General features: G+C 41.2%; 1 protein-coding gene across 8 annotated transcripts; it reads right to left on the reverse strand.

Annotated features, from left to right (window-relative positions):
• Positions 1-1,081: 1,081 nt before the first annotated feature.
• On the reverse strand, positions 1,082-66,669 carry ELAVL2 (ELAV like RNA binding protein 2). 8 transcript variants are annotated; one of them, XM_077816471.1, is made up of 7 exons: positions 66,598-66,669; positions 63,890-64,130; positions 36,102-36,205; positions 10,474-10,627; positions 7,619-7,844; positions 1,907-1,945; positions 1,082-1,409 (listed from the first exon to the last, which is right to left on the reverse strand). In XM_077816471.1, the coding sequence occupies exons 1-7, from the start codon at positions 66,667-66,669 to the stop codon at positions 1,082-1,084; spliced, it is 1,164 nt and encodes a 387-aa protein (XP_077672597.1). The 8 variants fall into 8 exon arrangements, with proteins under 8 accessions (XP_077672597.1, XP_077672596.1, XP_077672595.1 ...); XM_077816470.1 differs by having other exon boundaries at positions 1,082-1,412; XM_077816469.1 differs by having other exon boundaries at positions 63,890-64,133.
• Between the last annotated feature and the right edge of the window lie 77,510 nt (positions 66,670-144,179).

Consider the following 144,179-nt stretch of genomic DNA (forward strand, 5'->3'; position numbering starts at 1 on the left):
TGCAAGTACATCACTAAACACCATGAGCTCTATCTGAAGGGAATTCTTTAGGAAGAACAGATTTTTTTTCCCCCATCTCTCGGTAATTTAAATTTCTTGCCTGCTCATATATTTTTTTTTTAATTTTCATTTGTTTCAAAATCACAAATTAATGTGAGCCACCTATCACATAATAACCAGGATGATCAGAGATTTCACTGATGATTACAACAATGAAACCACCAGTGTTTCCCATTGATTCTACTTCTTAATACAAAGATCTCAAAAGTATTTCTACATCATAAATCTTTCTAAATTTTCCCCCAACCATTGCAAATTTCCTGGTAAGTTTTAAAAGCTCACTAGGTGTCATATGAAGAGATTTCTCAAAGTATTCAAGTCAAAATATTTGTTCCAGGACCAGTAAAAAGTTTCTCCAAATTTTTCTTTTTTATAAAAATAGATGCTTTTTTTAAACCCACATCAAAGAGGCTCTTATCTCTTTGGCAAGGTACTGCTTTACGAAAAGTTCTCCAGTATTCTTACAATAAGCTTTTATTATAATGTACCCCCCCCATCCCCAACCCAAATCATAATTACAAAATAAATACTGTTTATAACTTTATAAATAAAATGTAAACTTCAAAATACTTTTCTTGAACAGACAAAACAACAATGCATTAAATGTAAATTAAACACAAAGCTAATCAGGAAAATACAACATAAAACAACCAAGTTAGGGATTACAACACAAAGCCTCAATATTTACTCACATGTTCAAGGCAGTTATGTAAAAGAAAAGAAACTTCTTCCCTTAGCTGAAACATTTTAAAAGGTCCACCTTCTCCAAAGAAGGCAATAGAATGCATTGTGACAGGTAAAAACCCTGTACCTCTTGTCCATATTCAAACATAAAAGATATTTAAGAAGTTTTAATTCAAATACTAGCAATAAAAAAATGTCACATATTCTTAGGATGCTAAGTAGTCATTTTATCCCCATTTCAACACTGACTTACAAAGACATTTACTAATGTATAAAGTTTCTCTTAACTTGCCTTTGTTGTATAGTTTTCATATATAAATGGATTGAGGATAACTCATTAGGCTTTGTGCGTTTTGTTTGTTTTAAAGGAGACCTGCAAGACTCTGTCCCCAAGACGGTATCCATTCAGGCTGGCTATTGCCATGGCTGCCTCATCATAGTTGGTCATAGTCACAAATCCAAAACCCTTGCACTTGTTTGTGTTGAAGTCACGGATGACCTTCACATTGGTTACTGCTCCGAAGGGTCCAAACATTTGCCACAGAATGCTCTCATCTGCATCAGGTGCCAAATTGTACACAAAAATGCACCACCCTGTTCCTGCATGTCCAGGGATATTAATTCCGGCCAAACTGGTCATTCCATCAATGGTCATTGGTGAAAACCTACTAAACAATGTGGGAAACAAAGAATCAAGAATAAGAATAAAAGAGGGGCTGTTTACAGTCAGTTCCCCCCAAAGCTATTTTTTTTAAAACAAATGTAGACTATTTACAGTTTGCATGAACATTCCAACCAAATTAAATTTCACATTGTAAGTTACATTCAAAGTGTACAGAGATTATGCACAATGCTGAATGGCACTACACAAGTGACTGGCTAGAAGAAATAAACATTTTAAAAAAAGAAAAACCATGCCAAAAACTTGAGGATTAATGATAAAAATCAAGAGGAACTCCATGGAATAGATACAAGAGGTTTTCCCTTTAGTGAACGATGGACTGAAAATGAAAACTGTTTCAGTTGAATGTCTCGACATGCAAAAAGAACCCAACACAAACCTTAAGGGGAAAAAAAAGTATTTACAGTACTCCAAAATACTTTCTCTAAAGAACTAGTTTGTTGGAAAAGTTATTATCAACCTAATATGATTCTTTATTACCTCTTTACTCCATAAGCCATATTGAGCAGATTGTCCAACCTGCAAAACATTTAGCAAAGTATTCAGTCTCTGGATTTTCTCCTATTCTAAGGAAACTCAGTATATTATTGCCAGTTTCCTTGAACTGTATTCCACAGAATGTGTATGCGAAGTCTGAAAGCTGCTAAGAACTGTGACATACCTTACAATACATGAGGTCACTGCAAGAACAGGCACATGTCCTCAAACAACATGCACGCTCACATTTCCATCAGGTAGTCGTGTGTAGAAACAAGTTTCTAGTCTCCAGATTAGCGTAGAAAGTTATGCTGTCACCAGTGACCACAAGCTCACTGGAGCTCTCCAGAAAAATCAGCTTTCATGTAAGATTCAGCTCTTATTGAGAGACATTGATACTATGTTGATGGGGAGCATAGATGTACCCAGATCAGTGTACATTTCTCTATTATTGACAGTTGTTAGGAGAACACTTATCTCAAATTATAGAAATAAAAACATAAAATTGTTCAATATTCTCAATTCCACTTAGGGTGACCAGATGTCCCGATAAAATCAGGACTGTCCCGTGTCCTGACCGACGTACGGTCAGGACGCCATTTGTCCCGATATTTTGCTTCGGCAGCACTCCGGCTTTTGGAGTTTTTTTGCGCTTGGGGAAGCAGAAAACCTGGAGCCAGCCCTGGTTGGGGGGTGAGCCTGTGGCTGCCCCCCCCCCCCGCATGTGTCCCGACATTTTGTTCGTGTCATCTAGTCACCCTAATTCCACTGTTCTTGTTTTACCGGAAATTTATTTCCAACGTAGGAAGGCAGACCTGCTATTAGCATTACACTTTTCCCCCAGAACTTGTTAAGTAGCAGTGTCAATGCCTCCTTGCCCAGCTGCAAATCCTTTGATAAGTGGAATGCAACCAACGCGAGGATGCCAGAGCATCCCTGAAGATTTAAAACCTATGAATTAACATCTAACCATGTGATTCTCAAACAGTGAGGCTCCATGGAAAGACTCCAACTTCCTTCTGGGAAAACTCATGCATGCCAAGGGGAAAAAAAACAGAATATTCCCTCTTACTTTACAGTTTAGGACTCTACAAAATATGAATTGCCTGTACATTCAGTAAAAAGGGAATGGTTTATTTTATGCTGAGTGAGATGTTAAAATCAGCTAAACGAGGGAAAAAAATTAAGTAGCTGTCCTAGTTCACATTAGGACATACATCTACAGTGCACTCTTCTTTTAATAAGAAGACCAAAAGATGTGTTTATATTGGGAAGTGCCTAAATAATGCCTATACTGCCGGCAGAAAGGCAATATAATGCTTTGTATCAACATCTCATTGAACACCTATTTAAAGGGAGGATGAAGATAGGGGAACTACTCTCAAAGGGCAAAATGGGATTCCCCCCCCAATGTACATTCAGTAATTTTTCTCTGAGACTGTCAATGAGCACCACTTATGAAGGTGTTTTGTGATGGGATCATATCCAATAGAACATGGACTGAGATCACCAAATCACATCATGTCATGCCACTGAACAATCAAACTGCAACTTTTCAGTATCTACTCACTTGAGTTGATTGAACCTGTAATCTAAAGGTGAAATCTCAATTATTCTAGTCATCTATTGCCAACACAGGGTATTGTATTTGAGCTGTCTTAAGAAAAAAAATAAGAGTCCCAAAGAAACCTACCCCACGACTGCTATTTGTGAATAGTAAGAAATCTGAAATACTGTCATGTGCGTTATATAGTTCTCTTGAAAACTTCAGAAAAATCAGTTTGCTCCAAGCTTCTTCTCTGCAATACATGGAGCTATGATCTTCCTAGAATGTATTAGTCAAACTACTTTTAAGAATGATGACAAAGTTTTGCATCTGTTCTTCTAATTTTTTTTTTTTTTTTTTTTTTATAATAAAACCAACTGCTGTATTAAGTTGAAGAGCAACAGCAGGTACCTCCTAGTAGGTATTATAATGGGAAAGAAAAGGAGGCTTGCTGCTTGTGGTAACTCAAAGCTACGCTCATAACTGAACAAATAAAACTAAATATTTTCTAACTATGAAGACTAGATCCAAGTTCCCGTCAAAATAATAAATTTCACTATTACATCACTGCAGTTTGATTTCCTATTTCCAACTTTCAGTAACCCAGAAATTCTGATCTGCGAACACTGCTATCATTTTTATCGTTTTCTGAAGCACAAAATGAAATGAGTAGCATAATTAAAAATTCTATTTTAATTTCAAACAAAGCTACAGCAACTTCTGGGAAGGAGAGGCTTTTTCAAGTGCGACATGATAGAGTTTGTAGTTTTTTGCCCACTCAGTACTTACCCAAGAACCACTGGTCATGAACTAGCATTTTGTGATCATACTTGCTTTAATTTACGACTGGTACACCATTAAAACCGAAGGACATCACAATTAAGTTCTTTATATTGATCAGTGTCCCTTCCCCACTCATACTTCCTGTACAATACACTTGTATCATACTATGAAGTGTTTTAAAATGAACTTACAAAACAACTAAGCCAAGTTTTCCAAACGGGGGCACCTAAACAAACAGTTTAAATTTCAGAAGCATTCACCACTCACCTCCTGTGTATTTATACTGAGAACTGAAAGTGCTCAGCATATCTGATACCCAGGGCACTTATTTGGGTGCCTTAACTTAGATACAAATGTTTAAAACTGCTCTAAACCTTTAAAAATTAAGTCAATCTATTTAGGCAGAATTTTAAACTGACATTTAATCTTGATGGAATTTTTCTATAATTAAGTTAGAAACGAATTTAAGGACAACCCTCAGTAGGCATCACCTCACGGAAGGAAATAAATTTACCACATAAGGTCTAGTCTACATTCAGATGTTGTACTGGTATAACTATGTAGGCTAAAAACATCACACCGTTTAGCCAGTATAGATACATTGGCATAACTGTGTTCATATAAAGGGGCTGCATTATTATATGCGTGAATAACGAATATAAAGGTAGCTTATTCTCCTTCCTGTGCAGGAATAAAGCCACACTGCTATAAGCACATTTATACCAGTGTAACTGTATCCACCTGAGGGGGTTTGTGCTAGTATAGCTATGCAGCTGTTCTTACAGCAGAGCTACTTGTTTGTGCCACAGTAAGGCTTCATGCACTGGTGAGCTTGGCTTAACCTGAGTTAGAGGCTCTGGATTCTACAGTGCTCCAGTGCACCAGACTGGAAATTCAGTGAGCATTTCAGATTACATTTAAAAACAAAGGGACAACATTTTCAAGAGTGATTTTGGATGCCTTGATTTCTGGGCACTCAACACGACACAGTTCAGAAGGGCCTGATAATATAATCAGTACAACAGAATATCCCTTGTCTTCTTCAATTTGAAATTTAATTAAATTTCACGTTGGCCATACATTTTCAGGATACTACCAAATTGTTTATCAAAATCCATGTAACTGCACAGCAGAAGCTATTAGAGGGAAGTTTACTGAGAGATATTGGGGATCATGGAACCAACATATTGGGTAGATGTTTCTCGTGAAGTAATCAACAAATGAAATAAGAGCTTATATACTACAATTATGTTTGCTATACAAGCCCTAAGATATATATAATGGATGTAAAATTATGACACATTTTAAAAGTTAACACCCTATTGACAAGACAGCATGTTCTGGAGGAATAAGTCAAAAAGGCCCCAAATTCAAATCCTGCCTCTGCCATTGATTCACTGTGTGGCCTTTAGCCAGTAATTTCGCTTTTCTGCCTCACCTTCCCCACCTGTAAAAATAGGGAAGACCACACTTCTCCATCTAACTCACAGCTTGTGAGATTCAATTAGTGTCTACAGAGTGTTTTGAACACAAAAATATTACAACAAATACTATGCCTTATTGTTGAGTTTGATAGGACAATTCACATTTCCCTCACAGCAATTGTTTCAAGCTGCTTTCAGACACAAGCAGACATCACTGCATCTGTTTGCACTCTTTCTGCAACCATATCAACTAGAAAGATTATTTTATATTAAACCTGCAAAATTATTTTCCAGGATCTAAGAACAGGATAAATTCCATAGCTCAGGAACACATGGGATCCTTTAGGGAATAGTAATAGCTGGCATATCCCTATTACTCACATAACTAGATTAAAAGACTGGGACAGACACCATGATCACTATTCAAGAGATAACACGTACAGATACTACACCACTGGTATTAAAGATACCTCAGTTATAATGGCTATAAGAAGAAAACAGACTTTTTAATGGAAAAAACTGTACCTAAAATAGGAATGACTCTGGGATTTTGATGGCCAATCTTACCAGAAGGTGCTGAATGCCACAAGACAGAGGCCTTGGCAGCAAGAATTATTTACCTCTGTTTTCAGGTCCGCAAAACAACTCCCCCATGAGCTTACTTCAGCACAGTGCATTCTGGGATGTGTCGTCTTAGCAGTGCAATTTCCACTCCTGCAGTCAGCACTGGAGCAGGCAGTCTGCATATGGAAAAAGGGCAAGTCTATTTTTATTCAATATTCAGCGGTTTTCTGCAGCTTAATAATCTTTTTATACCCTAGTTAAGGAAATCCACTGAATACTGAATTAAACCAGTTACCCTTTCCCCTAAGACAGACTGCCTGGTCAGCACCGGAGCATTACTGGACGGGGGGTGGGGGGCACTTCATGTCACCAGCACTGAATGCCAAGAGGTTGTGGAGCTGTACGACTGTAGTCGCTGGTGATCTGCTTAGCGGAGATGTAAACAAACATTTAGAACGTCTGCCAAAAATGTGGTCTATGATGTTTGTTTGGGCATTCAGCCTTCTAGTGAGGGTGGCCAGCTTGCAGCTTTTGTAAGTGTGTGTACACTTTTCAAGGAGATATCAGCTGATCCAGTTTTTACTTAGAGAGAACGAAGACTGTTTTTACTGTATATTTAAGTTTTTCAATGTTTAATGCATTCTAGTCACACACCAGGAAAAAAAAAGCAAAAAATCACTGATAGAAAAACAAAAAGCCATCGGGTTTATGAATGTAGATACAGTATTTGTTTCTCACCATCTGTCCTTTTTGATACACTAAATATCACTGAGAAATGTTTATGGCTGTAAACTCAAAAGCATGGGAAAAAAGATCCACCAAAAAAGTACACACCACACAAGATATGTGGCTACATTTTAAAAATGGAAGTGTAGGGTCAAACAAGGAGATATATGGCAAGCTGAATTTAGATCTCTAACTAGACACAAAAAAAGTAAGTGAAAGGTAGGATGGGGGATCATGTTTTGGCTGTGGCACACCATATGGCCAAGGAGGAAATTAAATGGTCTAAACCAAAGTTAACTGAATTGACTTGCTTATGAAGTCAATAGTACTCTACGAAATTAAAAGTAACTTTAAAAATCATGACTCTCTACCGATGCTGGCTTGGGAAAAAATATCCTGGCTTAACATTAAATTTTGCTAATTAAATAGCTTAACCAGACCAGAGCTTCTAAATATCTAGTAGACAGCAGTGCTTTTTTTTTTTTTTTTTTTTTAAATTGTTCTGCACCTTGCATTTGGAAAACTTTCAAAAATATGAAATCTCATATAAAGGGGGGGGGGGGGGCGGATCACTTCAGGAGGAGAATGGGGCAGGACGAAACTGAAATGGACAGGCTCGTGGCAATTCCAGAATTCAATGGTTCAGCCATAAACGTAACATATTTGACTTACCTAAAGCGTTGAGCCTGCTGAGCTAGAGGTCCTGGATACCTTCTGTTTGGAGACTGATACAGCTGGGAAAGGATGGCCTGATTGGTTTTTTGGCTTGGATTGTTAGCAAACTTTACGGTGATTGGCTCTGTGGCACCTGGAGGTTTCTGCCCATTCAAACCTTTGATAGCTTCTTCTGCTTCAATCCGCTTGTCAAATCGGATGAATCCTACACCTCTTGATACCCCTGCATAGAGTGAAAGAAGCACATGTTGATTGATTAATTCAGGGGACTTGTAGAATGCAGAAGATTAAATGTAGGTTTACAGGTTACCATAAACAAGAAACTTCCACAGCAGAGATTCAGTTCTGGCAACAAGTACAAAATGTGACTTTTCTAATACTACCCAAACCTATTAATTACAAATACAACAGGCCACACAGTACATCTGAGCCACTTTGTATGCAAAAGGAGATCGGGGAGGGGAAAGGGAATTCTAGCTGTGACAGGATTCAAGCAGTTAGAGGGGAAAAAAATTCTGAATTCAGTTGATTCTACACTTGTCTTTATCTGGCACTTTGAAAAAGACTTCAGAACCAGCCATACAGTAGACTAGATAAGGAGGAAAAGACTAAACTATTTTTGAATTAAAATACTTGTAGCAACATCCCCCCAACTTCCAGCCCATTTAGGGTGCACTGGAGAAAGGATGCCTACAATAATTGTGCCATGTTCAAGACTGAAGTACAGATTCTGGGTTGCAACAATGGGAATTTCTGCTATTTTAATCGTCAGTGTTCATGTTCCTATAAACTTGATGCAGGATTTCAATATTTCACTGCACAGCATTTTAGCTCCCTCAACAAAAGAGCCTATTTCCAGCTTTCCTTGTCCATAGATTTAAGATATATTGTGGAAGGGAGGGGGTGACTTGGAAACATTTGGTGCAGGCAGAAAGCAAGGAGGGTACAAACAGTAAAAAAAAGAGGGAAGGACTAAGGAGCACATTAAACCTCAAACCTCAAACAAGTGGCTTAAAATGAATTCACTTTACTTGGACAAATTAATGGGAATAGGAGGAAATTGGAATTATTCAGAGGCCTACTGCATTTTGTTTCATCAGCGAAAGGACAAGGAAAAGTTAGAAGTTTGTCCACAAACTCTTAAAATTATTTAAAGGAAAAAGAAATTCTATCATCAATCAATGACCATTTAGAACATCAAAATGACAAGGAACAAGAGTAAGGAAGTTTAAAGAGCTGAATGGCACAGACTCAACTTTGCATTTCTTATCTGTCAGTTTGTGTCACAACATTATTCTTCAAATCATTTTGAATCTAACGCTTCCCTTTGCCTTTAGAATAGTGTAAAAACATACTTAGAAGGCTGCAGAATACTTTTCTAGGATAAAAACAGTTCTTACATTAATTCGTATGAGAATGTGTATTTAGGGTCTTCTACCCACTGTATTTATTAGGGTGTACTACACACTGTATATTTATACATTTTAGAAGTCTATTCACCTGTTTATTTTGGTACCAGATCATACATGCTATTTCCACATGAATACTCATGAGAAACGTAATGAGTATTTAGTGGACTGTTTGTAGGTCTTGGGACTGGAAAACTGCATATTCTAATTCTGGCTCTACCACAAAATTGGTGTTTCATTTGGGCAGATTGCAATATGCATCTCTCAGTTTTTCCAGCTATACAATACCTACATGCAATTGCACACTAATTATCGATAAGTTTTCACACACTATTATACATAAAACATACTAAATTTGGTGTTATGCTTTCAACGAAGTTCTGAGTTTACTTTTCTTTAATAGCCAACTTTATATCCTGTTTAGAGAACAAATTAGAAAGGTCAAAAAATGTTTCTTTCCCATGATTTTGTCAAACACTGATATTACAGTTGGACATTCCATCCACCAAACGGTCACTATGGGGGTCAATGCGATCAGAAAGGAAAAAAAAACAGACATGAAGTGGTCAGGGGAACGGAAGGGACTGAAAGGTTTTTGAGAGGAGAATCATTTTCTATGCCCCAGCACTAGTTGTACATTGTTTAAATACAGTCCATGAAAACGGTCTCCTTTTTTATTTGATGTTCTATGCCAGCCTTTATAGGAGAACTTTGGTGTAGACAGAAGATATACTACTTCTGAAATTCAAGTCAGCCAGTTGAACTGTCATGAGTATACAGAAAAATGAGACATCCTGTCCGAATCGGACTAGTAAAAAGATGCCGTTGGACGTTTTGTGGCATACAGTCTGTATCGGAGGCACATGGTAATAAAAGTATCTAACCTACCAGAGTTCCCAGTTTGCTTTTAGCCTGTGCTAGCCCTGCTAAGTACAGAATTTATCTGCTCCTAAGGATCTCAAAGTTCCTATTCTTCTGTGTGCACATAGTAGATGATGCAACCTCGAAAACAGTCTTAACAGCAATTACCAGTTCGGGTCTTGTGTAATCCTAGCCTGAGAGAACTAGCTGTGCATTACTGCATAACATTTTGCTTTTTATAAAAAGATTGTTTATTAGCATTTTATAAGGAGCATGGGGACTATTTTCACGCAGCAGCTTGGAAATGAAGATTATAGCAGCTGTAAATTTATTACAAGCCATGAAACAGGCTTCAAACCTGCACCTTCAGGGTAGAAATGACTCAGGCTGGCTCACTCCACTCCCGATCTATTTTTGTCCATGCATATTTATGAAGAATTCCAGCAGAAAATTGCATTTTCTGGCCCACATATACCTTTGATATGTTCTGGATGCAAGTCTGCTGCCTTGGAAGGTGGAATATTTCACAACCTGCCAGTCTGAGAAAGTGAAAGAGACAGTGCCGAGCAGCTGCCTACTTACCAGTGACTTGGTCAACTAGAATACGAGAAGTAATAATGCGTCCATATTGAGAAAAGAGCTGCTCCAGTTCCTTCTGGGTCATTGTTTTTGGAAGTCCACTGACGTACAAATTTGCATCTCTGATAGAAGCTGAACTTGGTCGCGCATAGGAAACCTTGGGAAAGGGAGGGTAATTTATTTTTCTTTTTTAAAAACTACTCAGACTATGATTGAAATGGGACAAAAAAAATTGTGTCGCCCACTTATTCAAATGACTACAAGGTAATTACAAAAATACTGCTCAGTGAGCTAAAACTTAATTTTCAAATGTTGCCTTAAGCGTCAAATAATCCAGGGCTTTGGAGCGGAGCCCGGAGCACCTCCGGAGCAGTGGAGCTGCAGGTTTTTACCTGGAGCTGGAGCGGAGCCAGGGCACAGTTCCAAAGCCCTGAAATAACCAAAACACCACCACAAGGCAAAGGAATAGGATTTATTTAGTACCCCAAGCCAGTTAAGTCGTAGTTTAAAGCCGTATTCCAAAGGAGAAGAATGGTGTGTGAATGGACACTTAAGCCAGCTGTTGGAGTAAAAAAAGTGCTCTCGACACTAGTTTAAGCCCTTTTGTGATAAGATTAAAACAGAAAAAAATATCCTATCCATTTCTTTATCAGAAAAATCTGTTGCATTTTTATCCATTCATTTCATTCTCCCTACACACTAAAAATGCAAGAATTAAAGTTAGCTTTGAGATCAGGGCCACAGATGCCTTAAGAAAGGCAATCCAACACACTGGCAGCTTTGCTACTTCAGTATTGCAATTGTTGCCCTGCTCCTATTGCACAGTTGTCTGACTCTCCCCCAAATAAAATACAAACCTTCCTAAATGTCAGGATTAGACAAACAGGGCTAAAAATGCTAGATAATTTTGTAACTCTATTTTTAAGAATAAGTAGCCATGCTGTTTTTTTTGCACATTTTGAAACAATGCTAGGGTCCCCCAACCAAATCTGACTGATAGTCTAAGTTCTCTGGATTCTCTTGGACATCAGATATTGGGAATTCTAACCAGTTACTTTACTGACTACTCAAGACACCTCGCTACAATGGGGATAAACATTTCTGCGAAGGTTTTCAAGACTATGTGCCTAAAAGCAGGCTCCTAAATCCTTAAGCCCTTAAAGCTGCAGCCTGATTTCCTAATATGCTGAGCATCCAGCACTCCCATTGAAGTCAACATAGCTAAACTGTCACCTTTATTGCTAAAGTCGCATCAAAATCAAAGTCTGTACAAACAGGGCAGGAGGGGCAGAATGCATCATCTGGCATCTTTCCATTTCGGGTAGCTAGAGAGGTTACATTTTATCCATCTTGATAATCATTCCCCCTCCCCCACACACTTATTTGACATTTATCCAATCCAAAACAACTATGAGAAATAAAGTAGAAAATTTTCAAAAACATCTTGGTTAAAAATCAGGCAGCTTTGGCTCTTCACTGAGGGTTTTTTGTTTTAAATCCCATAAAAAATGTTCTGTACCCATGCTATTCAGGTAACCTTAATGCTGTTTTCCCATTTAAAGGACAAACAGATAATGTCCAGTGTTCTTGTCGACAAGGAGAAAATCTAGTTAGGATTTCAATCCTTCACTTATTAGTGGCAGCTTATCATTATTAGAGTTTTAGAACAAGGATTAACATATATTCTAAAACGTGCTGAACTATATTGTGGACCCAGACTGGCCTATGCCTAGCTAGATGCTTCATAAGTACAATAAATACAAATGCGAGGATTTGTGAGCTCCTCATTTGCTAACGAGGGCCATACAAGAACCCAGAATACCCACAATTTCAGGTAGCTGAAAGCACTTGTCCTCTAGTCTCCCAGAACAGTAAAATAGTACATATAATGTGGTATAACCATATCATTTCTTCCATATCTACTTTGCCTCTTGTGGTATACAGTACTTTAGATTTTTTTTTTTTTGAAGAGTGCAAATTTAGTGCTTGTGAAAGATGCTGTATTAATAGAATTAGAGCCTCATGTCCTTTGTCCACAGAATAGGAACAGCACAAACTTACCATACATGGCTCAACTGGTTTTAACTCTGACCGGACAAGACCATCCCCTGGAGCTGCAGAACAGCTAAGGAATTCAGTCCCTTTGTGCTGAGGAGCACACATGGCCCTGCGAGTAATGGGCTGACAAAAGGTACCATTAGCTGTGTTGCCTTATTGTAACACTTCAGCCCCAATTTGACATTTCTCCTTTGTCACTAGATAAGGGAACCCCATGCTAAACCAAACAGCGACAATACTAGATATATACAGGGATGCTCTATCCAAAGTAGTGGCTCCATACCAAGTTTAAAATTACAAGTACAAAAAACAAAGATTTCCCTCTCGCCTGCTTTGGATCCATTGCTCTAGACATCAGCACTCACAGAAAGTAGCAAGCACATCCATGCACTATGTACGGAAAGAGTAATGACTTATCTTGTGTTAGACTATTTTATTACAAATAAAGGAATAGGTGACTGCAGGTCAGATACCATCTCCCACTGAGATGTTTCTACAAACCATAATTAGCCCAACATTTATCAATAGGCTGTTAAGTCTATTCAATTAGACTTGAATTCCAGATATTTCTACTTCTCTATAAATAGACACATTTTCTAATTATCTACTGCCTGATCCACAGAGAATGACAACTCAATTTTGTACTGCTAAAAACAAAATAATGCATTGAAGACCAGACAGCACTGCTGCATGTACACTTAGTCTCTAAGGTGCCACAAGTCCTCCTTTTCTTTTTGCGGATACAGACTAACACGGCTGCTACTCTGAAACTTAAGAGGGCTGGTATTTCTCCATCCAACACATTGCTCATCTCCCACAGTTGTGTGCGCAGTGCCCCAGTGAGGGAGTTTGTACTCAGATTCATTTGGAGGCTCTGGCAAAGAGCAGAATGACATTACTGGTTCAAAAAACAGCACTAATAGCAGCCCTAAGGCAATGGCCTCCCTGCTTACGACCTCCATAGTAATCCTGGGAGGGGATGCAAGTCAGCGTCAGATGCTAGACCTGCCTTTGGTTGACACCCCTCTTCTCTCAATTCACACTGCTGTACATCAGGAGGCAACTAAACTGCTGGCTACAGGAGTAGGTCAACTACTGAATACTATGGGGGAGGAAAGGGAGGAATAAACACTGGGTGAACAGTAAGGGGGATTTCTAATACTTAAGGCATCTCTTTCAAGCCTACACTTCATGTTTCCCAAGTGTGAGCGAAAAAAATGGAGGTAAACTAGTTTCCTAGGAGAAAGGAATCCCGTGCACAAGGCTCAGAGAGACGGAAGAGATCTGCTCTATGCCATGAAAGCAGACACATCAGGGAAGGTGTGGATATTTAGGCGACATGGCAGCAAGATTTTTCAGTTAAAAAAATAAAACCATGCCTGTCTCCATTCGGCTGGATTGGGTAGAAATAGACATTATTTCCATACAGAGCAGTGGCACCAATTCAGAATAAGGTTCCTCCCCCGTTCTTGAAGAAATGCAGGACCCTAGTTCTCTTTTCTCCTCCCTGCCAGCAAGGCAAAAACCACCATAAAGGAGTCGTACACCAAGACCCATAGGACAATATGCCCTGTTTGTTACATATCTCAGATGCATTTTTTGTAATATCAATAAGAAAACCAAAAGTTACATTTTTAAAAAGTACTTCCTCTTTCATTTATTCTTCCTGGCAATCCCTTTCATATAAACTGTTTGGGAAAGAGTTGCATTGCATAGCGGTCTTGTTCTACCTGTAATTCTTACAAGTTTGCTTCATTGTAAAAATGAAGGGTATTTGGGCCACAAACAGCTTCAAAAGCTGGAAAAGAAAAAAACCTGAATGACATGCCCCCTTCCTCTAACCAATTAACAGAAAGCTACACAGGAGAGAGCAGCAGTGAAATGCGATCCTGTATCAGACTACTGACAGAAATAAGTGTTTAATGCTTAAAGAGTGCAACATTAGCGATTTATTCACAGAAGTCAAAGGAGTCATTTTAAGGGGAAAGAGCAAGAAGGTTTAAAGAAAAAAGGAAGGAAGGGACAGGAAGCTCAAATATAACAGAAGATTCCTCGTAAAATTATGCCGAACTGATAATATACGCTTAACAAAACTAGTGCTCCTAAAGAAAAATGCAAGACAGTCACAGAAAGAAGAAAGGACTGGTATCAACAGATGGCCCGACTCTATTGCAAGAGGAGCATTTGCTTACTTGGGATTGCTAATTAGTTTCTAAACCCTACTGACATAAAATCCACAGAAACTGGTTGCTTTACCTACAGTACAGTAACTGTAAAGTACAGTATCTCCTATTCTTTATTCCCACCCTGCATCTCTTCTCCAGGCTTTCGTTAGTACAATAATTAGTTAACTATGATTCCATATGCAGTCCATTCATGCAATCTATATGCATTGAACTAACAGCTAAAAAAATGAACTTCCACAGCTATTTCAACAGGTGAATATTTAATAGCTAAAGATCAAGGTTATGCAATGTCAAAACCACTCAGCACACAATCTAAGTTGAGAGGCAGCCAGAAAGCCTACAATTTTAATATTTAAAGATGATACATATAATACAACGCTCAACAGGCTGCTACTCTGGAGACACCAATTTAAGAACAATTTTAGTGGAATTTTCCATTATCCTACAAACTGCAGCGTAAACAGCAAAGACAGTGGCTCTTAGAAAAGCATCTCTGAAATAGTGGCTAAGAAAAGACAGCGAAGCTATGTATTTTTAGCTACTTTTTAAAAAATACTAACTCTCTCCAAATCTCAGTGACCAACGAAGAGATTTATGCTTTTCTTAAAAATAATCCGTTACTAGATTTCAGCTTTTTGTTCTCTTACTAACACAAATTACTCCTGAAAAAAGTGCGAAGAGAGAACATTAGAACATTGTCTCCACAAATAAAGAACTTTCACCAATTCCTTGGCACCAATGATTACCACAGCATACATCTCAGTGCTGTGGTAATCTATGACAAGTCCATATTTTCAGGGAGCGAGGGGGCGTAGGAAGAGTAGTTTATCACTTGAAGACACTTTTAGAAGCGTTTCTTTGCATCAACAGGGATTCCTTCTACTTTTAAAACTTTCTTGCAGTTTCACTTCTTTAAAATTGACACCCTTGGATATACATTTGTTATTTTAAATAAATTGCACTGCCACAGGATTCATCAGCCTGATAATACAAATTGACTCCAGGCTGAAATTTGTCATAGATGGTATCTGTTTAGGAATAATTGCCAATTGGCTTTGAAAATAGGGACAGGAACATGCTTCAAGAAGCAAATTGTTCAAAACAGAGGGGTTGAGCACACAGATGTTTTATGAACTCCCCTTTCTATGCCTGCACAGCAAAAGGCAAAGAAATATTCTTTAATATGGTTACACTGAGGTTTTCAAGTGCTATTCTTATAACAGATTCTTTTGGTTCTGATTAGGAGTACTTAACTGCTTCGATGCCAGGAATCAAGAACTCTTCCTCTGGGACCTTACTACCAGTAATGAGATGCTGTAACACTAAAGAGAGAGATTCAAATCCCAATTGCCAGTCAGTTAGTTTAATACAATCCTTAGAACTGTAAATAATGAAGTTTTCTGCAATTTCATTCTGAATGAGCAATTGTTCCCTGCCCCCCACCTGAACGTTAAAAGTTGCATTTTCCAGCATTCTGTTTGCTTTAAGCCAGTGGTTTTCAACTCCCTCCCCCCCTCCATTTGCAGATCCCTAAAAAAAAAAAAATCAAATGGAGGTGCAGACCCCTTTGGAATGCCTAGTGTGTGCACCCCCAGAGGTCTGCAGACCACAGGCTGAAAACCACTGCTTTAAGCATAAAATCTTCCATATATATCAAGTTACCTTGTTAAACACAAATTAACTTTGATGAATCTCCTCAAGTCAGAAGAGCCAGTTCACTCTAGCATTTGTTTTAGCCAACAGTACATAAACTGAAGACACAACAATTAGATTTCCTTCTATAAAGGAGAGTTTAAACTCAACCTCTGCAAAACTAGAGTGTCATTTATTAAATGTTACCTAACACAGTTCCATCCCGGAGTGTAAATTAAATGAATACTAGAGCCAAATCTACTATGTTCCAACACAGACCTTGTATTTACAGCCAGCATTGCAGTGGATCATTTCCATTAAAATATGAACCAGAAGGATCTAGGGACTTGCCTAGTGCCATCTTTTAGGAGACAGTCTTGTTATTTTAGTTTGGTGCTCATTAAAGGTACCAGATTGACAAACACTGACAAATGGAGTGAAGGCTTCCCACACTGTCCCTCCAATGTGTGGGTCAACTCTGACTTGACACGGATCACCTCAGATTGAAGAGAACAGTTTTTTCATGTCCATTCAGTCTCAGCACAAAGACTAGGGACCATCACTGACGGTCCCTGTTAGTATCAATTTTGCCCATTAGGGCCTGGGCTGTAACTGCCAGGCAGCCATCAGACAGCAATGATTTGAACCAGATCTGGCAACACAGAGGTGAGCTGTCAACTATCCTTCCATCTGAGAGGAGACTATAGTACACATTGCTACATGGCTCTTTAGGGGTATTAGCCAAAAGCTCTAGGGTCAGGCTGAGGTGGGGACTGCAACATGGAGTTGTATGTGGGCTATGTTGCAGCTGATATTTCTTTCAGTGCATCATTCCACAAAAACAGGGTTTTGTTTTTTAATTGCTGAACATGTCCTTGATATGGATTTGTTCCTAGATTAACAGGAGAGTTGTGATAACTTTGCCTAAACTGCTGTCTCTTTACACCTGGATCAGCAGCCATGTTACAAGGGTCACGTGGCTCTTTGGTTCTCTTACCAAGCGTGCACGAGCAAGTCTAAGTGGAAAATTCAAAGTTGGTTGTGTTGCCAAATATAGCAGTTAGGAGAACCATGAGTTCTTAGACCAAGGCGGATACATTTGTACCACACTGGGCAAGTCCCTCTTGATCTTATGTATTACAAAGACCAGAAAGAAATTTGGATAAAGATGTGCCAAGTGATCCCATCAGAACATCCACTAGTCTTTAAAGTGTTCCCAGCTGAAAAGAGACCAATCAATGTACAGTTTACAGAACACCGAGGTTATCCAGTGAAAGATCGAACAACTAAAGGATCATTCCTCAGGGTGCACAGTCTGTTTAGCCCAACTGTCCAGAACACATTCAGCCTATTGCAACTCTAGGTGAATGCCTACCCACTGAAAAAGGTTTCCTAGTTTCTCCCTCTATTTAGTAACAGCACTGTAGCATCACTGCAGGATATGTTCACATTGAAGAGGAAGAGAAGTTAGAAGCTGACAATGATTTACAATCACTCTGTAGGCAGGATCTCAAGTGATACTCCTCTCTAAAGTCTCTGGTTGCCCACTGGTAGAGGAAGTCCAGAACTATTCCTGGTATTAAGACTTTGTATTTAATCATGAAGTTTTCCACTGGCCACTTGGTATGATTTATTTATTTATTTATTTATTAACTCCAGCATTATTCCAGAGACCCCAACTGAGAGCAGACCTCATTCTCCTAGGCAGGGTTCAGACAATCCCCACCTGAAGACCTCACAATCAAAAGGGACAAAGTGAGGGGAAAGCAAGTATTATCCCCATTTTACTAGTGGACAATTGAGGCTCAAAGATTAAATGAAATGACCAAGGTCCAGCTGGAAATCTGTGGCAAAGCTGGGAACATACCCAGATTTCATGAGTCCCAGTTCAGGTAGCTTAATTACAAGACTATTCTATATCGGTCCCGTTTGGCATAATGGCAAGTGAAAGAAATGCTGTAGTTTTCACATACTAGTTTATCAAGGGAGGATTTAGATGCAGATCATCATCATCTCTAGAAATCTTAATGGAGTCTCAATTTTGGGATTGGTCTGTGAGCAAATCCCATGCATTGTGAAAGGAAATCTGAACTTCCCTAGAGAAAGAAAAGGGTACCACATTGCATTATCAATGTCTGGAAGAGAAAGATATAGATAAAAGCAGCTGCTTCAAGGTAACCCTAGACAAGAGAGATAAACCTGATGAGATGCACTTAAGACAACAAGCATCACCTGCCAAGGACTTTAACCTCTCATCAAGCAGATATGTATCTCTCAGGCAATTTTAAACTAGACACAAATAGCAGTAGCAAGAAATGCTTTCCATCATCTTCATCTGGTAAGAAAACTACATCCCTTCCTACTGGATGTGAATATGGACTACTGCAACTCATTCTACCTCTGGTTCAGATGGATACATGGAGGGCTACAACCCACACAGAATGCGGTGATATCTCCTGGGCAGGACAGACAGATGAAACATCACACCATTGCTTCATACACACAGCAGGCAGCTTAATTGTTTCCAGGTGTAAGTTAGCATCCTTCAATTGATTTCCAAGGATCTAACTTGACCATGGAGTGTGCTATTTCAGTCTGCCTCCCCATCAGTGACCCAACAAGAGAGCTGAGCTTGTCAGACAACTGTCAAGCCCTACGACGTAGTGGTCAAGAAGCAGAGGTAGGTTCTATACAGCGGGACCTCAACCAACATATGTAACGTCCTATTAGAGACGGTCAAAATCCTCCCAAACCTACCTAAAACAAGACAACTTTTGATACTGCATTTTCTATCACCACCACCACCAGGAAGTCAGTGCTTCCAGTGTCTCACAAGTAGTCTTCAAAGTCTATACCCGTATGTAACTGGTGTCTGCTAAGTACCATGCCACTTTCTTGCTTTTTGGAAATTTGTGCCCTTCAGTTACTTGTTATGGTATCAATACAGTGGTGATGTGCACTTCTAAATACCTTAAGAGGAATTATGCATGCTTTCACAGTTCAGATAGTTCTCCACCTGAGAGTAATTGTGAAGGTCTCTGTTTCTTATAAACAGCTAATGAATCCACATGACCTTCAGAGTTCTGAGGATGGTAATGTCCTATGGCAATAGGCGTCCATGATGAGCTCAAAAAATTATAGGTAGGCTCCCAAAAATATGTACATGTAATTGACCAGCCAACCAGTGGTAAACTGTTGGCATGTTCTTAAGAACCCAAATGGAAGGGCTTTTTTGGAAATGGCAGAAGATGCACTCTAGAAGCTGTCTGATGGAGATAGGCAGGCATGCTTAAGAGTTTGACACAAGTAAGTGGCTTGGATGAACACTGTCTAGAGTGGAGGTCAGCATAGTCATCCAAAAAATTTCTTGTAGTTTGAGCTGTCAAGAACCCTCTAATCTAGTGCAACTTCGATCTTCCCAGTGGCTGGTCTGTGGACAACCTGGGACAGAAGCCCAATATGACAGCCCTATTTGTGTAAAAGTGGCTTCTTTGAAAAGGGAAGCCAATTTTCTTCTTGCTCCTGGAGGTAAAAAAAGTGTCTGGCTGGTCGGTCTTCTGGTTGCACTTCCTTTATTTCTTCAGGTGGAGCATTAGAAAAGGTTCAGAGAAGGGCACCTAAAACGATAAGGGGTTTGGAACGGGTCCCATATGAGGAGAGATTAAAGAAACTAGGGTTTTTCAGCTTGGAAAAGAGGAGACTAAGGGGGGATATGACAGGTATATAAAATCCTGAGTGGGGGACAGAAAGTGAATAAGGAAAAGTTATTTACTTGTTCCCATAATATAAGAACTAGGAGCCACCAAATGAAATTAATGGGCATCAGGTTTAAAACAAATAAAGAAGTTCTTCTTCACATAGCGCACAGTCAACCTGTGGAACTCCTTGCCTGGGGATGTTGTGAAGGCTAGGACTATAACAGGGTTTAAAAGAGAACTAGATAAATTCATGGAGGTTAAGACCATTAATGGCTATTAGCCAGGATGGGTAAGGAATGGTGTCACTAGCCTCTGTTTGTCAGAGGGTGGAGATGGATGGCAGGAGAGAGATCACTAGATCATTACCTGTTAGGTACATTCTCTCTGGGTCACCTGGTATTGGACACTGTTGGTAGACAGGATACTGGGCTGGATGGATCTTTGGTCTGACCCAGTATGATCATTCTTCTGTTATGTTCAATCCCAGGACCAGAATTAAAATCATGCTGCCACTGAAAAAATAACTCACAGCACACTGGAAAGAAAAAACTGTTTCTGAGGTCATTGTTCCCCCTTCAAGGTGCAGGACAAGTGGGAGAAAAACAGTGTGCACTTGCCTAGGGTTTTGATTTTCTTTTACTTCTTGAACTTGCTGGAGGATCTAATGTCATTACCAGGCAGTTATTATAGGACAATTAGCTCTTTTAGGCACCTTTCGGGTGCCTTTTGCCAAGATTAACATTCCTTAATTTCTGCCGTCACTAAAGGAATGGGAGTGGGCAATCTTTGACAAATATTGGCTGCTGCTTAAGTGAGCGTGGTTGTGAAGGACAGAAGAGATGACTTTCTGCTTGTCCACTGTCAGTAACATTCAGGGTAGAACCTCAGCATGAACTTGTGGGAAAGGGGAATTTCTGGGCTTGAGTTCAGATGGTGGCAAGTGAAGGACTTATCCCCTGTAAATTTGATTTAGACTGAGCTTTCCTTTTCTGACTTACTTGCTTTAATCAGCAGTCAAAAGGCAGAGATTAAGGTTTCGGTTTTCATTGCACTACCTCTCCTGGGCAGTTCAGACCTACCATGCTCACGAAAGGCTGGAAAATAAGGGTTCTTTAAAAAGAGGACCCTACACAAAGTACAAAATCAAATTAAATAGACACTTTCCTCTCTGAATGTGAGCTAGTCTTTTCCTCAATACGTTATTAAAATACTAGTTCAAAGCCCTAGACATTTGGAGAACTCAAAGTAGTCAAGTTAATCTGAGTCTTAAAGTTTCTCTGTATATGTTCTCTGTGCAAACAAATACAAAATGACTTTAGTTCCCCAGTGCTTTTAAATTTCATTTTTGACTGAACGGAGGAGCCACCTCTGACGCCCCTTCCAGAAAGGCAGGTGGGGGTATGGTGACTTTTTAGAAGGCAGCAGAGATTAACCACCACCTCATATACCCTGCCCCATTGATTCTGGAATCAGTCTTTTCAGACTGATGCTGCTCTCACCTCATCCCAGAAATGGGAAAGCCATTCTCTTCCTGGAATTAAAGGTTACAAGGAAAAATCCAAAACACCACAAAGAAAATGTACGCACACAGTGTTAAGGCTATGAGAGAGAAAACAGTGCGTGTGCTGATATGGGGGACGGGGAGGACAGAAGGGATACCATATGTACTCCCAACATCTGGCCAAAAGACTACTTGCAGAAACATGCCATACTTAAGCACATGATCTATGCGTATATTGTCACTGAAGCCAGGCTACCATCATGTTTGAGCTGTTCCCTGGTAGGCTGTAAAATGTACTAAAGATAGTTCACTCCCCCCCTCGCCTCCCTTTGAAATAAATTTTGTTTACTGAGGGGGGTGGGGGGGATTAACTGTTTTTAGATTAAAAGATCGCAGAGATAAAGATGTGACAAGGTTCTGCAGATGTTTGAAAAGTTACCAAGAAAGGACTTCTCCTTATACATGAAATGTCTATAGCCTCCTAAGAGCAAGAAAAGTCATGGGCCTCTGCTCTACAGTAGACCAGGTCTGCATAGAAACCTCACCCCGAAAGCGTTTACCATATTAAAGCATCCATGACAGTCAAAATAACAAAAGTTTCATTTACCTACGACACGCCACAGAGTCAGTTTAGCTGTACTGAAGGTTTAGGGAGATGGCATTGAAGGTTCTACAGCTGGAGTAATAGGATAGTGTTGAATGGCCCCTGCAGCCGCACACCAACTGCTAAAATATTATTAAAATGGACTCAGCCAATTTTTGAAAAAGGGGTGTGTCGGAAGAAGCATGACTATTTCCTTTCCTTTTCTTTTATGGCAGGACTATCATTTTTGTAGCAAGGAGTGACCAGCTCAGTTGATTTCCTCCTGTATAATTTGGCTGGGCAGAACTTGATTTTCTTAAAATAATTTCAACAAATAGCAATGTTTATTTTTAAGCATTTTTTCCTCTTTAAATTTTCACACTTGCAGGAAATTATGGAGAGGCCAGACAAGTATTCAATGGCTGTAGACGGTGACCATTTTAATTACCTCGTATAAAGCTTAATTTTTGAATTTCAAAATCCTTAAATCAAACTGTAGTAAGTCCCCAAACAGCATTTCTCTTTCCTTATCTATAAATGTTGATCATCATCAGTGGAAATATTGTTTGTCTGTGTGCAGTGAAATCAGTGTCTACTGATATTTGCCAATAAGCAGCAACTCCTCCCAAGCCAATATATAAACAAAAACAAACAAACAAACAAAAAAAATACACACCACCCCCCCAGGGGTTAAATAGAGGCAGTATTCTGCACACAGTTTGACATGGACTGAAATGGCCATGATTGTATGGAAAAATAAAGCAATACTCATTAGACCTAGAGAAGGATAAAAACTTGGGGTCAGGGAGAACAATTCCAGCTAAGGAGCAACCTTCCATTTAAAAAAAAATACAAATTTAATTGGCATTGAGAGAAACCAGAATGACCTGGTGTCTATCAGCTGAGGACAAGACATCAATCTGGTTGTGTTTTGTGAAAATGTCCTGAGGATCAGATTCCATCCTGCAAATTGTTACACAGTGTCCTGTCTTTTGACTCAGGAATTCAAGGTACCTCCCCCCCCCAAGAAATAAATCAGTCAACTTGAGGGCTGGGGAGAAGGGGTGCCAACAGTTGAAGTAGACTCTTCAGTTGGTGGTTTTAGGACATCTCTAGCACAACAGTGAAATTCCACTCTTCCACCAGTTACTGTACTGTGGATCTTTGAAACAGTTTAAAGGGAAAGCAGCGTACTTGGTAAGGATGCAGTCAAGCGAGAATAAGGGTATGTCTACACTACGAAATTAGGTCGAATTTATAAGTCTTTTTAGAAATCGGTTTTATATATTCGAGTGTGTGTGTCCCCACAGAAAATGCTCTAAGTGCATTAACTCGGCGGAGCGCTTCCATAGTACCGAGGCTAGAGTCGACTTCTGGAGTGTTGCACTGTGGGTAGCTATCCCACAGTTCCCACAGTCTCCGCTGCCCATTGGAATTCTGGGTTGAGATCACAATGCCTGATGGGGCTAAAACATTGTCGCGGGTGGTTCTGGGTACATATCGTCAGGCCCCCGTTCCCTCCCTCCCTCTGTGAAAGCAAGGGCAGACAATCGTTTCGTGCCTTTTTTCCTGAGTTACCTGTGCAGACGCCATACCACGGCAAGCATGGAGCCTGCTCAGCTCACTGTCACCATATGTCTCCTGGGTGCTGGCAGACGCGGTACTGCATTGCTACACAGCAGCAGCAACCCATTGCCTTGTGGCAGCAGACGGTGCAATAGGACTGGTAGCCGTCATCGTCATGTCCAAGGTGCTCCTGGTCACCTGTGTTAGGTCGATCAGGAGCACCTGGGCAGACATGGGCACAGGGACTAAATTTGGAGTGACTTAATCAGGTCATTCTCTTCAGTCCTGCAGTCAGTCCTATTGAACCATCTTATGGCGAGCAGGCAGGTGATACGGATTGCTAGCAGTCCTATTGCATCATCTTCTGCCGGGCAGCCATGAGATGTGGATGGCATGCAGTCCTTCTGCACCGTCTGCTGCCAGCCAAAGATGTAAAAGATAGATGGAGTGGATCAAAACAAGAAATAGACCAGATTGGTTTTATACTCATTTGCAACCCCCCCGCCTAGGGGACTCATTTCTCTAGGTCACACTGCAGTCACTCACAGAGAAGGTGCAACGAGGTAAATCTAGCCATGTATCAATCAGAGGCCAGACTAACCTCCTTGTTCCAATAAGAACAGTAACTTAGGTGCACCATTTCTTATTGGAACCCTCCATGAAGTCCTGCCTGAAATACTCCTTGATGTAAAGCCACCCCCTTTGTTGATTTTAACTCCCTGTAAGCCAACCCTGTAAGCCATGTCGTCAGTCGCCCATCCCTACGTCAGAGCAATGGCAAACAATCGTGCATCTGAGTTGAGAGTGCTGTCCAGAGCAGTCACAATAGAGCACTCTGGGATAGCTCCCGGAGGCCAATACCGTCGAATTGTGTCCACAGTACCCCAAATTCGACCCAGCAAGGCCGATTTAAGCGCTAATCCACTTGTCAGGGGTGGAGTAAGGAAATCGATTTTAAGAGCCCTTTAAGTCGAAATAAAGGGCTTCATCGTGGGGATGGGTGCAGGTTTACATCGATTTAACGCTGCTAAATTCGACCTAAAGTCCTAGTGTAGACCAGGGCTCAGAGAAATGAGGTCTGAATCTTAAACCCTTTTTGGAAGCCTTCAAACAAAAAAAAGACAGACATATTTCAGACACCAAATGGAAAGAATTAATGACATTGCAGGCACACTAGTTAATCAGATTCTCCATTCTTTTGGATGTCCCAGTTTTTAAAACCAGAAAGCCATCAGGTCTTCAGAATAAGAATGTTGCTGTCAGCTCTTCCTCAGGTTTCAGGCAGTTAGGTTCCTTATTGTCCAAGTGAAAAGATATCCTCTCCGTGCCTTTCCACTAAAGGAACTGGCATAAGTACTTAATTGAACAGTTAGAAGGTCTAGCAAACACTCAGGCCCGATGAGAATTTCCTGTTTGGATGACCAGGTAAGCTGCTCAGAGGCCCAGGATTATGTGCAGCAAGGAGGACATGTCACAGACATAAGAAATTCTACATTTGAAGAAAAAAAGTCTGCAAAGGGAAAAGATGCAAGGATAGCCCAGGAACAGCTGCCATACAAGTGACCATCATTCCTAGCAACAGAAGGCACAGAAAAGCAGATGCTGTAAGATATTGAGAGACCTCAATAGATATTGAGAGATCACCTCAGAGATTGGAGAGAGATATTGAAAGAACAGTTAGTCTAGGAAATATTTCCCATGACAACATTATTCCCTAGGTTATCCTGAAGTGGGTTTTTAGGAGGTACCTGTACTTTTTGTTATTCTAGAATAGAGCTTTTACCACAGGATGGTCATTTGATGACCTGTGCCACCCTGAGTGTGCATAAGATATTGAGTTTTCTGGACTGTGATACCTTTTTCTTTAGTGGGCATTTTCTCTGGATACAGTCCAAGGATGTTTGGCCTTACATTTTCTTTTTGGAGAAGGAATCTCCAACAACGGAAAAAATAGGTTTCCTTATTTATGCTCAGTCACCTAGCCTAAGAGCTAGAGTTAGAGAGTTGCTGTCCCTGCTGTGAGGCAAGGTAGATTAATAGATTTTAAAACCAGAAGGGACCATTATGATCAGTTAGTCTAACCTCCCTCACAACACTGGGCATACGAATTACTGGGTGAAATTCTACATCAGTGCCAGCATTCTAACTCTGGGTGAACTAGAGAATATGCATTCAAAAAGGATCTCAATTTAAAGACTTCAGTGATTAAGAATCTACCAAATCCCTTGGTAATTTGTTCAGATGGTTAATTACCCTCACTTGAAATCTTGCATCTTATTTCCAGTCTGAATTGGTCTAGCAGCAGCTTCCAGCCACTGCATCTGGTTGTGCATTTTGCTGCTAGATAAAGGGCCCTCTAATTCGTCTCCCCACGCAGGTACTCCTATGCCATGATCAAGTCACCTCTTACCCATACTCTTTGAGAGGGAGTTTAATCTTGGAAGCAGTCCCTTTACCACTTCTAGGGACTGAGGAACCAGAGGCATCCATTCCTCCTTACAGTTTAATAGACAATAGTGGTGAAGTAGACTTCTGGGAAGAGCAGCAAATCCTGGCAATAAACTCAGGCTCACACTCCAGCACTCTCTCTTAGATGGTCTGATACAAGGGGTTTGAGGAGGGAGGGGCATTGGTACTACGACCCTCTTCTTTCCAGCCTGGGCTATGCCATAATTTGGGCAATTTACTCAAGAATTCTGATGGCAGCAGTCTTGATTGCCATGTAAACAAACTGTGTAGGAAAACTGGAGATACTGCTGGGGGGAGCCAGATCCATGGGGCCCTTAAGGAAGCACTCAGTATAGAACATTCTCCAGCCAAATAAAGAAGGTCACCAAGTTTCTTAAGTAAAGAGAGAAATTAAGTTTGAAAATTAGGAGACAGACCAAAGCACTAAGCTGGGATCATGCACCACAGAAGTAAAGCAGGAACATTTAGAACAGGCAAGTACTGTAGAATGGTCAGCATTTTGCACAGAATCCTATGCAAGGAGTTTGAAAAATTACAAAAAAGAACAGGAGTACTTGTTTCAGAGTAGCAGCCGTGTTAGTCTGTATCCGTAAAAAGAAAAGGAGTACTTGTGGCACCTTAGAGACTAAAATTTGAGCATAAGCTTCCATGGGCTACAGCCCACTTCATCAGAGGCATGCAGTGGGAAATACAGTAGGACTATTTTATATACACAGAGAACATGAAACAATGGGTGTTACCAAACACACTATAATGAGAGTGATCAGGTAAGGTGAGTTATTACCAGCAGGAGAGAAAAAAAACATTTTGTAGTGATAATCAAGATGGGCCATTTCCAGCAGTTGACAAGAAGCGTGAGGAACGGGGGGGGGGGGGGGGGGGGAATAGTTTTAGTTTTACTCTGTGTAATGACACATCCACTCCAAGTCTTTATTCAAGCCTAAGTTAATGGACCATGTCCCTGCTACTGTTGCCTTCAGAGCAGCACCAAGACATTAAAAAAGTGTTTAGCAAGTTTCCTTGGTGCTCTGAAAGCTGCAGAGAAAAAGAAAATGTCAAGATGCTTGCCCACTTCACACTGCTGTTGTTGCCGCCACTCACTTACTGGATATGGAAATTTTTTTTTTTCTTTTTTACACAGTAGAACCTCAGAGTTACGAATACCATGAAAATGGAGGTTGTTAGTAACGCAAACATTTGTAACTCTGAACAAAACATTATGGCTGTTCTTTCAAAAGTTTACAACTGAACGTTGACTTAATACAGCTCTGAAACTTTATTTCTTCTGCACAGTAATGCTGCTTTTAATCATCTTAATTTAAATAAAAGGACAGTTTCCTTACCTTGTCAAAACTTTTTTAAAAAACTTCCCCTTTATTTTCTTTTTGGTAGTTTAAGTTTAGCACAATACTGTAACTTTGCTTTTTTTTTTGGTCTCTGCTGTTGCCTGATTGCAGTTCCAAATTAGGTGTGTGGTTGACTGGTCAGTTCATAGCTCTGAGGTCTTGCCTATCTATCTCATTCAATACACTATTTCAGAGTCATGCACAAGGCAAAACAGCATGTTCAACGCCAAATACATTTAACTTTCCTCAGGAACATTTTTACAACCTATGAAAAGCATGCAATAAAAACCCTTATTGGGTTGATAAGCGATACCCAAACTCAATATTTAACTAACACCCAAAAACTTGGACAGCCAGGAGTCCATTAAAGGTCAATCAACTTCGCTCTTTCAAGGGCTTCACATTTCAAGAAACGCATCCATATTTTACTATGATAAAAAAGTTGAAGCACCATCTCTTACACAGAAAACACAAATAATGGAGTTTAAGCTCATCTAGCCAAGTCCTCTTATCCTTGCTTTTCGGCTTTGCAGAAACCCATATCCAACTTAAAGATTTGTTTTTAGGGGATAGGAGAAAGGAAGAGGGTTGGTGTTATCGACACTATAGTAGTGAGGTTTTTGCTTTAAGTTGGTATAAGATTGCTGTGCCACATCCAGCATGTACAAAGGTTTTTTTAAATTAATAGTACTAGTCCACTTCATCATGACGGACTGGTTACTCATTCTATCATCTTGGTCTCCTGGTCAGAAAGGACTAACAGTTCTGCTGAGGTGGAGAGAGCTTCTTAGACAAGGAGAAACGTACCCCTCAGTAATCCCCATAGGCTGTTAAGCAGCTGCACTGACTGCCTCCAAAGGGAATTCTACCTGGGAGGATACAGACTGAGAAACAAAGGCTGTTAAATTGTGTATATTGCATATACCAGGACCTTTATAGTACGAGCTGTGGAACTTCCTAAGAAGAGTTGTTGCAAATTTTTAAAATTCAGTCTGACAAGCTGTTTTATTTTGCTCCAAGTGATTAGACATTGTGGAATAATCACATTGCTTTAGAAAAAAGCAACAGTTTACATAAAGCGACAAGATATGCATTCAAAGCCAAGCCTTCCCTTCAAAATACTATAATACAATATGAAAAATGCCCAATTTAAGATGGTTAAATAAAAATGTCACTCCTGAAGACCTTGTGTGTTAAGTGTCAGCTTAGAGCAAATTTTACCTGGGGATGGAAAAAAGAGGAGGGGTTTAAAATGGAAATGCTGTCAAAGCTTTAACTATAGCATAGCAAAAAGACTCTATAATTACCATTTATATAACTCCTGCAGAAATTTAAAGGAAAAACACCTTTACCTTTGTTCCAAGATAAATTGTTCTACTGCTTCAGATCTGCAGAAGCACTTCACTTTATCTTGAGACTACAGTCCTGAGGTATTTAATTACCCTGTCAAGACCACTAAATGGTCTGACACCAGGCCCTTTCCCTCAATCTCTGCTGATTGATAGCATCAATAAAATGTACCTGCTTTAATTAAAGCTCCAAATAGGATCCCCTTTTGCCACTTGCTAGACCAATGTTCTTTAATACTGGAAGAACAAAATACAGAAGTGAGGAGTGTGTCTCTTCCTCACCTTCACAGTTCATTTGCCTCCAGTGTCCTAAAGGAGTTTTTACACAATAAATACATATCTCCCAGTTCTCTTGAGATGGTGGTTAATGGAAAAGATCACTATTAAAAGCTTATCTACCAAAGATTCCTTCCTGTTAATATACTTCCACAAAGATGAACAGGTCAGACCCGCGAAGAGCAATGCAATGGAAAATACCCCTCATTGCTACATACGTTCAGCACTAGAAGAAATCTGCCAAAGAGAAGTTAGTGGGTCTGTATACTAGTCACATTCTTCATTGTATTATATAAAATGCATATCAACCGTGTTTAAAACATTATCATAAGCAGGGGACGTTCTTGGGCAAGCAATAAATTATGGTACAACAGTTACTTTAAGATGATTACTGTTGCAAAACAGGATAATGGTTCACAACTAACCAGTATTGCTACTGAATGAAATGTGGTGCACACCATTCTGTTACATAGCAAACTATTTCAAAAGGTGTGCATACCTGTACTATGTTCCTCATCTCAAGTCTCCCTTTACTATAGCATATGTTGTTATTCCTTGGCACTCTGATGAGAAAGTATTCTACAATGGTTGGCCCATTTTACAGTTTCAATGTTGCATTACATTATCTTTCATTGGACAGTTAGTAAGGGATAATACCAAAGGAAATCTTCACAACACAAGCGTGGCCAAAAAATTTGGAAAGTTAACTTTCTTCCAACTTCTGCATGAATGACACTCCATTTTAAGCCTGAGGGTTTTTTTTTTTTTTTAAATATATGCAAGAGCTATGGAAGAGTGGGAAGAAAACCTACAGATTTAATGCTTTTGATTAAATATTTCTTAAATCTATATTCCCCTGACAGGTGATAATTACTCTTGTAAACACTTTAATAGTCAATCAAAAAACGTTTCTTTTAAGAATCATGTGAGAAGAAATGTTTAACCAGCCTTTGCCCAGGTAGAAATCAATTGTTAAACTTGCAAAGGTCTGGAAGGGCAGAGGTCTGGAAGTTGTATTTGCTAACAAACGCTGTACATAAAGAAGCGCTTCAAATGGTTCTACTTGCTACTCATCTAGGATTAAGAAAATACATGTCTCAATGACAATGGTGATCTCAGAAAATCCCATGACTAGTCTTGCATTTAAGTGAACTCTGACATTCAATCCATCTCACCCCAAATGGTTAACCTTTTGATGGTATCTTGCATTTTAGCCCCAATTCAACCTGAATTGGCCTGATGGAAAAAAACAAACTACCGGTCCCAGTGGTATTTCTATGGGACAGAGTCCCCCCCACACCCACCCCCCCGCAAGGGCATCATCCGGGGTCAACTTTGCCCATCCCCACATCCAAGGGGTTCACCACCTCCAAGCCATGACCAGGTTAAATCAGATTAGCAGTTACATGGGCAGAAGTGCTCTTTCCCCTTTCCAATCCATGACACCTTAAAGTACAGCCAGTTTCATTTTTGGCATCAGGGTGGAAAGCTGCCTGCTCTAGGCCGGAAACACAGCTCTGACACAATTCACTAGGGTGAAAGAATTACGTTGTCTGCCCCTGCTTCATAGACAGGGCCTCTCCTCAGACTTTTTCAACCTAGGTATAGTTTACCTCAGGAGTCTTGCAACTTGGTATGCTCTTCTCGGTAAACATGAAGATGAACTGTTCTTCAGCTTCTACCTTGGATCTAACAAACCCTCAGTAGAAGAAGCCACTGGAGATGCCTGTTCTTATTCCAACGTTACTTGATTTTTTTCTGAAATGGAAATTCTGTTCCTGCAGACCAAACCAATCCAAGACATAACTGGCTTTCCAGATCTTTATTTCGCACCTGGACAAGTCCATCAGTTTTTGTTCCATTAATATATTCTACTGGCATCTTTTCAAAACTCATCAGCTTACATCCCTGGAAGGAGTAATCTTTCCCAACCAAAGAGTGAATACATATAAGCAAGTGGGACCAGGTGAAGGGGTGAGAAAGAGAGGAGGGACTATACTGATCAGCTCAATCATAAAAGTTAAAGATTTTTAGATAGCTCATTTTCTATTCCAATTCAATAACTCACTTGCACTGAAAGGGTTCCAACAGCAGTGTCTTCCAAAAAAGAAAAATGACTCACAAGATCACAAAAGATCACTAGCAGAGTGGGTCTCTGATCCTGGATTGGGGCCTCTAAATGTTACTACAGTACAAACGTAGATTTTTCCTATTGCCAAAGGTCAAATGAATAATTAAAACAATCAGGGCAGCATTACACAAGTTTATAAGCTGCTGTGATTACCGGACTGGGTCTGAAAACATTAGATGAATGTAGGAATGATTTTATTAAAATACTTGCAAAATATTTTGCATCTGTTTTTTTCAATTTTTTTAAATGTTGGCAACTTAATTGCATTTGTAAAAGTGGCAGCCTGATTTTGCACATGTTGCAGTATGAGCAAATTTTCAAGCACATCTTCTGTTTCACGAAAACAGTGGTGGTAGACTCTCCTAAAGATTACAGTATTAACGGTGGCTAGTGCTAGAGGCGGGAATGGAAACCACAAGTTACAGATACCCAATCCCGTACTTAATCCATAGTGCCATGTGGTAGGTACACTCCTCTCTGAAATGGACTACTTTCACTTTGTGGTGAAAGTTGACAAGTTTTTATCATTTCACCAAACCTGCTTTTCAGTTTTACCTACTGCAAGGTAGACAATTTCAGGCCAAAAAAAAGCAAACAAAAAAATGAAAAAAAGCTTTTGCAAGCATTAAATATTCAGCAAAAAAGCCGCCATTTCCCATCTGTTTTGCAAATTCAAACAGGCCCGTCGTGTCACAATACTGTGCCCAGCTCTAATCGCAGCCTTATTTATGGGAGTCAAACAATGAGGGATGGCCCCATTCTTTCCCTTTGAAGGTGGTGTGTAAAAACTAAGAGCTATTTTCTAGCTGATGTGGGAAACCAGCAATAGCTCTAAGGACCAATTTGTCTGGGCTTGCTAATTTTAGCCAGCTCAAAAGTGTTCGTATTAAGAGTACCACATACTTACAGGAATGGAATGAAGTCCTGATCTGTCACAAATAACTCTGGTATAACTTTAAAGGACTGCTATGGTCCTAGCTGGCCACTGCTTAGAGAGATGACACGATGACAAACCTCACCCACACGTGAATTCTGTATCAACACAAGCCTTTAAGATTAAGCCCATATCCGTATTTACAGTAGATATGGAGCCTGGGCTTGCCTGAGTCACTAGTTCAGGACTGATCTAGTGACTCAGAAATCAAGACATAAGCAGCTTATCTTAGGTTGTCTGTTCTCAGCTGTGAACCTCATACAACGTCAGGTCCCTGACAAAAATATTATGGGATACCTACCACCATGAAGAAGCTCTGCCATTTTCAAAGAGAGAGTTAAGCAAGTGTCCAATGCAGGCAACTCCTGATCAATCCCTAAACATTAAATATCCTTAGTTTTAGAAGCGATATGGAAAAAAATCAGTTTCCATGACAACTCATACAGGAAACCCTGTAGCAAGTCACTAAAACCTCTCTCTGAACTCCAAAGAGCAGGTCAGGGAAGAAAAGATGCTTCCCCTCTAAGCCCAAACATAGGTCTATCACAGAACTTTGCTGTCTCCGAGGACAGCTAAAACCTTGCAAATCATAATCTCAGCCAACCTGGGATGCAGGACTTTCAACAGATCCTTATGAAGGGAAACGTACAAAACTCCTTTCTTGGGGCCAAATGCTGCCCCTCCTCCCCATTATGTGAACCTCCCACTGAAGTCAAGAACAACAGAATTCAGCCTTTAATGTGGAAGATATGAGCAGCACTCAGTTTGCACAACTAAGGAGAAAAGGAAAAATTCATACAAGTGCAACAGAAGGTCTCTACATTTTGGCCTATTGAGTTGGAATATGTTTATAGAAACGCCTAGACATGCTCCTTACAAATTTCAAAGAAGATCAAGCTTAATGATAAAGCCTAAATGTTTTTGTTTCTCAACTTCAGTATCCAGTTGTTGGCTACTTTTACAGTTTTTAACTCAATGCTACCATTTGTTTAACTAACAGATAGGCTGTATTGTGTGCATGACGGTGGGGAATGAGACACCAGTGTTCCATTTACTGTGTTTTTGCTCTTTCCCTCCTGGTAACATCTCCTTTTCCATTGCTCTTCACTTGTTTGCCCAGTGACTATCTGCAAGGTGAACGAGGATTCCATATATATTAGGGCTGTCAAGCGATTACAAAAATTAATGGCAATTTTAATCACACTGTTAAATAATAGAATACCATTTATTTAAAGATTTTTTGGATATTTCCTATATTTTCAAATATAGGCTGGGGGCCCGGAGCTCAGGGGTGGGGCTTCATGACATTAATGTGTTAAAATTAAAGCGTTAATTTTGTTTTCAGTAGCAGGTGTTAACTGTGATTGACAGCCCTAATATACATACTTACTGAAGTAACTTACTGTCAACAACCTTGGGGGATCATTTTGATTTTGGATGTCTGGCTTGAGTCACCCCATGTGTCACCTTTCTGACTCGCAACCCAGCGAGGCAGTAATAAGACAACAGCATTTTATGCAGAACGGTTTTACTGGGACAAGAGGTGTGCCACAAACACAAAAAAAACACATTTAAAAAGAGTCCACAAAATTGTCAGACCACAAAGAAGTTCCTTTACTTCAGGGACACAATCCAGATTGTCAAATAAAAAGGAAAAAAATCTTTAAACAATTAGCAAATTCCTTGGGAAATTCGTCCCTTCCCTTCCCATCCCTACCTGTCTCTTTTTAATCAGTTCAAGAAAAATCCTTTCAAAAGTCAAAACCTCTGCCAAAGGTACAAAGCTGTGTCTTTCATGCTAAGCATTCCTCAGATCCAAATACATGTGTTTAACAGGATACAGAACAGCAACATTCAATAACATTTGTGGATCACTATTCATTTTAATAAATATTACAGGTTAGAGAAAACATGCCCTGCCTTTTTCACAGGAACAATATCTTTGTCTCAAACACCTTTTTAAATGTCCGAGATTCACTTTTACGTTTAAGCCCTTTCACAAGCAAACTGCATGTCCAAAGGAGCAAGTCTGACCTCAGTCAAAAGGGCAGAACAGACTACATTTGGTAGCTGAGCTCTGAAGTCATTAACTAAAGCACCATTGTCTCTAACCTGAATGATAGTGAGCAGGATGACAGTTGCCTTTAGACACTATACGAAGAATAGAAGATAGTCAGCCAGTACAATATTTTACTGCCATAAAGTATCCTTGAGAGATGAAACACTTCCTGACAACTTATCCTGTTTAACCTGTGTTCCTTGGCTTCTAAAGCCCAAACTACTCAGAAGACTCTAGGATGTTAGCATCCTTCTGACTTAAATAATTTTATAGAGACTGAGCAAGTTAGGAAGGAAGCTTAAAGGCCTAGAAAATATGATCTATGAGGAAAGACTCAAAAAAACCTAGGTTTGTTTAGCATGGAGAAGAGAAGAGAAAGGAGGACCCGGTAACAGTCTTCAAGTACATAAAAGGCTATTATAAAGAGAAGGATGATAAATTGTTCTCCTTATCCACTGAGGAGAGGACAAGAAAAAATGGGGTCATATTGCATCACAAGAGACTTAGGTTAGACATTAGGAAAAACTTCCCAATTCTAAGGGTAGTTAAGCACTGGAACAAGTCACATAAGGAGTCTGTGTAATCTCAGTGGATTGGAGGTTTTTAAGAACCAGTTAGAAAAACACCTGTCTAGGATAAATGTAGGTAATACTTAGTCCTGCCTCAGTGCAGGGAACTGGACTAAACCTACTGAGGTCCTTCCAGGCCTACATTTGTAGGAGTCTATGAAAATAAAAAGAAAAGGAGTACTAGTGGCACCTTAAAGACTAATCAATTTATTTGAGCATAAGCTTTCGTGAGCTACAGCTCACTTCACTAAAGCTTATGTTCAAATAAATTGATTAGTCTCTAAGGTGCCACTAGTACTCCTTTTCTTTTTGCGAATACAGACTAACACGGCTGCTACTCTGAAACCTATGAAAATAAAGTGTTCAAGAGGATCCCTTGAACTTTAAGAATAAAAGGACAGCTAGCTTCATTCTCCTTCATTTTTGCCCCTAAGCTCTGAAGGCACACACGTGTCACCATTAACTGGTTTAGGGATAACACTCAGGGGAGGGGAAGATTGCTCCTCAAGATTACTTCTGTTCTTTACAAAACTGTAAAATTGTATTATGGCTTGGGGCAAAAACTGAATCCAATTTGGGGCAAAAACTGAATCCAAAATAAAACTGGAGGCTGGCTATGAGTTGTTGGACTCTTAGGGTATGTCTACATTGTAGTTAAAACCCGTGGCTGGCCCATGACAGCTGATTTGGACTAATGGGGCCCAGGCTAAGGGGATGTTTAGCTGCAGTGTAAACATTGAGGCTCAGGCCAGAGTCAGGTGGCACAGGCCAGCTGCAGGTGTCTAACTGCAGTGCTAGGGTTTTTCATACTACTCTGGCCTTATTCATTTCAGCACATTTTATTTTAAACAGGTTTTCCCCAGGGACACACCACTGAAAAAAGTCTTCATAAGCAATATACATAATGCACAGAGGAAAAAACATGGCAGTGCTATAATTTCTCCAAACAACAAAACCTTTCAGAAATATAGTATGACATATATTCTAATGAGGGAAACCTCAAAAACATGCAATTATGAGGATCCATTTCTTGGGTAAAATGTAAACAGACATACATCTGATATGGAAACAATCTGGCACACAGTCTAAGTAACTTCTGTTCATGTTAATGCCTGGTTACTAAAGGCAGTAGTTTATGAGCATAAACCCCACTAGCTGTGTTGCCCATATCAGAAACCTTTCCACCTGTAGCTTAGGCTAAAGAACAATGTGGTGATTAGTGTTGCAAGACTTCAATCTACAATTTTCCTCACGCTATAATTAGCGCTACATACTTTTATTGTTTTGGTTTGAAGTCTCAATCCGTTCAGCGTGTTGATTGCCTTTTCAGCATCCTTGGGGTCAATGTAGTTCACAAAGCCATAACCCAAGCTCTGTCCTGATTTAAGAGAGAAAAAGAGAAGAGACGAGAAAAAGAAAAGAAAAGAAACAGTTAGTTCTGCAGTACTACAATAAATAAACTAAGGTATTTAAGACCTACACCAATATACTGCACAAAAATACTACATACTAGAAAGGGCTGCCTGACATACTGATTATTCAATAGCTTACTGCTCCTATCAGTTCTCTCAGAGAGCATTAATGTTTGTAACTGGCTCTCCTACCTTCCTAACGACTGTCTTAAGTTTAGTGCTGAAATCACAATACCCAGTTTAATTAAGAATTTGAAACATTCTTAGGAGTAATATGATCAGACTGAGAGGCAGGAGGAAATGTAGGAGCTGCTAGAAGGTTAAAAGACAAATTAATACTGTGAATTCTGACATATCACCAACTTTCTCCTACGCTCAATTATGGAACAGTGATGAAATTCTTTTATAGCATTTAAAAGCTTAAATGTTTCAAATGGATTAATTAGAAAATCCCAAATTCTGAACAAAAACCAGTAACTTACAAAGTTATGAAAGCAACCTTTTCATAAGCTAACCTTCTTCAGATACTTAGTGTATGAGCTGTAGGTCTTTAAAGTGGTATTGCACTGCTTCAAGACTCATTTTAACCTATGTTCAAGCTACTCTACTGCATATAATTGAGCATCAACTAAGGGTATCTTCATAAATGTGACAACTGGGGTTTTTTGGCATCTACAATGACTATTACATATGGGAAAGATGGGCTTTTCCTGAATTTTCAAAAAGGTTTGAAACACTGAACAGTCCAGTTCTAACAACTGAATTGTATCTCATTACGTAGCTGTATAGGAGGAATTACAGACCAACTTTTTGAAGCTTCAAATCCTACAGTATACCACCATGAAAGTTAGTTGCCAGGACTATAGCTTTTTTAATGAGAATTTTATCTATATGCATGCAGATAAGTAACTATGAACAAGAAAACCTTAGCTAGCTTATGTTTAATAAAAATGTAACAAATAAGCATATTATTTTTAATCTTCAAAGTGCTTTACCAACACTAATTTTCAACAAAGCTGTAAGGTAGCTGTTTCGTTTTAGAGCTAGGGAAATGAGGGTTAGACATCCAGGTAAAAATTTTGACCTTTGGATCCTTAAAATTAGGCACCTGGATTTACATGTAGACACACAGGTGATGGTGCTGTCAAAAGGTGCTAGGTACCCAAGTCTCACTGACAGAATATTAGCCAAAAATACGAAGATAGCATTCCTCTTTAAAATATTCTGAGATTTCACTTTATAGCAATATGAACACCTTAGAGATCTATATCATATTAGCGTACATGTGTCTGTATACAGCATTGACCAAAGAGCAACAAAAATCCTAATCATTTCAATGGGACAACCAAAGAATACCCACACAATTTTTAGTGACTTTTCTAAGAAAATTCTCATCCTTCATAGTACAGTTTAACAATGGTCCATCCAGTTAGCATCCTACCAACCTTTAGAAAGCCACTGTTTGACAGCCAGAGTCTCTCTGAATACAGCACACTTAGCATTTCAATAGGCTCCTAAACACATAGGCTTAACAGCTGAAGAGCACTGTCTGTATCAATACAAAAGGTATTCCTGAACACTAATTTCAAACCAAAGTGTTAATCAGCCTCAACAACAACAACAACAAATTAAAAAAAAAAAATCCAGCTATTGATAGCATGCAGTGATTTGTTTATACATGCGCACACCCATCTTCAAAAGCATTATTTTGTTATGGCCTCTGAGCAAATGCCAAAGCTAAATGTGAGACTTCTTGTATATTACATGTGGATTTTAATCAGGGGGTGGAAGGAGGGTTGAAAAGTTGAATTTCTTCTGTACTGAAATGAGTGGAAAAAACTATTAGAGGATCCTTCCTCCCTCCCACCACAAGCACTGTTTGTGAAAGTGTGTATATGAAACTGATATTCCTATTTGGAGGGCCTTATCAAATTCACAGTCCATTCTGCTAAGTTTCACAATCACAGGATTTTAAAAATCTGAAATTTCACGCCATAACTGCAGGGGTCCCAACCCAATAGGGGGTCGTGGGCTGGGGGGGGAGAGGGGAGGAGGGAGGGGTGTTTGGTTGCCTATTGTTGCTATTACTTCTGCACTGCAGCTGGCCGTGGCACTGCCTTTAGAGCTGGGTGGCGGGAGAGCGGCAGCTGCTAGCCAGGCACCCACCCCTGAAGGCAGCACCGCCGCCAGCCGCAGTGCAGAAGTCAGGATGGTAGTACCGTATCATGCTACCCTGGCTTCTGCACGACTGCTGGCTGTGGTGCTCCCTTCAGACCCGGGCTCCCAGCCAGGAATTGCAGAGCTTCCTGCAACTGGGAGAGGTTCCCAGAGGTGGATCTGACTGGGCCCAGGGCACAGCCTGTGTTGGGGGAAAGGATAGTCCCATCCCTCCCCAGCCCAGCCAAGACTAGCAGCTGGATCCCGATGCACAGTAGGAGCCCCCGGCTGGGGTGCCCCCAGCCCTGTCCCTCCCCGCCTCTGAGTCCAGTGCTTAGGGTTTAACAGGCTTTGGGGTGGCGCTGTGCGTGGGCGGGGGGGATTGACCATGGTGCTCTGGGCCATCACCCATGGCACCCACCCATAAGACCAGCTCTGTCCCCCCGAAAGTAATGACCCCCCATTCCATGCCACCCTCACTTCTGCCATGACACTGCCTTTAGAGCTGGGCCCCCTCTCTCCAGCCATCCAGCTCTGAAAGCAGCAAGGTAGTAAGGGTGACAATACCATGACCCCTCACCTCCAACAATAGCCAGATTTCACGAGGAAGACTAGATTTCACGGTCCGTGATGTATTTTTCATGACCGTGAATTTGGTAGGGCCCTACCTATTTGTATTACTGTAGCACCTAGAGACGAAAGGAATGTTGCTGAGCTAGACACTGTTGAAACAAGTAGCAAGAAAGGCCATCCCTGAACCCCAGAGGATTTTATAGAAACAAGTAGGTGAAACAGACAAATGTCAGAGGAGGTACCAGTAATGCGGACACATTATACATAAACTAAGTCTCATTTCTCCATCTGCCTAACCACGGAGTGGCTTAGACTATTGGGAGAGGCATGTGAACAGGTAATAGAGTAGGTTATGATACAGAGGACTGGTCACTAAATGAACTTCAAAAGCTATGGTGGGGAAAGATTAGAAAGGATGGTGAGAAGCTGTGGATTTCTACTAATGCAATTCTACTCAGAAAAGTGACTGAAAATAGTATTGGGAGGTTCTTACCTTCCATATAAAAAATTTCAGCTTACAGATTAATTGCCACCCCCACAAACTTGAGATCTTATAGACAAGCCATGCAGAAAACAGATCTGTTGATTATTACTATGTAAAAATGAATCACTCTTTCCAGTTTGTGCATGTATAAGTCAGTAGCTTGCCAGTGTGAACGTGTGCAATAATCACATTACGAAATAAAAGGTAATACATTCAAGTTCAATATGCATCACACCAAAGTCCTTCACATTAACTATGCTTGTCCAACTCATACAGACATAGTGTTACCCTCAAGGTAGCTTTGCTATGAAGAACTGCAGCTGATCCTAACAACAAGTAGGTGAAACAGACAAAAACTGACCTAATATCAAGACGACTGCTGTCCATAACAACCAATTCAGTCCAAAACCCAACTGATAACTAAAAAGACTCACCACACAAAGTTCATACAGTAGCCATTTCCAAGGAAGAATATTTAGCATTTAGACTCCCTCTCCCTTGAGAGACTCCATCCAATTGTGGACAACAGTCCACAATTCTGTGATAAACCTATACAGGTTACCAAAATCAGGAAGTCCTATCTCGCCCAAAGCGCACCATTCACATGCGGAGAAAGAGCAGCACAGCCCTGTGTGCGACCTATCGTGTATATTGCTGACTAAAGCATAGCAGGATCACAGACAGCGGGCTGGGTTTACTCAGACTGGTGCCACTTTTGCACAGTAGGATGCGTCTTTCCCTCTGCAGCTGCTGATACCCAACTGACATTCCCTTTTAGGGATGGAGAAAAGCAGATAGCCAGAACTAGGTGCTTCTTAAGCCAACCAACTACCGATTTGCTCCCTTTGCATTTTGAGTGTTTAATCTTCAAAATTAAAAAAAATAGTGTCACAAATCTGCATCCCTATTGAAGTGAGGCAAAGACAAAGATACTCTCCTGCTGAAGTGGTCCCTCTGCATGAGGGTTCAGGCAGCTGGGAAAAGCAGTCTGCAGGAGACCTGTTCATTGTGCCAATGTCATACTTATTCAGTTTACTGCCTGTCGGTATGGGACTTTTCATGCACTCTAGGTGACTTGCATATTTAAAAAGACTTAGGAAAAGCCTATTCATTTGGGATTTTTTTTATTTTCAATTGTAGGTGCACATTTAAGTTTATAATAGCTGTCCACATAAATAAAACGGAACATCAGATATAAGTGGCAAACATCCAGGAGATTCATTTTGCCATTTAAAAACCTCATCATATAGGGACCAACAGCACCCCCTGTGTTTTGGTAAGCACTTACTCATGCCAAGTGACAAGGAGTCTCACTGCTTTCAGTAGAACCACTCACCTAAGGAAGTGCTTCATCATCTTAAATACGGACTGCACAGGAAGCCACTAGAGACTTAGTGCCCATGGAATTTCAAATTGCACTGCGACATTTCCATTATGTAACTTCCATCTGTGATCAATAGACGCATGACTTATATGCACTAATGTGCATTTGCAAGAGATCCACTATTCCACCTTGAGTGTGTAATGTGAAGGGTTTTTCTCCTTTTAAAATCATGCAAGTACCAATTCTGTAGTTATAAAGAGAAAACCCCAAATGAACCAGCTTTATCATGGCAAAGTTGTCTCATAAATGCTGATTATAAAGGACACCTATTTAAGTACTGCAGACATGGCTACAGGAGACTCACAAGCCCTCTACTAACCAATGTGGGAAAACGGGAAGGTTTCCCAGTGGGATGCCATCCACAGAGAAGTTTCGTAGTCAATGGCACAGGTGACACAAGGATGCAGGTTTTCCATTCTTAAAATTCTCCCATTTAAACTAAAAGCAATATAGGTGAAGGTAGAATAAATCATTGTGAACAGACAACAGAAAGCTTTTTCCTTTTTTTCTAGGGACAGAACTTAGAAGTTTTTCAGTAGAAGTAATGGGATTCTAGGGAAGACCTCTACAAACTTAAATGTTAAATGATTCTTTGGCTGCTTTTGGCAAGAACTGCTTTCCCTGCTGGGGGGTGACGGCTATATTGCTCTTGTAAATGCTATGCATCTTTTAGTTATTTTATTGAAACTAATAAATGGTCAAATTCAAAATGCTAGGCCCAGCCAGGGTTGTTTTTTGGGGTTTTTTTTTTTTGGGGGGGGGGAGGAGGGGGGTTCAGGTACATGGAATATTTTTTTTTAATGAAAGTGAGGAAGTGGTGTAAAAAGTCGTAAGATATTTACTCATTGTTTAGCAACATCCAGATTTTATGTCTAGTTCTGCCCCAGCTAAATAAATCAGCAGGATGGTAACAGAAAATAAGATGTACCATTACACTCTACCGCATATTTATAGGACGCTCACCCACAATTTGTTTGGCTTAATTTGTCCCCAGGCTTGACAGGACTAAGTAAATCTGCTGTGAAAAGTGATACTTGTACGCTTGCTAATATCACTTTTCACAACAGACTTACCAGCTAACAATAAATAAAATTACAATGATTTGGATGTGTATATGTGCCTATTTATTTGTTTTTCCTAAAGCTAACTAAGTATTTTAGGAAGAAGTGCGAGAGCGGCCACCAGCAAGAGTTGGTGGCCACACGCGGAAGCCACCAAAAAATTTGTCCCGAGAACCCCTGCTGAATTACTAAGCACTGGAAAGCAATTACTAACCAACTCACTTCACTTGACCATGGTTTATTTCTTCAGGAAAACCTCCCTGTGAAATGGAGGTAGGGGGAAAGACCATTTCAATTTATTACCATATCACTACCCAAAGTGTTTATAGCTTACAGAAAAAAGTAAAGATAGTATTCTTTTCAGGGTATTCATCTAAATCCATTAGCCTCTAAAAGAGGCTTCATGGCATGTTTCTAAAACCTCGAAAATCTTCTCTTGAACCCTGGTATGTACTTACACTGGCCTGCACAGAACAAGCATATCAGACAGACAGCACCTACCTTCACGATGTGAATATTCGGTTTTCTAGAGTCTCCATCTGCCACTGTAAGATTGCCCCTAGTATATACACTTGCTAGAGTTTTGGCTTGTCAAGTTTTAAGTGTGCAAATGAACAGGGCACTGATTCCCTTATCCAATATATCTTACCTGAAGTTTTTTCCTCTGATATTCAGCCTCAAGTTTTCCCTCAATTCATACTAAATCCCAATTAACCCCTTTTAACTAAGCTCAATGCCACCTTTTCCTTGGTTATTTATGTGCAAGTTTAAATCACTGGATGGGCTCCTATAATTATATTTTAGAAACTCAAAAATCAATAGTGTTTGCACCCTTCAAAATATCTGCAAGGTAATGCCCTCCCTTAGACCTTTACCTGCACTGATTCACCCACTGATCAGCCCTTGGCATTTTTAGAGCCACTGTATTCATGCAGACCTGTTCTAAGTAAAGAGTTTCTAACCACCACATATTTAAACCAGTACCTGTTGCTGCCACAAGCAGTAATACATTACAGGAGATTAAGAAAATTGTACTGAAGCTAAGGCCAAAATCACTTGGACATGCTCTACATATTTTGCTATTGAACTCTTCTTGAAAGTTAATCTCAGTAGCCCTCTATCATTTTTATTGCTCATCTCTAAACTCCCTCCAATTTGTCAGGTTTTCCAGAAATGCAGTGCCCAGAACTTAATTCATTATGTCAGCAAAGCCACAACGCAACTGACTAGACAGATCCTACTTGTAAACCACGAATACTGAACAGGCCTTCCCCGCCACCCCCAGCCATATTGCACAGCAAACTGATGTCAACCATCTCCTGAGACACAGATGTGCAGGTTTCTTCCCATAGAATCTGTTTCATAATGTCTCCTGCCATGTTTTACACTCCCCAGATGTAAATTTCTATTTTTTGCCTCTGATCTCATACCTATATTGGGACACATCTGACCCAATTTCTTCAGAGCAAGAGCATTTCAATGGGACAGTTAAGAATTCCCTATAAACTGCTACAGCAGATAAAGATGAGTGGTTATGTGGTTATATATGTGTACACACACACAAGTACGTTACTTCACCTCTCTAATGAGCTTCTTGATATAGAAGTTAGTCTTGTTTATCAATTTTTCTTCTAAGACACGTCCACAGACCTTATGCATGGGTTGGATCCCTTCCTTGTAGTCTTTTGAGACAACTAGAATCATCAACCAGTGGCTGATCATGGACGTAGGAGATGTTCTAAAGCGAAGATTATTAACATAGCTACCATGTAATGTACACACTAAATAGCCTCACACATACACACAGAGCTAAGAAAAGGACAGTTTAGGGATATGGACTATTGGTTTTCAAAGACCCAGAGTGATACAAAGAGCTTCAGGTCAGTAGCCATTTCTTTCTTGAAAAAAAAAAAAAAAAGAAAATTAACAAGTGCTTTACCAGGACATCTGCTGGACTCTTAACCGCATGGGAAACAAACAGTCAGCCGCAATAGAGTCTAAAACGACCCTTATTTTTACATATTATTTACAAACAATGAGTGGAAAGAGACTGGGCTATGACTGAGGAAAGATTAAGTAAAGAGGTATGCAATTACCACAGGATGGAGTACCCTTCTGCCAAAAAGACAAGCTCAGGAAAGTTCAGTTTATAAATGCAGGGTGAAGGTGTAGGTTGGATCAGGGAGCTACTGTACACAGTTCTGTTAGTATGTTTCAACCCAAGAACTAGCAGTTGCTTGGAAGAAATTTACCTACAGATCTTCCAAGGCATTTCACTCCCTACAGTCAGAAAGTGTCATTTCCGACCCAGGCAAAGATCATGTCTCCATGAACTCTCTAGCCCCTATATTTGGATCAAATGCATAGGCCCAAGCATTTGTGTGAACTGCAGTGTATGTTGGTATAATTATTTCTCTTTATTGCACCTTGAGGGAGAGGTTTGAAAGAAGGATTCTTAAAGCTCCAAGTGGGGGCATCTGAAAAAGGCTGGGATAAACTAATGTTTTCCACTGCTTTGACAAAGCATGATGCATGAAGGGGATGCTCGTTAGGGGATTAAGTGCAGAGAAAAGATAAGTGCAGGGACTTGCACTTTCAGTACACTGACTGCAAACGTCTTGTCAGATCCATTCTGGAGAAGGATGTCTGTCGAGTTCTACAAAGGAATTTCCTACACAAGGACTGAACACAACATTTTGGAATTCATTAATAAGAATCACCATTTAGCTACACTGAGTAATTAGCTCATGTTATGTCTCATCTGGAATTTCTAAACATTTCTATAAGATACATAAACCAAACAATTGAAAATTTAAGGTCATCACTTATTTCCTGAAAAACAGAACAAAAAAAATTCCAATTGTTTTAGTTAACCAAGCTTTTAAACCCCTTTCAAAAAGTATTTAGGTATTTTAAAATTGCAACTTTTTACTACACAAAAGTAAACTAATGGCTTATGATTTTAAACTAGTTGCATGGTAGATGTGATTTACTACTTTCCTTTCAGGATTTGATTTATCCAAAAGGAGTTCATGATCTCATTAACAGCTAAAGCCTGTCCGAGAAGCAGGTTCCTCTTTTGGCTTTGTGTCATCAACTCTTAGAAGAGAAAGGATCCACAATGTCATTCCATTACAATGGTTTAAGACATGGACAGTCTTAAGAATGAAGTGATTTTTTAGAAGTTTTATTAATTTTATTAACTGTGTTCAAATACTGTACAGGTCCAGCTTCTAGAAGTGGATAGCTAACAGTAAAGCAAGCTAACAAAAGCCTGTCTGTGTTCTGGCATGAGGAGAGAATAAAAATGTGTGACCTAAAACAGCAGAGCAGTAGTGCCCACAGGAAAACAAAAATAATCCCATCTAACTCTGAAAATATATAACACTCACACACCCACCCACCCTTTTACAGTGAAGCAACTCCAAAAAGCCAATGCATCTAGAACTACCTTGCTTAATAACCAGATAAAACTCATTACCTATTTAAAAACCTAACTTGAAGTAAAAGATTAGACCGTTTCAGTTGTAAAAACAGACATTCTGAAGACTGAAAAATGTGACAGGTTTCAGAGTAACAGCCGTGTTAGTCTGTATTCGCAAAAAGAAAAGGAGTACTTGTGGCACCTTAGAGACTAACCAATTTATTTGAGCATGAGCTTTCGTGAGCTACAGCTCACTTCATCAGATGCATACCGTGGAAACTGCAGCAGACGTTATATACACACAGAGATCATGAAACAATACCTCCTCCCACCCCACTGTCCTGCTGGTAATAGCTTATCTAAAGTGATCATCAAGTTGGGCCATTTCCAGCACAAATCCAGGTTTTCTCACCCTCCACCCCCCAAACAAACTCACTCTCCTGCTGGTAATAGCCCATCCAAAGCAACAACTGTCTTCACAATGTGCATGATAATCAAGGTGGTCCACTTCCTGCACAAATCCAGGTTCTCTCACCCCCCTCCAAAAACCACACACACAAACTCACTCTCCTGCTGGTAATAGCTGATCAAAAGTGACCACTCTCCCTACAGTGTGCATGATAATCAAGGTGGGCCATGTCCAGCACAAATCCAGGCTCTCTCACCCCCCCACACTTTTTCCCAGGGACACACACACACACACTCACTCTCCTGCTGGCAATAGCTCATCCAAACTGACCACTCTGTGTGTATATAACGTCTGCTGCAGTTTCCACAGTATGCATCCGATGAAGTGAGCTCTAGCTCACGAAAGCTCATGCTCAAATAAATTGGTTAGTCTCTAAGGTGCCACAAGTACTCCTTTTCTTTTTTTGAAAAATGTGAGACTATTCAAACTAATGAAACAAAACTAAAAAATAATCACTATAGAACAAGATCAGTACGAACTGAACTTAAAAAGCCTTTTAAAAAAACATGCATAAAAACGCAACAATTTGGGGAGTTTATATTTTAAACATGTAGCTCTTTAGTTATGTTTCTAAAACTAAGATTTTTTTTTTAAAAAATACAGAGTATGAAAAAGCAGGAAGTCTAGGTCTGAAAACCTGGAGTTTAAGTTATAAAGAGAAGCAGCAAGTCTCAAATCAGTTAGAATTCTGCTGCTTTTCCTCTAGCTTTGTAAGTTGTCTTTTCTAATAGAATTACTCCTTGAAGACATGCCAGCCAGTCCAGAATATCTGCCTTCAATCAAGATCTCCAGTGAATATTAATACATCTTTTTGCCATCCATCACGCAATGTTTATTTTACATTGAAAGTTTTGCTTTTACTAAACGTCAAGAAAAGCTAAGAGATTTGGAGCCGATGCTATTTTCCAGATAAAATACTGTGAGAAGGACAAGCCAAGAGCATATGAAGGCAAGCTACTACATATAGTTTTGCATTTCTCTCAATACAGAGTTGAAACCTTTAAAATAAAGGTCAAAATCTGAAATTCTTCAACACTGATCTTGACACTGTCCCCTCAGCTTTGCTGATGGTACACATATTGGTGGAAGACCCCACTAATTGTAAAAAGAACGACATTTACACAAAAGCAGACTTGTATAGTAATAATAAGGTTGTTTGTTTTTTTGGTCTAAGATTCTCTTGCTTACACTCATCCTTTGATCTAGGTCATCCATCAGGAGATCTCAGGCATGTCTTGTGCTAGATATTAGCAGATTGTGGCCAGTATCTTCAAGGTGCACTTGGAAAAAAACTTGACAGCTGGCTTGTGTGTGAAATGGTGTGCTCTCTGACCAGTATTCAGAGGGTAAATGGGCAGCCTTAGGTGGGACAGATGGATGGTATCTGCCTGCAAGTCAAGGACGCTCCAGTTCTGTGCACCAGTCAGAGGGATTTTCATTGGAAGGGAGAGTCTGACTCACAGCTCAAGTGATCTAGTATTTGTGGAGCAAAGGGGCAAAGTTAAAGGTTGGGTGTGAAATTCCAGTGTTTACAGTCTGATTTCACGAGATGTTTACCGCCTTTTTTTTTTTAAAGTTGTTTCCGGACTCAAATTTTATTTTATAAAACTTAATGTCCTCACGCAGATATCACTGGTGCCTATGGAGAGCTGAGTGGTCATATGCTGCTGCTAGCTCCTGTTTTCACCTAGGACAGGTGAAAAGTTTTCTGTGGAATCTGTTCTGATGGACAGTGTGTGGCATTTGAATTGTTTCAAGCACTTTGCTTCTCCCTGTCAAGGAGTTGGTCTTCTTTATATGCACTATTCATGCAGCACCACAGAAACTTATTATCTTAATCTTAGCTATGTTGAAGTTAACACTGTCCTGGCTCCCATGCAGTCTAGAGTTTAGGTTTCTGGAGTGGATTAATCCCTTACTGGGACTGAAGTAAACAAAGATGGAGAATATTCTGTCCTAGTCTAGTTCCTAATTGACCTTGAACACAATGAAACACATCAAAAGCAGTTCATTCCACTTTGGAAGTCTGGCGAAAGCACATCTGACTGCACATATCCAAATCAAAAACTGGCAGTGTGGCATGCTCACTTAAGCCACTACTCTCCAACCTTAAATACTACCCCCTTGCTTTCCCACACAGACACTAAGTCCTTCTATGCTTTCCCAGTCATCTCACTCAGCCCTCATCAACAAGCCCACAGAGTTTCACGGAAAAATAAAATGGGAGTCATTTGCCACCCTGACAAACTTTTCTTTTAATTTTTAATAATGTCCCTTTTAACAAGCTCAGCTACCTGCTGCTAATAATTCATACTGTTGTTGGAGCTAGCAAACATATCCTGAAGTCCACTATAATCACTCAAGTAGTGGGTTCGGACACTCAAACTTCGTTTTTAGCCCCATATGTTGCTTTTCACCTCATATTTTGTTCCAGCCCTCACCGCTTTTGTTATGGTGCTGTAATTAACGTTAGCAAGTTATGTCCACTAGATGCATAACTATTTGGGGTATGAGCAAAGTTAAGCTGTATAACCCCACAGCCAAATTAAAATTAGGTTCTTGCTGACACCTAAGACAGTTGTTAATGTACAAGGAGGAATAAAATCTAGCTCACTCAGCCGCGTTAGCTATGCAGTGCAAATAGTGAAAAACATTTAAGCCAGATACGTACACAGAATACATAAAAGTAGTAGATGCACTGAATAAAGCTATGCCATTTTTATATACACATTTCAAATTAGAGCCACACGGTTTCTAGCCAAATCCAGAGCAAAATGTGCATCTCCTGTGAGAAAATAAAATGACGACAACTTTAGAGAGGCAACTTTTGTGACAAGTGTAATTATAGGAGAGGATTTCAAGATCATTACAACACAAGATGAATTTTCATATTACATTCCAAAAGCTCTGTAGTTTAAGAATATCCAAAAGTGGTGAACATTAGAAATGTAGAGTAGTCCACATTAAATCATCAAGTCCTGTAGTGGTTGACAGCATACAAGGACTGAGGTTAACAGAGACCAACATTAAGTCTGAAAGTTTAAATGTCTCTATAATTGGAGATATTTTAAGTCATCTGACAGGCCGATTTTAATTTAATTTGGAACTTAATGAGCCCAGGACCCATATTGTATATTTGAATCAGGTTCTCTCCCCCCTCATAAATAATATGGGAAGAGTTATGTGCACACCAGCAATGCTTTCATCCTTGAGACATTCCCACATGATACGAAGAACCATCTGTTAAAGACTTGTTCTGTATTTTACAAATTTAACAAAAAAGGAAAACCAGATAGTAATTGGATAACTAGCAACATTTTTACAAATACAAATTTAAGGCATTGCAAAAGAACCTCAAGATGTTTTGGCTGAACATAGCTGGACATGGACACAAAACCAGAAACCCTTTGCACTAAATTTTTGCCTACAGAACAAGGTTTGTCAGCTGTTTAATATAGCTACACCAATAGCAAACTTGTTAGCTTTTAGCTGTGTAAGATCCTATTTCATTAGACTTCTAGCAAGTATCTCTGCTTGGAAATGTACTCACCTTTACGGACATGGGCTATTACTAATAAAATCCACATTATTAGGTCTCAGGGATAAACATCTGAAAGATATACAGGTCAATAAGATTGCAACCAATCTTACTGCTAACCAACCCTAGGTAGACTTTATTGAAACAGAAACCTCATCTATTAAAACTGCATTACCTTGGAGCTTAATCTGACAGCATGACTATCTTGACAGACCAGCAATAGCCTATGCAAATCTGATCTTCGATTACTTTTCTCCTTTAAAAAAAAATAAGCTACAGAGTTAATACTTACACAGAAGGACAAGCCATAATCACTAGCTACACACTGCAATAGAATCTCTTTGCCCAAGACACTAGCAATGAGAACTCCTCAGACTAATGTGTCAGATAAGAGATTAATTTGTCCAAATGACAGGGACTTTTAACATGTATGGCAGGGGGTGGGAGAAGAGGGGTTTACAGCGGAGAGAACAATGCTGGAATCCCTTGAAACTGCCAGTATTGCCAGAAGCAGGTTGACAATCTTTAGACTGGAGCCTCTTCCATGCAGTCCCCGTAAGTTACTGAGGCCATTTGACAATACGCTTAAAATGTATTTCTTTTGCTTAAACCCTGAACTCTGGAAGAGTTAGTATTTCCCCAAAGAGTCAATGTATTTTGCATTGGTACTATGAAGGAATGCTAGAAGAAATGCAAACTGGCTTTTCTCCAGGACATTATACTCTGAAACTTCCCTTATTTTATCTGGTATCTTTAAAAAAAACAAACAAAAACCAAACAAACTAAAGAAACCATTTCCAGTGTAAGAAATACAGTAGTGATGAAATCACAATCACAGTACAAGATTCTATATAGGTGGTTTCCTTTTGGGTTGTAGTGTTTCATGGAGAGCTCTGGAAATCTAAAATGTACCTTTTATCATCTTCAAGTGTTCTACCCACAGCAGGCCCAGAAATAGTAGTACAGGATATTGGCCATCATAAGACTAAGCACTTATCAACAAACATTTAGTTTGTGCCAAGCTGGGGTGTAAATCTCCCCCTCATTAGCCTGATGTGCACTAAGCATCCCTGTGGACCCTGCTGCTGTGTGCTAACCGTTCCTAAGTGTGCTCGTTAGTGCACAGTGGCAGGATCCACAAGGACACTCAGTGTGTGGCAGGCTAATGTGGGGGAGATTTACACCCTAGCTTGCCACAAACTAAATCCAATACATCAGATCACTCTTTCAGCGGGAGGTGTGAAGTATGAGAACAACAAGATGTGGTGATTAACTTTTTTTAGTTTGAAATGCTGCTGTGCAGTTTAACCTTGGATAAAAAAAATCATACCAACATCTAGAAGAGTAGGAACTTGATTAAAACCACTATGGCATGTAGAAAGCGTTAAACTGTCTCAAGACACCCTTTACAACAACTTTGCGTCCAGGTACAGTACCAATTTAGGCACTTGTTTCTGTATAAAAGAATGTAACCTATCTGTACTGATGGAACAGTCATAGGCCACTGGGGGATTCTGCCACACATTCTCAGTAGGTAGCCACCAATAAGTTATTCTAATTCACAGGTCTACTTTTGCCAAGTCTTTGCTGCCACATATTATACCCACTAGCACCCCAGTTCTCTTTTCTGTTTTTAATGCTTCCTTGCCTTTGTTTTAAATAAACATTTTCTTAATCCTCTCCCAAGCCCAAACTCCACCACCATTTGAGTGAATCAAGAGTATGGGAGAGATGTCTGAACTGATTAAATAAAAATCAATGTTAGCTATGAAAGGAATAATTTCCTACTGACCCAGACCTCTCGTTTCTAGACAACTCCCCCACAAGAACGGAGGAAAAAAAAATGCCCAGAATCGTAAGATGGGAAAAGAGAAACTAAAATCTTCCCAGAACTGTCATCTCAGTAGGTCTCCAATTCAAGGCCGCACAATCCAGTCAGTCACGCTGATTAGGAAACAGGTATAGATTTCCAAAGCCTACCAACAAATATAGAGCATGAGGAATCTCACTTCTTTGGCTCATAGTATAACCAAGATTCAGGACACTAAGATTGCGTAAAAAGGTTGAAACAGCAACCTCCAGTCATTGACTTTAGGAGCCTCCTGTGAACACATCTTGGAAGCTGCTTTACTTTTACTGAAGCAAGCCTACAGATCCTTCAGAAAGGCTAGTCCTTTTATCGTGATCCTTGATCCATTCTGCTATTTGGATATGGAGACTCTGTGAGGGGCATCTATCTGGCGATAGCCTAAGTGGAGGGCTCGAAGATTACCAGTGCTGCTATTCGGTATTCTAGTAATACCTGGTAGCCCCAACATGGGAACCTCTCTCATCCTCAGAGAGGCATGAAATTCAGCTCTCTGTACTGAAAACCCAAACTAAAGCTGGGGTGGGAGGGTTTGAGGTGAAGAGGTCATCTCTATATTCTATTGGGAAGTAAAAAAATAGAGCCAAAGAGACTGCAGTTCATGCTTCCATCCATGAGGATGGATGTTTGGGCTGAGCTCTTGCAGTTTTACAAAGCTGATTAGAGCTTTTGAAGAGAAACAACAATTTCTGATTCAAACAAACGCACTAGTTTTCTTTCCAGCCCCAAGTCATACATGGTTACAACCTACCACATGCGTTTCTGGAGCCCTAGTAGCTAGGCACCATCAACAACTGGACAACAGATAATTGCACAGCCTGTCAAACATGTTGACTCCTGGACTTCAAGAAAAAAAAAAAAAGACTAAAAAGTTGCTAGGCAGGACAATCTTCAAGACATTTTGTGTAGGGATCACACCTCTTCCCTATGAAAGACAAGAGTGAAGGAAGAATTGCAAGAGAAGGCTGTTGTCTCACTCTCCCTTTTAGAAGAAACTACAGCAGCTCTCAATAGACAGAAAGGAAGAGCGAGCACACGTTTGAACAATTTAGGAGGAGGGAGGAAACTGTCTATGTGGAGACTGCAAACGAGACAGCATCCAGAAGAACAAGGAGTGCATATGGCAGATGGTTTGGAAAGAGGGCGACAACAGTCTTACAAATAACCCAGGGCTCTACATAAGACTGACAATATAAGGTGGAACAAAACTAGCAGCTGACCACAACTGTTTTGTCTCACCTTTCCTGTTAAGACAATAAAACATTTGTGTATGCCCCTCTTATGACACCAGGAATAAAATGACAAACAAGTGTCAAGTTCTTTTACTGGATAAAAACAGTACCTCTAAAAACACTGGCTTCTCAAACCACTAGTTATGGGCTTGTGTTTCTAGGTCAGAATGCAGAAGGGATCGCTGACTGAGGTTTGGTACACGAGCAGAGAATGAGGTTGTCCCAAATGCATTAAGTCAGCAAAACAAGTCCACCCAGTCACTTTTGAGCAATAAGAATTGCCTGAATTATGTTTATTCGTTGTCATTCTTCAAGTTTAGAAAAATTAGAAGAAACATAAGTTCTCTGTAGCTAATAGCATAAAGGTACTCGTACGGCTCCCTATACTGCTGGTATCATTTGGGAATGTGTGCTGACTTCAACTAAGCTCTTGTACTACTGTGCACCACTATTTTCAGGCTAGATATCTGAATACACTGAGGGCACAATGACCCTGCTTGACGGCGGCTGACATTTCAGGCTATGAACCAATACGTTCTACACTCATTCCAGGTAGCTGGCTCACAGATGCTGAAGGTGTTCTGCCAAGAGTAAGGGAAGACTGACTTGCTTCTTGACCAGGTGCCAATATACATCTTGTTTGTTGAAGCAGGCAGTGATTTAGAGGTTTGCACACCGCTATTTTGTGAGGAAATGATGGAAGCACTACGCCTCCCCTGTGTTTCAGGGGGTTGGTGGAGTTCAGTTTGAGAGTACTTTCTCCAAAGTCATCTTTGGGTTTCTTACAAATAAAGCTAATGGGATTATCTTGGGAATGTGTGTGATGAGCAGCAATGGAGTCCAAAAGGAAAAAAAAAAATGAAGTCACACAGATTCTACTACACAATCTCATGTCAGTGTTTCTCCAGGTGTGGGACTGGATCCCCAGACAGGTCATGCAGTTGGAATTACAAATGTGAAGTTCTCTCTCCCCCTTCCCCTCCCCCCCACACACAAAAGGAAAATATACAGCTAATTACATGCAGAAAGTGTCTTCCAGAAGAACTGCAATGGGGCATTTCAGAGGATGCAATTATTTCCTCCTAGAATATAGCAAAATAACTATGGCATCTCAGATGCAAACAGAGATTCAAGTCTGCACTCATCTAACAACCACGATCCTTTTTGTTCTTCGACAAGCATGTGCTATAGTTGCAAGAGGGGATTTTTCTTGCCAAGCTGATTTGTGAACCAAACGTGAACACAGGGGTGGCGCCAACGAGCTTGGCATACTGGTTTCTAACCGTTCCCCCCAATAAGCATGCTGTATTTTATATATTACATGTTTACAACTACAGTGGTTTCCATTTTATTCCCCTTACCACAGATTTGCAATGTTTATTTTTCCCAGTTCAATTGCTGCAATTATTGTTACAAGAAAAATCACAATCAGTAGTAGTACATTATCTCTGTTTTGACATCTCAAGAAGCATCAAATGAGAGACAAAAAAACCAAGAACAAGCAATTATCCAGATGGGGGGAGAATAAATTTGTGCTGCTCTGTAGAAAGGACAATCTCCTCTATAGTGCAACAGCCGTAGCTGGCTGAACCAGTTTGCTGAATCTGCTCCAGTATTTTGAAATGTGTTAAATACGAGATCCAGTGAGGCCAACAGTATTTAATAAAATGCACAAAAAAAACATAGGGGCTCCTAAGGACAGGGCGTCTCAAAACTTTCTATATGTTGAGTTGAAATATTGGCCATGTGCTTATTCCTCTCGGACAAACTCCATTAGAAAGCTATTTATTTTTATAAAGTTGTATTATCATAGCACCTAGGAGCCCTAGTAAAGGGCCTCAACATTTTGATGTGCTTTTACGGGTGGGAAATCAGGTTCAGAAAAGAAATCTACAAAAATAGACAATCAAACTCGTATGTGAGACCACAGATCAAATACTGAAAATTCAATATTTTTGTGCCATTCATGCCAGGGTTAGATACAGAATGCATTGACAGCCAGTGTAGAATTTTTCCTTCTTCCACCCCTGTACAAGTACAAGCCCCGAACAACGTATTGGAGATAAACCCTTAGATTTAATGCTGAGTTCAATTGTTGGCTCCATATCACTTAATGTGATTACAAAGAATAAACTTTATTTTAAAATAAAATGTTGAATTTAAACCTCTCTAGGTTATGTAGTAGTGGAGCACTAGTACTATTAAGGTTAAAAATGCTCCATGTACATAATGGGGAAAATTGATTACTCTACAGTAACTGTGGATCTTTTGTGTTTTCTCCATATGTACACCATTTCTGGTGACTTGCATACAGTGATCCCAAGCCCTGGAGGTCTGTGGTTGGAGTCTATTGAAAACTGCTGTAAGCCAATTCCATCAGAGCTGGCATTTAATCTGGAGACTTCTACGAAGGAGGAGCACTGGGTGAAGGTGTGAAACTCCAGATAGCTGCTCTGCAAATCTCCAAAAGTGAAGTGTCCCTTAGCAAAGCTGCAGAGGCTGATTAAGCTATGCAGCGTCTATTCCAGCAGAGGTGGGTCCAAGCAATCTATCAGATACCCAGTTCTAATGCAGTCTGAAACCCATTGTGTGTGTGGCTACAGGATGACATTTTATTCCGTTTGGCAAAAGCCAGAAATATAGTCTAGCAGAATTCCTGAATGGTCTCAGTCTGTCCAAATGGTAAGAGTCCTGACACATTCAAAGTATGGAGTTTATCTTCCCCTTGATTAGTATGAGGCTTAGGAAAGATGACTAGCAAGCTGAATGCTTGATTCAAGTAGCATTCAGCAATAGCTTTAAGCAAGAATTTCTAAGTAAATCCATTTATTCATGTCTGAATAATCAGAGCCATTTTAGCAAAATTTTCAGAAACCTTCATAATCCATCACTAACTTGGAGCGCTCAACAGCTGACTTTCCAGTGATCTGCTGCATACCATTCATCCATTTCCTGGCTGGTTGTCCCCTGCCCCAGTGACCCTCCACCATTCCTTCTGTAACTTTCTCAATGTTATTTCCATCTCTATGCCAAATGTGACCAAAGTACATTAAATCTACATCTGTTGATTTCTGACATCAGAAATATTATTGGAGAAGTAGATCCTAACACCGGCATTCATCTTTTTCCCCTGTAAAGGAGATATGCAACAGTCATCATATTGCAAAAGTTTCAATTGTCTTCCTCTCAGCAGCATTAACTTCCCATGATTCTCATGCATAAATTGCTATGGAAAAGTTAGGTTTTTCACCAATTGCACCTTTATAGCTTAAAGAGGCCACAATTTTTACACTGCTGGAGGTCATGTGTCCCATGAGCTGACACACATCCTTACTGATGTCTTTGGCCAGGTCTGAGACACTCAGAATGGAGAGGTACCTGTACAGCGGTAGGTACGCCTTTACTATTGTATAGGCCAATACTCTTCCCCCTCCCCCCATTAATTCTATGCTTGAAGTAGGGCAAGAGTGGATTTCTCTTTGTTGATTCTGACCTCCAGAGTGGCAAACATTGAGCTGTGGGAAAATATGGTTTGCTTGTCTCCTTAGATCAATCGCCACAGCCACTTGACTATCCCCAGAGCCATGGAGAGAGTCTCAAGGGAACCACTTTGGACTGATGAGACTTTGCCACCAGGAAAATGGCGGATTTCCTGTGGGCCAGTTGAACTGTGACGTGCAAATGGGCATCTTGTAAGTAGGAGAACCAGGAACCAATCTTGAGGCTCCAAGGTAGGAATTACAGATGCTAGAGTCACCATACTTAAAACAGCTATATTTGTTGAGTTGAAGATTCAGAATGCAATGCCAATCTGCTTTCTTCTTTGGGATTAGGAAATGAGTAGAATCCCCAGCTCTGAGCTACAGAACTCTTCCTATCTCAGAGCTCTTGAGGAGTCCACAACCTGCTCCTCATCAAGAAGAGGCTTCAACTGGATGGAGTACCCTTTATCCAGTATCTCCAGGACCGCTTTTCAGTCATTAAAAGGGTACAAGCCTTCTCATAAGATGGTTCCCAAACTGGGGTGTGTGGTGGAAAGGAGGAAATGCAAATCCCTGCCATGCCCAAAATATTGAGGGCAACGTCTACGGACACACATGCCACTATTTGCCTCTCTACCGCTGAGCTTCTCCCTATGCTCCTATGGCAGACTATCAACGAACTGACACTAAATCCCCGTTCAGGAAGTCATATTTAGCCTGGCAGTTCTACTTTGATAATTCAATGTGCACATTTGTAAACTGGCTATGGAATGGGACTTTCATCCAGAGAAGTCGAGCTTTTTCAGGCCTTTGTCCCATGGTGTTGGCTTGGGCAGTCCCTGTTGCTTAGGCCAATTGTGCATCACAGTCACCCCGATACACACAGTGGATGACTGTAAAAACACTAAAACCTCTTGGAAGGGCGATTATCGGTCTGACGTGGTTGCCACTGAGGCTGGGGGTTGCCAAGAACCAGCTCGGGACCTAACAAACCTTCATTTATTGGTATCAACAATCCACCGGAGTCAGAGCATTTCCAGCCAAGTGTGCAGGAGAATTTCCAGGGTATCCACCACCTGCCATAAGAGTTTCTCAAAGATGCAGTAATCAGGCTGGGTTGGAACAGCCGGGTAGTTGCTTCATCTGGCAAAGATGAAGTCGCCATAGAAATAGGTTGGTTCTCAGCTTCTTGCACATTATCCTGGTCAACATCTTAGTTTTGGAGGTGTGAATGATGAACTAATTGACCTTCCTGAGATCTATGAAGGGAAGGAGACCTAGGTCTTGAGGCAGACCATAAGATGCAGCCCTTCTGTTGGGATGTATTCTACATGGGGCCCAAAACAACCAAGACTATACTGGATATGGATAAAGTGCTGCAGGCCATGGGGAGTACCCCAGAGGGTGTTACTGTCAAGTGGCCTGATATTCTTATAGGGATGTGCCCTGGACTACCTAGGCAAGTAGCTCAGTTTGTAGGATAGCGAATGTGACAAATACATTGGAAAAATCTCCTCAGTCTTGAAGGAGGAGGAGAAAGTATCTCTTCCATAGGTGGAGCCATTCTTTCAGGAGTTCTAGACAGTCCCAGAATATCTTGGATCAATAGTGAGGTATACGATGTGGATGGTTCTGGAGCTAACGGATTAACAGCAATTGACTGGTTTACCACCATTCAATCCCCTGTACTATGAACCTCATGGGTACTGAGAGCGTCAATTCTGAAGTTGTTTCTTCCACAACTGGAAGCATGATTGGTACCACAGTGGTTGGTGACCGGGGCTCTGATGTCAGTGCTGGAAGTCTACGTACCAGCGTCTTTCATTGCTGAATGCCAGGGCAGAGAGCTGTAACATCCATGGCACCATGGCAGGCATTTCTGCACCAAGTGGGCCAGTACAGGGTTTTACAGAGCTGTGTGGCTTGAGGACAGCATAGCAGCATGGGTGAGGAGAAAAGCTTCTTTGAACAGCACTGAGGTTGTCTGGAAACCTTTCAGGGCAGAGAAGTCAGTGGGATCTGTTTTGGGCCTAAAACTGCCTCCTAGCTTTGATCTCCACTGTACCAGTGAGCCATTTATGTTGCTAGTCACCTTGAGATCAGGGATCCTTCTTTCCTTCCTCTTTCCCCACAGGAGTGGGCTGAAGAGGGAAGGATATCCCTCCACTGACTCTGAACTCAACACTGAAGGAGTCCAGCAGCACACGGTGAATCACCAGCTCACCAGAGCACTCTCTGAAATGGTCTGCTTCAGATGGCAGTTTTCTTCCATCCAGGAACCAAAGACGCCCTCACCATTCTCTAAGAGAGAAAGCTTCAGGCACTTTTGGGGGCCTTTTTTATAGAGCACGCGTGTGGTATGTGCGCTTACCAAGGCTAAGAGGCGGCATTTTGAGTGTGTCATTGATGGGAATGGCCGCCTTGAAGAATGGATAGGATTTGTATCCTGGAGACTCCAACAATTCCATGTAAGAGGGGTCAAGAGGCAGGACACTTCCCAGACTTTAGGGGTTCTTCCTACTTTTTGGGGGGCCAAAGGACTTAAAAAGCAAAATCTAACCGGACAATGTAACTAGAACCCCAAATACAACAAATAAGCAAGGCAACCACCGTATACTGCAGTTGGCGGTAAAAAGGAACTGAAATACAGTTGCAGCCGCTCTGCGCCCTTAGCTACAGAACATCAGAGGGTATGTAGGGAACTGGCACTGCTCCAATGGACAGTGCTATTCAAAGAGATTCCTATCTGATGCTCACAAAGTGGGACACACATGGACAATCACTAAAAACAGATACCTAACATGCCAATACGGACATTCGCTACTGCCTGGTACTTTGCACACAAGATCTCCACTAAAAAAGAAATTTCAAATTCTTAAAAGAAACTATTATAGCACCACAGTTTTAACAAGATGCACAGAGCAGAAATAGATCATTCATTAAGTGTCCAACAGACAAGTGCTCTTTCAGCACTAGAAAGATGTAAAATGCTAGTTCCTGTAGCTCTGTGGCCTTTTGTTTTACTGAAGTGCCAGTTAAACAGCACCCACTAAAGCAGAGTAACAACAATGAAGTCTACATGGAGACATTATGGTGAATATATGTGGATGCAAGATTTAGCAGGAAGGGGCAAGGAAAAAAAAACATCCCAAAAGATACCGCTTATGCAGATTTTAAGCTTATATCCCCCCCCTACTTGCACTCCTTTTCTCTTGCTCCCCCAAAATCCTTCCTCGTGTAGACAAGCCCTAAGTCTAGCCTCACCCCTTTGTGCCTTCCATTGGTATTCTAAGGGTTTCCTAACTGTGGACTCATCTGGACTTTGTGACCCACACAATTTGATGGTGACCAGTTGGATTGGGACGTACACAGGGCCTAATCTCGTTCAGTCATAGCTTGTAGTAAAGTTTAAGCCTTTGTGCCTCGAGGACCTGCCTACTTTTAAGGCACTAAAGTCTCAAATTTTCCCCTGAAATTCCAGCTGTATGACCCCAATGAATTTAGTGTTTAACTTTGGCAGAGTTTAGCAAGAAGTGAGCCCACCAAAACATTAAAAGCCTTTCACCCTAATTAATGTATTTCTTGTAACAAATACCTTGCTTAATATTTTAACTACCTATGGTGGGAATACATGGAAAGCTCACAGAATACATATGAAGCTAGCATATAGCACAGCTGAAAAAAGCGGGGGTCTGTGGGAAACGGGTGGAGGTATTTACTAGCCAAGAAGAAGAGTACAACAGGACTGCAATAAATACTGTACCTCAAATGGAAGGCCGTTTGAGTGAAAATACATTTCATTTTTATTTTAGGTCCAAATGGCTTATGTGCAAAAAGTGTGGTTTTCACCAGTAAACCTACCAAGACCAAGACTGTGTACTGTAAACAAGATTCATCAAGATTATCTCCCCTTGGAGCATTCATTCTCTTCTTAAAAAAAGAGATTGAATTCCCCACTTTACACAGCCCCTCCCTTTCACTACTTGGGTACATCTGGTATATGGCTGCTGTCAATTCTCTCAGGACATTCCAAGCAAGAATCATTAGCGCAGCAGTGAGGGACAGTCAGGATTCCTAACTGGGGACTCTGCCTACTTATTTGAATAAGAGGTCCATCCCACCACCCAGCCCAGCCTGCCTAGTTTACACAGGAGTGAAGTTCCCGTGCCTATGCAGGAACAGTAGCTTATAAATTGGGGATTTATGCAATTCTATGGCTGCGAAATTTAAAACATTGTTTCTAGTCCATATACCAGTGGAGATCAGCGTTCCCTCTAATTTTTTATGTCCATGTGTGACACATAACCTTCATATTGGTGCATATAACAAAATTCACGTGGTGGGGGTAGGGCCAAGGGGTTCGGAGTGTGGAAGGGGGCTGCGGTACAGAGAGAGGACTCCCCCGAGCAGCTCGGGGCCAGGGAAGAGGTGCCTCTCCCCTGGTCATGGCAAGTCTGTGCTAGGGGGAGAGGCATCTCTCCCCGCTGCAGCCCTAAGCAGGTCTTAATAGGCAGCTGCACAGCCACGCAACTTAGAGGGAACTTCGGTGGAGATAGCACTGAACTCAAATGAGCATGCAGCAATCCATGCCTGTTTTCTCTGCACAGAGCCTGAAGTAACTAAAATGTTAATAGCCCCATTCATATTTCAGTGCTCCATGGACTCAGCCATTCTGTAGCTGTAGAAATTTGGCATTTTTCCAATATATCACAAAACTCAGTATTTCTGACATGGAGTTTGTCAGCATCCCGCTGCAGCAAAATGACATTTACTATTTTCTTGCCCAGACCTTACTGCTGCCACATCTTGTCATGGACTTAGACTTTACGGTCAGAAGGTACCATCATGATAATGTAGTCTGACCTCCTGCACATTGCAGGCTACAGAACTTCACCCACCCACTCCTGTGACAGACCCATAACCTCTGGGTGAGTTACTGAAGTCCTCAAATCATGACTTAGACTTCAAGTTACAGAGAATCCAACGACTAGTTTAAACCTGCAAGTGATCCATGCCCATGCTGCTGAGGAAGGCAAACCTCTACCCCCCACCCACACACACACACAGGGTATCTGCCAATCTAATCTGGGACATTCTTTTCTGACCCCAAATACTGGTATCAGTTAGATCCTGAGTATGTTAGGCCAACCAGCCAGACACTGGGAAAGAATTCTCTGTAGTAACTCAGAGCCCTCCCCATTTAATGTCTCATGACCCACCCTTGGAGATATTTACTGCTAGCAGTCAGATTGGCTACAATGGCAAGTAGTCGGTCTCATTATACTAGCTCCTCCATAAACTTATTGAGTTCAGTCTTGAAGACACAAAGTTTTTTGCCCACTCTGCTCCCCTTGGAAGGCTGTTCTAGAACTTCATTCCTCTGATTATAAACCTTCACCTAATTTCAAGCCTCAAATCGTTGATGGCCAGTTTCTATCCTCAGGGATTCCCAGTAAAAGAGAAGTTAATTGACTTCCAGTGCACATTTCCTTAACTTCTCCATGGAGCTAGGCAACAGGAGGTCAAGGACCTGAATGTTAGACTCCAGCTTGCAGCCAGGGAGGAGTAAGGGAGCTAGAATAGGCTGGCCAACCAGGCCGACTCGAGAAAAGCAGCAGCAACAGCTGCCCAAAAGTGATGAGCGGCTGAAGCTCCCCTTTCCCTGGAACACATGAAGGAGGGAGGGGAAAGTCAGACCACCTGGGAAACTCTGTAGGATCCAACACCGGGGAAATGGAGCAAAGCTGCCGGGAGCACAAAGCGGAGAAAGAACAGTCCTCTTTTTGAGGAGACTTTTTTAAAAAAAAATCTGATTAGTATTTTGAACTATAGTCTTAGCGGCATGTATGTGGGGAGGAAGGAAGGGAATTGCAGGATGGTATTTCACAGCCCTAGAATAAATTAACGTTGTCATGGAATTGGGTCCATTATGCAGATTAGTCATACAGCTCACATGGGGTCTGTTATAGTCAGTCAGAACTAGGCTGGAGGAAGGCAAGCCCAGCTGCAGTAGGGATGGTGCTATAGGCAGACGCATAGGTACAGTGTGATGCTGGGAGAACCCACTTTTCCCACAACAGCTTCTGGCTGGCTGCCAGGAACCACCAGTTCCCCACTCCAGCAGCAGCTGGAGCACGGCTGCTGTTGGGTCGAACGCCTGCAGAGATCCATGCCATTGGAACAGCATAGTCAGGAAGGAGAGAACACAATCAGTGCAAATGGCACCTGGCCAACTCTCAGCGAAGGTGTGTGGATTCCTTTCCCATATGTTTATCCTCTAGGCCTCAGCCTGACATCCCCATCACTACTTCATCCTACTTCAGCCACAGCTAGGTACTCGTGTCCCTAAAGCTAACTTTCAGAATAAAACTGGGCTCTCTAAACTGGGACCTCTGCCTTTCTACTCCAAAATGCTGCTCTGTGAGTTCTTAATTATTAGAGCTGGTTTAAAAAACAAAACAAAACAAAAAACACAAACACTGAGAAAGTTTGCCAAAAATTTGAATTTGGGCCAAAAAGAAGAGTCTTGATTTGAAAAATTTCTGCCAGCTTTACTGGTTACATTAGAGAAGCCTCCCCTCTCAAATCAATGTCAGCAAATGGAGGTTGGGACCTTACGGAGAGTTCTCTTTAAAAAAACACAAAACATTCAAGACATCAAGAGCCCCATCTGTAAGTGTACTAGAAATATGTAACTGGAAAAAAATGATTTAGCCGGCAATCACTTTAAAAAGCTGGATGTGGAATACTCAAAAATCTTTATGCAAACAAATAGGCAATTCCTTGAGAACCAGAAAGTTAGTTTTATACACATAAGGAACTTCATCTAAAAATGTTAACTCTAGCTAAAGCTTTCCTACAGCCATTAACTGGTTCAATGCAGTCTAAATACTTCTAATTTTGCATACATTTTGACAGCTGTCAAAGAGAATGGGATGAGAGCAAACAAACTTTGCAATACAGCTTTGTTTTGTTACTTAAATATAGGCACACATATCCACCCAACGGTCTGCTTAAAACAGGGGTTCTCAAACTGGTGGGCCATGACCCCTCAAGGGATCACAAGATGATTATATGGGGGGTCATGAGCTCAGCTCCAGGGAACTGACAGCCCTGAGTCCCCATTACATTAAATTAAATACCCCGCCCCTATTTTTAATTTACATGGGGGGGGGCACACTCAGGCTTGCTGTGTGAAAGGGGTCACCAATACACAAGGTTTGAAAACCACTGGCTTAAAAATACTTGGAAAGTTAATAACCAGGTGTATGGCTTTTAATGTCTTCATCCTGGATATGGGTGACCTGTGCAACAGAACTGTTCAACCTATGCTAAACAAAAAGTTAAATGAAAAATGTTCCTCTCAGCCTTCAGTTCACACTATTTGCAACATCTCTCATCCAGAACAGACAGATAGCATGTATCAAGGCAATATTTCTCATGCGGCTTCCAAGATTTATTTTCCACCCAAGAGACTGTAGCGAGTATGGCTGAACAAGGATCCCACCCACTCTTCTCCCCACTGAAAAATAAGCAGCTTCAGATTTAATTTATCTTATTGGGCAGGGGGGAAAGGGAGAGCTAAGTTGTGCTGTTCCACCTGCCGGGCTTAGTGCAAACCAAAATTCCAACGGAGTTTATCAAAAATACCCCACAAGTCAATGATGTGCAGTTATTTATTCTTTTCACATCTCAATATCCTTTCCAAAAGCCTTTAATGTCTATCTCAGAAAGCATTCAAAGGCCCCGTTAGCATTTATATTGCTCATCTACCAACTTGGATGAAATGCAAATAGAAAGCATTAAAAATCTTCATAAGTGAGAATACAGCACAGCTAGTATCTTCAACCTAGCAATATACGTATCTGCTTCTTCCATCTGAATCCCATAATGGACAACAGCTGAATGTTATGCAAAATGCTGGTTCAGAGAGCATATTGCGTGTATGTGCATATGCAAAAATTACAGTTCCAACGTACCTGTTATTTTGTCTCTTACAAGCTTGCAGGACTCTATCTCCCCAATGCTTCCAAACAGACTCTTCAGCTCTTCTTGTGTCATGTTTTGAGGAAGGTAGTTGACTATTAAATTGGTCTTGCTGTCCTCTGTGTTCCCAGTGTCAACTGGCGATGAGCAGTTGTTGTTTATGGTGGTTGGACCATTGGCTGTGTTATTGCAAGTTGGTCCATTAGACAGTTGTGTTTCCATGGCAGCAATTACCTGCTAAAAAGAAAGAAAATAAGAACTGTCAGAATTCATATTGCATGATCTATTAGAGATTCCAGCCAAGAATTTAAAGACGTGTCATTATGCACAAGAGGTTATTTCCAGGCTTCCAATAATGCCTCTACAAAAAGGAATTTTTAATAGTTATGCAGTAAGATGTTTAGAAATGTAAAAGCAAATAAGGTTGTTGCTAAGATATTTACTAAGGGTACTTCTAGAAAGCAGCAAATTAAACCACAGAAAAAAACTTAATTTTACTACACATAGAAGCAATCCGCCTTTCAAGTACAGGAATTATTATATCAACAACACATTTTAACCAGTTACTAAACACTAACATTGATAACATTGTTAACAGTTTACAACTGAGCACCAAAATAGTACGGGATGCACTTTTAAAAAACAGCATGTACTCTTTTGGTTACTTTTCCAGTACTAAAAACAAGTTTAACAATTATTCTAAGACTACTTCTGATGAACATTGGAAGAAAACACAATTAATAATCCCTGATTTAAAGGCGTTTTAGAGAGACAATGGAAATGTTGGGATGGAAACGGGAACTCTTCTTCCTTGATGATCTAAGGCCATTTTCTTCCACACCACTGTTGGTCAGTAATAGCTTTTAAATAGCACTCAGCATTCCAATAGGCGGATACCTACTGTCCCCCTTCTCCCTACCTCTCAGCTCCCCCACTCCAGAAAAAAATAAAATACGTGGCTTAGTACTTACTGTACTTATTTTACTCATAAATGAGTGATGATACAGACTTTTATTTCACCCCAAATAACTGTATGGACAACTCACAGATGCAGAAGAGGTCATTAAAGAGTCAACGCTTGCCTAGATGATACCAGAGATCTATTCCAATTAAGTGGGAGATCAGATATCCACTGCACGGTAACTATTGGCAAGACAACTTTTTAATGGCAGCCACTGTATCCAAGACTTAACTATTCTATCCATTTACAGAACTAGCTACCCAGGACAGTTTCCAATTCTAAATACAATGTAAAATTTGGTCAGGTTTATTATCTAATAAAATATAGGTTCCAACATTAAAAAAAAAAGACAACCCTAAGCATAAATTACAGAACATTTTCAGAAAAGTAATTAGTGCTCAAATCTAACTTTATGCTGGTTTCAAAGAGGACAGGTCTCACACAAAAACCTTATCTAATAAATCTGGAGTTTAAGTAGCCATATTCTCTTATGAAGTCAATTGTTTTCAAAGCTTGTAAATTTGATTTTAAGTGAGCAAGTGTCTTCAAAGTAGGAGATTTAAAGCCCCATGAAACAGTTGTGGGGTTTGTTTTTGTTTTTTGTTTTTTAAATAGGTTACAAGTAGGACAACTCCTGAGGATATTTACAAGATGTGTAGAAATAGTGGGTTGCCCAGGAGGTTGCATTTGGTGCAAAAGAGCAAGCAGTAGTTATGTATATTAAAAACATTTCTTTCCATTAAAAAAATGGATCCAGTTCCACAGAACTGAGCTCCCACTAAAGCAGCAACGTTTTCTTCCCTCCTGACAAACTCCTGTGGGTTAACCTGGTCCTGGCACTGTATTAAAAACAAGCCTGTGTCAAAAGACAAGCACGTAGCTGAGGCCAATTAAAACAAAATTACTATTCAAATGTTAGTATATCTGGTGGAGCGGGGTAAGCCACAAATGCTGCATTCTGACTGAAGCTCACTGGGTTTGCGTTTAAATTTTGAAGTGTTCACTGATCGAAATTAGCAAGGACAAACAAACAATCCTCACTTAATTGCACTTTTTATTTTTATGTTCAGGAGGCAAGAATGAGATCCTAAGCCAACATTCAAGTGAACAGCTGCAGTAGCCTGGATACACTGAAATTACAGCATTTCTCAGCTATAGGACCATCTGCTCTGAATCAAGTGATACTAATATGTTATATTTTACAAATAACGCATATTCCATTGATAGGTTCAACAAGTGTTCACAGAATATCAAGCAAGTCTTTGAGCAGTTACTAAGTATTTTTTCCAGCCAGAAAAAATAGTTTTAAAGGTAATTTACAATTTTAAAACAACTTTTAGAGTAGGAATTGTAAATAACTTTAAAAAAATTAGTAACCAAAAAAATACACAGTGTACAGGTTTTAAAGATTACTGTAATTTAGTATTCAGACCATACCAAAACAGTTTTACTACAATTCTACTCTTCAGTTATTCACTGGGATATTTTAAATCTGTACAAAAAAGCTATTTGTAATTAGAAAGAAATTCAGTGCGGTTTAAATTTCTACAGATCACCATGTTAAAAAGAAGAGTTATCATAATACACTGTTCTGGGCCCTGACAAAATAGAGATACAGCCTGCAAACTATATTGAAACATGAAAGAATATACAGTAGAGATTTAAGTGTTTGGTATGGCCTCAGCACTATTTTAACATGTTAAAAAGTAGCCTACAGAATTTAAGAAAAATCCCACAGACCCCAGTCCAAGGCTCTGCTGCCCACGAACCACTTCTAAGCAGAGAAGCCACATCACACAGTCTGACTGCCATGTTAGTTTGGAGTTGCCGTCTGCAATATGGACACAAAAAGTACCGTATGTTAGATTAGCAAGATAATGCAACAAATCAGTTTGTACAAATTTACAGTAATTGTATTTATATTCCAAGCACGTCCATGCAGTGTGGTTTAATTGAATTTGAGGCAATTCCAATCTAATCTTTCCAAACTTTGTTAAACATTTTTTTTCTTACATGAATTGTGTTTTTAGAAACAAAAACAGCCTAATTTAAAGGTAGTACAAACTAGTTACCTCTGCACCTAGCCTGGAAACTACCTTAAAACCACACCATGTCTAAAAGGAACCACACCACCACACGATTTTTTTAAAATCCTGTAACAAGGAAGGGAGAAGGAGGGAAACACAAATGAATCTAGTTTCAATTAGAAGGTACGGTGGTCATGTACTCTTTATTTTTTAAAAAAAAAGCTCCATTTACACATCCATCCCACCCATGAAAGTCACAAGACAAGCCAACACTGTGCTCCGCTAGAATCTAGTCTATTCTTAACCCTGGAACTTCACATTAAAAAAAGTGAGTTAAAATTACGTACAGAAGCTTTGCTGCTTCAGTTCAGCGTGGATTTACTTACAATAGCCCTATTGAAACGGTTAGTATACATAGATAAAGCAGGTTTCAGAGTAGCAGCCGTGTTAGTCTGTATCCGCAAAAAGAAAAGGAGTACTTGTGGCACCTTACAGACTAACCAATTTATTTGAGCATAAGCTTTCGTGAGCTACAGATCACTTCATCGAATGCATGCTCAAATAAATTGGTTAGTCTCTAACATTCCTATTTACTGGTCCAATTATTCCAGTTGAAAAATGCTGACCGGCTCTGCTGCTGCTTTCCCTAAAAAGAAAAGGAGTACTTGTGGCACCTTAGAGACTAACCAATTTATTTGAGCATGCATTCGATGAAGTGATCTGTAGCTCACGAAAGCTTATGCTCAAATAAATTGGTTAGTCTGTAAGGTGCCACAAGTACTCCTTTTCTTTTTAGGGAAAGCAGCAGCAGAGCCGGTCAGCATTTTTCAACTGGAATAATTGGACCAGTAAATAGGAATGTTAGAGAGTATTATTGTCCCCAAGCATAACTGAATTTTTTTAAATATGCAAATTGCAAAACCCAGCAGGAGTTGAAATTAGCAATGCTAGGAAGCCACAGACATAGGTAATGGACCATTTATAACTTATTACTACTTGCCCAGATATTAAATACAGCCACAATATTGGCATTAAACCAAAGTAGGAGACCGCTGTCTCTTTGCCACAACTTTGGCTGTGCTAATCTAGCCCAACTTCTTTACTCTATTCATATTTGTTAACAGCATACATAAATCCAAAGATTGTTTAACCCAGCCACAGCCATAAGCAATTCAGCTTTTGGAAGGTTGTTTTCTGCACAAAATTTAGAACACGAGGCTACTTAATTTTTTAAGTAACCCATGACAGAGGAATTCTGATTTTCCTTTATTTCAGGTATAACTTAAAGCTCATAGTCTGAGTTGTACCGGTAGTAAATATTTAGTGTTCCAATTTAGAAGCAACACCTGTATCTTCATATCAATTACAGGTTTAATAAATCTTTGAAGAGACCATTTGAGACACTGTCTCTAGTCTTCTCAATCCAAAGAGGATACTACATAATTCAATCTACCATGCTGTAAATCCTACCCTACAATGACCCATTTGCAGACTGAAGGGCAAGTTAAAAGAATAGTCACATGCACAAGAAATGCTCAATGTAATTCTCAGCATACATGCTCCAGTTGGTCCAGACAAATCTGATCAAGTAGTCTTGAAGGACATAGTTGTGTCATGTCATATCCTGATTTACAATAGCTTGTGTTCCGCTGCCCTGAAGTTCTAAAAAGCTCACTAAGTTTACACAGTTGCGTCACAGAAGCAGGAAACTTTAGGATCTCATCACTTCTAAAGATGACTTCACATGCAAAGAGTTTTACTTTGACAATAGAAAAAAAAGTTACACATTTCAAGTGGTCCCTCTTCAGACTAGTTCGCTTAACACATGCTTTCTTTGATGGCAGAGATGCATTACATAGGAGTCTCACATGACTATCACTGGGCAATCCTTTATGCTAGCCAATAATTGAATTACCGAAACAGTTTCTCAAAGACAGATTTTGCTCTGCCACCTGTTTTACAAATTTCACTCGTTACCACCAACCCTATTACACAGACCGCTCCAAATCTCAAGTTTCCTGGAAGAATAAATCAAGATTAGCCTTTGCAAAGCCACCAACTTTAATGTGTTTTTAAAACTCTATTAAATTCTGGTTAGAGAAATAGCTTTTAGTTACATTTTATTGACTAATGATTTCCTCTCAGCTCTTCCATATCAACAACATAATTAGAAAAGTTTCAGAGTAGCAACTGTGTTAGTCTGTATTCAGAAAAAGAAAAAGGGAGTACTTGTGGCACCACAGAGAAGAACAAATTTATTTGAGCATAAGCTTTCGTGAGCTACAGCTCACTCCATCGGATGCATTCAATGAAGTGAGCTGTAGCTCACGAAAGCTTATGCTCAAATAAGTTTGTTCCTCTCTATGGTGCCACAAGTACTCTTTTTTTTTTTACATCTACCAATGTGATATATGCCATCATGTGCCAGCAATGCCCCTCTGCCATGTACATTGGTCAAACTGGACAGTCTCTACGTAAAAGAATAAATGGACACAAATCAGATGTCAAGAATTATAATATTCAAAAACCAGTTGGAGAACACTTCAATTTCTTTGGTCACTCGATTACAGACCTAAAAGTTGCAATTCTTCAACAAAAAAATCTTCCAAAACAGACTCCAATGAGAGACTGCTGAATTGGAATTAATTTGCAAACTGGATACAATTAACTTAGGCTTGAATAGAGACTGGGAGTGGATGAGTCATTACACAAAGTAAAACTATTTCCCCTTGTTTATTCCCCACCCCCCATTTATCCTCAGACGTTCTTGTCAACTGCTGGAAATGGCCCACCTCGATCGCCGCTACAAGAGGTTCTTCCCCCCCCCGCTCTCCTGCTGGTAATAGCTCACCTTAAGTGATCACTCTCCTTACAGTGTGTATGGTAACACCCACTGTTTCATGTTCTCTATGTATATAAATCTCCCGCTGTATTTTCCACTGAATGCATCCGATGAGGTGAGCTGTAGCTCACGAAAGCTTATGCTCAGATAAATTTGTTAGTCTCTAAGGTGCCACAAGTACTCCTTTTCTTTTTGCATAATTAGAAATGTTAACTCCCATTTTGAAACTGACTAGACTAACCATTTCTTTAATAAAATTTCTTTCAAGTTTTACTCCAGCCCCCAGATTCCCTTTGGGAAAGGTCTTTGGTTTTCTATCATCTTCTAAAATATCTTCTCTCCCCGACTGCTGTGTAAGAGACCCGCAGAAACTAACTGATCAGGGGAAAACCAGTAATGCAGACTATGCAAAAGGGACAAACACTATCTTCTATGTCTCCCCTAAACTATTCATAATCAGGAAGGGTGGATTTTTTTTTTAAATATACCACAGTCAGGTTTATTTTAAATAAACCTATTTTAAATTAAATTTGAAATTATGATCCCCTATGCTAAAGGCACAAGTTTACTGTAACCTATTTAATTCATTTAAGTTAAATTAATATAGAATAGTCATGCAGTCCAATTTGTTGCCAATGGTTTAAAGACAAATGTCAGATAACTAGATAAGTGGTCAAAGTCACTAGCTAAATACCAGGAACCAGAGTTTGTTGAAGTGCTAACACAACTTTCAACAGTAATAGCCTCATCTGCAGGTGCAGAGAGAATATTTTCTTCAATTTCAGTTTATTCAGCTAGTTCAGTTCAATGACTAGTTCATTCAAAGCTGAGAAAGCAACTGAAAGTTGAAAAAGCAGGAAAGTTTCTCTCCCAATTTATGAATAAAAAATTAGATCTGACAGGTTGAGACCTTTTAGTTCTAAAGTCCTAAAGCACACAATGACCAGAAGGAATCAGTACAATTCACTTGTATTAAATTAAAAAGAAATCACTCTGTTTTAAAATACAAACATATTTTGATCAACTTTTTTTTAATGTATCCAGCACATTTCACGTAGCTCTATTTCACTGAAACAATTTTGAAGTGTGTGTGCGCATTTTTAATGGAATTCCAATTTCCATCCAAATATAGCCTGACGGGGTCACAAAAAATAATTAAATAAGAAATGCATCCTTATTTTTAACATAAGAAGGATAATGTAAAAATTAAGAAGACGAATGATTAGCTATAACTGTTTAAATAAAGTACATATAGATATAGTGTGTCATCCTGATTCACAAAAAGGGAGTACCAAATTATTCTCAAATAGCTGGTATAACCTCTCACTTTACAGAAATTAAAAAGTACAAATATAAAACAAGATTAAAATCAAGATTTTCTGCTAAGATTTAAACCATAATTAAAATTGGTGAATTACTGTACTTTGATTCAAATCAATCCACCCTTTAATCAGTTCCATTAAACAAAACCTTTGAGATCCTTCAAAAACAGTATCTAATATTAAGGACTTGGCTGAAACTCAATCCAGGTGATGCCAGTAGAATGAGACATGCAACCAGAAGAGACGGCAAAGATGTCAGTCCATAGGAGTTAGGATATTCAACCACCATTAGTAATCTGAATTTACAAGCTTGGGAGCAGTCTGGCTAGACCAAAAGCCAACTCTACATCATGTCGGAGCAATGGTCAAAAGGGTATTTTACAACTTACCCCAGACAGATAGGTACATCTTTTCTTTTGAATACAGATTTTAATATCTGTGCTGAAATAGGGCATCCTATCAATATGTAACACCTGTACTTTAGGACCTGCACTAGTTAAACACTGCTCCTCTGGATGCACATTTAGATATTGGATTTTTGACCTATAAAATCCAAAATGGTCCGAGACCAGCCTACCTGAAAGCACGCCTCTCACTCACTCAGTGATACGCTACCACAACAACATTAGCCAGCCAAGACTACACTGGATTCTGCCTTGACAGAGATCATGGGTATCTGGTAGGGTGCTCTCCATAATGACCCAGGAGATCTGAAAGCTGACCCACTCTTGGTCTATAAATAACCCAGATTTCCTGACCTTCAGGATACATTGTAGGGCCCATTTGTTCCATCTGGCCTCTGAAGACAGATACGGGGATTGGAGGCATAAACCAGTGTAAATATCCCCTTTTGGCTAATGTTATACTGGGTAGGAGAAGAGAGGACATGACTGCACTGCATTTTGTTTTATAATATAAAGTGATTGGCAAAGTGATCAGAGCCTGAGTATGGGGCACTTATTTCCTTTTCAATTTGGATAAAATAAAATAAAATAAAAAGGTACATTAAAAAAAACAAAAAAACAAAAAAAACACAAACACACACCAGGTCCTTACTACAGTTTAAGCCCAGATGGACAGCATCTCTTCCCTTCTGACTTATTTTAGACTACCACCATTGCCAACTCTGGTGGTAGTCTAAAGGCAAAATATGGCCGTGAAAGTTTACTAGCACGGGCACAAGATCTGCTGGCATGCCCTTTGCTAGGACTTAAATAAATAAATAAATAAAGCGTACTTGCAAAGTAGAGCAAAGTGCCTAGCACTAGATTTTCATCAAGCTGCCACATGTTTGTTAAAAGTACAACTTTGTCTTGTGCTCTTCCTTTGTAAATCAGTCTTCGAGGACATTATTAAAAAGAAAGGAGCCCTTCACGTCAATACTCAAATGAAGACAAATCAGGAAAGACACAAATACTGGTAATTCTAATCCTTCAAAAGCACAGAAATCGAAGCAAAAATATTTAATGGTGTTCTAAATCCTGGGTCCTTTGTGATATTGCAGATGCACGCATTTGTTTGTGCCGGTCTATGAAACCCATTAGGGAAATGGGATGGGAATTCAGCCTATGCAAGGAATACTATGGGAAGGGTTCTTTAAAAAGATTCTTTGCGGATACAGGCATATAGGAACAGGGCAAGGAATCTCTCAGAACCAGGAGCCTTGACCCTCAAGTCATGGAAACAAGGGCTGGTAGTGAAGGAAAGACCAAGAAAATCAGGGGGATGGAGGAGTGTGCAATTCCTTTAAAAGGAAGGACCTCCCAAGATAGGCACGGTCCAAATATTCTCCATGCACCAGCAAACCTGCCTGGGAGGAAGTGACCCACTTGTGCTAAGCAGACAGAATTATCTCTCACATCTTATCAAGTATGTGGATGGCAGATATGACAACTATAGCAATATAAAAGGTAGGTAGCCCTAGGTTATCAATCATGCTCAATGGGAGGTTTGCGAGGAACTTATTTAAGGAAAGAGTATCAAAATCATAACTGAGCAGCAGCCTATGGTTTTGGTATCCACCAATTCCAGTGAGGCAGAGTAATATAGGAAACAGCTCTTGTAAGTTTTACTGGGCTACGTGCCTCATGTCCAGGATCTTTATGGTTGTTTCTTCGGGACCCAAGGTAGAATGTCCTTATTCCCCGCCCCGCCCCCCAACCCCAACTATACAATGAGGGAAATTTACAATCTGTGTATGAGGATAGCCTGTAGAAAAGAGGTAAGTATGTGTTATTTTTATTGTCACCCACATGTGCTCACCACGTCAATAAACAAAAATCTCGAAAGTATTTGGGCCCCTTAAAATCAAGGCATTACACAACCACAAACAAGAAGGACACAAGGGTAGGGAAAAGGTAAAAAATGCTGTCAGTACGTGCATGTTGCAAACAAAATAAATCATTTTTTTTTCTTCATTTGTAGGTTTTGCTGCATAGATGGAGTTTTAGGAAGATCTGAATGGGGTAAAGGTGGTGGCTAGATAGAGCATTCCAGGTACGAGCTTAGAAGAAAATGGAGACAGCAGACTACCAGTGTAAAAGGTGGAAGGGTAGGGATTGTGCTTAGGTTAGCAGCTGAGTGCTTCTGGGAGTCTTAAAACAAAGGACAAGTTTGAAATTTACACACAGTAATGTGGGATGCTGTGGAGAGGCTGATCATAGAGGGCAAGCAATGATTGTTTTGGCTAAACTTTTTAGCCAAACAGAAATCAGCAAGGTAACAGGGAGGTTCTTGGAAAAAAAGAGGAAACCTGAACAAAAGGAAACATCGTAAAGGAAAGAAACAGTCGAGATATTGGGAGTTCTCCACCTACAGAATTAGGAAAAACCCACAAGTGCTATGGGACACTCAAAAGATGAATTGTGCTAAGTAGCGCAATACTAACATTGCTGTTTGCAACGTTCTATGTAACAGTAGCAGGGAAATATGCAAAATAGTTAAGGCCACACCAGCAAAAGGAAAGGAGAAAGAAAAGGATTTATAATCCCTAAGGCAAGCATCTGCAGGGAACAGTGAAGAGGGATACCAATAAATGTTTCCATATGTCCATGTAGTAAGCTTTAGAAGTGGATAAGAATCCTTGGCATTGGAAGACAAACGTAGCTGGCATTTCTAAAGCCCAGTGCATGAGAATCAATGAAATTCTCTACTTTTAACTTTGTTCTTGAGCAGTTAGAGCAAGCACAAAGAATTCCTTAAATACTAGCAAAATAAAGCATGAAGGTGGGAAACCCAGATTGGATATAATAAAAATCAAGTTGTTACCCAGATGCCATCCAGAAACCATGAATACAAAACACAGAAAGACCAAGGAATAGAACTAATAGGTGATATCAGCAATCTATAAACCTGAACTTCACTCTGGGATATTATGGTATCAATTGTTTAAAATAATTGTTGGTCTGAACAACCTATTTCTGAGGGAACATGAGGATAAAAACTGCTTAACAACCTTCCTATACATATTTACGCAGCTCAATAGCCCTTCATCCTAAATAACAGTACAACAAAGCTGAATATTCCCACAATGCAGGAGAGAAATGAGACCATACGAGAATGTAGAATAGACACGCTGAACTTCAAGAAGGGAGATTCTAGCTTACTTCAAACATACTGAATATTATTTTTTTTTTAGTTCTTCATATCTGCATGGAGACGTGTGGGCTCAGCTACTGGAACTGCTTAATTCCCAAAAACAAGAAAGCATCCGGAAGTTAAATGTGATCAAATGACATGGTCTGAACTTTAAACCAACAGACTGAAACCCACTGCAAGCGATGTGAATAGGATAAAACATTCTCTTTCACCTACCAAAGTTTAAAGACAGCCATGAAAAATTTTGCCTTTGGCTATTCTTCAGAGTCAAACAACTCAAGGACTCAAGTTGTGCACCTTTTCCTTATTAGAGAGGAAAGGACAGGCTGTGAATAGGAATTTGGCCTGCACAAGAACTACAAGGCTGTGTAAGCAGACAAGTTTGTGGGATCACCAAAGCTAAGGGGCATGGAAGTGAGATATCCCCCCACCTGCTATGAAGTTGGCTTTCTGCAATGAATCATTCGATAATCTGAACCTCCTGTTTGAACTTGTAGCCAACATGAACAGTCACTTGCTTCCAAGATTTTTCTAACCCAAATAAACTATCAACAGGCTTCCTTCAACTGGATTTTTCCTTGGATTTTAAAAGCATGATGAGGCGGGGGGGAGATGAACAGACCTTAAAGAACTGTCTCCTCTTTATAATTCTAGATTACTTAGTGTCATTGCAGAAATTTACAGAGTAAGCAAAGTCTTCTGTTCTTACTCATCTAACCGTCTCAGCCTAGACATTGGCTTCTGAACATGGACAGGTGGGTGAGGTCACAGGTGCCGACTTTTGGTTTTGCCAGTGGGTGCCCTCCCAAGGCCCCACCGCTCGCTCCGTCCCTTCCCCTGCCTGCCCACTGCTCGCTCCTCTCCGCCCCCTCCTCCGAGCACCTCTGCCAGTTTTGGAGGAAGGCTATTCACATTAGAGAAAAAAGGTGGGGGAGGTAATATCTTTTATTGGACCAGCTTCTGTTGGTGAGAGAGACAACAAGCTTTTGAGCTGTCACAGAACTCTTCTTCAGGAAGAAGAACTCTGAAAGCTCAAAAGCTGCTGGTCTCTCTCACCAATAAAAGTTGACAGGGCACTAGTTTCAGGATTCATCTTAGCAGAATGTCATCATTACACCAAGGAAGTAGCACTACCAGCACAATGAGATAAATATAGCCACGGGTGCATGCCAAAAATTCACAGGACAAGCACACTACTATCCTGCTGTCAGTTTCTATCTATCTATCCATCACAGGACTACTATCCAGGGTCAGTTTAGCTCTCAGTTTAGTGGGGATGCACTCAGGGACTGAGCCCAAGGATTCAGCTAAACACAAGGGCACCTGCAAACAGCTGTACTAACAGCAGGCTCTACACTGGTCCAATAGGAGGAGTTGTATGTCCGGGCACTAATTCCCAATCCCACTGCAAGGCAATATGGGATCCAGGCACCAGGTCATTAGTACCAGAATTTGTACTCCCAAGAGAGTGGGATGGAATTATAGAAGTTACAGGGGGAAAAGTCCTCTGTGATCATCCTGGCTCAATCCATCTCCCTGCCAATGCAGGGCTGATCCTTACTGCATGTTTTGTCCAGTCTCCTTTTAAAAGTCCCAAGTCTTGGAGTTTCTAGCTGTGACACACTATACCAGGGGTCCAGGCGAGGTTATTACATTGAGGGGTCGCGAGCTGTCAAGTACCACCCCAAACCCCGCTTCACCTCCAGCATTTATAATGGTGTTAAATATATAAAAAGTGTTTTTAATTTATGGGGGGGGAGGGGAGGAGAGTCGCACTCAGAGGCTTGCTACGTGAAAGAGGTCACCAGTACAAAAGTTTGAGAGCCACTGCTCTATACCTCAGGGGAGTGGCGTGCTGTGCTCTGTAACCCCATATTCATCATCATTTGTATATATTCTTTATATTTCATACAAAGCATGTCATGTAAGGTATCATGGGAAAGGTTATGATTTGCTGAAACCCACTGTTCTGTCAAAATATGTACATCATTCAAGTGTATAAAGTTATGAGATTGTGGTGTATGGAGTTAACGAAATACGCTGCAAATTTGGGAGTAGCAGAAGGCAACTCCCCAGAAACAACAAGGCACTTCACCAAATGGCTGGGTGGATGTTACACAACCATCACCAGCCATTGTGCAGTAAGTAAATGACAATTAGTAATTCAATGACCATCACCAGAGAATTACTCAACCTTGGGACTTAGCAATACACCTCCCCTCCCTGCCACTATGATGCTTGGACTTGTCATGGTGCACATGGAGCACATGGACTAAACATATAAAACAGGAGATAGCTCTTTCCAGCCCAGGTTGTACCCCAGGGGTCACACACTAGCCCTTCCCTTGGGAGACTATTCCATCCACACCCCAAGGCAGAGATTACACTGCTAGGAAGGTTTCCCCTGATAGCTTGACTTTCCCCCATCCCCAAGAGGCAGTCACCCAGATGCCAGGGAGGAGGCCCAAGCGCACTGCATGGACATGACCACTGTCTCCGAGAGGCAGGCATCTCTGCCCAGGCAGGGAGGGCAAGTAGGGGGCCACTGCACCCCACAGGAGCCCAGGAGATGTCATCCCCCCTCCCATGCCCATCCCAGTCCAGCTACCCAGTGGGGGTTGGTACTCTCAGTCTCTGTGCTGTGGGGGTCCAGGGGATGTTTTTGGAGACGCCTCTGACTGAGCCCCCTGCCAGAAGCAGAGAACTGGGCAGCAGCTGGTGCGCCCCCCTCCCCCCCATGCAGACGGCCAACCCGCCAGCAGCCAGGTGCCGGCTCTCAGCACAGCCACCTGGGAAGGGGTTTCAGTCCCAATCCCCAGCCACCCTCACCCCAAGGCCCCCTTTCAAATACACTTAGCTGCTGCTGCCGCCGCCTTTAGCTGGACAAGAAGTTGAAAGGAGGCTGGGAGCTGCTCAGCTGCAGAGCCTGCTGCCCACAAGAAGTAGGTAAGAAAAGGAGGTAGGGCAGCACCGGTGATGGGGGGGTGTCACTCAGACCCTGCCCCAGGAGGAGAGTCCCCGTCTCCTCCTGGTGGCCAAAAACCAGCTAAACAGCCCTGCCGGAAAGAGCTGTTTTGGCCATGTTGATCAATGCAGCAGCTCAGAGCCAGAAACAGCTGATCAGCCCCCCCAACAGCCCCACTGATCAGCTGATGGGGTCCGCGGGGCCCCCACAGGCCCCGTAAACAGCTGACTAGTGCTGGTGGGTGCTGAGCACCCACTAATTTTTCCCTGTGGATGTTCCAGCCCCAGCACACCCACAGAGTCGGCGCCTATGGGTGAAGTAATATTTTATTGGACCAACTTCTGTGACTTGAAGAGCTCCGTCTCTTCAAGCTTGTCTCTCTCACCAACAGAAGTCAGTTCAATGGAAGATATTACCTCACTCCCCTTGTGTCTCAGATATCCTGCGACCAACATGGCTACAACACCACTGCATATACCGAACATGTAATACTTCATAAAAAGAGATATGTATGCATGCATACATGCAAGCAAGAACAAACCACTGTCTTTTCCACTGAATCCATTTCCCCTTCAGCTAATAAGGTGGCTACCATACTTGTAAATTGTCCTGTGAATGCTATTAGGGAGAAGACTGGTGACTTTATATGTGGAAATACAGGATTTGATCCACCATAGAGGTGGTTCTGGAAGACTCTTCCAGACCATAAGTAAGATGTTTGTTAACATGGACAAGTACCATGTAAATAGAACTTAGACCTCTGGCCACAGCCAAATAATGCCAAAAAACTAAATTCTCCTCCACCCTACCCCCGACAGACTATAGGTCATCCTTCCATTTTGTAAAGGCTACCCAAATTCTGTACATCAGCTCACCTTCCTAGAGGACTCTGGTGTTCTTCCTCTCTCCCAAACTCTGGTTTCAGGTCCTCCCTCAGTGAATAGCTCAAGTGCCAGCTTCAGCTGCTCCTCAGACAATTCCTGAGGAGCCAGAGTGAAATGGCTGCAAACCTTGTCAGTTTCACTGGCTTTCCCCCTCCCCCGCCACACAGTTCCCAGTAGCAGCAGTGAAAACTGAGCAAAACATTTTCATTCTCCCCTGGAGCTTGCAAAAGCTATGAGCAGCAGAAGACACATTAGAGTTGTCTGCAAACTCAGGGCAGCACCATACCGGTTACACACACTATTCACATTTAGTAGGTCACCTTTGCAAGAGTATTCTTTATAGCGCTTACATCTATTAAGCTCAGTTTAAGATGCAGAAGTTTAGGTTTTGCAGAAGGCACCGGCATTCACACAGTAAAGCTTCTTACTTGCCACAAGTGAATAATTTTTCAAGCCCTGATTCTGAAAAAAACCAAGAATGAAGCAATTGGAACAAAAATATGCAAGAAGTTACCAGCAAGAGACGCATAGGGCCACAAGAGAGATAAAGCAGAGAATTCACAGGAGTCTTGAGTCACAGGTGCCACAGACTCCAACTGTAACCAAATTTAATTATTTTAGAAGGGACAAACTGAATACCTGTTATTACTGGGACTTGAGTATTCCAAGTTCCAAGACAGACCTATGCTCAGTGGGTCAGCAATGCAGATAAGTTACCCATCTTCATCTTGTTACAGGGGTCTCCCCCCTTGTAGGGTGAAGAAGTCAGAATGCTGAAAAAAAAACAACTTGCCTTCTCTCAGTGGGAAAACGAGAAGCACTGTACCTAGGTAAACTACAATTCCTCAGGAATTCACAAGAAAAAAAAATTCTACATAACTCACTGACCCAGATTCTGATGTCAGCTTTGTTGAAAACCAAAGTGGAAGCTAATGAAACCAAAGTACAAGCCAATAGGGTTGAGGCACCAAATCAACAAAGTCCTTTAGAATTTGCTCCCCGCCCCATAAGAGATTAGACACACAAATCTAGTCCTGGAAAAAAGGAAAAGGAGTATCTAACCTGCCACAACTAATTTCTAGCCCCAAGACAATTTCCTGTGACCACACTCAGTACATAACCACTCAAATGCCTTGGCCTTCTCTCACCGAATTAAGAGGAGATTGATTACAGGACCTAAATGTCTTTACAAATACTATCAAGGAGGGAAGCAAATTCCTAACCAAACAGCCCTCACTAGTATCACCCTGCCAGCCGCCTCTTCCCCTTTATACAGGGAAAAGATTAGCACAAGCAGCTAAAATGTTTTTCATCTACCATACAGAAGAAAGTGAGGAAGATGGGAGTCAAGAAGCAGCCCTCCTGGTTACGAGACTTCGAAATAAGATTCCATTAGTCTGGGATTCGGATAAAATTGTCATTTCTTCAAAATGTTAACCCCACAAGATAAGCATACTGTCTTGTCTGAGAAGATTTACATCTAGCCCCTCAACCGTGCCTTAAACCCCATTAGGCATTGGGTAAGGCTGTCCATTCCATCTTCGAGGTTGGTAAAAAAAATGGAAATATAAAAGGTGAGTAGCTAGTGAGCTGGTGCACCAGCACCAGAATTCCCTCAATAATGCCTTTACAATGCTTATGAAGGGTCTTCACTCTTGCTTAACAAACTGGAACTCCTATGAGTGTCCTCAGGGGAACAGCTCTTCAGACAGAAAGGAGTTTAACCAGCTAAGAACAGCCCTGTCAACTCTTAGTCGGATCTGCAGACATTGGTTCCGCCTCAGGGTTAATGATGCTGAAGACTGTGGACAGATCTGAAAGAAACAGCCTGGATACCAGGTCATTTGATATCAAGCAGGAGATTAAACAGTAGCTTGACCGAAGTGTTTTTAAAAATGTGCACAAATCTACTACCTTTAGGATACAGATGTTAAAAGGTTACATTCTAGATATGGGTTTATTATAATAATGTTTTACTGAAAAAGGCCTCTTAGGAGGACCTCTAAAAACAATGTTTTTGGAAGTTAATATGATGCTATAGAAAGTATCCTTAAAAGTTAGTAAGTAAAAATGTAGAATACGACCGAAGAATCCCCCACGTGAGCCTATCATTTGACTAATACCAATTTACTCCCTATGGGGTCAAGACAATATTAAGTCTACTCTTTTAACTGCTAAACCCATATCCTTTTCAGGAAGCCATTGGAAAGTCAATTTTAGATTATTTAAAAAAAAAAACAAAAAAAACACATTTCCGGAGACACAGACTTAAGGTACTCTGCATTCATACATTATAAAGTGACAAATGCACCCTTGTAAATACCAGTCTTAAATAAAGTGAGGATACAGACTATTTTCCCAAGAAAGTTATGCCCAAGAGAAATTTTTGAGTGCACCTACACACGAAAGGATTAAAAAAGACACGACACTGGGTCTGAATGAATCCTTAGGCATGATTCTGTAGGCGATAGCTGCAATATACATTTCACAAAATATGGTTTGATGGTAAGACAGATATTTATGAAGGGAAACTACACACAGTAGAAAGAAAAAGGAGTACTTGTGGCACCTTAGAGACTAACCAATTTATTTGAGCATGAGCTTTCGTGAGCTACAGCTCACTTCATCAGATGCATCCGATGAAGTGAGCTGTAGCTCACGAAAGCTCATGCTCAAATAAATTGGTTAGTCTCTAAGGTGCCACAAGTACTCCTTTTCTTTTTGCAAAGACAGACTAACACGGCTGTTACTCTGATACACACAGTAGATATATTTAAACATGTGAATTATTTGAGAAATTACGAAGTACCACCAGATAATAAAATGCACAAGGAAAACAGTGGATGAAATTACAAGATAAAATTCCAGTTTCTGACTATTAAAAAAAAGTAGCTAAAAAATTTCAAGTTCTGAAATTCTGCAAAAAGCGATGTTTTGGAGAATATCAGTAAGTATCCATGACATTTTTGGACCTGCTATACAGTAGAACCTAAGTTACAAACACCTCAAGAATGGAGGTTGTTCTTAACTCTGAACAAAAGGTTACGGTTGCTCTTTTAAAAGTTTACAACTGAACATTGCCTTCATATAGCTTTGAAACTACTACGCAGAAGAAAAATGCTCCTTTTAACCATCTTAATTTAATGAAGCACAGAAACTGTTCCCTTACCTTGGAAAGTTTTTAATAAATGTAAACTATTAAAGAGAATTTTTTTTTTTAACAGTACTGTATTCTCCCCCACCCCCCGCCCACCATCTCCGCTGTTGCCTGATGGTGTATTTTGGGTTCCAAATGAGGTCTGTGGTTGACCTGTGAGTTTGCAACTCTGGTGTTTCAGAAGTACAGCAGAACCTCAGAGTTACAAAGACCCCTGCCAAGAGGCTTTAAAGCTAAACTATTTCCACAGAGGTAACTGTACAACAGGGGAATTAAAAAAACGTCCTTCCGCTCAAGCAGTATAAGAATCAGCCGCCATTTCCCATTTTAGAAAGAGAAATACTGATTTTTCTTTCCCCTTAGACATTCTGCTAAAGGTGAAACACAAAGTAAAGAGCACTGCTTTTCCCTTTACTTTTTTTGACGAACAGATTCAACACTCTTTTCCATGTAGCTTTCCAGCTTGCTTTATACATTTCAGATATTAAATTCATATTTTTCTCATTGGTAGAAGGCCTTGCAAAGACCTTTGGAATAAAAGGATGTCACAAAAGGCTGTAATTTGAGCTGCAGCATTTTCAGTCCCCAACTGGGGCAGAGGTATGCTCTTTATACTGAAGACACTCTAATCAGCATTCTCTACCTTGTCCTTTATTTATGGAATGGGAGAGCTGCGGCTTGGTTTATAGCCTCATGTAGCTTCTGCTCTCTCCTTCAAAGACCTTGTTCAAGATCAAGTAACGGGAGGAAAATGACAACTATATTAGGATATTGCCTAATCCAGAATTCATTTTGACAACTGCCAGAGTCAGGTGCTTCAGAGGAAGAGGCAAGAAACTCCACAATGGATAATTATGGAATATCTTATGATACGAACTTCAGACACTTCCTAATGCCCAGAAGCCTTTAGGAAAAAAAAAACAAAAAACACAAAACCCAACTTATTTGTCATCACTGTGAACAGTCCAGTTATCCACATCTAGTCCTTTTAAAAATCCTACCAAAAACTCAACCTAAATGATCTTATGGCAATGAGTTCCACAGGTTGATTAGATAATTATTTCCTTTTGTCAGTTTTAAATGTTCGGTCTTAACTATATAGCTGATGTCCCTTGGGTTTTTTTTGTTCTTTTCTTAAGAAGTGTGTTTTTACTGATATTTGTCCTGATACATCTTCACCATGCCATTTATTGCATTGTATAGGCCTATCATTGTTCCCCCTTATTAGTCTTCTCTTTAAATCAAAGAGTTCAGATCTTTTCCAGCTTTACCATGCCACTACTTTTGCCTATTCCTAAGCACTCGTATGCCTTTGAGATAAGGAACCAGAAGTTAACAGTATTTCATGAATGCATACCACTGGTTTTACCCTTTGCTTCATATTGAAGATGTATTTTCCTTTAACTGCCCACAATAAGAGCCCAGAGCTGAATTGCTGCAGTTTGTTTAGAAGAAAGGACAGGAATATAAAACGTAACCCACCACTTTCTTATTGCACTGCCAGACAATAGCACAACAGACAGCTAAACACTTTTAATCAGCTCTAAAGCAGAGATTTTCAAAAAAATGGTGCCTGAAGTTATGCTTCTAAATCCATATTTTGGAGCTTAGTTTTGTGGCCTAATTTTGAAGAGGAGTGCTGAACACCCAACAGCTCACTTTTAAAAATGATGGCCTTATACAACTATTATCTGCGATAACATTGCTAAAGTTTGAGTTTTCAGGTTTAACCCTAACTGAAGTGCCCCGAACATGACAGGGCTGCCATTTTACATAGGGTGTTTGGCCAGTGGACAAATCAAAGCCAATTCTAAATTTCAGTGCTGGCTGCAAACCAGGATGTAAGTACAGTGTCTCACACTTGTGAAAATAAATAGCCAACACCACCACAATAAGGGATTTCCTTAAACTCCTATTGCCGCTAGCACAGCCCAAAATTGTACATAACTAGCAGTAAAAAGTAACAGCAACAGCGTCCAATTTGAGTCAAGCAACATGACTGAAATGGAAATAAAGATGTGATTTAAGAAAGTCAACTCACTAAGAATTAAGATTAAAATGAATATCTATTGTACCTTTTAAGTCATCAGCTTCTATAGAATCACCCCAAAAGACATTTAAAAAAAATAAAAAGTAGCCAAAACACTCTGCAGTTTCTATTGCTCTGTTTCACTCAAACATTCTTAAAACAAGTTTATCACTGAAAGTTAAAATGGCCCATTTTCTAGAGTGATTCACTTGCTTGCTTCAAAGAAACTGATCACCAGCTATCCACAGAAAGGAGTTTTTCCTCCCAGCCCCCAGAGGAAAGTATTACACAATTAGACAACATTGTGGAACGATCTACAAACATGCTCAATGCTGCCTGAACTTTGCTCCAATCAAAAACTTGAGCAGAGCAGAGGTAGTCAACACACAATGCTTTTAAAGAGCCAACCCTTTCATCTTTCTCCGTTGTACTTAGCTATGCTCAACAATGAAAAGCAGCCAGAAATCCTCGACAATTAAACACCGTAAAATCCCTTCTTTAGAGACTGAGTTTTGTCCAAACACCCTTCTCCCAGCTCTTCAGACAAATTTACATTTCTCCCATATTGTGGCTGTACAAGATTTTTTTTGCTCATACCATAGTGTGCAAATACTATTGTTTATTCACTCTCTCTAGAGAAAGTTACCTCCCTATCCCACCCCCATCCCCCATTTCCCCTACACCTCGCTCTACAGCAACTAGGTTAAAAACATGACAAACTTAAATATAAGACAAATATATAGGTAATACCGATCATCTACTAATCTTGAGAATGACTGGAATATAGTGTTTGAATAGCATCAACACTTCCTCACCATACTTATTCATCTTAGTACTGTGCCCTTGTTGGTCAACCCAGCAAATGCCTTCACAACTCTCCCAGATCCCAAATCTCAGATTAATCCTTAAATTAAGGATTTGGCTTCCTTTATAACAATTCACTTAGTTATGTTATTTGTGTTTGTATGGAGGACTCTGAGTGCTGACTCAGGTCCCACTGTGCTAAGCACTGTACTAACATTTAGCAATGTTCTGTCTCTGCCCAGTACTTCATGCAAACAAGTACCCTTCCGGTAAGGAGAAATAGGTCGTTCGTATCCTAATCAGGCTTCATACTAAATTTCTCCATTTCGTTCATAATCAAATGTTTCCACACAGCAACAAGGAACCCCTTTCACCCTATAAAAGCAGGCTCCTTTCACCCTATAAAAGCAGGCTCAAGTTTAAAAAAAACAAAACAAAACAAACAAACAAAAAAAACCTTACTTTAGTCCTTCACACCTCCCAGAGAAGACTATTTTGAGTTATTCAAGATTATGACTAATTTTTATTCCTACCCTGTTTCTTATAAACGGTTTCAACTATCATCTTAAACCCCACTTTGTTCATGCAAAGTTATCAAATCCTGTATGAGATGGAATGTTTTATACCTTCCTCTGAAAAAACAGGCGCTAGTCATTGCCAAGTCAGGTTCTCCTATTTGTCTGAAGTGACACTGCCTTGGGCAGAGACTACCTGTAGTGTTAAAAGTTGTGAATTTCTGCAACATGCACACACAATGATTAAACTGAGACGCTCATTTGCACAACTTGGAATAACTGCCTCATCATACATAGTTTTCTATTTCCCAGAGTTTTAGACCTATCAGTTACATGTCTAGCAGTTACAGTAGTGTACCAGGACTCTCGGTTCTACTCCCATATCTCCCACTAACGCAGCATGACCTTTAACGAGACACTCAGTTTGTGCCTCTGTATCTCAGTTTTCTTGCCTTTATGTTTTATAGGGTCTTTCATCGGAGTATTCTGGAGCAGAGTTAATTTCTCCTAGTATGAACAATTCTTGCTAAGCTCCCCTTAGCTATTACCCTCATTTCCCACATGTGCATTTTACCCTTCCATCTGCACTCACAAAGCTCAATAACCCTTCCATAAGACAGTGGAAGTAAAAGCGAAAGGGAACCACATTAGAGGCCAAGTGCAACATCCTGCTCCAGTCTTCAATTCTAACGGGACCTAGTGATGCTGCAAAAATAGCACCTGCTCTTGGATTTAGAGGAGAAAGTGTCTCATGCTGACTGAAGAGAACAAATAATGATCCTCAAGGTCCAAGTTGGGACACACGGCTAAGCATCAACACAAAAAGTTAATTATGCATTTTTGATGTTCCCCCTTTAACTGACAAAATGAGAACGCTTTTCTACACTTTAAAAAACCACTACACCTATGGCTACCAAAAATATTCCTCCATTTGTAACACAGAATCGTGTATGCTCACTGAAAACCTCCATGCCCACAGATTTTTCTCCAAGTTCACCTGTCTTCTATAGAGTCACATCCTCAAATCCATGGCCGTTTGCACTAAACACTGACTTCAAAAACATTCTACCGAGCTTTGGCCACTATTACTGTAACTAGTTCTATTAGTACACTTAAATCAATGAAGAACCTCCTACAAATGGAGAACTACAACACATGGGCTACCAAGGTAATAGTCCGACACAGCCCTGTCCATCTCTCAAAAAAACTATTCCAGAAGAACATCTCTAGGGATGACAACAATTCTTTGTCGCTACTCATTCACTCCTTGGTGTACTGGATGAGGCTGCCAGCTGTGATGTGCTCTGAACACATAATATTGGAAAAGGAAGACTATTGAATGGGGAAGAGAGAGACAGGTGGGAACTTTATTTTAAAAAAGCCTAGCTTCAACCCACTGACATACTGAAATAATGTGTACCCTCACTCCCACTGCCTTCACCATCTCAAAGTACAGCTGGGAACTGGAATTTAAAAGTGAATGTGTGTCAGTGGTTTGTACTGTGAATCTCCCAAGCTACTGAAAAATGTATAAGGAACTTTGCCAATACTAATAGTTGACATCATATCAGTAAGTTTGGCTACTTCAAAAGCCAGGAAGAGTCAAATCAGAAAGAAAAGGTATACTCGGACAGGTAACAGATTGAGAAGTCACCAAGGGAAGGGGGAAAGAAGAAAAAAGACGGGGCAAAAATAGGGAATATTAGAAGACTCTGCTCATATGAAATGAAAATTCTTATCATTAATGCACTCTGCTTAATTACTACATCCTTTGACTGATTGGGACTAATGAGCAGCATAGGGTTCAAGGACAAGGCAAAGTTTGTACCTTGAGGAAGTTTTTAACCTACGCTGGTAAGAATAAGCTTAGGGGGTCTTTCATGCAGGTCCCCACATCTGTACCCGAGAGTTCAGAGTGGGGAAGGAACCTTGACAATCAGTCTTTGATTTCTGTTCATTACACACAATGACAACTTGCTTTGTATTTAGCAATTTTCTGTTGAAGCTCTTCATTTGCATTCCACAAGGAATCTCTCTCGTTTGATGGGTTATTTAGTTACACGGGAATACACAATGTAAATGCTACTACATAATGGGATATGGATAAATGAGAACAATGGAGGTAACATCTCACTAGTTTTAATGAAGTTTAAACTATGTTTAAACACCAAATGCACTTATACTTTTAAGTATCAATTTGATCTGTACGAATATCAAAGTAACATGGCCTGAGGCTCCAGCATCACAACCTCACCCACCTGTAATTCACATATTAATTGTAAGACTAAACCAACATATGGGGATAAGAGTCTTGTCAGTAGCTGCTAGGAAATGTAATAGGTGTGTCACTCTGTATGGTTTTTAAGGGTATTGTGGTATTTCCTAAAACAGATAGAATCAAACTGTGTGGAAGGGATTTTGTCAGCAATTTGCACTTTAAGTGGTACAAAATACCATAGTATGCAACAGCAGACAAAGCAACACAAAACTGCTACACAGGTGTAAAGAGGCTTATGTATTACTGGTTGCTATGGAAACCACAATTTCTTCACTTATGTTTAAAAGTCACAGAACATTAGTGGAGTTTGATTTTCCTAGGAGGAGATGGGACTATTTAGAAAAAAACTGAAACAATAAGTGTGGCTGAAAATGTACACAGTCACGAGCACGTATCACAAGCAGAGTTAGCAGGAAGAAACCCCAAATCTATGTAAAGTTGCGGGGGGGGCCTCCGAAGAGAGACAAAATCATCAGGATCTTCAGTCTTCAGAACCAAGCTTAAGAGTTTCACAGGGTTGAATCCTTGAGCGTCCAGCCGACACAGAAGCAGAGCTGCAAAAGAGCTCCAGGCAGGAAGGAATATAAGGAAATAAGATGATCGCGTCAGAGTAAAAAGAATGAAGGATAACCGGTGCCAGGCATACTTCTTGGTATTTTAAACCAACTGGGAAGACAGTGGTCACTACATATACAGCATGTCAACAATTCTATGGAGAAGTTGTAACAGAAGCCCTGCAAGACTATGCCTGGGCTGGACAGTTTTCATGAGTCCATTCACCCAGCCTTGCATAAATGGATAGTGAAACTCTTTTGCTCACCATAAGCAGCATAGCTCATGATTAACATGGATTTGATATTTCCAACTAGTTTTCATAACTGCAAAGAGCAAGTTACTGAAAGCACACTACCAGAACTTGGGTTAGAGATCTGACTGTAGACACTCATTAAACCTCCTCAGAGGCATCTTCTAACAACTAACATTTGTAAGCCACCATATGGATTTACACCGAGAGGGTAAGAAATCTGAAAACCGAGCCAGAAGCCATAAGAGAAAGGATCCTAGACATGCAGATGCACACTGAGGGAAAACAGACAACACAAAATGGCCTTGATTCTCTGTGGAACTACATACAATCAAGATCAGATTCATGTTTTTGAATATTTAAAAAAAAAACCACCACTATATTCACCTCAGTGAAAATAAGTGTTCATGATCTGCTGACAGATTTTGACCACAGCTCTGATCAGCTCATCTAGCTGAGGAAGCAGCTGGAAGGGTAGACTGGCCCCAGATAGAAGAGGTTTCTTAGTAGCAGAAGTTGCCACTAGCAGCCTGAGAAACAAAAGTCTGAGGTTAGGACGCAGCCAGAATGATTACTCGGTCAGCATATTCTCAGGTGCTTCTTTGCACAAGAGGGAAAGAGGCAAGTGGTGTCCTGAAAAACTGAGATCACTACTTCCTAATCTTCTGAGTCCTAATGAAGTTTTAAAGATTGAATAAGAGAAACTTCAAGAGTATATTTTTGTTGCTGGTACTATTTCCATTTGCCAGGTAAAGTCTTCCTGATGCATGAGTGGCAGATCCTTTGAGTTCAACTGGCAGAGATGTGCAAGCAAACTTACTACTTCTGATAGACTACAACGATCCTCCAAAAGCTGCTTTGTTGCATTACAGATGCAAGCTAATTCCAGTTTACTGCAGCCATTACTGATGGAAAGACAGCGAGAGAGAGACTGACTTAATGCCAGTCAAAAGCAACCTATAGCTCAGAAATCAATGTATATTATCTGGATAACCCTAAAGTTCAGAAGCTGAATCCCCTCCAATTTTCTGAGCATCCTTTGTGAAGGGCTGAAACCAGAACCAAAACACAGTATTCCAGTAACAGTCTCAAAGCCACAAAGGGTATGTCTACACTGCAACATCTACACCACAATTAAACAGTCCCATAGCCCAAGCTCTGCAAGCCCAAGTCAGATGGCATGGGCCAGCCACAGATATCTAACTGTAGTGTAGACATACCCGAAAAGGTAATATCACTTCCCTATCCTACTTGATCTCAGGATGGACTGATTTAAAAATCAAGGTTTCCTCCTTGATTTAAGTCTCGTTTTGCATTTGCACTTTATTGCCATAAGGAGAAATTAATTCTCATTGGTTGTAATAAGCAGTAACATGTTGATTTACATGGAATTTGGTATATTTTGCTAGCCATGAAGGATACAGTGTATTTATACATATTTAGATTAGTAATTATATAGCTAAACATACATTTATTCAAGTTGTAATTCTTTTAAATTGTTAAAATATGCAAATGACATTTCTTATTTACTAGGTAATTTCTTACACAATTTGCATCAAACCGTATTTGCATGGAAATTGGAATTCAATTCTAAGTGTACAAAAATAGCCTTTTAAAATTATTATTCAAGTAAGGCTACTTTAAATATGCTGGATGCATAAAGAAAAGTTTATAAAAATAAAATGAAAAACATAATAATTTATTAAAGAAAGGAAATATTCACTGCTAGTGAATTCAGATTATTTCTGGTCAGCATGGGCCAGATTTTCTAAAGATATTTAGGTGCCTAAAAATGCAGGTATGCGCCTTCTGGGTTTTCAAAAATGCCTAAGCAGGTTAGGTACCTAAATTCCACTGAAATCAATGGGAGTTGAAATCAGTATGAGTTAGGCACTGTTGAAAACCCCAGTAGTCACCTGCATTTGTAGGTGCCTTAACTACCTTTGAAAAATCTGGCCCCACATAATTCAAGTTGTTAGAATTAGTAGATCTCATCCTCTCCCACCTGTTTTTTAATCACTAGGTGGAAGAGAAAAACAAAAAACTGATTTTTTTCCCAAAATTACCAGTCAGCTTCTCAATTCTGAAAGAACTAGTCCAAGTGAAGAGAATATTCTCCCTGCAGCTGCTGAAATGAAACCAAGAGTAATTAAAGCAAAATCTTCTCTGCTCAACAGAAAGTACTGACATTTGGAAAAATGTCAATACCAGCATTTAATCCATTGTAAAAAAAACTGCAAATACAGAAATTAATGAAGTGCCTGATATTGTGACATTTATAGATCTTGAGCTGGCTGCAAAGAAGTTAAAGATGTTTTCCCCTGATTCTGTATTAACTTCAAAAAAGCAGCTCCCTTTAACTTATTACTATCTGATAGCTAAATGATTCAACATTAATCTATTAAAATCAGAGAGTTAGGCTTTAACGAAGGTGGTCATAATTTCAATTTTAATACTAAACAGACTTAAGTGAAAAACATGAATTTATTGTTTTAAAATCATTTTAAATCCATTCTACTCTATATTCCACGTTAAAGATACCTGACAACTGCATTCACTTTATTAGCTACAGCACTGAGACATACAAATCATCCCGTTAAGCCTTAAATACTGACAGAACATTAGCTTTTTCAATGTTTCTGGAATTTCCTAAGCATTCCACAATTACCAAAAATCAACATTAGTGCAGAGACTTCCTTGGCCAATTATTTTAAAGCTCTTAGGTGAGAGTTATCCAGCCCTGCCTACTAAAAACATTAAACAGATTCTGTTTTACAACTTTGTTACTGCTGGAATAGAAAGTATTTCATTATTACAGAATTACACGTGTACATCGTCCACCTTGTTTCCAAATAAAGAAAAGAAATATTTATTAAACACTGCCTTTTATATAAGCAATTTTACCATCTTGTACTATGTTTAGAAAAATATCATTACTAAGATTTTTTTTGCTTTTAATGGATTTTTTTTTAAAATGCATTTGACTGTCCTTAACCTTACTGGCAATAGATTTTTCTTCACTTATCCGTAGCTTCCCTATACTGAAGTTTATATTTGTCTGTAAAATGGTGCTTCAAGGGATGCGGTCAACACACGGAAAGTCACCTTTTTCTTTCACTAGTTTTAAGCAATATTTAAGTCACAAAAATGGAAAGTCGTGGGGAAAGAATTACTTCCCGCCACCCCCATTTGTTAACTCTGTACCTTTGATAATGTTTAGGGTACGCAAGTTAATGGCTTCATATACCCTCATCTATACGGTCTCATGTTCTGGAAGTTTGCTTTTGTTTTTTAGACAGTCCACTTTCTTTTTACATGAAGGGTCTCAAAGATCACCTGGAATTGGATAAAGCCTTCCTTAAAAATAAATATTTTTAAAAAAGAGCACAATCTTTTAAACAGTGTTATCAGAAACTTGCACTGAATTATCAAACCCAAAGAACTCCAGTTAGCTTCCTCATTTCAACCTTCCAGTGCCATCTAGACATGCCCCCCTCGCCCCCCAAAAAGGTCAAAAGCAATACTTTTTTGGAATTGGAAGTCAAGTCCTACATCACATGGAAATACAGATATGACATTACTCAGAACTTTAACGGGGCCACCGAACAGTGTCAACCAAAAAAAAAAATTCTTAAGGATTTAGGTAATTACTCAAGTAACTATGTTTACTGAAGTGAGAACATAGAAAAAAAATCAAACCTAATTTCTCAATTTGCTTTTTCAAACAAAATGCTTAACACCAAAATATTTTGCATGCATTCAATTAACACAGACTTCTCTTTTATGAAAGTTTTAGAAGGTCCCAGGCCAAGTCTTGTGTAAGTAATCTTTACAACAATTTGCACCTGGGGAAGATTCATCTACTGAAAATGGATCCCCTACACATTTCTTTTATAAACTCCTGAAGTCAACAGGAGTTGCAGGCACATAGCCCGACAGGACAACTGAAACCTGAGCTGTAACAGAACCTACTATGGAAGGGAAGAGAAGTCAAGAATTTCTGATCGTTTGCTTACAGGAATTTGAGCTCCAAGTGGCTCAGTCTGCCAGCTAAATCAGAAATCCATTTGGTATATACTAATTTTCTTACACAAGCCTCTGATTTTTCTAGCACATTACAAGCTGTTAACTATAATTAGAGGATAATGGCACAGTTGCGGTGTTTTACTATACAATCCACTACATAAGTGGATTAGCTACAAGGCTGAAGGTATTACCAGGGCTCTTGTAGGAATCGCTAAAGAAAGATGCAAGAATCTTGAGGAGGAGAGTTTTGCTTTTAGTGAGGCAGGTGACAGAAAGCATCATCATCATCAGCCTTCTATTGATAGACCATGGAAAGAATAAATGGTAAAGTAATTCAGCTGGTTGAGAGGGTCCACTCAAAATGTAATTGAAGTAGTATCAATTATTTTTTAAGCCTATTGTAACTGAATTACTTGACCCAGAAACTTGTACCAGTAGGTTTTGACCTAGTATAGTTATCAACTTGAGTCATCTACTCTTTATACATGGTTCCATCCAATTTTCAACAGAATTCTGAATGACCCAGCAATATGGAGGTTGTCATTAATTACAGTAGGCTCAATGCAAACAAGATTGATTGGAGGAGAGGGGAGAGAAGAAACAAACTGTAACCTAAAACCTGGGTGCCTTCAGTATAGAGATGTGCTGTAGCTCCCAAGTAGAAGTAGATGCAAAAAGTGCTAGCACGGTTATAGGATTTACGAACAATGCCTCACGGGCATCTCAAATCATCAAGCTTACCCAGTTCACTTAAGCAGACATCAGAGTAGAGAACATTCATTTTATGGTGAAGTTCTGTGACCCACATTACCAAGCTTTTAAACCAAAGTGTAAAATTTACCATTTTCATTAGCAAGGTTTACAAGCTAGCAATTGCTGAAGGGAAAGGTGTTAGATACCAAAATGAACACAGCTTCTGGCAAGAATTTTCTTAAGTTAACTCTTATCTGAAGATCACTATATTTATACACATGCAAGCTTCATTCTTGAAAGGAGAATTCCAAGGGTCTGGCTCGGGGAATACACGTAGTGGCATATGGGACCTTTCATTTCTAAGGCCCAGGTTTGAAGATAGTAACCATTTACAGTGACTAGTGACCTGGTCTAACTGTAGGATAGCCTGTATAAATTGAGTTGGTGGCTTTCCACTGGTTTCTAGCACATAGGTATGGTTCAGGGCTTCCGTCCCATCCTCTTGCCACCGCCCCCCCTGCAGTTCCGGGCACCAAGCTCATGCTTCCTCCCCCAGCAGCTCCTGCCGGGCTGGGGATTCTGCTCCCAGTGGCTGAAGCCAGGCAGCCCGGGCTCGGGACCTCTCCCCCGACTCCAGCCAGGGCTTGGGGCAGTCCGGGCTGAGGGCTTCTGCTCCTGGTTGCTCCAGCGGAGCTCAGGGTTCCCCTGCCACTCCAGCCTGGGCAGCAAAATACAATCAGCATCCTCCAGCAGCATGCTTTACAAGGTGCTCTGTCCACTTGCTGAGGGAACAGTGGAGGGGCCAGTTTCTCAAGTGGCAACTGATCCAGAGATGAAGCAAGTCTCTGAAACCATTAACCCACAAGAGTCACTTGGAAGCAAAAGTTCCACCTGATAGACTCTCTCTGGCAATGGAAATGGCAATCTTGCCAAGCCAAAGATCACATGTTAACACTACATTCAGACACGAAATCTGGTTTCTCAAATTGCTGGAGAGATCTTCTGAAAGGAGCTGAGCCAGTGATGGAAGCATAGGAATAAGGGAGGATACCAAAACCCCTGCCTCACCCCAAGGCCGCCACCACAGCCACCCAGGTTTAAATGACTAAAAACATTTGTAACGTAACACCTCAGGGGAGGCTGACAATGTTTTCTTCCTTGCTTTCAGAGAAAGATTTAAGAGGAACGCCATAACCTGTTCTCTCTACAGTGGGCTATGCTTTGAGAGGGTCATAGAACTTCCTTCTTAAGAGTGTGACTAACTCCTCTGCCAAGAGCCTTATAGATTATTCTCATGACGGGGGAGAAGGCACAAGGGAAAGGGTCTACCTGCAACTGATAACTGGACTTCCTCCTCTGGTGCTGGGGACTGGAAGCAGAGGAGCAAATCCCTAAGCAGACAACCATTGTACCTTTTCTCAGTTGGGCCATGGAATTTTTGGGGAGGGGGTGAGGTGGGGTGAAAGGGAAGAAAGGAGACTGCCAATGGCTGAGCCATGAAACTAGGATAAACACTTTGAATTCCAACAGAGATTGTGTCCAGAGGAATCATCCTCTGCTGTGTCCACACTTGAGATGGCCTAAAGCTCTGCCGGGGGGCTGTAGGTGTCCAAGGACATACTGATCAGGAAAGGGGGAGGGGGGGGGAAAAAGAATTGCTGCAATGTAAAACCAGCAATAGCAAGAGGTTGCTTCTGCTGCTCTATAGTGCAAAGAGGTAGGAAGTGACTTGGGGAGATAAAGGGGGTGGAAATGTAGATTCAAGGTTAAAAAGGAAGCCAGAATTGAAGGCTCATTGGCCACTTACTTGCTTCTGAAGAGAGAGATTTGGCCATTCATCTACCATCGGTGGCAACCGAGGCAAAGAAGGATCGTTTTATAACCTTTGGAACTCCGGAGGATCATAAAATAATCCCTTGTTCAATGAATGCATCCAGTTTTCATGCACATTGTCCCTTTGAATATTTTTGGCAAAGCTAGGAAAGGGTAAGAGTGAGGAGATATTAAAGTTTTCAGATATCCAGCTGCAATTTCACAAATCTGTTCAAGGGACTAAAACCATATAGTACATAATAACCACATTTGGAAAGAAAAAAGCCACACTGGATGCCCACTTCTCAAGCTGATGCAAGAGTATTAGGTAATAGTGAAGAAGTTAGTCTGCCACTTCTGGAATCCCAGAGTTCTCTGCTACAGGGCACAAGAAGCCATATCCAATTGTAGTTACCTAGGTTGACAAACCAAACCGCTGCCAAGAGACAATGGATTTCTCCAGGTGAGGACAAGGTATGCTTCCCAATCACATGAAAGCCTGGGAAATCTGAAACTAAGTCAGTACAGAGCAGCTGCAAGACAGTGGGTTTTAGTCCACAGCTTCATGCCTTCTTAATGCAAGAGAAACAGAGTGTTCTCTATTTGTAATTACCACTGTTATTCTAGCTATTGAAACTTTACAAGGCTTCAATGCTTACTCACTGATGGGCTAAATAAGGATAGTAGGTAAAGAGAATACATGTGCTAACACTAACTCCCATGAAATCCACCCCACATCTCAAGCATCAGTACACCCAGCCATTCTCTGTGCAGAGATTTGGTACTAACTTTCCTTTTGCCTTTTCTTGTGCACCAAGGAAAGATAACTGGCAGCCTCCTCTCCATCCCACCATCAAAAGAGACAGTGTCAGGTGAAGTCTTTCCATCACTACTCCCCTCCCACTCCAATTTCAAAATGGTCTCAAATACACTATTTTTCAAGCTTCCATTATTGAAGCACATATAGAAAAAACGAGTGATTTTGTGCAAGATAAAAATCTTAAGTTCTTTAAAAAAAAAGGGACACCCAAGAAAAACATTTATAGCATTCTATTAGTAGGTGTTTTGAAGTACAGTTCCACCTCATCTTCTGAAGTCCTGAAAGATTTGATAAGTGCTCTTCTAGATTTTTAGAGTAGAGAAAGTGAAGGATACTTTTGTTAGAAGTCCTTCCCTCCACACCACTCTTTTCCAAACCTGCTGAAAGACGGGAGGACTGACTGACCTTCACTGGCTATAGCAAGCCGAATGCCTTTTCACTAACAGACGTTTCATTTCAGTTGAACCACAATAAATTTATCATCTAAAGACAGCTGTATTACTTCAACCTAGAGAATCACTGTTCAAAGTTTTGTGCTCACTCCCCTGCTTCTGTGACAGAGGACAGGTAGCTCTTTCACTGAATTCCACCACTGTGGAATCCATTTATGCTTTGTTGGCCACACCTCAGAGGGCACTGCGCTCCGAGCTTGGCAACATTTACCTTTGGTATTTCACAAATGCATAAGTGTTTAGTCAGTGAAATGTTGAAAAGCAGTATTCATACCATTCCTATTTGCACGTATTCTTGCTAGTTTACTAGTAGAATAAGAATCCTACAGCTGTAATCCCATTTCTGTTCTACTCTACCACCCCATAGCCTGGTGACTTTCTACTGGCAAACATCTACTTCAAGAGCAGTCCCCACACCAAGTTTATAGGAGAAATACTAGCTCTACAGTTTTATGATTCAAGTGCAGGGTTTGTTTTTTTTAAAAGCCATTTTGAAAGCCAGAGGCAGTAGCCTTTTTTGGAACTGAGAGTTAACAAAAAACAAAAGCAGCAGCTTGTGGCTAGAATGTGACTTCAGGTTAATGTGTTTTACACTCTGTTTAAGATTTAGTCTGACAAGCCATTTTATTTTTTGATATAGCTGAACACCCTGCAGCACTAGACAGCTTATGACCAGAGGAAAGAGGACCAGCCTCATCAAGCAGGTTTCTTTTAGCTAGTCTTACCTACTTATTGCCCAACACAGAACCTCACCTGGTACTGGTTTGAGAGAGATGCTTTCTAGTCTAACATTATAGCTTTACAAGTTTCCCCACCCTCCTCTGTCCTTGGTCTACATATTCTTCATAAAGACGAAGACTCATCTTCAAAATAGTTACTCTCTTAGTTAGGTGACCACTAAGTTCTTCCAAGTCATTGTTTGCTTTTATTCTTATCCCATAAGCAGAACATTTTTCAGCCTAGTACTATTTCTCATTCAGGAATGAGCCTTCAGGTGTTTGACTCAAGATTTGGTATATCAGAGGATTTAACTAGCTCATTTTGTAGTATGACACCCTGCACTTAAAACAGAATTTATCAACACAGCCAATAGCATTTCACTTCCTTTGCTGCCCAGACAAAATGAAGCTTCATCTTTTCTAAAGCACCCCAAAACACAGTTGACTGAAATCAGCTTCTAGAGTAACTTTTCACTTCATAGATATTCCCTTGCCACTCTACAAGCTTCTACTTACAATGAACTATGTTTTGCCATCCATTAGCTCAGACAGTGTTGATAAAGGAGGGCTTGAATTACACTACATTTCCTCCCCCACCCCATTACAGGTCTGCTCACAACATGAGCACCATTGCCTGCCAACTACCAACTCTTACTTTCAAGAACATATGAATCATTGTTATATTTGTAACAGGTAAACAAAGTAGAAAATAGTAACTTCTCTGCAGCGTATAAAGCATTTTATTTCTACGTATTTAGCAAGAGGTCTTATTTTCTATTCAGTGTGCCAGCTCAACTTCAGGTCTCTGCACATTACACATCAGAGTCTCAACACAGGTCAAAAGTATTCAAGATCTGGCACAACAGAAGTCCCCCTGGATATTCTAACAGGTTCCCCCTCCCCCCCCCCCCATCTACTATTGAGGATAAAAAGGGCATACCCCTTTCTTCTTGACCTAAGCACCAGAACACACAAAGACCTGTCAAATAATTGAGGACCCTAGCAACTTCCCAAACCCTCTGTTTATGCTGAAACTTGTCCCTTAACATTTAAAAAGTCTCACACACACACACACACCCCCGTACAAGTAAATGGTGCTCTATTGAGAAATACCCCTCTCTGTACGAAGCAATTCAATTAAAGTAAGAGAGTGTGCCCCACATAATTTAGCTGATCACGTGCCAAGCAAGTTATCACAATAAACCGGAGTTGATTACTTTCGTGAAGATGTAGGAAGGGGCCCTGATAGATTACTTCAAAAGGCCACTCAAATCTTCAAGCCAGGTCGGGGTTGGCAGCAGGGTGACCAGATAGCAAGTGTAGAAAAAAAAACTGGGATAGGGTGAGGGGGGAATAACAGGTGCCTATATAAGACAAAGCCCCAAATATCAGGACAGTCCCTATAGCATAGGGACAGTCGGTCACCTTAGTTGGCAGTCTACTTAAGCTTGACTTCATCTAGCTGCGCATGTAAATATGCATGGCTAAGTGAAGATTAAGTCTGATTAAGTTTCCTTTGTGGTTTGTCCAATCACATAAGCATTCCTGTAAGTTTAGGAACATGACACTGTAAAAAGCATGTTAGTGCAACCAACAGCCATAAATTCAGTCCTGACAGCAAACTGTTGTACAAGATGTTCAAACTTTCACTTAGAGTACAAGCAGTTGGAGCAAATACAGTACGCAGTCTTCAGACAGGTGTTACAGAATGAAGAAAGAGGAGCCAATATCATGAGAGGATTTGAACAAAAAGCTTTTTTTAAAAAAGTTAAAGCTACAAGAAAGCCATAGTGGATTTCCTAAAGAGTCTTCCCACTCCTAAGGAAAGTTAGAGTCTACCTCATCTAAAATTTTGTAAGTGATATATCAGGAGGATATGGGAAGAAATGCAAAGTGTTTTCTAATCTAAAATTCTGATTTTTCCCCAGCACAAATCCACTGCTCAGAATATGAACTAACACGCATGACCACATCTGTGCAATCCAGCAAAACAGAGGCAGATTTTTTTTTCTTTTTTTTTTTTTTGGAGAGAAACTGTTCTTGCTGAACTGACCCCCTTCTCCCTCCCCCCCCAAAAAAAAAGTTTCCAGGGCTGCAGAGACAAAACTACAATCAAATTTTGAAACTAAAGCCATCATTACGTCAAAAGAAAAGGAGTACTTGTGGCATCTTAGAGACTAACAAATTTATTTGAGCATAAGCTTTCGTGAGCTACAGCTCATTTCATCGGATGCTGTAGCTCACGAAAGCTTATGCTCAAATAAATTTGTTAGTCTCTAAGATGCCACAAGTACTCCTTTTCTTTTTGTGGATACAAACTAACATGGCTGCTACTCTGAAACCTATCATTAGGTCACATTAGGTCAGTGTCAGAATGATGATATTTTAATCCCACACAACAGGGGTTCTCAAACTTCATTACACTGCCACCCCCTTCTAACAACAAGGTTACTACATGACCCCAGGGCGGGGGGGCCACAGCCTGAGCCCTGCCTGCTGAGCGAGGGTAGAGCTCAGGCTTCAGCCCTGGGTCCCAGCAAGTCTAATGCCGGCCCTGTCAACCCCATTAAAATGGGCTTGTGACCCACTTCGGGGTCCTGACCCAGTTTGAGAATAGCTGCCATACAACACTCCGCCTTGTCTTGACAACAGATAAAAGAATCCCATGCTAACAAAACACAGAATGTACAACACAGGAAAGGGCATGTGCAGGGAAGGGGATCCCTAAAAAGTTGTCAAAGTTACAGGTAAATGAGTTTGCCTTCTCTCCTGCACCAGATCCATTGATCTGGACAGAAGTCAACACATGGGAAGTAGAAAGCAGTCATCTTCCAACTGCCATATAGAGGTGGTAATAAGATAGTGAAAAAAATGCAACATTCTTACTACAAATGAAAGAAGCTGAGCTAAGTGCCAATAAGTAACCCTTCTCTAGGAAGCAAGAATTAAAACTTGAGGTAGAGCGTATTCAATTAGCACTGAAAAAAATTACTAAAAAAAAAATCTTCCTAGAAGAAATTGTCTCTCCATACATACACATTATCCTGAAAGCCTCTTAGAGGAAATTAAGAATCTGTTGCACAAAAAGGATAGCAACTCAAAGTACAAAATGCTTAAGAAAATAATTAAATGACATAGTCCTACAGGTTTCCTCTAGAAGCAGGATATTTCTCCAACCAATATGTTGGCTATAAACATCTGGCTCCAGGGTCTGAAACAAAGGTTTCCAGACGGCTAAACAGACAAAATGCAAAGTAGAACTTGAGGATTAGTCTGATCATGTCACAACCAGCAGCCACAAGAAAATATCAGACTTCCTCTACAGATTAGCATAAGAGCTATTCTAGTCCATGAAAGTGGTCTTGGAAAAAACTCCTAAATGAAGGATGAGTGAAAGAGGGAAAGAAATGACCTACACATGGCACAGACTAGGACCAGATCTTAAATGAAGCATTAATAAGGGTAAAAAAAATGAAATGAGTTTCTGCTTTCTGAATCTGAAAGAAGTGAAAGCCCTGAAAAAAAGGAAAAGCTAGAGGGAGCTCAAAAACGGAGACACGCCTATATGACTATTTGGCAGTAGGTACTAGAACCTAGCTACCTAATGAGTGGGCAACTAAGAGGCACAAATTTAGAAAAGGGCAAGAAATAGCAGGTTGTATCAGCGGTAACATGCTTCAGCCACAGATTGCAGCATGAGAGGATAAAGTGCTAGGATACACACAATATGCTGGATTTGAAACTAAGCAAGCTCCATTGCAAGCCATGCCAAAAGACATTCTGTGAAGAAATCCAAGGTAACTTCCACAGGGAAAGAAAGGAGTAATTTTAGCAGACGCCTCCTCGAGTAACTCAAGGAGCCCCAAAAGTAAACTTACTGAAGTTCCATGTGGGAAGCTTCAAGCACTGGAAGTTAGAAAGAAATGAGAAATCTCTTTAATCAGGTTCACAATATTTGGGATACTTTACAGAATTCCCTGCTTCACAAGAGAAAACAGTAAGTTGTGGTCAACAACATGCTAACACTACAACTAAAGTCTCCATCTCCTCCTGCTTAGCAAAATGGCCATTTAGTTAAGATCTGTGCAAGAATCTCTAGAATAAAAGGTCTAATATGCCAGCTATTAGATGAGTCAGTATTATCTTGTCTGTTCAGCAATGTCCTGCCCAGGTGACACTGCCCATGGCCTAGAAGCAGAAATACCACTCTCCAGTAGGATACAATCTATTCCGCCCCTACTAGGGGATGTGCTCTACACCAGTGGTACTCAATCTTTCCAAACTACTAGATCCCTTTCAGGAGTCTGATTTATCTTGCATACCCCCAAGTGTCACCTCACTTAAAAACCACTTGCTTACAAACTCAGACATAAAAATACAAGTGTCACAGTACACAGTTACCAAAAGATTGCTTACTTTGTCATTTTCACCATAGAGTTATAAAGTGACTCAACTGGAATACAAATACTGTGCGTACATTTCAGTGTATAGTTTATAGAGCAATATAAACAAGTTGTCTGTATGAAATTTTAGTTTTGCTAGTGTTTATGTAACCTGTTATAAAACTAGGCAAATATCTAGAGGAGTTAACGTACCCCCAAAAGACCTTTGTGTAACCCCTGGGGTAGAACCACTGCTCTATAGCTTCTCTCCCCTGGCACCCTTTCTTTGAGCAAAGGATTTAGTTGCTCTGCCCATGCAGAATACAGCAATCTTGTTCCACAGTGTTTTCAATAACTTCCAGGACATGAGGCCTCAACACTCCCTATCTTCAAAACAGGATACTGAGATCACATTAGACATATTAGACAACCACTTAAAGGTAATGATATGCCAGATGCCCCTAGATCCTTGGATCAAGTTTTTCTGCCACAGTGTAGAAAGGCAAATGGAGGGTGGGCGGGGGGGGGGGGGGAGATGGAGGTGAGGAATGGTGGTGAGAGTCTAGAAATTTAAAAACTTCTATACTATGGCATTTGGACGCCATAAACCATTTGACTAAGTGTCAGTAGCCCAGAAGGTGAAAGTAGTTCCCTTTAGGGAATCCTAAAATAGCCAATTCATCTTGTGAGAGAGAGATGTCAGAGGAGGTTCTGAAATGATCTGTGTCTTGCCAAAGTACAACCCTGGTCCCAAATGCATGGGGCGACAGAAATGAACACCAGATAGAACGGCACTGACAAGCACAAGCAAGCCACATGTAAGTATCATACAGAGATTTTTTCAATTTAAAGTAACTAAGGTCTTTCCAAGCAGTATATGCACCTTGGAACCGTGTTAATATCTTTTGGGATTTATGCATCCTGTTCATATTTGATCCCTTGAAAGGGGATAAGGTAAGAATTAGAAAATGATCCCGACAGCAAAACATGTACCTAGTGTATTTCAACATTACCTGGATAAAGAACCATATACAGATAGTATCAACATCTTCAGCAGCAGAAGCTTAGAATCAAGCCAGTCATCAGGGCATCTCCCGACAGGAATGAGAAGTCTCCTGTTGGGAGAAGACTACACAGCAAGAAACGATCAGAGGAAGCAGCCCTCAGCATTCGCTTTTGAGCCTTCCATACTACGTAGGGGAACAAGTCACTCAAGGTCTCAGAAGCCCTTTAACTCCAAAGGAAAAGAGTCAGTCGGTTGACAGCACCTTCTTCCCTGGACTGAGACTGTCTAAACAGCATCAAGAAGGGTAGTCTTCTGCCAACTGTGGAGGAATGATCAAGCAGCACCACAGAAGCTCTTCCCCTACCTGACTGGAATCCAGACAGTGAATGAGTTCTCAATACACACTGAGAGCACAAGAATGGAAAGGTAAAGGGTAGGACAGGAAAACAGGCACTGATAAGGATCTAGCAGTGTCGATTCAAAAATTTCTCTGCTGCTGTCTCCAGAGCAATCCCAAGTTATATGCCTGGAAAGTGGAGGACTAGCTCACAATGCAGGCACAGAGATTCTCGTGGTCAGGTGGAAGCCTACCTTATTGAACCCCAAGAAGGACCTCCAACCCTTTGTGCAACAAAGCAGGAAACAATCTATTGCAAAAGCAGGCAAGTAATTGCTGAACACTACGGGAGAGGGGAGGGGAGAGTTTGGTAAGGGAGGGCTAGATAGTGAGGGGAAACTAGAGACGCTCAGGGAACCTACCCCAAGCATTCCAAATGCAAAAATCTTAGCTTAAAAAATGGAAGAGAACCACTTTGAAAGAGCTGTGCTGCATAAAGCAGGACAAGTCATCTTCCCTTCATGGCGCAAAGATACCAGCACAGCAGTGGTCAGCTCAAGCTTCACAGCAGGACAGGCTTCGGTTTGCAGAAGTCTATGAGATTGGCACAAAAAGCAGTGGAAAAAAAAAGGCCCAACACTCCACAATGCTGATTCTTCCCTATGTAGACTTACAAGCCAGTCTGGCAAATGGAAGAGAAGGATATCAAGGACAGAGCTGGTTTTCAGTATTAATGGTACAAGGATAATGAGAAACCATTATATGATATGATCAAATCTTGTTTAAGACACATACTAGAAGACACCTTGTGGCATGATTCTTACCAGGCTGCTGCCTTTTACAACAGTTAGGGGCCTCCATCTTTTGGAGCTGCTCCTGGATAATGGCTGCCTAACAAGTTTAAATCCCCTCCACACACCCTTCCCATCTGGTTACTTGGAGGGTAAAAGGCTGGGTCCCTTCAAATCCACGTACTTCTGAATGCTGTGGGCACAGTCTGCTCCCTTATTCTTCCTCCAGCCCCATGCCTACTTGGAGCAGCCTGGATGGTCTCCACTCATCTCACCCACACCATCACCCATCACAGCCTTGTATCAGCTATTCATTTTCCCGGGCCTGCCTCCACTCTTCCTCACAGCCTTCCCAAGCAGCAGCTGCACTTGTTTGCAGCCTCAAGCAGGAAGCACCATAAAGGTTTACATCTGAGTTATTCTTTACAAGCATAAAAGATCTAAGATGGTTTTTGTAAGAAACAAGTTTTGCAGGAATTAGTGGCAAAGGTCTCCATTGATCAGTAGCAAGTGGATACTTTCAATCCCTGGCAGAGATTATGAAGCAGAATGTTGTTAAGTCTGAAGTAATTTTATGTGAAAAAGTTTCTCTTGTCCCCCCCACCCCCTTTTTTTTTTTTTTAAATCCCAAAGACATGTTCAGACAGTTTAAAAAGACACAGTAAGACAATACCTTTCCACCCACTATTAACCCTCAAATTAGTCTTTATTTCTGTTATCCTTCAAAATAACATCAGGAAACGTTTGGTAAGTAGTACTACATGGAATTCAGTAGTCTTGCTGTTTCTGTCCAAGGAGATAACACATTAACCCTGCATTTAAGTTACAGACTAGTTTACGCTTTCATCAGCTACATCACCAAGTTAATATTCATTTACACGTTTAAGCATACATTCCAATGGAGACCAAACGGTACTCTTGTTAGTGTACCATCTTTATCAAAAAGCCTTTTCCCTGCACAATTAGTATCCATTCGGAGAATCATTTGATCCACAGCCCTCTCAATCATCCTTAAACACCTAGAACATAAAGGACCAATTCTCCTAAAAAATAAAAGTCAGTAGTCATTTAAGATGACTACTTAATGAAAGCTGAAATCATTCTGATGAAAGCAGAGTGTTGACAGGAGGCAAAAAGACACCTTCAAAATTTGGCAGTTTTAAACATCTCCAGGTTAAAACACAAAACTGAAAAAGTATTTTGAGTGTATTAAAAAAACAGCAAGAAAAAGACTCTCTCTGTAAGCACATTATAGCAAACAGGAGAGATCAGTATGGCCACACTGGGTGAGACCAATGGTCTGTCTAGCCCAGTATCCTGTCTTCTGACAGGAGCCAATGCTTGATGCTTCAAAGGGAATGAACGGATGAGGGCAATTATCAAGTGATCCATCCCCTGTCATCCAGTCCCATTTTCTGGAAGTCAGAGCCTTAGGGACACCCAGAGATGGGGCTGCACCCCAGACCATCTTAGTTACTAGCCACTGATGGATTGATCCTCCACAAACTCAGTTATACTTTTGGCCTTCACAACATCCGCTAGCAATAAGTTCCACAGGATAACCGCGTGTTGTGTGAAGTACTTCCTTCCATGTGTTCTAAAACCAGCTGGCTCTTAATTTCATTGGGTGACCCTCCAGTTCTTGTGATTGCAAAGGGGTAATAATGCTTCCCTATTCACTTTCTCCACACCATCCATGATTTTATGGACCTCAATCATATCCCCCCTTAGTAGTTTTTTTTCTAAGCTGAAAAGTCCAAGTCTTTTTAATCCCTCCTCATAGGGAAGCTGTTCCAAACCCCTAATCATTTTTATTGACCCTCACTGTACTTTTTCCAAAGTCTAATATGTCTTTTTTGAGATGGGGCACCCAGAACTGCACCCAGTATTCAAGTGTGGGAGTACTAGGATTTATATAATGCCATGATGATATTTTCTGTCTTATTAACGGTCCCTTTCCTAATGGTTACTAACACCGTTAGCTTTGACTACAGCTGCTCAATGAGTGGATGTTTTCAGAGAACTATCCACAATTACTCCAAGTTCTGAGTGATAACTGCAATTTAGACTCCAACACTTTTTATGCATAGTTGGGATGTTTTCCCAACATGCATTACTTTGGATCAACACTGAATTTAGTCTGCCATTTTGTTGCTCAGAGTTTTGAGAGATCCCTTTGCACCTCTTTGCAGTCTGCTTTGGACTTCACTATCTTGAATAATTTTGTATCATCTGCAAATATATACACATACATACAGTGCTTCTTATGTTCATGCACATTTAACAAGTTTGCTTTTAAATGTCAATTGTTGTAGGTACTTCAATGATAAAAGCTAGCATGTACGAAATCAAACCAGTAATGTATTTACTTTGGTATTGTGTGAGAGTAACCAGCACCAGATGCCTCAGAAAAAGTTGTAAATAAAAGAAACCCTTCATCCCCATTTGTTTTGTTTTTTTTATTATTTTCCCTGAGCCCTGTCTATCATCAGTGGCTGGTTGATACCCTGAAATATGATTTTAAGGGACAGGATCAACAGAGTTTACCTCATTTTTACACCTTTGCCTCTCCTTAAAAGCTTCCCCTTCTTAAGGGTTTAAAAGGTAACTTGCAGGATGCTGTCAGAGGATCCCAGGAGAAAGCCACTAGAGAAGACAGCTACAAATCTAGGGCCCCTCCCCTGAGTGCGCCCAGCAGCAGCACTCCCATTTATACCTCGGAGCTGTCCACACAAGCACCTCATTTGATCTTTCCTTGTTATGCCACAGCAACCCAGATGTTCACCTTCACATCAAGATTCCAAAGTGGTTTTTTGGTCTCTATCCATCATACACGTAGGATTGCATGCAAACAAGCAGCCAGAGCAGAGCATGGTGTAATGTGATCTTGATGAGAAGCATGTCTAGCAAAAATCTCTAGTTTCTGCACAAGATGCAGCCTCCCCAATAGTCTACAAGATGCTAGAAAAGAAGAGCAAAGTGCAGTAATTCAAATCAAGGAGAGCACTATGGCAAAGCCTGCATCCAAAAGCAGAGGTCACAGCCTTCAAGCCAAGCACAGATTGAAAGTCACCCTAGGCCTCGTCTACAAAAGGGGAAGTTGACCATAGCTATCCTATAGTAACGACCGTGTGTTGATATTCCAGAAGAGAGTAAGCAACCTCATTCTGGAATAAATTACTCTACTTCAAAAGTCACTTTTATTCCAGAATATAGTCTTGCACAGGGGAGTTATGCTGGAATAGCTGACCCAGTTCGCTTCCCCTGTGGAGAAGCCCTAAACCATGTCTGTCAGCTGGATCCTTGACTGCTTGAATGTGCAAGAGATCCCACAGGTGGCACGCCTATGTGACAACAAGCAGACTCCCCCAATTAACTGAGCACAATTAGTCATCTACCTTAAAGCATTTTTTCCTATCTTATCCAAAGAGTCTCAGGTAGATGTGACCTAAACACCAGTCTCCACTGAACAACTTACCCGTTGCCTATCTGTACCAGCCAGGCTGAAGGAAGAGAGCTAGACAGTGCATCACACACACAGTCACTAATCCTCCTAAGAACCCACAGTACACACTGAACAGCAGAAGTATCAGAACCCAGGATATGAGAGTTCTCAAAGATGAGCAACTGTCCATTACTACACCCTAAGAACTTACTCCAAAGTGGTTCCAAATACCTTGGCTAGTATCTCCAATTATGCCACCATCTTATGGCCTGGGGCAGTGGTCGGCAGCCCATCAGGGTCGGCAGGCTGCGAGACATTTTGCTGACATTGACGGTCTGCAGGCACGGCCCCCTGCGGTTCCCAGCCAATGGGAGCTGCAGCAAGCGGCACGGGCCGCAGGTTGCCCACAACCGGCCTAGGGTATTGAAGGTACCAGACAAGATTTAAGGGACTCACAGCAAGAATATCCAAATCATCCATCCCTCACTATGTCAGTCCGCAAACACCACCAATGCAATAGCTGCAGCACAACCAAGTCATAAAAGGCCATATTTGACTGGAGTGAGAAAAGAGAGGACTCCAGTTATTGCTAGAGTTCCCTAAGCACCACTTGTTGGCAAAAGTCAGCAAGTTTATCAGCAAGGAAGTGATTTTGAGCCACAGTGTAAATTAGTTCTCTTATAGAGAGGAGATCTTGCCCTCCTTAAAGGAGGCATTCACCTTCACCAACCAGAAATGGGCCCAGATCTAATTTACAGGCTGTAGCTTGAAGTTCTAGCATCATAGCTAATGGTTCATGAAGTGACTGCAGCAAACTAGGACAAAACAGCACAGCAGAGGAACTCAAGAAGGATCTCATTTTCATGTGCTTATAGCCTAAAGTGACTGAAGAGCAATGAAAACATGTCATGCTTTTTCTAAGTTTTAGAAAGATAGAGGATTATGCTCATGGAAAACACGCTGGTAGAGTTAACCCACGTTAAATTAAGTCTGTGCACATTTACATAGGGATCAACTAATTATTTCAGAAGGTGGAGAAAGTAATTAGGGAAGAAGGCTGTTCTAGATTTGATTTTGACAAAGAGGGAGAATCTGGTTGAGAATGTGAAAGCGGAAGGCAGGTTGGCTAAAAGTGACAATGACATGAGAGTTCACAATTTTAAGGAATGGTAGGAGGGAAAACAGCAGAATAAAGATAATGGGATTTCAGGAAGGCAGACTTTAGCAAACTCGGTGAGTTGGTAGGTAGGATCCCATGGGATATAAAACTACTAAGGAGAAAAACAGTTCAAGAGATTTGGTAGATTTTCCAAAGAGACATTATTAAGGGCACAAGAACAAACTATCCCACTGTGTAGGAAAGATAGGAAGTATGGCAAGAGACCAACCTGGCTTAACCAGAAGCTCTTCAATGATCTGAAACTCAAAAGAGTCCTACAGAAAGTGGAAGCTAGGCCAAATCACAAAGCATGAACACACACAAACAAAAGCAGGTAGGGACAAAATTAGAAAGGCCAAGGCACAAAATGAGACTAATCTAGCTAGAGACATAAAGGGTTAAAAGAACACATTCTACAACTACATTAGAGCAAGAGGAAGCCCAAGGACAGGGTAAGGCTGTTAATGAAGGGGAAAAGACAACAGAAAATGTGGAAACGGCAGAAGTGCTAGATGACTTCTGTTTCAGTTCTCACCAAAAAGGTTAGTAGTGACTGGATGTCTAACATAATGAAGGCCAGTGAAAAGGAGGTAGGATCTGAGGGTAAAATAGGAAAAGAACACGATAAAAATTACTCAGACAAGTTAGAAGTCTTAAAGTGGCCAGGGGCTGATGAAATACATCCTAGAATACTCAAGGAGCTGACTGAGGAGATGAGCTATTAGCTATCATATTCAAAAACTCATGGAAGACGGGAGAGATTCCAGAGGGCTGGAAGAGGACAAATATTGTGCCAATCTATCTATGGAATAAGGACAACCTGAGGAATTACAGACCAGTCACCGTAACTTCTGTACCAGGAAAGATAATGGAGCAAATAATCATGCGATCAATTTGCAAACAACTAGAAGATAATAAGGTGATAAGTAACAGCCAGCTTGTTTCTGTGCCTCTCATATTCTCCTATTGCTTTGCCAAAATGTGCGGCACAGATAAACACAATGGAATTTACTAGGCAGTAAGCTTTTGTGGATTGGGAGTTGGACTCCAGGATTCTAGTCCTGGCACGGACATGCTGTTTAACTTTAGGCAAATCACTTGACCTCTGCCTTTTCCTTCATCTGTAAAACAGAAATAATGTTTATGTAACATGTGTTGTGGACTGATTGCAGTGTTTTGAAAATGTGTTTCAGCCTTGCAGTGCTCTTGAAGGTTAATCAAACACAGTGCTAATGCACAATGCTTAGTTGCAGCTAGAATAAAAGACAACTACATGACACAACACAGAAGTGCTTTAAGCCTAAAGACTATCTCCTACTTACTGGTCAAACAATCACAGGACATCTAACCAATGGACTGTTTCATGCCTCTAATGCTGTATTAGTACTAAAAAGTAAGTTGACATCACCGGCCAATGCAAAGGTTTTAGTGCCCATTTGGCCTTTTTTGCCATGCTTTCTTAATGTTAAAAACTTGAACAAAATTCTTAAGTTACTCTGCATACAGAAAAGTAAGCTTTACCATGCCACTCTGCAGGTAAAAAGTATGTAATATTAACTAACATTATTAAATCATAAAATCGCAAGTGTAGGACTGGAAGGGACCAGAAGAGGTCATCTAGCCCAGTACCCTGCACTCAAGGCAGAACTACATAACTAGATTATTCCTGACAGGTGTTTGTCTAACCAGTTCTTAAAAACCTCTAATGATGGAGATTCCACAACCTCCCTAGGCAATTTAGTCCAGTGCTTAACCATCGTGGTAGTAAGGAAGCTTTTCCTAATATCCAACCTAACCTCACGTGTTGCAGTTTAAGCCCATTGCTTCTTGTCCTATCCTGAGAGGTTAATGAGAAAAATTCTTCACCCTCTTCCTTATAACCACCTTTTGTTTACTTGAAAAAACGTATGTCCCCTCTCAGTCATCTTTTCTCCAGATGACACAAACCCAATCTTTTCAATTTTTCCTCATAGGTCATGTTTGCTAGACCTTTAATAATTTTTGTTGCTCTCCTCAAGACTGTCTCTAATTTATCCACATTTTTCCTAAAATGTGGTGCCCTGAACTGGACACAACAACACTCCAGTTGAAGGCTTATCAGCATGGAGTAGAGTAGAAGAATTACTTCTTGTGTCTTGCTTACAACATACCTGGTATTACATCACAGAATGATATTTGCTTATTTTTTTTCCCTGCAACAGTGTTACACTGTTGACTTATATTTAGCTTGCGATCCACTGTAATCCCCAGATCCCTTTCCTCAGTACTTCTTCCTGGACAGGTTCCTATTTTTTATGTAAGCAACTGATTGTTCCTTCTTAAGTAGAGTACTTTGCATTTGTCCTTACTGAATTTCATCCTATTTACTTCAGGCGATTTCTCCAGTTTGTCCAGATAATTTTGAATTTTAATACTATCCATTAAAGCACTTGCAACCCCTCCCAGTTTGATATCTTCCACAATCTTTTTAAGTGTATTCCCTATGCTATTGTCTAAATCAATTATGAAGATACTGAACAGAACCACATCAGGACAGATCCCTGTGGTACCCCCCACTCAATATGCCCTTCCAGCTTGACTGAGAACCACTGATAACTAACCTGTCAGAACAGTTTTCCAAACCAGTTATGCACTCACCTTATAGTAGCTCCATCTAGGTTGTATTTCCCTAGTTTACTAAACTCAAGATGTACACAACTACTGCTTCCCTCCTATCCACAAGGCTTATTCTCTGTCAAAGAAGCTATTAGGTTGGTTTGATAGGATTTGTTTTTTCCATATGTTAATTATGAAACGAGAGGACTGTGTGCTCGCTTTTTTCAACCACACTGTAGGGTGGTGTTGCCATTGGCCGCAGACCTAGCAACTGGACTAGCAAAAGTAAGTTTGACCAAGATCCTGTCGAAGAGAAAATATAGGTCTCATAGGCAACTGCGTTTAAGAGCACAGGTTCAAAAATAGAAAACTCAGGATTTATTCCCGTTTTCCCCATCCATACAGTCGAGATAAATTTGTGTGATTTGAGAGTACATATCTCATGGAACACTATTATTAGCAAGCACACCCTAATTTATAGTCACTGGATTACCATACAACTTCCCATTCTGTGGTCTAAAAAGGGTGGAATATAATTACATACTCTTCTGTGTTTTGGGTCATGTATTTTGAGAAGTCTGTTCAGAACTTAAGGATTCAGTTTGCGCTAAAAAGAGTATCTGTGTTTTTTCTGATGAGTAATATTTCCTCCTATAGCTTTTAGAGCTCTGCATTTGTTTCCAGCAGAGTAAGAATACAAAAGTGACATCCTAAAGTGAAAGCAAGACTTCTCTTTCAACAGGACCCTCTTAACACTGTAGGGGAAATTTTCTTCCCTTTCCTTCAGGGAGGCTCCTTTCTGTGGGATAAATTAATGCAGACTTAACCAGAAATCCTAAAGCATCAAGTACTTGTGCTTCAAAGTTCTGTGTAAAGATCTGAACCTTTAGTATATCAAGTTGGTATACACACACACACACAGAAAACTATTCTGTTCTGACATTTGTACTACACACAACCTACAGCTTTGAGGCTGTTTATGACAGCTTCTCAGCATCAGGCGACACACAAGGTATGTCATGCTTTTCCTGAAGCTTCAGAAAGGGATTCTTCATTGGAAGGAATAGTTACAGACTAGTTTTTGGATAGGGAAGAATAACTGAAACAGGGACCTGAATTAGCAAGGCTATGTTGTACACTCAGATCTGAAAAAAGTCACCCTTAATATTAAGCAATGAATCTGCCACATTATTAGCCATCACCCACTGTTCTTTTCAGATTCTGAATCCTACCTCTATATTCTTCATCCAATACTGTAGATGCCGCTGACATCTTCTTAATGTGGATGTTTTATGTAAACACAAAAAGGGATTTTCCCTATTCACACCTACTGTTCAATGCTCTGCCAAGATCTCTACTTAGGTTCTTCAGTGACAACACTTCCCTCCAGTTCTACAGTCTCCAAGCAGCTCAACTGTTCCTTTACCTTCCCAATGCCCACACAAAGTAGGGGTGACCTCACTGAAGGAACTTTTCAGCCTCAGTTTCTGCTGAAAACATACTGGAGGAGGCTTTGCCCAGACTACAGTTGGTCATATTACTTGAACTAACTGATTGTTAACTTGAGTTAACATGATTATTAACACTTATTTGTGAAGTGTCTGCCTACAGTCTTTATGTCTACCCCAAGGCACAAAAGGTTGCCAATTCAGCTGACGCATGACCAGGAACTATCATTTAATTCAAGCTGAATACGACCAAAAACTCTATCCCACGTAGGCCACATTGAAGAGAGGAGAAAATAAAAAGTAAAATCCTTTTGCCTGCACTACATCTATTCTGTGGATAGATTGAAATGGTCAGTCTACAGAGCTGGTAATCTGACATCTTCAGGTCAGGAAGTAAGATTTCAAGTATTTAAAAAAAAAATCCTGTGATAAAATATATTGTACACAACAGCCACCAAAGTGAAACAGAAATGTGACAATTCTAGTGTTTCAAGCCATCACATAACTAACGGTTTGCATATTTGAAAGAACAAAAAGGGGTGCTAGTAATGAGGACGGGAGCTGCAGAGAGGAACAGAGATTACATTACTAATCACATCCATGAGGTAGTGGCCGATTGACAGTTTCTGGAAACCTCTGAAGATACCAGCCCATGTAGATATTCTTATCGGTGTGAGTTTTAAATATAGAGATTCATCACATCCCTAAACATTCATATGTAAGCAAAACTGGAGAAATAACTGACAGCTTGGTGGACTTTAGAGTCAGCATGCTGCAAAGACTGAATAGTCACCGCCTCAAGCTTTTGAAGAACTTAACTACACACAGAATTCAAAAAAGTTTCTCCTGTCTCCAAAGTCATTTCCTTATTGGTCAGGAGCAGTCAGCTGAACAGAACTACGTTAAAAGTGCTATGCTTTCCATTCACCTCCCCAAACCTGATGTTGTCTAATGCAGGGGTTCTCAAATTTTCTGGGGGCCCCCCCCCATGCTATAAAAACTCCATGGCCCACCTGTGCCACATGAACTGTGTTTCTGCATATAAAAGCAAGGGCCCACATTTGTGGGTAGCAAGCAGGGCATTTGCCCAGCGCCCGATGCCACAGCGGGGACCCACAAAGCTAAGTTGCTTAGCCTTCAGCCCCGGATGGTGGGGCTCAGGGCCCCAGGCTTCAGCCCCATGCAGGGGGGCTTCGGCTTTCTGCTCTGGGCCCCAGGGAGTCTAATGCTGACCCTGCTTGGTGGACCCCTGAAACCTGTTTGTGGCCTCCCAGGGGGTCGCAGACCTCTGGTTGAGAACCACTGATCTAATGCATATAACTCTGGATACAAGTTTTGTTATTAGCAGTCTCATGAGCAATGTGGGTGCTAAATGAAAGCGTTTTATTTTATTTTATTTTTAGGAAGAGGTTTATTTATAACATTGTATTCACAAGGACAGAGAAGAGAATGGGGATGAGAGGTTCGTGCAAACCCCAGAGATGTATTAGTGAAGAAGACTATTAGTAACACCACAAGCTTTGAGAGCAGAACAAGATGAATCTAGCAAGAGACATTTCAGAATGTGAAGAGGAAAAGAAATGTTGATTAGCTGGTGAGGAGCTATGCTCCAGCTACACCCACACAGCACAATAAATCATAAGCGCTTCCTAATCAAAGAAGAGCAATACAGCTCAAGGGGGAAAAAAAAAATGTATGGCACAGCTATTGTGATGAAGTATGGTTTTAGCAGGAAAGCCATGAAGATTACCGAGACCTCACTAGGAAAAGATGTATTCCAAATGCCATTTTCTTTAATAAACCAGTGAAGCCATCCTGGTTCATTTGTGAGGCTGACCTTGAACTGAGGTGTTTTTATTAAACTAGGAGACTTGTTACAACTCACTGGACTGTAAGGTTCTTTTATAAAAAACTGGGACAGGCTTTTAAGCCTTGAGCTTAAATGACTTAACAATACTAAGGGAAGCAAGGGTGATAATTTGGGTATACCCCCAGCTAGACAGTTGAAATATTAGGGGGTCAGATTAACATCTGTTCATAACACTGGATAGTAGGAAGGTTAAACAGCTAGTAAGAGTTATGCAGAGAATTTTGTTTTAAACAACTTTTCCTATGTAAGATGCTTCTCTCTCAGGGCTTGTAAAGCTCCCTCAGTAATACTCAGCTGAGAACTAAGTCTACCAGCCCGGCTGAAGTGAACCTAGCCTGCATGACCAGGGCAGCTCTCTACAGGCCAGGCATTGCCTACAATGGGTCACTTCACGGTCCTCTCACTTGGGTCCAACCACAATCTGTCCACACACTATCAGTTCTGTCTACTACAAATAAAGTCAGTTCTGCCACACAAATTCCAACACTAGTTTAAGAAGTTCTGGCTCCTTCTTAAGTAAAATCTGGGCTCCCTTTTCCCTCCTGCTGCACACTCCTCCCGAGAAATTAGTACCAGGCCCCACCTACTTCTTTGCAAAGATAAACGGACAAACAGAAGGCCCTTGACTTCCCAGAAACACTTCTCCACGTAGGCTGCTATGCTCCTCACTCTTCTGGATAAAGCAGTAGTGGTTCTAGCTTCCCTGCTTCTTTTTCCACATCCCTTAAAGAAAAGCACCACAGTTTCCCTGATCCCAACTTCCACTCTGCTCTGTCTCCTTCCTCCCCTTCTGAAGAGGAGCAAGTTGCTCAGGGGGCCACTTTCTTTCTCCCTCTCCAGTGAAGGAGGCAGCAGCTCCATAGCCCAGTTCGGGCCACTAATATAGGACAAGGTTTCTACTCACCCTGGTTGAGCAGGTAAATGGGGTCTGCTAAGCCCTCCTATTGCATCTTATATTCCTGTTTATAAATGCACAATAAATTACTAGCTCTATTTTGTTAGTCTTCAATTACAATACTTGCTTTAAGATTAAGGATCTAGACACACTTCAGAGTATGATGGCAATTACAAACTGCCTAACAGCCACATTACGCAAGTGTTAAAACCCTACCTTGAGGCTTTCAAAGGTAGAGAATTTGGACAATCCCCATTCATTTATTTACATGGATCTTAACTGGCTTTTTAAATCTTAACTGTAGTCTTTACAGGACAAACTATTGCAACACACTGGCAAGTTTGGCACTGTCTATACAGCTGAGACTAAACAGTTCATTAGAATGCATATAGACAGTCCATTAGTTGGAACACACTGGAAATGCATTTCAGGATCCTTATTTTTAAAAGGCAGTAGAGGCCATTCTTGCAATGTGTTCATTCCACTCAGGAAGGAAGGTCAGCATTATGGTATAGGGAAGCCAAGGACTACATACTATCATTGCCTATAAGTTCTAAAACAAATTTTAAGAGTTTTACATTGCCTAACTACACCCCCTCTCCCCAATTACAGTAAGGTTTTTCCACTAGGGAGCAGTGTTTCTCAATCTTTTCAAGTTGGCACTCTTATTACAAGACAATTTTTTTTTTTTGCAACCCTCCCTCCCCCCTTACCTGTACTGTAAGCCAGTGATAACAAGCCTCTAAAATCTGACTTTCAAGAGGTTAACAAAACACAAACTTTGAAGGATAAGCATGTATAAGGGGTTGGGGGAGCAGGATTCTTTGCTTTGCCTCACACTCCCATTCTCCCACCTCTACTCAATTGTCTTCCATGATCCTGCTGGGGGGGAGGGCACTAGTTACGAAACACTGACTTAGGGTCTTACCTCCCCAAGTTTGCTGTGCTTTTCATGAAGCTAAACAGGATTTATTTTAACACTGCCAGGTAGGTTTTAATATTTTGTTCTGTTGGCCAATCTTGCATGGACATATTTTATAAGTTAACAAGAAACATGCTGCATATGTTTACACTTGGCATAGTCTTTCATCAGGTCTCTGGATATGAATCCTACTGAGCTGCCTAAAATGATATTATTACAAGAGAGAATGAGGGCAAATCACTTAAGACAGGGACGATACAAATAGGCTACAACTGGTGCAGTGTGCTTACGGGTAAGCTGTTTTTGTAAAAACGTGTGTCACCTCTGAAATATGATCAGTCCGAAGTGGAGGGAAGTTATACAACGCAGATACCATCACCAAAAGTAAATCTGGTTTAGAAAACTGACTGGAGTGTTTGGTTTTCCTATGTAGCTGTGTTCTCCTAGTGGCAGGGGCACAATACTGTGTCCTAAGAGGAATCAGCAGACCAGGCTGAGCTAACTATGGCAGGTTACAGAGTAACAGCCGTGTTAGTCTGTATTCGCAAAAAGAAAAGGAGTACTTGTGGCACCTTAGAGACTAGCCAATTTATTTGAGCATAAGCTTTCGTGAGCTACAGCTCACTGCATCCGATGAAGCGAGCTGTAGCTCACGAAAGCTTATGCTCAAATAAATTGGCTAGTCTCTAAGGTGCCACAAGTCCTCCTTTTCTTATGGCAGGTTAAACACTGCTATGTCATTACCACTTGACAAAGTTATACCCAACCTATTATACTACAGAATCACTAAATGCAGTAGTGTCACTGCCAAGAAAACTGGGAATGCAGCAAACGGATTTCATGGGAAGATGGGGAGATTTAGGCCTGTTAAAACCATTTAAAACTAAATTTGGTATAGAAACTGAATCAGTTAAATCAGTGCAACCACGAGTGGGTGGGACACTCACTCTTCAGGTCAGTTTCAAAGTACCAGATATGAAAACTTAGCTTAAGTCATTTTCTCCAATTCCACCACGGATTGCACCAGTTTCTAAACTAATTTAGTTAAAACCAATAGACTTTGTTTAAACAAAAGATTGGAAGACATTAATGTGCCTCTGGAAGAGCCCGAAGTTGACCACAGGCCAGCTTTTTGCCAGGAGTCCCTGCCTATACTTGGGTTCTTGTCTATCCACTTTTCTTAACAAATAAATATAGAGAAGGATGAAGACGAGAACCTAAGAACCATTCAACCACTCCCTCCACATCAACAGCTCTGGATAGCGTCACTACAGAAGCCGGCTTCACACCAGATGCCAGGCAAACTTACTGTGATGTGTGGAGCTATCTGGTCTGAACACGTGCACCAATTTTGTCTGTAGATTGGTATATGACATCTGGGGTACCCCAGCTGCACTGTCCCAACCTTCAACAAAACCACCTTTCAGGACTCCCAATAAAGGTAATGACAGCACCTGCTTCCTCATGAGTTTCTTTATTCCCAGAATGTTCACAATATGAGAGCAGTTTTAGTGCTGACAGGAACGTATGAACAATGAAGTTTTACAAAGCTGAACTCAAAGTTGGTTGAGTTTGGTCAAATGAGTCATAGGGTATTTTTCTGGTTCCTTGACTTGGATTACCTTTATTCCATGCACTCAGAAAGGGATTTTAACTAGTTTTTCCTCAGTGAGATTGCCTCTAGTGTATGGCCTACCTGACTTTAAGGGGGGAAAAAGCAGCTAATAGCTTTGTGCTACAGAGGAATCTACACCACAATTTGTGGGACAGGGTTACCAGCCACACCCCTTGCCCTGCAGAGACCACCTAGATTGAGAGGGCAGAGGAATGTCCATACACATCTACTGAGGTTGTATCAAGCTATCTGGTCTTTCCTTGATGACTACAACTTTCCATAAAGGAGTTCGGTAAAGGGTAAGGATGGGGGAAGAAAGGGGAAAGGTCAGAGGAGGATCTGTTGCACGGAAGTCACGTGCCCAGTCTTAAGTTACCCTTCTGTAAAGAGAGCCAGTCTACCTAGGCTAGCACTCTTTGCTAACAAAAATACGGGTAATTCTTCCCATCAGATGGACAACAGATGTTCTGCATCCATCACAGCTCCCTCTCTCATCTAATCAAAGCCTCATTAGTTTAAAAACCCCTCCCATGACTGAGAATCCAACACACATAGTGGTATACATGTTACACAGGTAGCGGTGGTCTTTGCAGTAATACAGATGACCGCGTATAGCCAAAATCTCCTCTTTCTGCAAGGAGCCTTCCTCCTCATCTGGACTGTGCATTGCAACGTTGAGTACTTTCTTGGATCAGACTTTTGGACGTGATGGCAAAGCGTTGCACCTGCTGTCACATCAACTAAAACAGTAAGACAGTTTAGTACAGTGCCATGCCACACGCCTCCTGAATGACCTTAGCCAAATCATTTAAACTGTTCCTCAGTTCTCTTCCCTTCCTCCCCCCGACCAAAACAAAAAACGAACACCAGTACAACGGGACCTACTACTTTTAATTCACATCAGTGTTGTGAGGATAAATTCATTATTTGCGAAGCATCTATTTGCTATAATGCAATCGAGCATTAAGTAGAAGTGTTGATTGGCTGGCAAGTCTTGCCAAAAGAGGATACTCTTTCTGCTCAAGACAGCCTTTCCCTCACACCCAGGTGGTTATGATGCCCTTCTGCTATGAGTGTAGTCTTCCACAATGCAAGTACAGGTACTTTTCAGAACTAAATAAGAAGCTTCTGCCCCACCCCTTTTGTTTTGGGACCACTGAAGTAGTGGAGGGCCCCTGAAACTTGTAATCTGGACTACATTCTACCAGCACAGAACACATCAGAAAAAAGTGTGACAGGTACACACACAAGGCAAAGGAGACTGATGGATTGCCATAATGGAAATTACAAAGGGGTATCTTCTGCATAGAGCAGCCAACTTCCCACTCTCCTAAGCAAGGAGAAAGACACTTCACTAGAAAGCTGAGAGAGATTTTTTTTGCGTGCAAGGCTTTAAAGAGCCTGTGCAAGACCAGGTTTAGGATTCAAGAACAGCTAGGGGGCACACTAACTGCAAAGTCTCAGCAGCAATCAGAAACCTGATAACAAGATGGGTCCCAGTGGGGGGGGGGGGGGAAGAGGGGAGGGAACCAATGAACCCTTAATGCCCCCTCCAAGCAGACACCCGACCCGTGTGAGTCTTAAACTTAAGAAAAGCTGCTTTCTCTAGGCACTTGGCAAAATGAAGACTTGAACTGAACATGCAACACTGGAGAAACAGTCCACCGGTGTGGTAGTATACTCTGATAGTTATACGCTTGACTTGAGTGTGGAATAGAGTCCCCTGTCCAAAAGCCATTAGGATACCAAGAAGTCACAGTGATAGGTGCCATATAAAAATCTATACAGCAAGATCAGAACTGCCTTGTCCCAACTTGATTTTCTTTGGAATCAGAGGGTGAGGAGAAGGCAGCAGCAAGCACAAGGAAGCCTCCGTGGAGGGGGGGGTAATCAAGATAAAATCTGGCACCCACACTCCCTCTGGTAGAATAACTAAGTGTAGCAGCTGTGGTTGTGTGTGACAGATCAAGTACTCACCCAACACAAACAGACTTCAAGGACTGCTGTTTCAGTGCCAGATAAGGCTTGGTGTCAACTCTGAAGTAATGTGCCTGGTGGGCACTTTGCATGGTAACAGACACTTAAATATCTGCAAGTGACTACTCCTGCTTGTTGGGAGTGTAATCTGAGTGCAGAAGGAAAATGCAAGTCTCTGCCTTGTATACACTATCTGATCTACCTAGATAGAAAAAAAAAAACCCAAACCCAACACACCACACTTTGAAGCCTTGTTGTCCCCGACACCCAAATGACCTTGATCTCTCAATTGCTTTAGTCCTCTGTGCACTGCATAGAGTAGGCGCACACCTTAAATTTGGGGGCCTTTAAACCCACAGTAAGGCCAACTTGCAGGCACTCTGGTAGGTAATTTGTATCTTAGCTGACCTTAGTGCGATTCTGCTTAGGGTACCAGATTATACAGTATGTTCTTGACAACTATTAACTGGAAATTCAAGTGGTAGGTTACCTATTAAAATATCCACCTTAGTTGCTTTCATACAAATTCTAGGCAGCCAGCTTTCGTCTGCTAGAGTCTTGCTGTATATGATGAGCCTTTACATACAAGAGGAGATTTCTAGGAGATGAACAGTGGTAATTCTGAGATCATGTTTACTAAGACCACTAATTACATCCTTCAAGCCAGTGTGGTGCTACATGAATTACAGAAGCCATTGGATTCCTGGATTTTCCGCATAATCTTACACAGAAGTAAGACCAGCAGAAGGCATATAACATGTTCTCTGGTCTGGGCAAGTGTCTCTGTTGCCACCATTCCATGAACTGGTACAGCATTTGGCTGTTTTGTGCCTGAAAACAGATCTATTGACTTGTCAAATGTTCTGGTTATGTGCGCAAAACATCTGTGAATTCCCTGGTCTGCTTTGCCAATCCACTATGTGGTTTTGCAACTTTGATGCATACTGTACAGAACAGGTTCTTCTTTATCAGTGTCAATAGGACCCACACCACAAAGGAAAGAGTGGCCCAGTCGCTTTTGCGAACAAAGCCTGCCATAACCGGGACATATCTCTTTGATGTTGAAGGTATTGATACCATCACGCCCTTTAATACACTGCAGTTCTACCAGTTGTTGCTGAGTCTTCGGTACAAAGAGGTCTCAAATGCGGTGATACTCCAAATGGGATCATCATCCTTTCATGATTGTTTATGTTAGGATGATCTATCTGGTTCTAAGATTTTCAGACCATCCTATGATCCGTCTCATCTACCACTAAAATGATCTGAACACTTCATTTTTGGTTGGTCACAACAGCAAGCTAGGGGGCATAAGTAAAGGGGGAAAAAGAAAAATTCAGTGGGCAGAAACTCCAGAGACATCTGAAATTATCTGTACAGGAAGGCCTCATTACCAAGAGGCTCAGGAGGGAATGGATTGTGTGTTCTGAAGAAATCATATGGCTTTTGTCAGCTTCCGTTTTCATTCTGAAGATATGAATTCTTTACCTGCACCCAAATATGAATTATTCTTTGACAGTTATGAACAAAGTCTTTATCATAAAGTCATGCACTTGAAGTACATGTATTGCTGACTGCCCATGTGTCCACTTGGACCTTGTTTTTGATTGGTGCCTGGATCAGAAGGTCCTCTAAAAAAACCCACAGATACAGACCTCTTTGCTGAAGAACAGCAAATAGCAGCCCACAGACCTCATGAAACACAAAATGGTAAGGATAGATACTGGAAATGGTGCTGATCATAAGTGAAGTGAAGAAAACTGTTGTAACTCTCCATATCGTCCATCCCACCTCCATGTCTGTCAGAGGGGGAAGGCCCCCTTGGGCCACTGCCCAATATGGAATTTCAGCTTTTGCAGTCCTTCTGATCCAGAACTGCACAGCTCCCTCCTGATCTCCTTGGCATCAGAGCAGGAGACAACATACGCCCCTGAGGTCTATGTAAAAAAAAGGGGTTATAGCTTTCCTTACATTGATGTTTTATTTACTTTAAGTAAGCACACATTTAGATACTGGGGATAAGATAAACAGAGACCTATGTATTCCATTTACAGGTGAGTTGCATCATACACGCACTTAAACGCAAATTCAACTATACGCGCTCGGCAAAGAAAAACAAAAGATATCTGTAAATAGTGTGGGAGATTCCACCCACCATTCCATGCAATAAGCGTATGCCCCAGAGTAAGCGTGAGACAGGAGACATGAATCTGTTTCCCTCAGTCAGTCTCAGTTCCTGCATGCCTCTCATAGCGTGAGCATCTCGCCGTGCTGATTGTGATTCTAGGGTTTAAAGATACGTATTTTTCACACGTGGCCCCTAAACACAAGCCAACTACTTCATCTGGTGCTCAACCGAAGAAACAGCAATCTGTTCCAACGCTGGAGGAAAAACTGGCTGTGTTGGACTTATTGAGAGACGGTACGTCGGTCTCCAACATGGCACATAAATATGGCAGCAACGAATCTAGCATCTGTGGCAACAAGATTCAAGAGAGAAATTTGTCAAGCCGTGGCATCAAGTGCTCCAATAACTGCTAAGGTGATGAGCCAGGTGTGTGATAAGACTTTAGTGAAGACTGAAAAGGCATTAAACTTATGGCTGGAAGACATAGGCACACGTTTACAGCTCATCAATGGCAACACATTGCAAGAAAAGACTCTTAGCCTCTACATGCTGTAGAAACTTCCTACCGAAGAGGGACAGGCTTCTGATGAGAAGGAATTCAAAGCCAGCCAAGGTTGGCTTAACAGTTTTAGGAACCGTTTCAACCTCAAAAACTTGCAGACTGTTGGTGAAGCTGCAATGAAGAGGCAGCAAAAACCTACCCTGAACAATTAAAGAAAATCATAGAAGAAAAGGGCTATCTTCCGGAACAAGTTTAAATGTTGACGAGACTGGGATCTTATGGAAAAAAATGCCCAACCGCACTTACATTTCGAAATCAGAAAGACAAGCCCCTGGCTTCAAAGCAGCTAAAGACTGTTGTTTTGTGGCAATGCGGCTGGGCATTTAATAAAGCTGGGCTTGCTCTACAGGGCTGCAAGAACAAAAGTCTAAAAGGCAAGAACAAAAGTCTCCTGCCTGTGTTCTGGCAATCAAATAAAAAGGCTTGGGTGACAGCAGCATTATTTCTGGATTGGTTCCAGAAGTGTTTCATTCAGGAGGTCAAGCGGTACCTCGAAGAGAAAGGACTTGACTAAAAGTGTTGTTGATCATAGACAATGCTCCTAGCCACCCTGCAGCACTCCAGTTTGCGCATAACGACGTTGAAGTAGTTTTTCTCCCCCCCCCGCATACTACCTCCATCCTCTCGACCAAGGCGCGATTCGCTGTTTCAAGGCCACGTACACGAGGCTTACGTTCTCATGGATACGTAGCATTATGGATGCTGATCCCAATCTTAACGTGATGGAGTGTTGGAAGTCCTTCAACATTGCCGACTGCATCACTTATATTAAGCAGGCAATCAAGCCTGAAACAGTCAATGCACGCTGGTGCAACGTATGGAAAGAATGTGTGAATGATTTTAAAGGGTTTCCCGACCATTGACAAAGAAGTGAAACACATTGTTCAGGTGGCCAGGCAAGTGGGTGCTGATGGCTTTATCAACATCCTTGAGGAAGAAATTGAAGAATTAATTGAGAGCTAGAGAGAAACATTGATTAACAAAGAGTTAGAAGAACTGAAAAAATCATCTACAGAAGACGAAGATGACGATGACAAACAGGAAGAGCCAGCAAGTTGGAATCTTCATAAATTTGCTGAAGTGTTCCAAGCAGCGAAACACTTTAATGATTTAATTTCGGAATACGATCCCTCTATGGAACAAAGCCTTGAAATCACACGTAGTATTACAGACTATTTGAGACTGTAACAAGCAATGTCTCGAGCTGCTCAAACAGCGACAGTTGCCGATCACCATGTTTTTCAAGGAAAACCAACCAGCAGATGAGCCTACACAATCAACTTTGAGCTAAACCAGAGTCAACCACTTCGTCTACGACTCCCTCTCCATCACCCAAGCTCTCCGACACCTCTGTCTCCTGGATCGACATCAAGCCCTGATGACCCCCTGTAATCAAGAATACAGTACTGTAAAGTTATATTTTGCATATGCACTATTATATACTGTACATATTACTGTACAGGGTTGTATACACAAAATCATGTACAGTATACTGTACTTTATGGGCGATTTAATGGATTTTCAAGGGTAATATTGACTATACACGATTTTCGCCTTATGCGCTGACTTTAGAGCTTTACCCCTGCTTAAGATGCAACTCTACTGTAATTGTACTGGATAAGCATCTCATGACCCTGCCTGTTACCTATTTGATGAAAAGGAGCCTGCAACCCAGTTGAGACTCCAATTCTGAGCGAGTGTACTGATATGCTGTTTGATGGTGAGACTTCCAAAGAAGTCTCCCTGGAATAGTTTTCCCCTTAGTAGTTCCATCTTGCTCTGCTGTGTTGGTACCATATTGCTCACAGAACAGCCCCAGAAGGATAGCTTCACCTTGTAGTTTGGCTTGGAACCTTGTATACAGTCTCGTAGATAGTAGGATTTAGTTCAGTTCCCTCCAAGACTCCAGCCATCAGTTTTCCAAAGGTTTACTTCAAGTATATTCTGAGGCTGCCAGGAGCTGCTTTGTTTGAATGGCTGCTTTCCAGAAACACAGCCACTTCTATGCCTGGCTCACTGATCAAAGCCATGGCTGAGAAAAAAGCCATCTAGAGAGACATCTGGGACAAAACAAGGCAGCCAGGGTTATCTAAAGGCTTACTCACAGCCCACAAGACTTTCCCATACTTGGTAGGAAGTTGGACAAAGTCTGCCCATGAAAGGATTAGTTAAGTGAAGTAAGTGAATGCAGCAGAAGGAACCCTTTGCAAGCAAGTTGCCTCCTAGGTCCTCCTTTACATACATAAGAACAGCCATACTGGGTCAGACCAGAGGTCCATCCAGCCCAGTACCCTGCCTTCTGACAGTGGCCAATGCCAGGTGCTTCAGAGGGAATCCATGAATCCACTTGACTGTATTGTGACTCTAATGAGATACAAGTCCATCAGCAGTCCAATAAGCCATCCTTTGTCACACTATGCCTGGGTTTTCTGGGCCATCTTATGGCTGAGTATTCCTAAAGGAACAGGCTTCTCTGCATTATTCTCCTGTCCCGCCTATCCTGACAACTGTCGTTCCTCCCAGGAGAAAGAATCCAAACTCTTGTTTCAGTTTTGACTTTTTTTAAAAAGTGAAATCCAAGGTGTATTCAAGTGCTTGGGTTGCACTTGATTCCAGCTGAATAAGACTCTGAAACAAGTACTGTGGATAGGATCCCTGGATTGGGTCAGAGTTGGAAAGATTGATTGTGATCTTGAGAGGGATGGGGCTTTTCTTTTTGCCCTCTTCTTCTGGAAGCAGCAAGGTTCCCACCCTTTTCTATGGCTTTTACATTAACTCTCCTCTATCCCTAATCAGCTAAGAATACAGATCGCGGAGACAGACCTGATGAATTCACTGAACAGCTAGGGGTGTTTACCTCCATGGAAAATGTACCTTCACTTCCTACAAGAGGCTGCTGCTTCTGCTTCTTCGGTGCCCCCATCAAGTCAGAGGCAAGCCCCTGATCCCTGTGCAGGGTATCAGACTCCCAAGAAGTCCCTAATGGAACTTTAAGTCAGCTGGATTAAGGAAGAGGGTGACCTAGAGGCAACCAGAGTACGTCAGACCCGGTGGATGGGGAAGATTCCCATAAAGGAGCATATGGTTAAACCTCTGCTAACAGGGCATAAGAGACATGGGCTGCTGGTCAAGGGAATAGGGCTTGAGAGTCCCTTAGAGCTATGTCAATAGTCCACTGATCATTTGTTTCTCTCTCTGTTCTCCTTCCACGGCTTTGTATTGGGAGGTGGAGGGGACCTGCTGAAGCCAGTCACCAGGCAGTCATCATTAGTAGGGCCCTACCAAATTCATGCCCATGAAAATCACACTGCAGACCGTGAAATCTGGTCTTGAAATCTGTATAATATAGGGTAAAATCATACATGTGGGAGACCAGCGTTTCTCGAATTGGGGGTCCTGCACCCAAAAGGGAGTTGCAGATGGGCTGCAGTATTGCCACCCTTACTTCTGCACTGCTATCTTCAGAACTGGGTGGCCAGAGAGCGGCGGCTGCTGGCCAGGCACCTCGCTCTGAAGGCAGCACCCCGCCAGCAGCAGCACAGAAGTAAGGGTGGCAATTCCATACCAAGCCATCCTTACTTCTGCGCAGCTGCTGGTGGCGGTTCTGCCTTCAGTCGGTCCCCAGCCAGCAGCTGCCGCTCTCCAGCTCAAGGCAGCACCTTTAATACACTGCAGCAGAGAACTAAGGATAGCTGTACCACAATCCCCCCTGCAATAACCTTATGACACCTCCCAACTCCTTTTCTGGGTCAGGACCCCTACAATTACAACAGATTTAAATGGCTGAAATCATGAAATTTATGATTTTTTTCAATCCTATGACCCGTGAAATTGACCAAAATGGACTGTGAATTTGGTAGGGCCCTAATCATTAGCCTTTTTTGTCTTTGAGCAACTACACTTGATTACCCCTTCCCTCTACTCCACTTGCCACATGCCTAGTTCAGTTTTCTCCTGGCTCATGGAAGAGCGGTGCAATGCCTCCCTGAGCTAGGTCAAATTGTGGGGGGATTCCCCAGTCACAGACATACCAAAGCTCACTATTTAGGGATATAGGTAAATGCTCTTTATTTTTCTTCACTGCTTGTTTGCCCATACTGGGGATCAAGCAGGGACATGCCCATCTTGTGCTGGTGGAATGCCTCTGTAGGAAGCGAGAATCCAAAACTGAAGTCATACAGCCCCACAAGACAGTTTAAAAAAAAATATCAGCACAGATCCAGCCAGATTAAAACATAATCGGAAAAGATATTTTACAGTTAGGCTGTATTTTAGTTTAGAAAAACTTAAATCCAAGAGTCAGAAAATGCTTTGCAGTAGGCCTGCCCACCTCACTCGCAGCTGCAGAGGCAGAATAGAATTGTCAGGTTCTTCAGGAGCAGGGATGTACCCATAAACCAAAACCGACAAACTGAGTTCTGTATCAAAGCTGCAAACAGACTAGATTCACTGCAGGAGGATAAAAGAAAAGTTTATATGCCCTCAAAAAAGTGTCAAAAAACAAAGCAGGGACATGGCTCTCTCACAAAACTCTCCAGTGAAAGTTCTCTCATTAGATCACCCATGTTGAATCACTATATCAGATATTTTCATTTGTTTGCTGGATTAAGTATTGCAGTTTCCTGCAAGCATAGTAGTGGTCAGAAACTCCAGTATGTATTCCCCAATTCCCTTTTTAATAAGCCCTTTTATAAGTCAATGTATAACTTCATTTCATAAGAGCTTTTCTTTAAAAAAAAAAAAAAAAAGTTCAATCCACAGAAATAACACCATGCATGACAGACTAAAACATCTACCATCTTTCCTTGCATTTAAATGCAGAGTTACTAGCACTTTAAGCCACACTTCTTTACAAATAAATAAATAAATAAAATAAAATTTCTTCTGGAAAAGAAGAGGGTTGGACACAGTATTTTCAGCACACAAGCCCTGCCTTTCTTATTTGTATCATTACTCTGGACAGTGTTCAGAAGTTCAGCACCAGTGCTAGCTTTTGAATCTAGTGTACAGACAAGTTTATTGAAATTAATTTCCTATGCTGTTGTGCATTGAGACTTAGATCATGGGCTGAGGTTAAGCCAATTAATAAGAGTATATAACAAGCGTCAGAATGACATTTACAGGGGACACCTATGAAGCCAGAACTGAAATACAAACTACAATATCTAAGGCCATGTCTACATCCAGCAGTTGTTGCAGTTTAACTGAAGGTATGATTTTTTTTTTTTTGGGGGGGGGGGGGGAGGGGGAGAGGAGGAATCCGCGTAGTTAAACTGGTGCAAGCCACTGTATAGTCACACTTTAGTTTCAACCTATTCCTTGTCAATTTAAAATTAACCTGAAATAAGTCTAGTTTTCACTGAAGTAAGTGTCCACAGCTTTTTGCACCAGTTTAACTAAAAAGATAAGCTTTTAAAAGTCACTCCTTTAAACCAGTGCAACTTTTCAGGTAGAAAAGCCCTCACATTAGAGGGGAAAAGGAGATTTACATAGGGGCCGCCAACCCTATTAGCTGAGTCAGAGGTTTACTAACTGGTCACTAGTTTTTAGTGTTAACACCTGAGCAACCAATGGCAATCTCACTAAATTTAGGTACATAATGATTTTGGCGAAACAGATTATGTTCAGCCAAAGGGTACAAAAAGATTAATTTATATTTTTGCTTTTACTTATGAAACGCTGAAATTGCAGTTAATTTTAAAAAAAAAAGTCAGAAAATGGGAAAGGTTCCTATAGCAACATTAACTCATTTTCGGTTTCTGTTGTCCTTGAATATGATGCTTAATGCATTTGTTTGTTCTGTTCAATTTATACCACAGATACACAAGTGCAATAGGGCCTAGTTAACATTACATTCCTAAAGCAAACGTTCCTGTTTCTCAGCTTCAATTTTTAAACTGTGCAACCTTGATATTGCATTACAGTTCTGGGCATTTAATTTGTTTAGAGAGTCAGAGGCGGTTGCCCAAGCTGAATGTTAGCATCTAAATATTCACAAAGACGAATGGGGTGAGGAGATGGTAGTTCACACTGCTGCCATTGCATAGTTCTCTACAGCACCTGGACACAACAAACAGCACCTCTATTCTCTCTGAAACAGCCATATCTTTAAAATGGATTTCATTTTTAAGTGAAAGCTTAAAACACGTGGATTGTAGGGGGGAAAAAAAGGTGGCAAACCCCACAAGAGATGCAGAATACACTTTTATTCCCATTTTCTTGTTCCTGTTAAGGAAACGTTTTTGGTGGGGGAGAGAGGATGACTATCTATATTGCCTCTTCTACACAAACGGACCTAGAAGCAGCCACAATCCTCTGCATTTTAGGCTGGGCAGAAAGTCTGCAGCTTTGTTACAAAGGAGACTTCAATATCTTTGATCTTCAGTAGAGCTACTGAGCAAACTCAAACAATTTCAGATGCTTAATAGCTTTATTAACCAACCAATTCCCCTCTTGCCCACCAAGATCTTACCTTGGAGTAAATCGATGACCAAGTACTATTTACATGCCAAATTTCACAGTTTAGCCATTTGAGCTGTACATACTACAGATTTTTTAATAAAAATATTCCCCTCACCTTACATAGTTCAAAAATAAAGTCACTGAAGGACGTACGCCTCAAAGTTGACACTTTGGCCAGATCAGGTATGCAATATTTCACCCAAAAGTTTGGTTCTGACTTTTTAGCTATCTAAGGATATGAGCAAATGGGGGGGGGGGGTGGGGCGGAGGGGGAGAGAAGAGAAAGAATTTAAACTGATTTAGAATCTAAACTGCAAGCGATTGCCACACACTCAGTTACCATATATGGTTTTTCTAGCAGTTATGAGCATGCAAGAGTCCTCCATTTAGGGGACAGAATGGAAAGTATAAACCAGCCTGCAGAATATGCTGGCTAGAGGGACATCCACCTTTAAAAAAAAAAAAAAAATAGTTTTGAAGATTTTTTTAGCCTAATAATACTACTACAAACTAAGGGTATGTCTTCACTACCCGCCGGATAGGCAGGCGGCAATCAATCCAGCGGGGATCAATTTATCGTGTCTAGTCTAGAAGCAATAAATCAACCCCTGAGCACTGTCCCGTCGACTCCTGTATTCCAGCGCCACAAGAGGCGCAGGAAGAGTTGACGGGGGAGTGGCAGCAGTCGACTCACCGTGGTGGAGACACCGCGGTAAATCGATCTAAGTACGTCGACTTCAGCTACGTTATTCATGTAGCTGAAGTTGCTTAACTTAGATCGATTCCCCCCACCCCCCCAAGGTAGACCAGGGCCACGAATCTCATTCTAATTGTTGTTTGATAGCAAGTGCAGGTTGTTAACTCAAACTGTTAATTTTAAGACACTGACAATTCCTTGATAAAAACCGATGTAAGCAATAATGTTTGCCGCTTACCTTTAACTAGTTATGTTTGCTGATTCAAGATTGGAGATGAAAGGTAGATCTAAAAAAGCAAGTAAATCCCAAGCTCTTGCTCTGCCTTGAAACTGGATTGGTGCATATGAAATTTAATGCTAATGAATGAACAGAAACAGAGGTCACAACATTAGTTTTTGGGCATTTCAAGAAGACACACAAAATGGATTACACTGAAATGAGAAAAATCCTGCTACAGAATGAGGCATGAATCTACTGAAAATACCCGTTACTATACAAAACCCTGCTATATTACTAGTTGCTATGTATACACAGATGTACTGCAACCATTCAGGAGACTAATTATTTCCTACCAATTCTCTCTCTCTAGCCACAAGGACTGTCAGAATTTCAGCCTCTTCTCCTGCCACCCACTCTATCACATTCTCCTTGAACAAGAGCAGAGCTCCAAGGCAGCATGACTTCTGCCTCACCACCCTCCCAACAGTTGCTGTTCTGCCAGAGGGTCAGATGGAGCGTTGTCTCATTGAGCTTAATGATTTTTGCAGTCAGACTTAGTCGCATCCAACTAGTTCCACAAGCCATTCAAAGCTCTTTAACATTCAGTTCATAATTCTTCAAAGTGAAGGTGTAATACAGCGATACCAGCTACAGTACCCCAAACAGTAGCACACAATTGAACATGGCCTGCAGCCGCACTTCAGGGACGGTGCCTGCAGGTGAATAAACAGTCCAATAGCCAAAGTAGAGTCCAAAGGGCCATTTTCACAAATGCCCTTAAACAACAAAGGACACACACAGCTGAGAAATACCTCAACGCACCACCTAAATTTTGACATTGGAAACACCCACATTTCCTCCTACTCCATGGTATTAAGTTAAAAACAAAAACCTAGAACAGTTTGGGCAGGGCTCAGAAACGGCTACCAGGGGTGTCTGCTCTTCAGAATTTCAGCATACATATAAAAATAAACCCTCTAGCTGTTATTGTTGTGAAGACAGACTCAGAAAGGTGAGCCAAATGCAATGGATGCAGAAAGTATCTGCAGAAAGAACCATAGCTGAGAGTTGTGAATGGCCCCATTCATCTCAGTGGGAAGTTAACCAGATACGTAGTGATCACAATTTTAAATGTCAGCAATTTCTTTATGCAATGAAGAAGAAAGAGGGTCCTAGATCTGCACAATTTACTGACTGATGTCATTTTGATGCCACCAGTGAGCAGTGTACAAGAGATACAAGTACTTCACTGCCAAATCAAGAGAGTGGCAAGCCCAGGAGACTAGCCAAGCCATAGGACGTTTATGCCTCTCCGAGTCTATTTTAAGTATATGCACAACCTACTGTGAGTAGCACCCCATTCTAGAAGCCATAGGTTGAGCTTGTTTTGTGTAGTCTGAAAGACCACCACCACGTTCCCCCATTCCACACCAATCTGGCCCCTAAACTAGATATGGAGATTGATGATCACTGAAGAGTTCTGCTTTCACGTGATACCTCTCAGAGATGAGCAACAAAGAAACTCAAAAATGCAGGTTCTAAGGTCAGCTGCTAACCTTAAGTACATTATGGAAAAGCCACTTTAGACGTGGCTCACTGCTCTTAACTATAGTTTTTGAGGCACTAAACACAATACACTGCATATATTTGTTTCTTGCATATATTTTTAAAAAGATAACCAGCAGAGACTATTCACAGGAGGCAGAGGATGCTATTTGCAAGACTTGAACAATTTATTGGACACTTCACTAGCCAAAGCAACAAGACAGTGTTCTCCTTTTCCTCTCCCCCGCAAAATACCTTGCAGTAAGTATTGTGTACTCTATTTAACAACTGAAATTTCCCACTTTTATTTTTTAAAAAACGAAGATGAAGCTTCATCTAATATTTGCAGTACTATTAAACCAGCCCTATTAACTACATCTCTCCCCATAACAGTTTAACTTAAATATTCCAGCAAACAGACAAAAGCAATTTCATTCCACACACAAAAAAAATCCACTGTGAAAACTTGGTTAGTCAAGGAAAACGGTTTGGGCTAAAACAAACAAAAAAAATCTACACTGAATAATTCTAAAGGAAAGCAGATACATCGTGGCAATTAGGGCCTGAAGTACTAAGATGTAATAGGCCAGGATGGCTTGAACAGCCTTTCCTAATCCTGCTTGAAATGCTTTTCAAGCATTCAGTTTTAAATTATCCCAATTTTTGATTGTGTATTAAATATTCAGGATACTGTCCCACACACATTTCAGATTAAGCATTGGCTATTCAGTAACTGTGTAATATATAGAAGTAATAAAAGCCTATTTAACATGACACTAAAGGGGAAAAAAGGGGGGGGAGGGGGGAAGAAGAGGAGACATCAGCCAGTTAACTGCAGTTCTCAACAGCACTAATCTGAACTGACCAAAAATGTAGCGGTAACTCAAACTCAAGGCAGCCATTTGGAGGACAACAGCAATTTTATTGGTTTCCAAAATACAGATGTTTTTACAGAAAAGCAAGACATGCCGGCATTTTTTATTATATACACATATATGACCCAGGACTCAGAAGAAGTTTAAAAAAAAAATTGGCAGGCTGTTTTAATTAAATGCGGATTAAAAAACTGTGCTAGCTTATAGGATAGACGATTTTTAGATCTTTAAAGTGGTGTTGGTTGGTCAAGATACTTCCCTCCCCCAACTCCAGAGAAGGCCCTAACGGTGTTTATTGCCTTTTCAGCCAAGCAATATAAAAGTACTTCTTAACCCTGAAGAAGCAGAGAAGTTCTTAGAAAAGCCGTCCGCTTGTAGACACCCAGAACTAGCACTAGGCATAAAGAGACTAAGCAACTGCTTAAGTGAATAGGGGGCCCCTTGAGCTGCTCAGGCCCTTATTAGGTGTTGCGGGAAAGGGGGCAAAAAATATTCCTGCTTAGCACCCCAAATGGGCTTGCCCTCCCTCTACAGACACCTGAGATTTACAAACCTTCTGCTGGGTAGCAGCAGTAGCTTTGCTAGAGCAAGTTACATCTTTTCAGACACCAGCAACACTGAAACCAGTGAGAGAAAATTAAATCTCCATTCTGTTTTAGAGCGGACTTGCAAAGAAAAGCATTGGGTTTATGGTTATTTTGTTGGTGTTTCTGCCTGAATTATAAAGGCAATGAGATTCTGAATTATTAATATCATTACACACACACACACACACGATATTCAGGTCTGTCTACAGTGTTTCCTGAAAGACTACAGAACATGGGAGAGCTAGTAGTATACCACATGATAATTGAACCAGTGAAACCTTAAGACACTGTCTGAGGCTACTCTCCCATCTTTGATCCAGAACTGGTACAGCTGCAACAGTGGAATCACTCATTCAGAGCAGGTGCAGGCAGACCTATTATGTCAGAAGGAGGAGGGAGAAGAGTTAAGGAAGTTTATGGCTCCCTCAGAACCCCGCACAATTCAATTCATGGCAACTACAGTTACAGACAAGATCCAAAAATATAATACCAGTACAATTTAAGTAAAAATTCCTAAAATAGTTCCAAGAGAAGTGGCATATATGGAACATGGGTTCTATCAGCATTCATCTGGAATGTCCCATCTCAAATGCACACAAGACAGACCTAGATATTGTAACACTTCCCACCTCTCTCTGTATTGTTTACTTGTGCTGCTAGAACTCTAGACACTAATGACGCTCATCCCAAGCGATACGTCTGATTGCAAGTGTTCTCATTCTGCATGGAACTACTAACACCTTTAGGTTTTTAAAAATTTTCTAGGAGCTGTTTTTGGCATTTCTACTATAAGCAATTTAGAGTTGCTTTTTATAAGAGAAAGTGGTATGAAGCATACCCAGTCTCTATAGAACATTTAAAAATTGATAGTCTCATCAGGACCATCTCTAAGAACGCATTTTCTTTGAAAGAGTGGGCTGGATAAGGCAAGGCAAGATAGCAAGTGTTTTCACATGGAAGTGGTAAAGGACAGAGTAGGCAGCTGTTTTCTAGATACAGCCTCTGCCAAGGTTCTACTGTAAAACCTAGGTGCAGTGGCAACACTTTAGACACCAGGATTCCCTGCAAATTGACAACAATGCCTACTAGTGCAGCTTGTTCTTCAATACTGGCAGTTTTCCTGAGCCTCTACGCTGACAAGCAAAACCCACTTCTGCACAATATTTTGCCATCAGATACTTACTACATTTTAAATGAAAACTGCAAAACCAAACAAACTTATTTCAAATTCTGTTGCAAGGCTATACTCCAGTACAATTGTCTAAACACTAAAAGCCAATTCTTCTCAGGTAAATTCAGCAGTGTAAATTCAGCACTAATCCATTAAATTGTCTAGATATATACAGATAACAGATCAGAAAAGAGGGAGTTTGATTTCCTGCTTAGGAATTGGGGACAAGGGTGTCAAAAAACCCACATATTGTTTGGTAGTCACTTTGGATGATATTGCAATTTGTTCCAATAAATTTGAGCTATCAGGAAAAGAAACCATGTTTTAAGACAACTGTTTCTCAAAGATTTGAGTGCTGAGCACTCAAGATTTTAACCTCTGCTAATGAACACATTAGAACAAAAAGTTAAATATTCCTGATGATGGGATGCATCTTTAGATGCAAATTAAATTCATTCATCAATTGTGTTTTGTTTTGCAGGGATAAATGGTGGCAAACAGTGGCAAGAGATCAAAAGCTGTTAGCCTGAATGACAGTAAGATTTTGTCATGAGCAACCTTTCAGCATTGCAGAGATCAATAAGAAGCTTACTATTACAAGTGTAATTTCTTTTCCCCCCTTCAACTCTACCTCTGAAAGAATCCAGAGCAATTTAGAGTAGCTATGCTGATTTTGGGAAAGGAGCACAGAAAAGAAGGGGTAAGTGGAAGAGCACCATCTTTGGATTCTGCTAGACTAAAAAGAGCGGTTCTTTTGCTTCCCTTAACAGATCCATCTATTAAAATACCAATTAAGCTAACTCAGTGGAGGGGGAGGGACTTTTTCACCCTTGTCTAGACAAGTCCTTACTGAGCCAGGAACAAGGTTATGATAGGAAATATTTTAAATGCCTCCATTTTTTTTTTTTTTGTGGTAACTAATCACCCACAAGGTAAGCTAATTCATTCATAAGAAACTTAAGCTTCCCGCATATGTATAAGTCTCTTCCTACTCTGGTGGAAAATTAGCTGACTTAAAGGCAGTCATTAAATAGGACATCCCTTACTCATGACACCGTTTTATACAATTAAAAAAAATGGTAGTGACTAAATGCCAAAAGATTACACAGTGTGAGAGGGACTCGCTTTAACTCTGCGCAACAGAATAAAACAGCATTAACAATAAACTAACATGATTAGGCCAGTAACGTGGAAAGATTTATGCAAATGCTAACTAGCATGTTCAAGACTTCAGTTACTCCGAAGACTAAAGCAATTAAAGTCTTTACTGCGCACAAAAAAAGGATCAACCATTTTGCTGGAACAGAACACACTGGAATTGAGAAGACTATCACTGTGAAGAGAAATGTCAGTTCAAGTATGGCTATAAAAGGCTTCTGAAAGGGAAAATAAAGCCTCAGTATTGTATGTCAAATGTTAACATTAGAATGACCGAGTTCCCTTACAGTTTCAAGGTTATTTGCAATTAATCTAGCTTCCATTACTCCCAATGCCACATACAGCCAAAAAGACAGTTAATCTGAGACACCCATGTTGTGTATGTCAGATAAACCTCACTTCCCTTTTCGGTAGTACACTAAATCAGCAGTAGGTCTCTTCTTCCCATCTATGAGAAAACAAGCTGCAGAAAAGGTTCGGGATCTGCTTGACATCAGTCGCCCCAAACACACTTTATCTCCAAAAGGTCTAGGAAAAGAGTTAAATGTTGTCTATGGGGTCTCTTTGATTTGCAACAAAGGAGGACATAAAATGCCAAACTGAAGCTGTAGTTCAAGTTCTCAACACAATGCCACTGTCACGCCCTTAACCCCCAATTTTAGATAGAGTTGATTACTAATGGTTTTCTTTGCATCCTGCCATTTTTGCCAGCCCAACGCAAAGGAAGAGAAAAAAAAACTGAGACATAGCTGTTTTTAAAGTACTAATTTAGCATTAGGGAACAGGAGCCTCTAAACTATAACAGCACACCAAAATTCAAGACAACAAGTATATTATTCACTGTATACAACAAAAAAATTATTCTCATCTAGTCATAAAACCAGTCACTGAACAGATTAAAAAATTCACAAGCAGTTACTGAACCATATAAGGAAACTCTTCTGTGGTTAAATGAAATATTTCTTGTCCAAGTTCTGACTTTAAAAGTGTTGCATTCTAGTCTTAAGGAATTCTAGGAGAAAGGAGAGATACTCTAAGATGTGGAAAGTCTTGGTGTTACTAGGCATTTTGTGCACCTATCATCAATTATACTATGTAAGCTAAAACAGAAGGGTAAGACCAGAATGAGATAACATCCATGAAATTAAAAGAACAAACTTAAAAGCTGATTACTCTTATTACACAATGCATAACTATTTCCTCTAGACTCTGGACTCACTGCCACAAGGTATTCTTGAAGTTTAGTAGTATTCAAAAAAGATTAGACATTTATATGAATAATGAGAAATCAAGCTACATGAAACAGGATAGATTTTAAGGAGAGAGAAAGATTTTTGTGTTTCAGGAGGTAAACCACGCACTGAAATCACAGGGGTTAGTGAAAAATTCCCTATAGGTAATTTATTCCATGGCTGTCCATAGCGTTTTTTGCATCTTCTTCTGAAGTACTTGGTATTGGCCCACCGCCAGACAGTATATTGAATTAACTGAATCCCTGGTCTGATCCAATATGGCCATTCCTATTAGATACTTGCCTTTAGAGATTCAAAACAGTGAACAAAGTTTTCTTCGCAAATATTCCATTTTCAGTTTTTGCTTGGTGCCAAGCCACCAACTTCCATGCCTTGCTAGGATTCATTTCTTTAAGGCAGAGGTGTGGGACTGGTTGAAGGGTAATGAGGCAAAGTTTAAGTAAAGTTGTGCCTCCAGAGGTTTAATCAGTTAATAGGCAACAGAAGATGAAACTCAGCTTATTTCCTGTTCAATTAAGTAACTGCATCCCAACAGAAGCCAGTGATATTTATCCCCTTGCCTTGTTACACATCACAACCATTAGGTACCGTCTATTGGGACACACCAAGGTTTAGTGGTGCCAGTGGTCAGGAACAGCAGGGCTAAGGCACTTCCTTCCACAGGGTGGAGCGCTGCGATAAGCAAAGGAAGCCAGTGCCCCAACTTTCCACATAGTCCTTTCCCCACCCAAGGCGAGCATCTGTACTTATGCACAGTTCACACTCACTTTAGATTGAAATGACAAGAAACCCTTGCATATTTTAAATGCTCACACAGCATTTCTGAAGCATGCTGACCATTCAAGATGCACAAGTTATTCCAGGGTTCTTCAAGCTAAAGGCAATGCAAACTGCACAAAAATAAATGCTGCTCCACAGTGCAAGTCATGATTCCTTGACCTGTATAAGCTGATCCAGGGAGAAGATAGCAGACACATGGTTATGACCAAATGAAATCCAGGAAGAGTGAGGTCAGACCTGGGATGGGGGGAGGTAAAAAGAGGTGCAGAGTGTGGAGAGAATGGATGGACAGGTGTGTAAGAATGAAAGGCCATGTTAAGAAGGGGGGGAGGGGGGGAAGAGAAGAAGAGAGAAAGAGTAATCCAAATAGAGGAGTTTACTACAAAGAGTCCAAACAATGCTTCCTGTCACAGCAGCAAGTGCTGCTGCTGAGTTTATCTGAGCTACAACAGATGCATGGACAGAGGAGAAAAATAAGGAAGAAGGGACAGGAGATTCCTGAGAGATTACAGGAAACAAAGAAAGGAGGAGAGAAGATGGAGCCAACCAAGCAGTCAAAGGGAAGAAGAGATCGACAAAAGCTATTCAGTCACAAAAAACACCTCCTCACTAAAAGATTTTGCTGATTTTTTTTATGCAAATAGTAAGTACTATATTACAGTATAGGAACAATACAAAGAGTGTAGGAACAATGACCAAATTATTTGACCAAGACCTGGAAAACTATATATTAGCAAAGAGAAGGATGTTAAGTTTTTACACACGTCCCTCGCCACAGAGTTCTGGGAGTAAAATCTTGACACCTCTTCTCCATGATTTGCAGCCTCTAACACACCGAGATCCTTCCCCTTCCATGCTTGCATATGCCTATCTGAACTTTCTTCTTGGTCGAACAAGAATCCTGAACAGTCTCCAATCCTGTCCTTGCCCTCCACCAAACACAGTCCTATTTTTAAAAAGTAACCTAGTTTTTTTAAAAAAAACCCTTCATCTAGAACTCTTGCGCATCAAGTTATAGCTACATTTCTTCAGTGTAGAAAAGGGAGCCAAAAGTCAGCTGTATCAATAGCCTTTCACCATCCACTCAAACATTTCATTATGTAACTGATACATTCGAACTCTAAGCTCAATCCTGCAGAAATTTTAGCAAATGGGAACTTCACACTTTTTCTGCAGGTTCACTTTTGCAGTGAGCACATGGGTCACACCAAGGAACAACTCTATGTTGACCCCAAACCAGTATATTTACTGGAGGCGGCTGTTAATGTGCACTCTCTCCTGCCCCTTTTTGTGTTGGCTTGTCTATATAATGCCTGCCCCAACTCAGCAATCACAACGATATCTAGTGGTTTGCAGCCCCTTGCCCCCTGCACTTAGGAAAAATGACTGCATGGACTTGCCAAAGGCTCGTTAGGAAAAATGGCAGCTCGCGTTGCAGAGAGGTGATGATCTGCAGCAAGAAAAGGGAACTACAGATCAGAGAAGATGAGATCTCACTCTGTGGGAAAGAGAAGTCCTTGCAAGAGGAAGAATGCCTCTCTTTTTAGGGGACGTGAACGTGGACAGAGATCGGCAGAGGGGGCGCAGTGTGGGACGCTTTAGTGGCCAGGGCTCTGGGGAGACTGGGCGACAGGCTGGAGGACGGTTTAGAAGGCAGCGCCCCACGAATAAGGCGCATCTGCTCTGCACCTTGGCCAGCCGCTCTACGCCACGCGCCCCCCCTCCGCAGCACGCGCCCGCCCCTCCGCCCCTCCCCCAGTCGCTTGCCCGGGGATCCCGGCACGCGGCGCGGCGGCACTCAGAGGCCCCGCTCCCTCCCACGCCCAGAGCCTGCCCGCCGCTCCCCGGCTCCCTGCCCCCCGCCTTCCCGTCGCGTGCGAGCCCGCACGGCCAGCGCGAGGCGCGACTTCCTCCGAGAGCCCCGAACAGCGCCCAGCTGCGGCCGTGCCGCCGAGGCCCTTGCACCGCAAGCTGGGGGGCCGAGGTCCGGCGGCACTTTGCAAGCGCTCCCGCCGCAGGCACAGGCGCCCAGGGCGTGAGCCCCCCGCCGCGGTGAGCCGCGGGTGTTTGGCGGATCCTCGGCGGTGCATCCCCCGCCCCGGAAAAGCGGCAAACAAAAGGCAGCGGCAGCAGCCAGAGAAATAGCTGGACGCGCCAGCCCCCAGACTCCCGGGCACGCTGCCGTTACGGGAGACGAGACCACAAACGCTTCGCTAGCTACAGCTCCCCACCAGCAAATAGCGAGGGCCCCGAGTAGCTGGTTTCCAGTGCACGCAAAGCGAGCTTGCAAACTATGAGCAACTCGGGGAGTCTTAAAAAAAAAAAAAAGAAAAGCCCCGCATGCCTTCCCTCCCACCCCCCGAAAGGGAAGCCTGGAGCTTCATCTCAGGGGCAACAGCAGCAGCTCCCACCCGGGGGAAAAAATTTGCTCTCATAACCCGCACAGCCCCGCTTTATTGTTTTAACTTACTCCGGCCCTGCGTTTGCAGCGCCCACGCCAGCAAGGATCCCGATCCAGCTGCGGCAGGGACGAGCGGCCTGGGCGCTGGCGGGAAAATAAAAGGAGCCCCCACCTTGGGCTGCTTGAGTGACACCGGGGAGCGGCCAGTGAGGGCGCCGGGAGCCTGCGGCAAGGCGAGGCGTCAACGTCCCCGACGGGAAGGGACTCCGCCCCGGCCCCACATATAGGGGCGGGGGTATCACACTCCCTCCCCCCCTCCGGGCCCCAGGGGAATTAGCACCGCCCATAACAACAAGAGTATGGCAGGCTAACCTGGAAAAAGCCTCTGGAGCCCCAGGGTCTTGCAAACGTCCCTTAGCTGCATCCTGCATGGAACTGCTGAGCTGATTCCCCCCCAGGGTAAGAAATTATTTTTCTCTTCCCAGCCCGCCCCCCTCCCATCTTTATTTCAGAGGCCAGCTCAAACAGAAGGAAACTTTGCCTGCAGTGTTTGTTCTTGGGAGCTTTCATACACCCAGGGATCCAGTAAATTATTTCCAGTGTGTAAGGGGGCTGGGGCGGGGGGGCTTGGTAGCCTGTTCTCACTGGGGTCCCCACGCCAGGGTCGGAAGAAGAGCTGTAGTGTAGCGTGCGGCCCCAGCAGTCTGATAATCATGGGGTAGGTGTTTAATAAGGAGTCACTCTTCTATCCCCTCCCCGCGCGCCCATTAATAGTAATACTTGTATTGCCTGGAGCAATGTGCCTCTGTACAAACTCATGCCCTCTGCAGTCTGAGTCCTGCTTTAGTCAGAAGAACCAAAGCGCACTTCTGGAAAACAACTAGGCGGTATATTACTGCCCTTGCTCTATGCTGAGTTCATTGTCATTAAACACCTGAGTGCCTCATTAGCCACAACAGATCACCTGCCCCTGTGTAGGACTAGGGGGAAACACACGCTGCCTAAGCAATGCAGTAAGGGCCTCCTGCTGCATAGAGGTGGAAGAAAAGTCGGGGGTTACAAGCAAGATCTCTAGTTTAGCTGTTTCTTGATTCATAGAGGACTGAAGTGTGCTCTCTCTTTTAGGGGAAAGAATGTTTTATGCTGGAGCTCTCCTTATTTTTGCCCCCTCCCTCCATCCTAGCAGGAACAATTTAATATAGATTTGGAGGGGAGGGAGAGAGGACTGTCACGCTCCTTTTTTCCCCTATACTTTATATACGGTATGTTAGTCATAGTCTAAAGACCTGAAGCACCTGCAGCTCAGAAGTCAGAGGGGCCTACATTGCCTCTGTGGCTACCTCCATCTCTCTCAAATAGCTTTGGCTGGAGCTCGCTCCTTTGGACTGAAATAGTACCCAAATCGTCTCCAGCTTGGTCCCTGCTCACATTTCGATTTCGAATTTAGTAGCTCAGTTCATTCCCTGGTTGGAGATAAAATGCACTCTATATATGGGCTTAGCTTCTAGCAACAGCATGCAGTTAATGGTACTTTCTACAGAAATGGCCTGGGGACGAGGTGTTAACATGACTGGATAGTATGGACTAAGTCAAAGAGCTCCGCGTTGGTCTGTAAGATGCACTTTTCAGCTTCGGGCACATATACCCCTCCACCCTCGCAGATGTCTTCTAAACTGCGATATTTGTAAACTATAAATCCAGCAAGGACACACAACCTCCACCTCTCAGTAACAGTCTTGTCTCATAGATCTACTTAATCCTAGTCTACAGCTTCTTTCCTTCAACCTCTAGCAATCTGGATGCGCTTTCTTTGAGGGAGCATGTTTAGCTAGGCAGAAAATAGGCTCCAGTTAATGGTTTTAACTGGAAGAGGACAGTCACATCCTCAAAGCTAAGAACAAGTACTACACGGTTTAATATTCCTTTCGCCTTCCCAGCAATAAAGCTAGCTCTGAAACCTGTCATTATTCGTCAATATACCGTCTCAACACCAATTTCGCTACCAATGCTGGGGAAGCCGAATGAAGGAACGTGTCCAGCTACAAATTCACCCCAGTTGTATTGCTCTCATAGTGATTCTTTTCAGATGTGCAATAGGTGGGTACGTAGAAACGTGATGGGCATAAATTAAACAACAATGGCAATGCTTGGTCCTGTCTTTTACCACGCTGCAGTGCAATGCTTTAGCAGCTCTAAAATGCCACCTAATCACACCGTTTAATACAGGACAGGAAGGAGGTTGAAGATATATTATTTTTAGACCCAGAGCACCCTACTAACCCCCAACCCCGGGCACACACCCCCCCCCCCCATCACCACCTCCTTTTGCTTCTGCCACTAAATGTAAACTTCTCCCATGCAAGCCAGACTTCCCCGCGGTTCTGTTTCCCCTACGCAATAATTGGGAGGCTGCTTTCTCTTAACCAGGGGCAGCATTGAAGTTAAAATTGCAGCAAGCTCGACCAGCCAGTTACAGTCTGGACCAGGAACGCCTCCCGGGCTCAACCATTTTTCTCCGGTGGCAGCTTGACAATAGCGAAGAGAGGGAAACGGGGGCTCAGGCTGCCGGGATGGCTACCGGGCACTTCCAGGGAACCGCTTTTCCCGTGATGAATGCTGTCGCTACAGTAGGACCACGGACAGTGATTGGAGTATACCTCTCTCTGTCCTTGCCAGCTCACGCCTTTCTACTGCCTCAATACGAAGCATTTTTTAGCTTTCCCAGAACAAAGGGACTCTTGTACCCCGCATGTAGACTGAATCCTCCCCATATAGGCTTTTAATTTTCACTCGAAGGTTTGAAAAATAATCCCCCTCCCTCCCCATATTACAGCAATCCATTCACCCCAACTGGACCTTGCATACCTTCTAACCAGTCATCGGTTTTGACATTACCCCAGCTAATCACACGGGCTGCATGTACTTGGTCCAGACCACTACAACTCATTGTATGCTGTAGCATACATGCCATCGCGTATCCCTTCAGAACTGACAAAATGCTGTTTGGCTAATGCAATTAGACTTGGGGTCTTATCCCGCCTAATCTGCAAACGTAGGTTTATCTTTTCAAAGCGATACTCATTCATTCATCTGCATGATGTGGGTCCCTTCAGATGTTTTACGCGAGTGAGGCATTCAGAGTTAGAAAGGTATTCCTATTATAAGAACTTTAAACCACGATCTAGCTAGTTTATAGCCTAGGTACTGAATATGTACATCTGCTTGAATGCAAAATAATGTATATTTTCTTCTGGTGATCTTAATATTGCCAATACTTCCAGGTATTTGTCCTGTTAACACACTGTAATGTACATGAATTGCTTTAAAGGAAACATAAGCATATGTAATAGAGTTAATTCTTTACTGCATGCATCCTACGCTTTCTGGTATTTGATTTAGACAGTGTATTAGCTATAGAAACATTAAAAGAATCAAAACACAACTTACCTTTCTCTCTTCAGCTTAAAAAAAAAAAGTAACGTTGAAGTTCTCCCAATACAAAGGAGTAAGAAGCAGATGGATAGTTCTCAAGACAACACACAAAATCTAAACTGTGGACAGTTCTAAGCGGAAGCAAATAAAATGAAAATGCTTTCCCTCCCAATAGTCCAACACTTAAAAAAATCAGGAAAATTAAAAGGGAAAGGAAAACTTAAAACAAGGAATGTGACAAGGCTAGCCTCCTATTGCAACACAACTCAACAAAAAGGGGGAGGGGAGAGAAATAAAGGAAGGAACAAAGAAAAGAAGGGATGAAAGGACGCGTTACAAAGACGGTCTCTTTCTCTCTGCCTCCTTGTTTCTTTTTAGTAGCTCGCTACAGAAGTAAAATGCTGCATCTCTAAGTGAGAACAGAAATAAGGGGGGAGGACGTCTTAAAAAGGAGGTGGACTGGATCACACAGATTTATAGCAACCGTATCACCCAGCGCTCCTCTGCTTCCGCACCAGTGTGTGCGTGTGTGTGGCTGCAGCTGTGCCAGGCTCCCACCTATCCCGGCCGCCACGCGCGGAAGTATCCGCCGAAACCCGATACAACGGAACCTGCTGGCAAGCCTCTGCGCCGCGATTGGTGCGACGGGATTCCTCTGGCGCCGCCCCGGCGCAACAGCCAGTCTCGATTGGCTGCCAGCTGGTGTCAATCCGGCACACTCAATGGAGTCCCGTTTCAGGGTGAGTTGCACCGAGAGGTACCACACTCAGCACGGGGGGAGGGGGGCAATGCGAGAAAATAGGAGCCCTGGAGCAGAAAGCAACGTGGGATGGTTCTGTCTGGACTGTCAGAGTTCCCCGCGGGGTGCAGGCTTGATCCATCAGAAATCTTGCTGGTGTAGAAAGACTCGGTACTGGGGACTGACTGCTGCCGCCTCTTTTGCAGAGTCTTGAACATTAAAATGTCATGCATCGCCTCTGACGCTCTCTCTTTAAACACGAGCAAAAGAATTGCCGGCACGTCCACCTTGTTTCTCCTGGGTCTGTTTTCATTACTTTCTAGCGCTTCGAGATTGGTCTTAGTGTTTCAGTCTTTTTTTAATACATGGGGTGGTCGTTAGACAACGCTTGCAAAGGCAAGAATGGAAAGCAACTATTAGGAAATAGTACTTTCCATTATGTCACCACAGAGTAGGGTAGAATAATTAGACCGTCCTATCCAGAAACCCTCTGTACAGAGCTTTCATTGATAGGTACATCTTAAAAAAGAGGAGTTGATATGGACCACATACTTCTCTCTGTCAGGCAAAACGTATTTCACTAGTCTGCATTTAAAGAACTTTATAGTACTGCCCAATTACTGCAGTGATTTCTCCTCTGACAGTGAAGATTGATATTAATTAAGATTTCCAGTGACAAACATCTATGTGCGGGGGCTGGGAGGCTTTTCTTATTTTATCACTCTTATCTTTTCCAGAGAACACAGTTGTCTTTAAGACTGTTATGTTGAATGAGAGAAACAAACCTGCATTATATACTTACACCTTTCATTGCTCACACTGATCCTTTTATGGCACTTGAACTTACTTTCTGTTTAAAATCCGAAATGCTTCCTAGAACGTATTTGCTTCTTTTCCCCTGATACACAACACAACGGGTATAAAGCATTTACAGTAACAAAGCACTTATGCCCTTCGGAAAGGAACTCCTTTAGATGCTTATTTAGTGCAATCTGGTATTTGCATCCAGCCGGAGGGGGGAGGGGGAGAAGACACACACAATGATTGGAAGAGAGCAGAAAAATAAATTAGTGTTCCTTGAGAGTGTCCTTGAGTGTTTATAAATGATTAATGGGATGGAGGA

The sequence above is a fragment of the Eretmochelys imbricata genome, chromosome 5, assembly GCF_965152235.1.
Source record: "Eretmochelys imbricata isolate rEreImb1 chromosome 5, rEreImb1.hap1, whole genome shotgun sequence".
NCBI classification, from domain to species: Eukaryota; Metazoa; Chordata; order Testudines; family Cheloniidae; genus Eretmochelys; species Eretmochelys imbricata.

What these genes read in the sequence shown, in the direction of transcription:
- ELAVL2 (XM_077816467.1), bottom strand. Translation starts at nt 66,650, where the DNA reads ATGTGGCTTCTCTGCTTAGAAGTGGTTCGTGGGCAGCAGAGCCTTGGA. An exon ending in TGTAAGAGACAAAATAACAG is followed by an intron (nt 36,206 to 63,889) that starts GTACGTTGGAAC and finishes CTCTTAAATCAG; the next exon opens with GACAGAGCTTGGGTTATGGC. An exon ending in CAGCAGGCTCAACGCTTTAG is followed by an intron (nt 1,946 to 7,618) that starts GTAAGTCAAATA and finishes AATGTTTTGCAG; the next exon opens with GTTGGACAATCTGCTCAATA.